The 128,316-nt window shown below is 41.7% G+C and overlaps 2 protein-coding genes across 3 annotated transcripts; one reads left to right on the forward strand and one right to left on the reverse strand.

Moving 5' to 3' along the window:
- Positions 1–29,636: 29,636 nt before the first annotated feature.
- VGLL2 (vestigial like family member 2) lies at positions 29,637–35,609 on the forward strand. Of its 2 annotated transcripts, XM_005232079.2 has the most exons (4): positions 29,637–29,717; positions 31,943–32,234; positions 33,961–34,467; positions 35,569–35,609. In XM_005232079.2, the coding sequence occupies exons 1-4, from the start codon at positions 29,637–29,639 to the stop codon at positions 35,607–35,609; spliced, it is 921 nt and encodes a 306-aa protein (XP_005232136.2). The 2 variants fall into 2 exon arrangements, with proteins under 2 accessions (XP_005232136.2, XP_005232137.2); XM_005232080.2 differs by lacking the exon at positions 33,961–34,467.
- A 12,993-nt stretch (positions 35,610–48,602) lies between these two features.
- ROS1 (ROS proto-oncogene 1, receptor tyrosine kinase) lies at positions 48,603–120,261 on the reverse strand. Its single transcript, XM_055810730.1, has 44 exons — positions 120,139–120,261; positions 118,081–118,134; positions 116,335–116,394; positions 115,629–115,655; positions 112,708–112,768; positions 111,855–112,003; positions 110,572–110,710; positions 109,874–110,075; positions 109,138–109,214; positions 106,654–106,776; positions 105,465–105,649; positions 104,220–104,317; positions 103,171–103,682; positions 102,334–102,546; positions 101,360–101,470; positions 100,677–100,858; positions 99,528–99,719; positions 95,448–95,548; positions 93,644–93,858; positions 93,147–93,311; positions 92,391–92,552; positions 91,293–91,555; positions 90,367–90,430; positions 89,504–89,706; positions 88,587–88,798; positions 87,797–88,083; positions 86,688–86,864; positions 84,045–84,262; positions 83,239–83,377; positions 77,967–78,199; positions 74,943–75,119; positions 73,754–73,928; positions 73,155–73,272; positions 70,902–71,089; positions 70,177–70,266; positions 69,335–69,470; positions 68,761–68,923; positions 68,427–68,491; positions 65,658–65,787; positions 64,548–64,645; positions 63,688–63,891; positions 62,453–62,587; positions 57,047–57,210; positions 48,603–48,748 (listed from the first exon to the last, which is right to left on the reverse strand). The coding sequence occupies exons 1-44, from the start codon at positions 120,259–120,261 to the stop codon at positions 48,603–48,605; spliced, it is 6,936 nt and encodes a 2,311-aa protein (XP_055666705.1).
- Positions 120,262–128,316: the final 8,055 nt, after the last annotated feature.

The raw sequence follows: 128,316 nt of genomic DNA on the forward strand, positions 1-128,316 counted from the left end.
AGTCAATTAACTTTACTAATATACAGTATCTTGTGAGAAGACAAGATGTCAACAAGTGAAGCTAGCCTCAAGATCATGTCAAAAAGAACAAGCCCGATGGCATTTAGGCTGATTTATGGTGAACTATGACAAGTATGCAAATTATGAGAGTTCCTTTTATGTTTACATTTGTGCATTTTTCTTTGGCTATTTCTGATGATAGGCAGATTAGTGCAGCTACTTATAGTTTGATCTCACTGACAGGATAACATTCAGCCTGGAGAAACATCCTGCAGCCCCAGTTTCCTGTACTATAACAGGCTGAGGGCACCATATTGGTAAATACCTGCAAGGGGAAAACGGCAGCTAAAATTAGCCACCATGACATTGCAGGGATCACTGAAAAAAAGCCCAGATGAAAAAAGTTTATAACACGAGACAGGTTCAATTAGTTATTCAGTTCATTTAAGTAGTTCGGCTGGACAATTATAGACAGCTACCGATTCCATTACATAACCATGAAGCAATGTCCTTATGAACTTCTATTTGTGCATCACTGTATCCATCCAGGATCTCTAAATCTCTTTTCAGTTCACTTGTCAAATCCACCCCGCCCCTTGTAGAGGATAGCTCCTGCGCTATAAGCCTGCATGCATTATCCACACATGTAATATAATTTCTTGGTGTCTCAAGCCATAAGGGTTCTTTGAGCTTTCTCCTTCTAACGGCCAGCTCAGGCACTAAGCAGGGTATGATCATGGATGTTCTGGACCACAGGTTTCCATTCTTTTTATGAAAATGTAACTTCATCCTCCAACTGTGCACTTTCACCCTCCTGGGTGCTTTCACTCTCTCTCTGCTACTCTGCTGCTCTCATTCTACTGAAATGGACTCCTACAGATTACTGTCAAGCAACAGGGTTCTGTCAAACGTATCTAGTTCAGTGAAACTGGTTAACGAATGAATTTTACTGGGTCAAAACTACCCCAGACTCTTAGTCTGACAAAAGTCATGTGAGAAGTCCTGCCACAGGAACTCTCTGAACTCTCCATGTCTTTGATTTTAGTGGGCAGTTTTGGTGAAGAGTAAATGCAAGTATTATGCTCTCCAGAGAGCACACTTTAGAGGTTTCCTGTAAACATTCATTTTCCATCTTTGACAAGAGTCACTCAAAACAATTTAGACTCTTTAGGATGTTAAGAATCCATTCAGATAATCAAGATGGCTCACTCCATGTCATGGTTGAACATAGTCTAGAATAGGAGGAGCAACATGCCTATGCTTGTCCATATAACCATATAAACCCCAAACTGCCTTAGTCTCCCTGGCCATTTCTGTGCCTCTGGACATCTCACTTGCACACTGGCAGATGTGGTCTAGCACCAGCACCAAGCAGAAATTTCTGACAACGAGTAGCCCTGATTTTGGTGTATTTGTTTGTAAGTACCTTTCATTGCACATGTGACAGCACAGTTTGAGGCAACATACAGGCCATTAAAAATACAGAATATTAAAGAGCATCTAATATTGAAATAAAGTTTAGTATCTGTGTAATCAGTTGCTCTGTGTGGGCCCATTTCACAGTGGATAGAAATATGTCAAAGCAGCTCTTCAGCTTCAGCTGTAGGGACTCATATTTTAAATTCATCATATCCCCCAGTTCAAGACCAAGCTGTAGATCAACATGGCCCTGACACAGCAAGGTAAATGGTGGTAACAAAGCAGACCCACTTTTAGTTCTTGTCAGATTGTACTTAACTAAATGTTTCATGTAAACTACCAGTTTTCTCATTTCTGGCATTTGTCTCCAATGTGCTGTGCTGTAAGATATTCCAGAGCTTTCAATACTCTCAGGTAGTAATTCCTATTTTTTCATGTATGTTGGTTATCCTCTCCCCATCCTGAAAATATTAATAATAAAAGATTACAGTTTGCATGTATATTACTTTGATGTAGGTATGTGCGGAATAGTCATTGATTTGAAAAGTTATTGCATCAGCAGGAAAAATGAAATTTTCCATTGCAAAGCTGTGTGAATTGTCTGGAAGACCCTCTCACTCCTGAAATCAAATAATGCTGAGTCGCATAGCACTAGCCACTGCTGCCCCATTTCCAAAAAGCTGAAAGGTGGTTCAAAGGGCAGCCCACCGTAGCACAGGCAAAAAAGTAAATTCCAGTTTAATTTTTTCCAGCAAACAATTTTCCAAGGTGACCTACAAAGCTGTGTGGCCACCAGAGTTCCTAGCCACCAGTGAGAGCTCATGGGACAAGCAGAACCCACTCAGTCACAAGTGGCCTCTCTGGCGGTTACTCCATTCCCAGCCCATCCCCGTTCCTGGTGAGATGACACAGGATTCTCCTTTGGCCCTGGCCGACAGTTGGACATGAAACCCACCAGCAGCCCCAGGGTGTCCTACACTGTGACACAATTTCCACCCACGAGGAGTTTCCAACCCCTGCAGCCCCACACCTCTGAGAGGGTGCTGGGCTCTGGGATTTTTCCAGACAGTAGGCTGGAGAAAAGAAGGATGAGATATCCCCATCCAGATTTGACTTACTGAAGGTAGATTTCAATCCAAGGAGAAGGCTAGGAGTCCCCAAAGACACAGGTGGATGTCACATGTTCTCTTCTCTGTTGGACAAACTGCCCCAAAACACAAGACACAGCCCAAGCCTTTATGGCCATACATGGTCAGTGGTTGCAGGTCACCCCATGACAGCAAAGCCCTTGATGGTGGCCCCAGACCCTTCATCATAGTCACTCATTCTAGGGCAGGGTGTTTGTATATGTTCTAACTGGCCATGGGTTCTTCCCCTTCAACAGAAAGATAATACTAATACTGACATTAACACTAACACTAATACTAATACTAACACTAACACTAACACTAATGAGGTAAGTGGAGGAAGATAAAAACATCTCACATGTTAGTAGCCAAGCAATGATTATAATGTCATATTCAACAGCTCTTGGCCAGAGTATGTCCTGAGTAACCTAGATTACCTGGATCTTATTCCAGTCTGAACCTCTCTCACATAATCTGTAAAAAAGTTTGAAGGGGGTTCAAAGTACAGCCTATCTTATCATAAGCAGAACAGTCACCTGCAGTTTAATTCTCCTCATTGGACACTGGCTGCCTAGTCAGTGGCATCCCCAGATGTCATCTGTGAAGAAAACTGCACATGTCAACACTCCCAAGGCTTGAATTCAGATCTAAACTTTGAGCAGGTCCAGAAGTATAAGGATGATGCAAAACAAGCTCTCATCTGAGTGAAACCTGAGCGTTAGCCAAGCGCGGTCACCGTTTCTTCAGAGTACAGGAGTACTTCCACAGCAGCTTCCAGCTGAGTGAAGGGGAAGAGGCAAGGTAACACCATTTGTCTTTGCCTTCTTGTACAGTGTCACACACTCCAACCAGCAACATACTCTCTGCCGATAACCATACAGGAGGAACAGCACTCCTGCTGGGACCCTGCAGACTGCTTGAAGGTCTGAAGATCTGGGAGAAAACCCAGAAACTTCAGAATATGAAGCTGTTTTCTTGATATTTTTTTTTCTGTGGATGGCTGTGCAAAAATTTGGAAAGCTTTGGAGAAATTAAAAGGAAGTATTTTCCATGCAGAGGGGATACTTTCTCTTAGAAGGAACAGTAAGTGAACCTCTAGAGTATTTTCTCAAAGAATGTAGCTGCTGAACATTAAGCAATCAATGTTCCCTCTATAAAAATTAAACCTTTCACATGTTACTTCACTGGAAAACTTGCAGCTTTGCATTATTAAAATTCCTTTTTTCCTTAGGTCAAATGACTTAATATTGGACAGCGTTAGCAATACAGAAATTTCTCCGCATATATGTTCATGGGGTAAAGCTGAGTATTAGCTCTATTTTTGTTATTCAAACCCAAAGAACACATACATAAGCACAGAGTTTTTAGGAAGAGGTGATGTAGCTAGGCAAGCAGCTAATAGACATTACTTTTCTTGTGAAGTTTGCATTCCTTGTATACTTAAACCATCCAGGATTGAACACCAAGATTTCCACTATTTCCACTAGAGACATACACCTGTTTTTCTACCCAAACAGTGTAATTAACTTTCTTAAAGTTAAGAAAATTTCATTTTGGACACAAGTGAGTAGCCCACACTGACTTCTCAAACTTTAGTTACTAGAAAATAAACAACTACAAGAAAACCTGAAAAGCCTTGGGGAGGAATGTTGCTTCCCTGGGCGTCAACACTTCCAGAAACTTTGTAGCTCTAGCTCAAACCAGAAGCCAGAAGAAAGTACCTAGGGCCTAAAAAATATATGAAATAAACTGTAGAGCAAATAAGTTATTTTGAGCATTTGTTATAATTATATCATGGTTCAGTTGCTCACATAACATTGGAACATACTTGATATGAGAGAGAGATGTGCCCAACTTCATAAAGCAGAGGCTATCTCAGAGATGAAATGAAAGAGAAATCAAAGAATCAAAGAAATCAAACCAGGCATTTTCAGGATAATATAATTTACATATCTTCCTCCTTTTCTTGATAGAAAGGAAGAAAACAAGAGTAAAGTCACCAATTCTGAGAAGTATTAGGCCTCATCGGCTGTCATGAATATCTCCACAAGTCACTTGGAGACATGTCTCTGCAGGTCCCTTTGCTCCTGCCAAATCACTAGTACATCTCCAGTATAACAGAAATAACATGAAATAAAAACGTGAGCTCATCATATGAGCTCATTTATCATACTGTGTCCTAAGAACAGTAGTGTGAAATGTGAGAAAAGGCTGGGGAAGTTTCCGTTAACGGGTACAGTCACAGTCTTCTACTAAACATCCAGTCCTCACCCTCTCCATGGATGTCACCTGCAGTGAGGTGTGCAGTCAAAATCTTCAAGAGGCAGTAAGGCATTTCTGTCTCAAAATCAGTTTGGAGGAAGCCTATTGGCAGAGGCTGCAGGGTTCAGTCTTTGGATACAGTAAGTGTTTCAGCAATAACAGGAGTGAGATCTTCCACAGGAGTCAGCCCGTGCAGCCTCCCTCAGTAACCACCAACCAGCACTACATGAGGTAGTCTCCGCTCCAAGTACACCGCTCACTTCGTGCAGGCTGGGCCATGCAGCAGTGCGTGCACGTGGGTGTGTGCGCACATATTACTTTCAAGATATGAAAGCAAAACCGCTCCACTGCACACATCTTTGTGGAGGAAAAGATGAGAGAATAAAAGTGGGATAAGTGTTAATTGCATTGAATGAAGCAATACTGTGAGACACTTGGACAGTCCGATGAGAAACATGGTAACTGAATATACGGGGTGTAGAACTGAATTTTAGCATAGTATCTCTGAACTGGAATTTGTGTAATCAAACTCTGCAAAACATGTCTAGACTTGCCAGCTGCTAAGAATAGCACCAATCTGAACATAAAGCAAACTATATTAATTTCTGTGTATACTGTGGTTGAGGTCATGCTGATGGTTGTTCATTTTAAAAGGTGAAGTATGGCATGTGATCTTACTTGTTAAAGATCCAGCTCAGCAAGATATCTTAACTTTCAACATGGGCTTCGGCCCCGAGGAATGATTTGCTGAATGAAGGTCTGGCATGATTAGTGCAATAAATGAGAGTTTCACAAGCATAAGACACACGCTTCTATAAAACTGTAACTTTGCAGGACAGCAACAGGCACCTCTCTTCTTACACAGGCAGCTGCTCCAGAAATACTCACTTGTTTACTGTCGGCAGCGCGTGCACAAGGAGAGCACGCCTCCGCTCCTGCGCCACAATTCAAAGGCGCGCGTAACGAGGGGGTGCGTGCCTGCTGAATCCTCCTGTCAGCAGATCTTCTCGGTTTTCACTTCTTCTTCGCTACTTTGCAAACTCTCAGCTATTTTTTCCCAAGCCGTAACACGGGGGCTCTTAGAGATTATTGCCATTCTCCCCCTGCCTGTCATACACCTTGTTTCCAAGTATGGTCACTATGAGGGGACTGTCGCTCGGAGCCTTTGTGGAAAATTAATGGCAGACAGGAAAGGGCAAAAAAGACAGGACAGATGGCTCTGTCACCACCACCAGCCTGATGCCATGGGAGAGCTTCAGTGCCTTTGCAAATGCCACTCTGTTCCACACACTTACTCTGAAGTTGATCTGATCGCACCCTTGGCAGCTGTCTTTCTTCTTTTTTATAAGATTTTTCCTCGTCCTTTGACTTACCGGGCTCATCCCTGTGGCAAATGCAAAAGGTCAGTTTTAAAATTAATGACTGGGTGCTGATGGTCTAAAACACTGTTTAACTATAAACATATTGGCATCTTTCTAGAAGTGGTGTTGAATAGTGTTGTTAATAGGGCTTGTTTACTCGCTGGTTAAAATCCAAATCAGGTCAGCTGAGACATGAAGGGGCAATGAGTAAACTTCTAATTTAGTAGGCAAATGGAGTGATGTCACCTCACTTTATTCTTTAAATGACATTCTGTCTAGTTTCACTTTCACAGTGAAACACACACCCGTAGTATATTGGGTGCACATTGGAAGCACAAAAAGATGTGTCGCCTTATGTTAGCAATGCCAGACAAACTGTGGTTCGGTTTATGTGCATACTTGTGTAAAGATATGATTAGGATTTTATGCATTTAAAACACAGTGAACTTCAATAGGGTGAATAAATTGTGGTGTGGCACCAGGCCATGCAGTCAGAGTCTGCAGAGAGAAAGTTAATACCCTGTCCTCTGGAGAAGCAGGAGATTGTAATTATAGGAAAAGTTCTACATTGCACACATCACAAGACAGTTTGCTGTTAAGAGAGAAAAATTCATGTCAAACGTTTACTTCCAAGGACTGATATGTTTGTTATATTATGTTAATTAGATGCAAGATTAAATGTTTTTCATTTCCACCACTTTTGATATTGTAGGAGAACATTTCCAGGACTGGGCAAAACTAAAAAACTGTAGAATTAGACTGACGACCAGGAGAGCTAGTGCTCCAGTATGATTTGGAGTGGGACCTTTTGTCTACATGTGAAAATGTATCACTGTCCCAAATCTACTAACAGTATTCAACTGTGGCCACTTGACGTGAAGAACTATCTAAGATCTTGCGCATCCCTGGGGACATTATTGGGAATTCTGGGACAGAAGTAAACAGACCACCAGTCTCAGGGGATGTTTGCTATTCCTGTATCTCACTCTGAAAGAGAGATAAAGGCTGTTTCCCCACTACCAGGTCTAGTCCCTGCTTGATGTCAGCTTTTCCCGTGATGGTTTTGCATTGCACACCAACACTACTGAGTACTGGAAAATACTCTGCTGGAAATGTAGCTACAGACTGCTTGCAGGAAAACAGCTGACACCCAACCTTCTGAAGGGGAAAGAACTTTTTCTATTGCTGTGAAGCAGGGTTTTTTTTTCCATCATAGCACTGTATCACCAGGTCAGTGCTGTCATTCCACGTGGAGAAGCCAGTTATTCCACATGCTCAAACAGATTAGTTTTGTTTTCCTAATCAAACTAATTTTCAAGTCTAATTAAATGAAAACTTACAATGTTGAAGTTTTAAGATAAAATGAAGCTCTCGTCTGGGAAAAAAATACTCATTTTGTATTAATGGGTGACAACTATGCCTGAATATAAAGTATTAAAAGAATATACATGATCCGCCTGGAAAACGGACCTGAAATAACTGAGCTTGCTATTTTGTAGTATCGAGGTTGTCAGCACCCAGCTTCATGACATGAATCCATAGATCAGAGAAGACCACTTTGTGATAATATGCAACAGAGGTATACTCTGGATTTATGAAAACAAAGCAACATATGTAGCAGCAGGATTTCAGGAACATCCAGGATGAGGTACTCTTCCTATCATAAAGCAGTCACACAGAATGGTTGGGGTTTGGAAGGGACCTCTGAAGATCATCCCGTCCAACCTCCTGCTAAAGCAGGTTCTCCCAGAGCAGGTTGCACAGGATCATGTCCAGGCCGGTTTTGAATGTCTCCAGAGAAGGAGACCCCACAGCCTCTCCCGGCAGCCTGTCCCAGGGCTCTGTCACCCTCAGGGTAAAGAAGTTTTTCCTCATATTCAGATGGAACTTTCTGTGTTTCCATTTGTGCCCGTTGCCCCTTGCCCTGTCACTGGGCACCACTGAAAAGAGCCTGGAACTTTTGTGTGTCCTCTTGACACTCGCCCTGTAGATATTTGTCAACATTGATAAGATCCCTTCCCAGTCTTCTCTTCTCCAGGCTAGACAGCCCCAGCTCTCTCAGCCTTTCCCCATAAGGAAGATGCTCCAGTCCCCTCACCATCTTTGTAGCCCTTTGCTGGACCCTCTCCAGCAGTTCCCTGCCTCTCTTGAACTGGGCAGCCCAGCACTGGACACAGCACTCTGTATGCAGCCTCGGCCTCAGCAGGGCAGAGGAAAGGGGGTGGATGACCTCCCTCAACCTGTTGGCCATGCTTCTCTTAATGCACCCCAGGAGCCCACTGGCCTTCTTGGCCACCAGGGCACACTGCTGGCTCATGGTCAGCTTGCTGTCCAGTCATTGATAAGTTTTCTAGATTTACCTGAATCATTTTGTATTCCTCCTGTTTCTTTGAGCAAGAAGGAGAAGTTGTAGCTCAATTACACTGTTTCCAGCAGTCCTCATTTCTGCTTTATGTTCAAACAGATTAGAATGGGAGCGAATTTTTCTTGGGATTTACAAAGCAAGATGGTATATTTGCTTTGCAGTGACAATGTCACTTACAAGGTTAAACAGGGAAAGGTGTAAGTCACTTTATGCCAGCATATTTGCTGAACAAAATGGTGGCCTTGTCTTGTTTGGGCTTCACTGATAGGTTGGATGTGGCTTTGAGAAACCTGGTCTAGTGGTAGGTGACCCTGCCTATGGTAGGGGGTTGGAACTAGATGATCTTTAAGGTCCCTTCCAACCCAAACCATTCCATGATTCTATGATATATCAGCACTCAATGACATGAACAGTAAACATACTGCTCAGTTGCAAAGCCTACTGTAGACACCACTATTGAAACTGTTGCAACCAAAACAAGTTCCCAGAACCATTCCCTTCCAGGCCTGGGAATGTCTGTTTGTGTATTCTGTACCCTGTCCTAACTTCAATCAGAGGCTGAAACCAAAAAGATTGCTGAGGAGGATGTAAAAACATAACTGCAGTCTCATATTCACTCTTGGTAGTGGACATGCTGAGTATGGGAGGTGCCATGCTGCATTCGCTCATGTAGGAGCTGTGAATTAACCCATAGGTTCAATTTCATGTCTTATATTAATTACACTGGCAGCTTCCACGCTCCCTAAATTCGCTGAGGGTCATTATCTTTGCCTTTTCCAGGGTAAACCAGAAACACCTACCATTCTTTCCTCATATATTTGCCCCATGATCTCCACTCCTGTACCTTCTTGTTTGTCTTGAAACTTTCCCTAACACATTACCCCTACTCCTCCTCTTTAACTGGTCGAGTATCCTGTCCTTTGCCCAGCTGGTTGGCTCGACTTTCTCAGCACTGGCCTAGATGTGACATTTCTACTCAATGTCCTTGCAGAATATAAATAATAAAGTCAATAGAAGACAAGCATGGGACTGCTGTTTTTGCAGATGGAAGCTTTTGTTCATGTTTCCACCTGCTCAATATCACTTAGACATATCAAAATGTATCAGATAATTTCCTACTATTACCTTTCCTTATCAACAAATGCTATAATCCCCACAGGAAAGTTATGTCATGATAAATGGCAGGGAGGAGTCCCCTCTAATGTCTATAGGAGGACTGTGCCATTCCTTAGCTTCTCTTTCACATCGCAGAAGCACGGCCACCTTGGCCATGTTCAATTCTTGTTCTGTGTTCCCTCTTTATATGGCAATAAGTATATGTCACCACCATGAGATCTCACTGGGACGGTTGCAGTGGGAGTTTAGGAATATCAGGTTCTTAGGCAATCCACAAAGCCTAACATGAGGTTACTTTTTCCAGGCTGCAAGCCTGAGTCAGGTGCTTGAATGAGGGTAACTAAATAACATCTGCCAGCTTAGAGCATATGTTTGAAAAACAAAGATGTTGTTAGAGTAAGCCCAGAGTTACATGTGCAAACTTGGACTGCAGTTCCCCTCCTTGGCAGTAAGCCTTGGTGCTGTGAAGAGCCTACATGAGGCCCAATGGAAGAACAGGGTGAATAATAAAAAAGCCCCAAACTTGTGATTTTAATTGTTTCATTTACTAGATAGATGAGGAAAGAACGTTTTTCCAGAAAAAGCCTCAAATTTGAAGATGAGGCTATATCCCAGGATTAAATGGTGGTCGTAACTTCTCAGTGGCAATGTGTAGAAGATAAGGACAGGATCAAGACTGCCTATTTTAGGAACAGACAAACCCATTGCAAATGGGGAGGTGGAGCTCCCTTACTCCACCGGTTCAGGTGGGAAGGAAAGGATGTGCTCCCTGGACTGCAGGCTAGAAAGGAATGTCACCTGGAGGTATAGCCACAGGACCAAGAAGAGCCCCTGAAACAGCTGAGGGAAGACACATTGGCTCTCTCCATCAGCCATGTCTCCTTTTTTCTCCTGTTTCATGCCACACCTAACCTTCTGGAAGAGCAACCCAAGTGCTGTCAGTCTCACGGCAAGAGAAAAGGAGGCAGAAATTAACAAATGGATAAAGTCTCTCCATCTATACTACTCAAAAATTCACAAGCAATACTGATGCACTACTCCTAGCTGCAGCATGTTATGAGAAAGAGATCATACCGTCCCTTTTTTCAGCTAACAAAAGGTCTGGTCTGTATTAATAAGCAGACACCAAGCCTCTGCCTTTCACTGAATGCAGTCTTGTGGATCAGAAGTGAAGTGGACAGTCATGTCACGGTGACAGTGGACTCATTTCGGTGTCTACCTGACACACAACTGCCTCATACTCATTGTAGTCTGGAGAATGCAAGACAAGTGCTATTGAAAATACTGCCTGCCAAATATCTCATCAGATAGACTGTGTTGCAGCAAAGAGCTGGAAAAAAGAAGGTCATGTGCAGGGACTCAGAAGTCATGTTCAGGGTAAGCAAGTAGTACAGAGGAGGGGGTTAAGAATGGGGATGCTGCATGGGGCTGGCGGAGAAAATGTTAGAAGTCAGGACTATATGAACATGACATGCACATGGTCTTAGTAACGCAGGATGCTTAGAATAGACAGGATGCCTAGGAGGACACAAGCAAGGTGTTGGATAACAAGTTATTAAATGTCAAGTGAATGAACATGTGTTCTACTCTGGGTCAGGTGAGTGCTAATTGATTATACCTCTGTCAGCAAAATGGGTTAGCACTTACAGTTGCTCTTGAAGAGCAGTTACATGAGGCTGAACAAGATGCCTGTATCGCCTGGACGCTTAGAGCAAGAGACATGGTTTGCATGATGTGGTGGTTACAATGCCTTTGTGAGACACATTTAGTCCTTATGAGCAACAAACAAGGAAAACCGTGGAGACTATTATTGAAATAGGAAATGAATGTGGTCAAGATATTGACTTGATGGCTTCTGTAACAGAAGAAAATGAATCAAAAAGCAAAGCTTACGTAAAACATAGCATATGTAGTGTATATGCATGTGTGTAGCCTAAGGGAAAAGGAGTGAAGAAACAAAGTCTCCCCTAAGATAAAACACAGCCAAGGACCTGATTACCTCCAGACTAACCTCCCTGCTCACCAGAATTTGGAATGTTTCAGTTCTTCATTCATCTAAACCTGCTCTCTAGTATCAAAGATGCATTGCTCTAGTATTCCTTCAAAAAGCCTGCATTGCCCTGCTAAGCTCATGGATAGCCCACACCTTTCACCCCACAGGCTGGTACTTGTTTTCCAAAAGAAATGTTTTGTTCATCAGTTTGGAAATACTTTTTAGCTATCTATCTATTAAGTTGATTTTGGAAGAACCAAAAAAGTGACATTAAAATTTCAGGGTGGCAGTGTGGGAAAAGAACCAGAAAAGTTCACCAACAGTTCTGACCATGGAGAGGAAGCTCCTTTGGTCAACCTGAACTGGACGCCTCTTGGGAACAGTTCCTCGCCAAGTGGGCAAGGTCAAGGATGGATTAAGGAGCTCCCACTTGCACAAGATTTAGGCAGGAATTGAACAATGATAATATTTCACAGCAGTCTGCAAGGTGCCATATTAAACTTCTTGCTTTGCTTTTCTTTCCTCCATTCCACCAGCTCTTTTTCTTAAGAAGGATACAGTGAAGGGTTGTTTTAAGGGAAGGGTGCTGTTAATGGCATGTTTACAGGTACAAATGTAGAGAACAAGCACATTTTTGGAATATTGTCTCCATGATAAGTCCAATAGTGTTCTACCAAACCAATGGAAATAATTCTTCTATATTTCCCAGGCCCTGGGAGTTCAGAGTGTCACTTAGTCACTACCAGCTTTTATTATTTGATCTGACTCTTAAAACACTGGCAGTTGCAATTAGTCAATACATGTATCCAAAAAAACAAGCATCAATAATGTCAGCCAAAAGAGATATGTGAGTAGCTTCTGTATATAGATGACATTTATTACTACTGTGGAGACTGAGACGAATAGCTCTGTGTGACCAGGCTCAGACCACAGGCTCTTCATATCTGCATAACAGCTTCTTAATGACAATTTTGCCATCTACACTGACACACTTTTTCAGAAAGCCACAATCAGCATGCTGCTTGATTCACTGACAGCAACATCACTCTCCATTAAACTCTTGCTATAGGAAGTGCACTGTCAAAAGGAAGCAATAAGCAACTTGGAGGTGGCAGGAACTAGCAGCTGGGCCAAGACTGCTCAGGTCAACTGGCAATAGCAAGCAAGGAAGGTGAGAACCAAGAGCAACAAGAATGGATATTAAAAAAAACTTGAACAGAAAGCACTCCTATGCAATTAAACCTTATGTATTTGAAATTATTTAGCAGCTCAACTTAAATAGGTAATGCAGGGGCTTGAGTATTTAAGGAGGAATCAATCTTCTGGCCTCCCCCAGATGTTGATGATCTCTCTGCATCCTTGCTTTTCCATGGTCTTAAGCCAAATGAACATTAGCTCTCCTTCATCAAGTTCACAGAAGAGCACATACAAACCAGTTCTCGAATACTACCTTTTCTCTTTGATTGAGCAGAATAACAGCAGTGACAAAATTAAGTAGAAAGTTTGCTTTCATATAAAAGCCAGAACTAGGGGGTTCTATTTTGAGAAAGCTGTTGAAGCGATAGTTTAATGAACAATTAAATATCCTAAGCTACTTTTCCAGGAGAGAGGAATCTGTAGCACCTCTTGTAATAGCTTATCATTCCAAACAAGCAGAAGCCATTGGAGTGGCACCTGGAAGGTCAGTCTTTAAATTTATGTTAAAGTGCAAACACATTACTTTTCTTGAAGAGAGAGTCAAATGTTCAAAGCTGAGAGAAGTAATATGCATTTTAATTGATTCAAAGAAGAGTACATTAAGAGATGCAGACCTTGCATCTTTTAACTAAAGGGGTTAGTGTTAAAGCCGGATTTTTACACACTTTTTGAAACTAGATTCTGCTATTAAAACATTTTATATAACTTAACTGAAAGATAACAAGCAAAAAATTTAAATCTTAAGAGTTAACATCTCATTAATGAGGATGTATGTATAATCATGAGCCAGGTCTAACTCCAGCATCTCCTCTAACCCTGTTCCCTTTGGTGACAGCCACCTTGCCAGCTGGACAGGTCGGCTCTGACTTGCCTGGAATGTTCTTGATCTTCTCTCTTGACTGGCAGCTGCTGGCACCCTGCAAGGGCAGGGGATTTGCTGGCATATTGTGGGTCAGGCACAGCAGACACCGAAGCACAGCAGAAAAGCCAGCTGAGACCCTGCTAACTGAGGACGAAAAGCACTGAAAAGACAAAGAAGAGAGGAGGTTGTTATACCAGATCTGAAGGTCCAATGGGTTTTTAATTAGTTTCAGTAACCAACCCCATGTGCCATTTTCTCTGCCTGGACCACATTGATCAACCTGACTGCAGTGGTAGTGTATTAAAACACCCACATGCACACACATGCCCAGTGATGGCTAAATTCAGGTGCCAACAGGCACAGACAGCTCTCCATGGTGCCAGGTAACAGAAGGCAGAAATACTCCAGATGATCAAAAAGATTAATTACTACCTTGGAGTTGAGGCTAGTGCTTCAGTCCCCAGGTCCCCCCCTCTGGCTCTGCCCAGGCTTAGTTAGCATGGGCACCACGTTGTGTGGAGACCCGGAGCCGGCTGCCCCTCAGTGTGCCCTGAGCCCAGGGCAGGTCTGGGAATGCTGTGCTGAGGCATCTGATGTGGATCTGCCTCAGCATCCTCCCCTCCAAAGGACAGCACACGCTGTTGCACCTGAGTTGGCACCTGGAGTTTCTCTGCCTCTGCAGCCCAGCTTATACCCACAAAGTCATCAGCCCACACGTATCAGATGCACTTCCTTTGGCTTCAAAAGCTTTCATTAGACTGGAAGCATTTAAAATACCAGACTGTTAATAGCGACAGACATGCAAAAGCACAGCAGGCACATTTCTTACTGCTCTGTTGTTTAGTAAGTGTATTTCTTACTAACTTCAAGTATCTTGCTTTGTGCTATATCTGAAGACCTCTTGGAAATTTCTGGTAGAGCTACATATCTCGGGCTGTGTCCTTAGGAGAATTTTCTACAATGAATGCGTTACTCTAGCCTGCATTATCTACCGTGTTTTTCTCAGGGTAAAACTTCAGTCTTGTTTTTAATGTAAAATAGACATCTTTAAGCAGCTTGGGGATTAGTTCCCTTAGAAGTCAGTTATTTCTGTATGCAGACAGCAGAGATCTGATGGGGCATTGCCTGTGCCCAGTATCGCAGAGAGCTCTCTGAGTCTCTTTGCTGTGTGAAGGGGTACCATTTCCTGTAGAGGGGTATTTCGTATCCCATATCCAGGAAGGCAGTTGCAGCCGGGTGTGCTTCTGCTCACTGACACAACTAGCAGATACCGCTATGCAGCTCTCAGGTCATCGAGAGGGCGATAAGACTTAAAATTTTACACAGGCTTGTAGGTTTTTTCCTTAGGGAGAATGTTTCAGCAGAGAAACAGAGATGATCCTGTAAATACTGGGATTTCGTTTGCAGAGAATCTCATTCTACTTCCCATTGACTCTTTCTGGTGTTGTAGAGAAAGTCAGGGCTTTTCAGGAGCCTGGAAGAAGGCAGCAGTAAGGATTGCCTTGGGAAGTATAGGGCATGTAATTTCATACATCCCCTTCACAGTTAATACTGTGCAAATATTCATTAGGGAAAAGGAAATTAAAAGAAAGTAAAAGGAGAAAGGAGAAGAGGGAGGGAGGGGAGGGGAGGGGAGAGGAGGTTGTACTAAATTCACCTGTTAAAAGGTTTAAAAGGCTGACTTGGGTGGATAGTTGTGCAATGCGAGGACTCATTACACAACAGAAAGGATTGGTTTGCAAGGCATCACCGTCAAACTCCTCGGTTCAGAGTCGTTAGCGAGCAACACAGATGCCAGGGGTGATGAGGAAGGGTATATAGTGCCTATGTGGAAATGCATGTTCACTTCCTAAACTCTCTATAATGTATTAAAACATTAACCACTACAATAGCCTGCTGACCCAGCTTGACATTCCCTAGCTGAATTCTTGGGTATATCTCAACATGTAGAAAATGCTTAGGAAGGGATTTCAAGGACAGATAACGGTCTTTCATGAATGGATTCAAGGAGGGCAAGTACGGTAATGCCCACAGAGCTGTGTGGGACCTTGCCAGGCAGGCTGCCATGGGTGGTGTCAGTGGCCAAGCATGCGGAGGCAGTCCGGATAGGAGCAGAAACAAGAGTAATGGCTATTGGAGTGCTGCACCCAAGAAAGTCATCCATACATGCACAAGCATTTTGACTGACTTGGCAGTTTTGGCAAATGGAAACTTCTGATTACTGAGCAATCCAAAATGTATATTTATTAACCAGCTAGTCTGCTGCTGTTTCAGTTGGAAATAAACTTAATTAAGTAGAGCCCTGTGGAAACCAGATGCCCTGGTCTGTCATTCTCAGGTCAGGAGAAGTCATCCATCATGCAACTACATCATGACAGAGTGAGAAGCCAGGGCTATGGATTTCTGTCATGAAAAAACTAATAACATAATCTTATCTGCAGCAATCATTATAGGAAGTCTTTGGTCAGAAGGAAGCCAGAAAATCCTGCTAAGTCCTCTCCATGAAGTAGATCAGCTGCTATCCAAATTAGATGAACCCAAACTGATGAATTACATGGCGCTGACGTTAAATCTTGGTGCTTCTAGCTCTTTTTTGGTTTTTAAATATGTCTACCCTCTGTTGGAGAGTCAGTATGTGTTGTCACAGCTCAGCTGCCTGATTTTAACCACTAATGGGGCTCACTTATCCCCAGGATCCAGATTCGGGCCAGAAATAGGAAGCCAAGTGATGGTCATGTGTTTGACAAGGAGCTGGGCAGAAGGCCAAAACACATTTGAGCTGGATGGAATTTCTTGCCCCTGTGAAAATGCAGTGCTAAATCTTCCTCCCCCACTCGCCTCTTTACACACAAGTGGATCCCTCTAGTACAGTGAACTGTCACCCGAAACTAACAAGGAGGATGTGTCTCCCGGCAATCCGAGCTTCGGTCAAAAGTTCACCACTTGCCAGCCCCCCTATGCCAACTTGGACCAAGATTTCTGGAATGGTTAGAAAAATATTTTAATGTAATTCACCTTGCTATGCTATTTCATTAATAACCTCTAAAAATGCAAAGAGTGCGGCTTTAAAATTCCTTGACATCCTCAGCATATGACTAATAATAATGAAACTTTCTCGCTGTTGGCAGAGCCTCTCTGTGAACGCCCTGTTTTCCCTGGAGTTTCATGGAGCCTTTAGCAAATGCAGTACATTTGCCATGTCCATTTTTTATAGCCTGGTAACCGCTGTTCAGCCAGGCTCGCCTGAGCTAGCTCTTTGTCCACCCCACCAAACTGCACTTTCCTTCCTCCCCGTGCTCTGCTGTTTTTCTCACAAGAATATTTTGTCTGTCCATAATGTGGACGTGCGTGAAATAGTCTTTTACACATTATGGCTTCCTTATTTTCTCTATATTTGTTTTGAATCCAGTCTCTCAATGTCTTCCAAAATATGCCGTCCATGCGAAGCATGGAGTTGTTACCAGCCCAGGACTGTGTGTGCTCCATACCGCGCTGAGCGAAAAGGGCTCAGCCCTCGGATGGGGGCAGAGCATGTCTGACATGCCATTATATAACATGAAACCAATGTATACAAGACCGTCTTTAAAAGTACATTTTACAGAGATCCCTATTTCTACATCTTGTTTCAAGCATTTCTTTCTAAAATAGCCTTTTGGGAGTCGGTGGACAAGACTGCTCACTGAGGGTAAGGCCAGGGCTACAAGATTGCTTTCCGCTCTGTGTCTGCATTCAGGCTGCTAGGACCAGGAGTTTATAAACCACTGGATGGTATCTAGAATTTAATTAATTCTAGATATTTTTTTTTGCTTTTTGCTCTAGATATTGTCCCAATGGCAAAAGCGAAGAGTCAAAAGTGTTTCACTCCCAACATCTCCCAAACTAGTAATGAAACAGAAATCCTCTTGTCCTTGGGTTTTTTTAAAGTATGTAACAAGGCCTGATTACAGCCCAGACAGTGTACTCCCTACCCATCCTCGGTAGGTCTGTCTCCACTGCACACCCAAATCTGATGGGATTATGTTCCACAGCTCCCAGCTGACGCAGGAGTATTTGGAGATGCTGTACTACATGATTGGAACAGATCCTTTACCCAACCAAAGCCTGTTTTGGACCAGGGAGTTTTGCAAAAATGTAGTTATTCTTTGGAGCTGGTGATTTTCCCACCATGAGAACCACTTGAGATCAAATCAAGATCGCTACCAAAACCCATGAGAGGCTGTAAACCAAAGATATTCTCTCCAGCAAGCTCAGCCAGAGGAAAAGTTCCCTGAGGGCAGCCCCACGTCATGCCCTATTTGTGTCAGGGGGGTCTGTTCATGCCGCACTCCACCAGAGGCAAAGAGGCAGATCCAGAAAAGTGTAGAAAGGGGAACTGGCTAAAAACTATTTTTATAGCTGTATGACCTTCCACTGCATTAATTCTAAGTTATCCCCTTCCTAATGAATCCCATTTTTTTCCTAATGCTGCTCTGTGCCTGCCTCAATCAACAGTTCATTTTTAGATTAAGGTTGTACCATATGCACTAAGAATTTATTTCCAAGAACTTCACTCACTAACAGATGTAACCTTCTAGCACAGGTGAGGTTGACCAGTGGAAGAGTTTTCCAGAAGTGAAATGGAGATAGAATATTTTTTCCAAAATATTTCTGTATTTGCTAAGTATTTTCCTATTTGCTCAAAATATTGCCAGCCCCATTTGCTTTGGATATTGAAATAACATAGACAACTGACAGTGGATTTGGGAGTGTACTTTTTGTGACATGGACGTTTGAATTAATTTGTAGAAAACAGAGACTAGCTTTCCTCCGAAGTGTGGGCAGTTGTTGCACTTTCACCAAACACCGCTAACAGTGCTTTGGGGTTTTTTTCCCATTGGTTTCACCAACGTCTCCAATCCCTGTTTATAACCCAGTGGTACCTGATGCAGGAGCAGCTGCAGTCTGCGGCTGGGGAAGTGTTCCGTTGCAGGGGCTCTCTGGGGAAAGCCACTTTCCATGACACCCAGGAGAGGAAGAAGGACCTGCTTCTGGCATCTTCTGGTTTCAGAGAAGCATCATCTCCCAGTCAGCTATATGCTTTATGTTGAGGCAGTTCTTCAACTGAATACTAGGTTTTACCATTCTCTAAAAAAAGCAACCTTTTCCCAGTTTTTAGTGAACACTTTGTTGGTTGCTGGCAATGTTCATCTCCAGACTTCCATTACATTTGCCAGAGAATGAAAAAGAATATGTGTGTGCATATCTACCTGTAGATGATATATGTATACATGTTTGTGCATGTATATTTGTATATACATACAGGCATACACTTTTTAATTATTTTTACTGTCTTACTCACAACAAACTGTCCATTTGTGACAGTGTGTCAGAATATGTTTATCTGGTATTACATCCCAACTGGCTGGTATAGCAGTGGTGTAACGTTTTGAGCAGTCACAAACCCCATTTATGCAGAAAAGCCAAATGTGCGTATATTGTAAGTCGATTGGTGAAAAGCAGTCAATACATATAAATCAATCTATAAAACAGTTTTTTGGAAGAGCTGTGTATATAACAAGTGCTCCTGCAGGCTCATTCTTACTGCACGTGCTGTTGGCCCATAGCACCCATCCTCATTCACCGTGCTTCTGAAAACTTCTGTTCTGAAAACCATATCTATTCCTCCATTCTTTTCCTTCTCCCTTCCCTGCCTATAGCAAACCATTTTCTTGTTTTCCCAACTGTTGCTCACTGTGGGTCAATGAGCCTGTGAAGCTGGAAACCTCAGTGCAGGTGGGAGCAGGCTGTTAGAAGCATTTTTCCCACAACAACAAGACATGCCCTGAGCAGGTTTACATAGCATGGTGTCAAAGCAGGCGGTAACAGGCAGCTGGCCATCCACGCCAGGAATGCTGCTTACACTGGCAGGGCTGAGAGGAGGGTGCAAGTTCAGGAAAACGTCCCAATCCAACCCAGGCCCACCTGCTGAAGGAACACGCAGTGAGATCTCAGCATGAAAACTGAAGGAACCATACTGGGGTCTCCAGGGGCTGAGACTTCAGCTGACTCCGGAAAAAAGGGTGGAAAGGATGACTCTGGTAGAGGAGGGTGGCATAAGATGAAAGCTCCCCTCCCCATGACAGAGGGATCAGCACTAGAAAGCAACAGTATTAGGGAAAGCCCTGTCAAAACTACCAACTACAACAGAACTACATCATGATCAGCTATAGTGTTTATTGTATAGCTGAACACCAATTAACCTGTGCTAGGGTTTTTAAAGATGTTAATGTTTACAATATAGATATCCAGTCCTTCTTGAAAATAAATTCAAAAAAATAGGGGAGAAATATATTAACTCAGTAGAGCTGTGCAAAATTAATGATTTAGGTTTGAGCCAAATGTTTCCACAGAAGATGGAAATATTATGGGTCTCTAAAAGAGACTGGAGATGAATTTTGTCCATGAATCTGCTGCATATTAGCTTTCAAGCTGCCCAACGCTGGTAAGACAGAATGCTCTTTCCACTTCTTGGTTTAGATGTTCCCCAGTCATACCTTCTAGATATGAAGGCTTGGCTTCTAGATATTGGCTATTCAGCCTTCCTTTTCCATGAAATCCCTTTGAAATTGTCTCTGCTTAGGTGTCTGATAATTGTGAGAAATTTGTATAATAAGCGAGCAGGTAGGTAGATAGACAATAGAAATATATAAAAATAAATAGATATTAAATGGATAAATAATCTTGGCAGGAACAACCTAGCAGACAGATAAACTACAACTTCCAAAGCATTTGGGGATTTTCAGTGTGAAAGACATGTATCTGTTTTGTGCATGCTTTTATACATATTTTAAATACTTATTATTTCTGAAAACCAAAAGGAATGATACTGTGTTGATAAAGAAACTTGTAACTGACATAATTTAGGAAAAATGGTGAGTACAGAGAATCAGAGTTGAAAAAAAAAGTGTTGACTTAGAGACAGTTGCCTTTTTACAAAGTCAATGAGGATGGTGGAGTATTTTTTTCTGCTTAGTGTTTCTTGTATGTGCAGAATCACTCCTTTAGTATGTCCTCTCCCAGATGCGGAAGAAAGCACGGTTCTCACTAAAGCATGTACAACTACTTGGATTAAAACATGCAGTCTCAGGATGCCCTGAATACCCTTCCGAAAGTTCATTTTACCCTTGTGCCAGCTTTCTCTCATCTACGTAAAAGCTGTGAGGCAGCATCACTGATTTAGGAGATTAACACTGATACAATTCATGGAGCGGGAGTCATCTTGCTTTTCTCAAATAACAGTAGTGTACAGAAGAGTGCCACGGGGCAGTTGCTTTTAGGATGTTGCTGGGACTGAAGGACGGATGTGCATTTTCCAGTGAGCTGCAGGAAGGATCCCTGGGCTGGGCAAACTGGAGAACACTGAACTGATGAACACTACCCCATTTCTATGGGGCGACTGATTTTTGACACTATGCCAGTGCAATGCACAAAAGTAACATAAAAAAGAACTGGTGGCCAACCTTTGAAGCTCCAGTGAAGAGCAGGACACACTCCCCAAACTGTCTGCAAGCAGAAAAAAAGCATTGCACCCATAATTTTGCGTATGCAGACTACAAGGCAAGAGAAAGCACAGGGGCAAAGAGGTTATGGCATCTTCTCCAACACTGGCTTTAAACAGCGTAACAGCACTTGCAGGTCAGTGGAGCATGGCACCTGGACGTGTTTTGCTGAATAATTAAAGTTCTGCTCCCCCAGGAGAGATGCTCATCTGAAAGAGAGCACAACACCCATTAATCTGCATGTGGTTTCCCCTGGAGCATGACCGCAAGCTGTGCTCCGTACGGGAAAGGGCAGGAGCAGGGTGTCCTGTGCTGCGGGAATGCGAGGACTGTGGAGTTTGCTTGGTGTTGGAAGGCGAGAGTCTGAAATACGGCTTGGCACGTGCCGGCTGGAAAGACACGGCATACTGAAAGACATGCTGCTGTCCTTGGGTGTGCAGGAGGCTGGGACACAGCACAGGGTGTGTGGGAGAGGAAGGAGCCATAAAGGATTCCCAAGGCTCCCCCTCATCCTCTGGAGTGTGGAGTTGGTGGCATGCTTTTCCCAACAGCTTTTTCTTGCCTGCTTCTGATTATCCTGGAAATCGCCCTCAGCCCCTGCTTCAGCTGCCTCGCGAACAGCTACCAGCCTGCCTCAGGAAGGTGCACCAGGGCTCCCGGAGGCAGCAGCATCCCTGCACAGCAAAACCAGTAAAGCCAAGTCCCAGACTACTCACAGGTCAGGAGTAGAGGAGCAGATCAGGAGAAGAGTCACGCAGACTGGTAAAATTGTCCCTGTGACCAGTGATAGGCAGTATAACAAAAATTAAGCCCTTAATGGTGGACAAGCCAGTTTGTTTAATGCAGCAGTTTTATTATTTCAACAGCCAGGGACACAGAAATAGCTTTGATCTCCCTTCCCATTCCACTGGGCATTTGGCTAGCTCTTCAGCTTTCATACTCTCCTCTACAATAAACCATCCTCCCATCTGGTCAGTGAACTGTTGGTGAGTTAAAAATCAATTTCTGAAAACTTTTATTCAAAAAGTTATGCCAGATTTTGAGCCTAAATGAAGTCCTGCCTATTCATTTCTTGTGAAGCAACGCCACCAATTATTTATCACCCTGTGGTCTTTGCTCTTACCAGCTAATACAGAACCTCAACAGAAACTTAAAAGTAATTTTTAAGGTTTTCCTCAACAGGTTATTTTTCTGAATTGAAAATTTTATTTTCCTACCTTGAGATATAGAAACAAATCTGCATTTCAAAAACTTGATTTGTGAGGATGGTATCTCCATCAGTTTAACTCAGTAGACCAGAAGTCCTTTAATGCATGCCAACCTTCTTTAAGGAAGAAAATATAATCATGGAAGAAGTATGAAATGGCTTATGTTCTTTAAGTTGATGGCTCTTACCTCCTCTGCCAGCCCACTGACTGATTTATATGTACAAGTAAAACTCTTTGCAATTCAGAACAGTGCCTACCTCAGCATGAGAAAAGCTCCTTCTTTAAAATGTACAGCCATCTTGTGTGAAGACCCACACATGATCCCTGATAGGCACTTTGTGATTTCCCTTTGAAGGTGTGTATATTGTATGGGATTTCATAATTTCATCTCTATTCTAGCTTCTTTGTGTTCAAGCAGGGGCATGGGGCATAGGTTACATATGTCCTCAATAGAGTCTGGAGCATTTTTATTACAAATAATTCATCTGTGTGCTGTTCTGTTATCCTTCCATATTGAATGAGATGAATCTACATAGATACTAATATGAAATTAAGGCAGTTTCCAGCTGGGCTACGATATGGCTATGTATACACTGGTTTGCAGTGGAGTGGGCTACATTAAATATGTATTATTATGAAAAACAAATGACATTTTCTTTTGTCTCCTTCTCTCTCACACAGTGTATATCTGCGGTGGCAGCATCTTCCTTTATTCCTTTCTTGCTCTTTTCCTCTTTCGTTCTTGTTCAGTTTTCCAACTTGATTTCTAAAGATGGGGTTGGCTTTTAAACCATCAGGACTAATCTGTCTGTTAAGTATGGCCATAAAATAGTTTAAATTTGGGCTTTGTTCAGTTTCAGAAAGTCAGGATATTTTCCAGCCCCTGCCATCACATCTATTTACACTCAACAAAGGAGCTCCGCTATTTGGGGCAATTCCAGGCAACAAGAACACAATTCCCTGTACCATGGCTCCACCTCCAGTATTTTGCTATGAATTTTGTTTTTACTTTATTTTGCACTTACCTCGCTTAAAATATACTCTGTTAACTTTTTCTAGTGACATTTTCTCAAGGCTTAGCCAAATGCACATTGAATAAACCAGAAGCGAACCAGTGAGCCCCCCAGTATTACATAACATTGCCCACTCTGAGCAATACATGCTTCCACTTGAGTAAGACTTAATCATGGAAAAAAAATAGTCTTTTTTTTCCTCATCCCATCTTCATATTGTCAGTTTTATATGAAAGTCTGTACAGATAAAAAAGCATACACCTTACCCATTTGTGCTCTGTTGAGAACCTGATCGTCTTGTTTCCTTGCATTGAGCCACTTACTCTCTCAAGCTGCAGTCTTTCTCTGCCACCTACCTCCCTCTGCTTGAAATATTATCTACAAAAGTGCAAAGACACATCTAAAATTAAAACATATACAGGAATTAAGGCCTTCACATAAAAACACTTTCATTTTCAAAACAAAACATGCAAATGTATGACTGTGCCGTCAGAATCACTGAGACTGGATATTGCAGAGGATCTACATATCACAATTGCAACAAGAGTTTAGTGCCTGTATTAATTGGGCTGGTGCTTAAGAAAGTTCAACAGAGCTCAAATACAGCCTGTTTCTACTTTTACCTCACAGCAATAAAAAAAAGTGCAATAAAAGAGAAAAAATATGGTTTGTGCTTGGGGGGAACCGTTAGGGAACATTTTGGCTGAAATTGCCTCTCTGTCCCGAGCACAGATATATGTATTATATATCTTACATACAAATGCAAAAATATCTGCAGAGTGTCTTGGTGAATGAATCTCAGATCAAACCAGATTCACCTTCTGGTGGTTCAGTGCCAAGCGGGGGAAAGAGGTGCCCAGCGATTCAGCTCAGATCTGAATGTGCCACAATACACGCGTCAGAAAAGCTGCTAGGTCTACCTCTGAGGGCAAAACTGAGCTTATTCCTGTGCTGATCCGTGAAAAAACTTCCATGACCTTTCATTTTACAAAATCAAGCCCTAAATTCAATGTGTTCAGTGTGTTCTCACACATGTTAATATATTCCCTCATGACAGCTCTAGATTTCCCTTCCAGCCCTGCATAATGATCTCTTCATCTGCCGCGATCAGTAGAGGAGAGACAGGTGATGCCCTCGGCCCGTAAGGGTTGGGTAGGACGGGTGAGTGACACACACCAGATGCTGCACCCTGAGCAGAGCTGCAGCTCCCCTGTAAATACATCATGGAGTAAAAATCACCGTGTACATTCCAGCTGCTGCCGAGCGTGTCACTAGAGCAGACGTCTTGTCACATACACAAGCGCACACCAAATAGTATTTGTACATGTGGTTAATTAGCAGCTAACAGTTAATTCTTTGAGCCACGGGGAAAGGAAAAAAAATTAGCACATCCTCAAAGGAAGATTAAAATTAACTATTCAAAGTCTCTGAGTTTGAAAATGAAAACCAAGCAAAAACAAAAATTAAAAACAAAAAACTGGGTTCCTCAGGACAGTGGAGACAAAGAAGTCAGTGATATGTGTCTTGCTATTTTACCATACTGATTTTTATCTTTAATTTCAGTTAATTCAGTGCCCATGAAAACCAAGCCAGCAGCTCTTGAGCCTAAAGTCTTCTGCATCAATACAGACCCAGAGGCTGCACCTCAAAAACATCCTTGGGAACACCATGGTAACAGTTGCCAAGCCCTAAAAAAACTGGAAATGTTTTAGGGAGATGGAGCACAAAGACTGAAAGATAAGAAGAACGGCAATTTGTTTCAGTCAAATTTGACCCATGTAAGCCCACAAGTAGTGCATTCAACTGGAAGCTAAGTATGTGCTGAATTCTACAGACTGAGGCATTACAGAATAAAATAGAAAGCAGAAATAGGAAGTGTAGTGAAATCAAAGTTATCATCTCATAGAGGAGGCACTGCACAATATAAATGATGCACGCAGCAAATGGACAAAAATTGCAAGCAACTGGAGTCAACAGAACATCTTTAGTATGAATACTGCTATATAGGAGCGTAGTATATGAACACTATATAGGAATATTCATATTAGCTACTTCATGAAATGTGCAAGATGTGCATTGGTGACTTGAAAGTTGATATAAAATCACACCAATAAATTTTGCAGGCAACATAGTGACAAGAAGACTGATGATTAAGGTGGTAAGTGGGACATTTGGAAAGACCTATGTCTGTTGCTAAGTCTCTTGGCACTCTCAAGAACAAACAGCACACGAATGGAGCTGTTTGCAACATTGCACATCTAGGACCAAGGAAGGCAGGTGATGGAAAGTGTCCTGGAAAGGATGACTCTAAGAGGGGTTGTCAGCAGCTGTCATAGGCTTGTGTGGGATCACCAAAGCTTTCAGCCTGGTTACTTGTAATCTCAGTCAGCTATGTAAGAGCTCAGGAGAAATGCCAGAAACATCCCTGTACCATCAGCTCCGCATCACCAAACAGTCCAAGGTTTTTTTCAGACTTGTAGTAGTGCTACTGAAACTACTGAGATGATCACAGTGGAAAAGCACGTCAGCATGATGTGTCTTTAAAATTGTGTTGTGGCAAAAAAGAAAAACAACAGCAGTAAGAATCGGTTGCTAAGAAGTTACATCACTTTGTGTATACCTTCAGCAAGAGAGATGTTAGAATAACATTAAGTTCTTGTGTCAGTATTTTTAAAACAATGTTGAAAAATTGCACAAGGTGCAAAGAAAAAAGGTACAAATGTTACCTGAGGGCTGGAGAAATTGCTGTAGAAAATTAAGGAGTTCCATCTATTTTGGCAGAGGTCAAAAATATTATGTGGAATAAAGTAAGTTTCATAAGAGAAAATACTGCCATACAAAAGGACTGTTTAGCTAAGTGAAGTAAGGCATTACATGAACCAACAGCTGGAAGGAAGCTGACGCCAGCCCAACTCAAGCTGGAAGGCAGCTAAGCACAGCAGCAAACGGCTGCAGCAAGGGGCTGGACTCTTCATCCACCTCATGATATCTTCCAGTTGGAAGAGCATGCCTTTCTGGAACCAGCAAAAGTCTCCCTGAGCTTCTGAAAAAATATGTTATTAACAGCATGAAGGATATATGTGGTCAGATTGAAAAAACAGAAATCTCCCTTCTAGCTAATAAATGCTTTATCCTTTTATTGAACATGGTGTTCACTGCTCAAACTTTTGCACAGCGGCTGCTGGCAGGCTGGCACTGGATGTAGGCTTTCCAGGGAAGGTGAGCAACAAATGTGGTCAATGCTCTCATGTTTCTGTGACTTTTTGTCCCAATCTCTGAATGTTGATGTTTTGTTTGATGAGCTGTTTGCTTGTCCAGTGAGCCATTCACAGCAATACCCAATTCTTTTGTGAAAGGTTCCAGCTTGGCTAGAAGATTGATTTCTTTTATAGGAATGTTTTCCGAGGTAAACATTGCAAGGTTCTGCATCTTGCTGTTTATCAGAACCCTTCATTCTTTACTCCTAACAGCAAGATTTTCTTTTTGCATTCCTGCTGTGAAACATTACAAGTGTACGACCATAGCAGTAAGTCCATGCCAGTGTTTTAATGGTACACACCCAATTCTTAATCCATGTCCTTCCCAAAGGTGTGTTTTCCTTCATTCCTGTCATAATTTTCTCTCTGAGATACCTCAGCTGCTTTTTCCAAGCCTTTGCAGTTCCTTGTGCGATTCAACCACCTAAAATCCTTTAGTTAGCACCAAGAAAAAAATATTTATATAGAATTGTAAAGACACAGTGAGATCATTAGTGAATATAATTTCTGACCATTGGTTTTCAGTATAATTTCCTATACCAGGACTGATTTCACAGAGTGCACCAAGAAGGCAATACCAGCCCTTTTGCATGAATGTTTGTATTGCTCTGCATTAAGGCACTAAAGTTTGCTTGTGTCTTACACTGGACAGTTTTACAGTCAAATAGCTATTTATAAAAGCAACTGAATTCTTACCAAGCTGCTTCAGACCCGATTCCCCTAACATACGCTTGAGTATGGAGTAAAGCCCCTAAATTCAGCCCTCAAGGAGAGATTCTCCAGGGGACACAAGCTGGACCATCTGCCACATCACAGCACCCAGTGGCACACATTTCTTTGGGTTTTTCTTCATAAGAAGCAAATGCTCAGCCTTGACCAGTGTCAGGTCCTACCTTCACTATTGCGCAAAGCTGTTGGCCAAGAGCTAGTAGGAACAGCAGGAAAGCATGCTGGGTCTTTGGAGCACGTGTTCAGACAGACTCACCTTCTGAGAAATGGGCTTTTTTTTGTATGTCACCCAGCATACTGTTACCTTTGAAATAGGCATGGACCTCTGTGTGGTGGGAAAGCTCCCCATCTCTCGGGAGTGGGGACACACAGAAGCGAGATCCCATCGTCCCAAGTGAGGTCCCTCAGTCTCCCACTCCAAGGAGCGGAGGGGCATTCCTTAGCTGGCTGCCTGATTTTGGATGCCAGCCACAGGGTGGGTCCTTCCCTGTACCGCAGCTATTTGCTTGCTGATCAGGAGAAATAAAATGATAGAGTATGAGATACATTTCTTTTTTTAAGGCCTGATACTAATGGCTCTTCCCCTTATTTTCTTCTTGACCACCAACATAAAATTTGTTCTGATGGGGGAAGAAGCAGTGCTGTGGCTGAACCCTGCAGCCACAGTGTTCCAGGCTGCATTGCAGTATGAAAAACAAATTTACCAAACTAGAAGAGGGAGAAAAAAATAATTGTTTAAATATGAAGTTGAAACCTTGCACCTGGTGCAGAAAAAATTGAAACTTATGCTCATTAGGCACTGAAATATGATTTTGGTGAAAGACAGGCATTCAGAACAATTCCTAGCACTTGGAATATGAAAATTACATTTTGGAGGAAACAAAGTAGAGTTAAATACTGATCTTTGATTATGAAGATTTTCTGCTGAAATGAATTTAAAGATTTCCAGGTCTTTAAAATTCAAAATGTCAGTTCTTTTCAGATTTTTTCCCCATAGTTTTGTAAAAAATCAGCATTTGAAAACCAAGTAATATTCTTTCCATCATATTTTCTGTAAAAAAAAAAAATTTCCTTTACTACAAATGCTTAAAACATAACTTAAACCCAGTCTCTTTTCAGAGAAGTTGTGACCCATACCATGAAGCTGAACGTTTCAAAGAGTCGATACTGAAATGAGAACTTTCATCTCTGTTAGAAACTAATCTACCTCCTATGCGTGTCCGTCAAAATCAGCAGTTAAGATACATCCACCTAATTACGCCTCTGTGTGTGGTACTCAGCAGAAACCTAGGGAGCAAACCCAGTTTACCTGCACGATAATTTGATCTTTTCACGTGCCTTTGCCGTCGGCGTTGTTTTAGTTTCTATTAAATGCAAAAGCATTTCCATTCCCGGGAATTGTAACGATTCGAAAATTCTGGGGAGATCCCTCCTCGGGAGCAACTGATTTTTCCTCCTTCGTTTCACCAGACCTTTCAGTTCCCGTAACTTCGGAGGCGGCATTTCCCGGCGGAGGCCGGACTCGGTGGGATTTGCGGGGGTCTGACCCAGACCCCCGCCTTTCCCGGAGCTCCGCTTCGCCTCGGTCGGTGGCGGGGCTCGACGAGGCGGGGGGCGGCGGGGTGCCCCTCACCGGAGGCCGCGGGGGGACCCGTCCTCAGGGCGGCCCGGCGCCGGCGGCGGGGCAGCGCCCGGCACGGTCAGCGCAAGAAATGCAACAAATGCGATGAAATGAAAAGCAGCGGAGAGGGGCTGCCCCGCTGGGCGAGACCCCCCGCCGCCGCCCGGCTGCCCCTCACCCGCGGGCGCCGGCGGGTCCTCCCGCGCCCCCGCCCCGCTCCCAGGCGGCACCGGCTGCAGAAGGGGCTCTCCCCGGCTCCCCCTACCCCCGCCGCCCGCCGGGCCCGGGGACGAAACTCCCCTGGCGGCCGCAGAGCCCCTCCGGCCCCGGCGCCTCCTCAGGAGGGAGCCGCGCTATAGGGAGGGAGGGAGGGAGGGAGGGAGGGAGCACGGAAAGAGGGCAGGGAGGGGGGTGTCATCCCAGCCCAGCGCGGTCTCATCCCCCCTCACTCCTCCCACCAATGAGTGGTGGCTCTTAACCCCCGGGAACCTCCCTCCCGCGAAGCACTGCTCCACTTTGCAGAACACGAGTTGATGAGAAAAAAAATAATTCTCGGCCGCGGCCAGCCATGAGCTGTTTGGATGTTATGTACCAAGTCTACGGTCCTCCGCAGCCCTACTTCGCAGCAGCCTACAGCCGCTATCACCAGGTACGCGCGGGGGGCAGCGGTGAAGAGGCAGAGGGTGGGAGGGGTGTCGTCTGGAGGACGGCCGTCTGGGGCCTTACCAAAAGGAAAAGGGAAAAGGAGAAGGGGAGGGGAAAGGGGGGGTGGGGGGGAGGGGGGGGAGATCTGGGAGCCTGCGATGGTGAGCGGAGCAGAACCGCATCCCACCTTGGCGCGGGGCTCGGCAGGGTACGTACCCCGGCGGCGACCGACGGGCTGCGGGATGCCTCAGGAGCGAAAGCGCGGGCTTAACCTTGCGATGGCTTTTTAGGGACTTTTTTCCTTTTTTTTTTTTTTTTTTCTTTTTTTTAATTTCTTGTCCCCGTCCTTCCCTCTTTGCCGGGACGGGCTCCCTCCGGGCGCGGCGGCCCGGGGCAGCGATGCCGGCCGGGAGTGGCGGGGCACGGCTTGCCCGGGGCATCGCTCAGCCCCAGCGCACCGGCATCCCGGGCGCCGCCGGAGCCGCTTCGGGCAGGTACTTGACCAGCCGCCTCGGAGGGGTGCTGGGGGTTACCCCCGGGACCTGCGGGAGGCGACAGTGCCGGGAGGCTGCGGGCTTTCCCCGGTGTGGCGGTGGGGGAGGAAGCCCCGGCCCCAAAGCGGGGCAAGGCTGCGGTGCGGCAGGGCTGCGGGGATGCTCCCCGCTCCCTGGGCGCTCTCGGCGGCGGGACACCCGCCAGTCCCCCGCGATCCCGGCGGCGACGGTCGCCTGCGAGATCCGCGGACACTTGGCGGTCGGGAGCCGCGTCCCGCCGCTGCGCTGCGTGCAGCTGCGACCGGGCTACCGCCGGTATCCATTAACCCCCGAATTTCGATAAAACGGTCCCGCCGGCCGCGGGGACCTCTCGCGGCACGCGGGCAACCCCCCACCCCCACCCCCGGCCGCACTGTCCCGCGTGGGTCAGGGCTCCTTTCCCCGTGGCTGCACCTGCCGCACACCGCTTTCTCTTTCGCCCTCTGGGCTTCTCTCTCTTTTCTCCCTCCCCCTTACTCCTTCCAGAGATTACTTCTTTCCTCCCCAGAAGAACGGGAGGATATCCCAGAGAAAGGGATGGATGGAGCCAGGCGCGGCCGCGGCCCGGGGGCAGCCCCCGCCCTGCAAGGCCGGTGCCGGGGCAAGCGGCCCCGCTCGGCGCAGCCCGCGGCGTGGTGGCTCGTGGGCCACCTCCAGCGCCTGGCAGCGGGGCCGGCATACCTGTTACAAATAGCGGATGATGTCTTCCCCCACCTTGCCGCTCCCCTCATCAGCCCCCCCGCCTCCCGCACGCGGCTGCGTGACATTATTTGGGGGGATGACCATTACCTCAATGGCCGAGCCGGGAGCCAAGTGGAAAGGCGGTCGTCACGAAGGAGTGACATTATTAAATGTCTCGTGTGCCTTGGCCCCAGGCTCGGACCTGTCGCCTGGGTGCTTCCCCGCCGCCCGTCCCACGGCGCTGCCCGCGGCCGAGCCCGGGCTCCGCGTCCCATCGCTTATTTCTAAGACACTCCCAGCAGCTTGCGGACACGCTAATGCGGATAAAGATGGGAAACATCCCGCGAACTTCTCGGTGCCCGTTGTTTTCCCACCCAGAGGAATCCAGTAAAAACAGAATAATCTTGTAGGAAATACCTGGAGCTTCTTGCTGGCCGGGGAAATGCTTTTTTTTTTTCCCCTGAAATGTGCTGGGGGCTGCCAGCCCTCCCACCCACGCCGCTGTGGGTTGCAGGACGCTCTTTGGGGCAGATCTTGGCGAGCGGCTCCTCCGGCACCCCGCTGCCTACGCCCCCTGCCTCGTCCCCCGCGATGCAGCGCCTCGGCGACCGCCATCCCCCCGTCGTCCCGTCCCGTCCCCCCCCCGCAAAGTCCCTTCTTGTGCGGGACCTCGTGCTGGGGAGCCGCGCCTGTAACCGCCCGCCCGGCAGCGCCTGCCCCGCGCTGACGCTCCATCCCTGTCGGCATCTCTGGGCTTTGGGCCCCCAGCCCTATTTGCAGCCCCTTCGCTGCCTCCCCCAGGTGGGGCAGAAATGCAGCTGCGGGGTGGGGGGTGCTGCTGGGGGGGCGGCGGGCGGCCGAGGACCAGGCTTTTGCATCCTCTCGGAAAGATCGCGGGAGCGGGCTCGGTGCTGCATCCCGGCTGCCACAGGCAGGGCCAGCGCACCTTGCTGCGCTGCATGACCGGCTCTATTTTCTTTCTTTCTTTCCTTCCTTCCCCCCACCTTCCCTCCAGAAACTCTCCTTTTTCTCCAAAATGCAAGAAGCCCCGGAGAGCGGCAGCAGCGCCAGCGCCAGCAGCTCCTTCTCCAGCCACCCCGCGGCCAGCATCAAGGAGGAGGACTGCAGCCCCGAGAAGGAGCGACCCCCCGAGGCCGAGTACATCAACTCCCGCTGCGTCCTCTTCACCTACTTCCAGGGGGACATCAGCGCCGTAGTGGACGAGCACTTCAGCCGGGCGCTCAGCCAGCCCAGCAGCTTCTCGCTCGGCAGCGCGAAGGCGGCGCGGAACGCCGGCTCCTGGCGGGGTGAGCGCGCAGGGGGCGCGGGGGGCGCGGGGTCCCCCCCCGGGCAGGCACCTCGCCCTCGACCCGGCCGCACATCCCCTCTCCCTCCTCCCCTCTGCCGGCCGCGGGTGCCCGGCTGCCCCGGGCCGGGAGCCCCGAGCGGGTTGGCGCTTTTAGGGGAAAAAAGAAAAGGAAAAAGCCCTTCAGCTCACGCCGGGCTGCGGTGGCCCGGGAGAGCGTCCCGGCAGGCGGCTGGGGGACAGGGATCGCCTTTACACCGCCCCAGATCTGCCTGGCGGGGGCTGCAAGCAAAGCGGCCGCCGAGGGACCCCTAGCGCCTCCCGGGCTGACCCTGTCGGGGCAGCTTTCAGTTTAGTGCGGTCGTAATCCATGATGGGAACGAAGCAAAAGGCAGGTGTGGGAGCTGTCTCGCCAGCTTCCCAACGCTAAAAACTAGATTGTGTGTGTCGCTGTGTCTCGCCCTACATGTACCACCAGCCTGCTTGCTGCTGGAGCACAGACAGGGAGCCTAAATTTCTGAAAATGAGGGCTTTCAGACCTGCCCAGAGCAGTGGCCCTGTGCCAGCAAGGCCACGGCCACGGCTGATGCGTAGGTCTCCATAGCTGTGCCCAGTTCACCCTGGATGGGCTCGTGGGGGCACCCAGGGCAGAGGGGAATAACCTTCCCCACCCTCTGCCCGCTGGAGAGTTAGGGCAGACACTCCTCTTGGGGCAGTTTTGGGGACTCTCCCTCATGGGGCCACCCCATCAGCCAAGGCTGGTTTCTCAGCCCCTCCATGAATTTCTGTCAGTAGTTTCTGAGAATGAAATAGTAGCTTAAATATTTCACAGGTGAAAGATATTCAGCATTAGAACTGATGGCAGGAGAGGAGAGTTCTTTGCTTTTTATGAACAACTTCCTCTTCTCCCGAGTAATGCCAGGGTGTGGAGCTGATGTACCTCCCTGGCAAACATATCAGGAGCATGTTCTTATTTGCCTTGGGAACAGTGTGCATTCCCAATTAATAATGCATAGCATGTATCTGTGCTATTAATAATCACTAACCCCTCTCACACATTGCTTACTGGTCAAAGAAGATGTAGGGTCCTTGTCCTTTGCCCTGCCAGCCTCCGAAGATCTGCAGAGTGCTTCCCAAATACGTTAACGATATACCCAAGGAACTGGCTTAAGTCCAGTGTAATAGATGGGGAATTTCCCCCAGATATTTAGAAAATTCAAGCTGTTCCTTAGTTGCATCTCGCACTGTTCCTGCCCACTTTGAAACTGCACTGAGGCAGCAGCTGCTCTCCTGGTAGGGTCGGGCATCCTCTGAGGTGTTGGGCATAAATGCTTAGAGGGGGAGATTACTACTAAAACAAACAAGAAAAATCCAACCCCGGAAATCACTGCAGTGTGTCGTAGCTCTCACTCAGTTTCCACTACAGAGGAAAAGATGTTTCCCTCACCTTAGGTAATAGCCTCTCCCCCGCATACATACTACGAGAAACCTGGAGCAAATAGTTCCAGTTTCATGGATAAGCCCTGGGCTAGGTGTTTTGGATGTTTAGCTGTAGAGGAATCTGTACTTGTTGGGAGCAAGTTCTTGTGTTTTGCAGTTTGGGGGGGATAAAGGGAATTCAAGGGCTGGTTTGGGGGAATTGGGGAGGGGCAGAGCCCTAGGGAAAGGAGATCAGGGCTCTCTGGGTTTGCTCATTGTTGCCTTTCTCTCCCACTCCCTTCACCCAGATGGCTCCTTTCCGATGAGCCAGCGTATCTTTCCACCGTCCTTCTGGAACAGCACGTACCAGCCCTCCTCCGTCCCAGCCACCCTCAGCAGCCCCCTGGCAGCTGCCACCCACAGTGATCTGCCGTTTGCTGCCACCGCCGACCCCTACACACCTGCCTCTCTGCACGGCCACCTGCACCAGGGTGGCCCCGAGCCCTGGCACCATGCCCACCACCACCACCACCACCACCCCTACATCGGGACACAGAGCACTGCTTACCCCCGCCCCGCCACCATGCACGAGGTCTACGGGCCCCACTTCGACCCCCGCTATGGCTCACTCCTGGTGCCCACTGCCTCCGTCCGCCCCCACCGCCTCACCCCTGCCTCCGTACCCACGCCAGTCAGCCCCCCCTGTGAACTGGGCAAGAGTGAGGCAGGTGCAGCCGCGGCCTGGACAACGCCGGGATCCTTCCCCAGTGCAGCCGGGGACATGGCACAGAGCCTCAGCCTCAACGTGGACACAGGTAAAGAGCTGCCCTTCATCCCTCCCTCAGCCTCACCTCTGCCTCCACACCATCCATAGTATTAGGGAAGGACCCCCCCATGGCCGGGCAGCTGGTTGCTGCTGTGAGGGAGTAAATTGGGGGTGGAAGCCCCATGGGAGACACTTGAGCTTTGCCCTGGGTGCCCTTTTTGGAGAGGGCACCTTCTAAGGAAGGGGAGAGGGAGGATGGGACAGGGCGACACATCAGCACCCACATCATCCTTTGCATTTCTGGCACCTGCAGAAATGCCAGGGTACAGATTGCTTTGAGGTACTTCTGTCCTGACCCTGGCCCTGCTCTCGCCTTGAGCAGCGAGAGCCGGGAGCAGGACGGGGCCGCCCCAAAGGTCACTGCTTGGCTCCCTCCACCGGCTGCCCTGAGGGCAGGAGTGTGGGCTGCCACAGCAGAGCAGGTCATTTCTAGACCCCACACGGGTTCATGAACTACCTCCTCTCCTTCTTTATTTTGTCTTCCCAGTTTTTGAGAGGAAAGCACAATTGCATTTTTGCTGAGCAAAAAGGGCAATGTTTTACCCTGGTAGTGGTAACCTGTGCGTGGTGGGGTGCCTGAAAGTAAGGCTGTGTGGCCATAACAGTGACAAAAAGGTGACACAGGCATAGCCAGCAGTGTCAGTTCCTGAGTCAGTAGCCGTGGGGGCAAGGAAAGCCTGCTCTGGTGACAGTTCTCCATGCTGAAGTCATCACAGCCACAAATGGCTCCTTACGGTGGCCTCACTTTAGGCAGGAGAGACATCTCCAGTCTAGCTCAGGCTCTTCTTCGTGCTTCATGGCCTCTGGGGAGCCCGTGCTTTAGACGGATTCTCTGATCTCAGCTGGCAGAAATGCAGTTTGTCTTTCTCTATCTTTAAATGCCTGTACCTATTTTTCTTCTTCCTTTTTTTCTTCTCTCCGTTCTCAGGTTTGCAGCCTCAGGATAAAAGCAAGGATCTATACTGGTTTTAGAGCTGTCCTTCACTCTTCTTCCCCTGGCTCTCCCCTGTAGATCTCTGCCTGTTAGGCATGGTGGCATTCGGAGCTGAACTCGGGTCAGTTTGTAACAGCTTCTGATCTTGGTTTGCAGCTCGCCGTTACTCCTTCTGTGGTGGATCCCTTCTGAGCTGATGTGCTGACTCAAAGACTCTCAGATCCCCCTTGCCCTTTTCCAAGCCCACCGTGGCCCTGCAGCTCGGAACAGGACTTAAAAGCACCTGGCATTGCAAAGACGGTACTCTAAACTTATTTTGGAGAGAAAAATCCTTCTGTGGCAAGAGGAGAGCCAAAGACATTGAACTTCTATTTAAGCAGACCCCACACCCAGAACTGCAGTCAGACTACTCTAAAAGAGTCAAATAGCGTCATGGATGGTGGTGTAAAACCACTGGCCTTCGTACAGGGGGCAAAGGAGATCACGGGGGTTTTTTTTTAGTGGTGTGAATATTTTTTTTATGGCAGCAAAAATTATTTCTTGAATGCAAACATGGGAAAGCTCCTTAGAAGTTTTGAACTGGATTTTTACTTTACATTACAGAAAAGTAAAGGAGAAGAAACTGGAACCCACAAACATTTCGGACCATCAAGGAACTGGTCAGAATTTTCAGCTTTGCAGTTGTGAGTGGCAAGTGTCTGGCCGGGGCCACCTGCCCTGGGCTTACAGAGGTGCAGCTGTTCCACGCACAACTGCTCCAACCCCGGAAAGGCAAAACCAAGGTGGCACTTCTCAGAGTTTGGCACCACTTTTGCATTGGATATATAACAGTTGTTTGGTTGTGGTTTTTTGTTTTTGTTTTTGTTGGGTTTTTTTGTTTGTTTTTTTTTTACAAGAGAATTTCTGGTGAAAGTAAAACCCTCTTAAAGCAGGGGGAGGAAGGAAACCCATGAAGAGTGGCTCGTCCTCAGTCCGACAGCCTTTAGGGGGAACACCAGAAGCAAAGGCACGTGATGGACAATAGGTCTGAGTTGCCTCTAACATTTCTCTTTGTCTACTTGTTGCTGTCGTTTTGTCACTTTAATAGTTGTTTTGTTTTTTTGAAAGGGGGAATATCTATTTTACAGTAGGAAAGCTGCATTAAAGATATTTCCTTCTTTCACCCTGTGTGCTTTTATGAAGAATTAAAGCTAAATAAGAGAAATGAGGCAAACTGGAAACTTCAGGAGGAAATAGGAAAAATACCTGTCGTGTGGATGAAGTGAGTTATTTTATTACTTTGCATTAAAGATAAATAGAAACCCTAGCAGTTGAAAATACTTTCTTAGTGAGTAAAAAATAGAGCAATGAATACAGAAGATAAGAAAATGCAAGATTGTTGCAGTGCTACATTTTCATGTATGGTGTACCTGTAAAATGGGTTAAAGTAAGGGGGCTGCTCCATAATAACGGATGTTTCTTCATGAAACTGATAGAAGAGGGGACAGTAGCATTTAGCGTCGCTATTGCACTGGTAAATTAAAATGCTATTACAGGGTGGTGAATAATTAATGAAACAGTGCAGAAATGGCAATTTCCCCCTATATCTAAAAGCTGACTTTTTTACAGATAAAACATCTGATCCAAACACTACTGTGTTCTGGGTTTTTTCTGTTTTTTCTTAATGTAACATCTTTGAAGGCTGACAAAGTTCAATGCGTGTAAAAGGAAAGTCCTAACATTACCCCCTTGACGTTAGGAGAAGCAGTAGAAAATGGACTTTTGTGCTGTGATGAGAGTTTTTACCTTCCAACACTCTCACATAATCTGGCATAATGTTCACCATGTATCAGAAATGGAGTTATGAATAACCCAAACTTACTTGTCCAAGGTTTCAGCTTGGCAATAACACAATTTCTGGGAAAGAATAGGAAACCTAATAGTAAGAGTATAATAAAGCAGTGTGAGTAAATACTGTGAGAAGCTGGCAAGGAGCAATGTGTGCAGAGCATCCCCGGCCAGAGCTCGGCAAATGGCAGGAGGTGACTTGCCGTGATTCCTTTGGCTAGACGTAGCCCTGAGCATTTTGCCCTCAGTTTCCAATTAGCCAGAGCCCAGGAAAGCTGTAAAGGGCAAGGGAAGGACTCCAGAATTTATGGTTAAACCAAAAATGTCCTGAGGCATCAAGAACGAAGGCAGCAGCACTTTGCAGGAGAAAAGTAACTAAAAACGGCCTTTAACTTTACTGCTGCAGAGGCTTGGAGATAGCAGGATTGTTTTGTGAGCATTTGCCTGTGGGGGTTTTTTAGGCTGTTTGTAAAGGTTTTTTTAAAAAATTATTAATCTGGCTTTATCATTGGTTCTGCTTCACCACAATTGTTTCTTTTTTCTTTCTTTTTTCCCCCTCCTCTGCAATTCATAATAAGGAGGGCTGGGCAATACAGCCCAAATACGTTTGGAAATACTCATGTAAGCATAAACCAGTCATTTACCTCATTGGCATTTGCAATTAATTTTGACTGTGAACATTTTCAAGCATGAGAATTTATGCTATGAATACATGAATACTGGTTTCAACATTTGTTCTTCAGGTACTCTTTTTTTATTGTTCTATTATGAAAACATCCAAACACAAAAGTCAGGATTGTGGCTCAAGGTGTTAGATGTGCAAACAACTTTTAAAATGCTCCTACTCCAGATGGACTGCAGTCAGAAAGTGTACATGCTCTATTTTGGCAAATCCTTGCAGAGTTTTGCTCACTTTGTGTTATTCTGACTCCAGGGAGACTGCTCACAGCACCTACCTTTAAGACTCATGCCAAGGGTCTTTGCAGAGCTGGAGCCACAGCTTCCAATGCAGTAACAGTACAAATAACTGCGGTGTCATTTCACAAGTCTGCTTTATTCCTCTTTGCATCATAGTTTATTAATTGCTTAATCATGAACGCTTGCAGGAAACCTGAAAATATAATAGAAACCCTTCTTAGATGTTATGTATGTCCTATCTGCACATGCTTGTCACACGTGGAAGAGCAGGGCTGTAAGCCCTGCAGCCTGAAGAGCAGATCCTCCTGCTGCCCCTTTCCAAGTGGCGTGCAGAGGTCAGCACCAGCTTGTGCTCTTTCGCTACACACCCAAGGAACAGACTAGCCTGGCTGGGACAGATGAACCAGCAAGAGCTCCCTACCCGTTCATGCAGAATCCAGGGAAGGAGGCAGAGGGACAGGATCTGCTGCAGAGCGTGGCGGTGCTGGGCATAGCCAAAGTATCCACTGCTGCCAAGTGAGAACAGTTTGCAGGAGTTTGCAAAGTGAGCTCTGGGCATATTCACTGCAGACATTCATTTCCCATTCTGAAAATAACTGAAAATTAGCAAAGCATGAAGTAATATCATTTTTATGAACTCTGAAGTTAACAATGATCTGTCAAGGGAAGGATGGAAGTGGGGATGGGATATAGTATTTGTGTTCGTAGTCTCCACTTTATTTTCATGAGGGTTTTGCTTCAGTGTATCTGCATTTGCAAGAATACAGCGCAGAACTGTTAAACACATATATACATGCCCTTGAACTTGCAGTCTAATGTTGGAGAGCTTTAGGCCAGCGTTGCTTACTTCCCACCTTCTTTTCCAGCGGGTTTTCCATAGGAGCCCCCAGCAAAGGAGAAGGCGGGGAGGAGAGAGAGCAGGTGAAAGAGAGTCTGAGTAATCCCCTGCGCCTCCCCTGGACTGTGTGCTGCCCGTGTCTGGGGAAATGTATCTGCCCTGTCCCCTCCTTGGGTCAGGAGGGACTGCAGTCCCTTCTCACCTTCCCTTTGAAGTCTTATTTAGGTTCATGACAAGCTCTAGCAGGGGCTTAAAGGTTGGTCCCTTCCTGGAAGGGAGGAAAATGCTGCTGGTGGCTTTGGATGCACCAGGGTTCTCTGACTGGCAGTTCTCGTGCATCTTTTTCTGGGCAAGGGTTGTAATTAATGTGCCCTTTTGATTACAGAAGGGCAAACCAGCTCCTCTGGGGGATTGTGGTGTCCTGGCTGGCTTCCCTGGCCTGCCACCCAGAGGAGCAGTTGCAGCAGGGGAAGGAGAGAGATGTGATTATTTGGAGGAGTGAGGTACTGATTTTGCAAACTAGGCAATTTTGCACAAGGAAATACAAACAAGGGATTATTAAAAATAAAAAAAGGGGGAAAAGGAAAAATAAAAAGAAGAAGGAAAAGGAAAATGAAAAGGAAAAAAAAGGAAAAGAAAGAAAAGAAATAAAAGAAGGAAGAGAAAAAGCTTTACTTCTGTCAGCCTCCAGGCTTTGGGGCTACAGCCTTGGGAACTATGTTGTTGATTTAGTTCCCTGCAGGGTAATGCTGTTCTCTAAACTGACTGTACTGACAAGTAGCTCAGGCTAGCAGAGTCCCCCTTTGCATGTCCATCTCTAATAACACAGAAGGAGTTACCTTTGCAGTGCACCTTCTACTGCCTCCTTAGCCAGGCATAATCTGTGAATAACATGCATCAAACCTGTGAGTGCAAATTATAACACAGAGGCACCAGGGTGCCATCTCCCTGCCCTCCTGTCCCTGCCCTCTCTACATCAGGTCCTGCAGGAGAAGGGGAAGGTGCTGGAGGAGCCCGTGAAGGGTGCAGCTTGCAGGGGTGTGCACCCCTGGGCCCTACTTTCATGCACAGGCACCTTCCTTTGCCATGCTCAGCTGCAGCCCGCAGAAACACAAGCTGACTGAGGACTGGAGCGTTTCTTTAGGCACATATCAGTTGCTTATTTACATGTTACATTCATGATAAAGGCAGGATAAATACAAAACAGAAGACCTGTCCCTTTAGGTGATGCAATACTGGACATTAATGAGGGTGCCCCATCTCCCCACTGCATGGCACATTTTCTCCTGCCCCACCTGGCCTGGGTATGGCTGTGTGATGCCCCCCTCATTCACCACACCTCACTGACTTCTCTCCTCAACTTCTGGCCCCAGCTCTGACTGCATCTCACCCCCAATCTGTTCTCCTGCCTCAACCAGTCTCTTTCCTCCTGCACTTGCTACTCTGGCTCCATGCCGCAGCAATGAGGAACAGAGGAACAGCATCGGGAGGGACACACACTTTCCTATCAGCGCTGTTTGTATGCAGTTGAAGCATCAGCATTTCTATGATAAAAAGTATAGACCCTCCCCAGAAGACAAAGCCCATTGGCCTTAATCCTGCACCATACCCCTGTGGTAGGAACCAAGTCCTAATCCCCGATCCAGTGGAACAACCCCTTTTTTCCACAAGCTGAGTCCTAAAGAGCTGCAACAGCCCCTGTTGCACACAGACACAAACGATTATTCTGTCTTGACAGACCTGCACAGCTCCCTCCTTGTATTTAACTGCAGTCCCAGTGAGCTGGAACAGGGAAGAGACACTTGATAGCTGCTGTTTCCGTGGTTGAAATATTTGTGAAGTTAGCGCATAATCTGAAAGCAGAAGCTAATAAATTATAGGGTGCTAATTGGGGCCGGAGTGGAGCCGTCAATCATATTATCCTAAACACACAGAGACCCTCATAACCTAAAAAGGCAAGAGAGCCTCCAGAAACAGCTCCCAGTTGTCACTAGCCATGACCTCCACTTCAGTGAGAGCACAGAGAGACAAGGCAGAGAGTTTATTCTGCTAAGAAAATGTAAATCCTGTGTTTAAGAGGGTGCTTATATTTGGTTTTATTTACCCTCTTTGGGAGTGTATTTCCCAGGGTGCTTCATGATTTTGCTTTGCCACTTAACTTGCCACTCTTGCAATGCTAAAAAAAATATATAAATCAGATAAGAATTTGCCATATTTGTATTTGCATAGTCCTTAGAGTAGCAGTCCTAAGTTTTTAATCACAGTCCAACCTCTTTGCATATAGACCTGTTTTCTAAAAGCCATTTTATTGCTCACATTTCTTTTCTTTGCTTCTTATGCCCCAGAAACGTATACTTTGAAGTTGCAGGAGTCTATGATCTGAGTCAAAACACAACTGTGCAGACACAGTAGCAATAGGGCACTTGCAGCTCTGCTCAATTTGTCACCACCTTTTCTGATATCAAGATCAAGTATTTCACTCATCATATAATATGAAATCGAATCAAAGAATGCTGAAGAAATTTTTAGTAATGCTTATCCCCAGAAATTCATTTCTATATGGAGACAGGTCGGCTTTTTAGAAAGCATTCCCTGGAGAAAGATCTTAAAAAAAATGAGGAGCAACCCAAAAGTGAGGAGTGGAAAAGCTTGATTTTGGTGGAAGTATGACTACTGCAGGCAGGCAAGACACCTGAGCTACAGTAACGTCAAACCCTTTTGCTGGTGACACCTCACCTAACCCTTAGTGACCATCTAAACTTTCTGCTGCAAGACCAGATGATTAAGTGTACAAAGACTTCTAAAGATCTTTCTAAACATGTCATTTCCCCCTCATTTTTGATGCCTGTATTAATTATTTAATGCCAACCTTGAATGCTGGCAAGGTGTAGGAGAAACAGTCCCTTCTCAGATTGCTTCTGTGAAAAGAAATGACAGCATCTAACCTGGTGATGCCACCACTAAAGCCACGTGCCATCTCTGAGTGCAGTAGGCAAGAGGATGTGTTTGCCAGCTGACTGTGGTTTACCATGGCCACCAATTTTGTTTTAGTAGATTCAAGCAGAGGATAATTCTTCGTGCCTTAAGCAGCAGACTCAAAAATTGTGGAGTTATACCTGTTAAGGTAACAAAGGCTATGTCAGCAGACAAACTGAGGAAAGCACAAAGCTGGAAGGTTCTACTTGAACCTTCTGCTGCACTGTGTGAGTAGGTTTCTATCCTTGGAGATGTGGTGATGTCAGACTGAAGAAATACAAAGATGTGAGAGAAGATACTCTCATAAAAGGTTAATTCTGTGACTCCCAGAGTTTTGCCTCTCCTGTTTCTCTGTAAGAGAAAGCTAAATACATTTGTGACTGGAAATTACCAAGAATATACACATGGTCAGCCCTCTTGGAAAGGTGTGAAAATTGGATATCTGAGCAGAAATACACCAGGGATTGATCAGAGTCATAAGGTTTTGGTGCTACAAAATGATATTGAAACTCCACTGATTTTCCTACAAGATGGATGAAAAGGCAGCTGTAGTTGCTTACTGTACTGCACAGGACAACAGAGGCATTTCAGTGGCCTCATCTCTAATGAACACTGGGTGACTTGTACTGTCAGGAAAGATAGGAGAGGAAAAAAACAGGAAAAAGAAGATCCAGCTATGTCAACAGCGTTACAAAAGGGATTGGTATCCGAACAGAGAGTGTCTATTTTACAGCTCCATTTTTACTGCAAAAGATAGAAAGCACTGATGAACATCCTCCAAAGGGAAGACATCATCTGAACAAGAAGTTAACACGTTATAAAAAAGGTTATCTTACACGGCAGTATCAGTAATGTCACTGGCAATTATGATAATATTTTGGCATCGTCAGTTGGCTTTGGTGCACTGGGTTTCTGGCTATTTATTAGAGTTAAAACATAATGTCAGTTAGAGGTGCCAAGTGTCATTATAAATAGAGCCATGACCGTTTAAAAAATCCACCTGGTATGCAAGCTCCTGCAACTCACTCCAGTGTGTTTGTGTAAGAAAATCTTTGAAGAATCAGTTAAAAGAAACGAAAGATAATTAGAACTTTTTAATCATTAACAGACATGTCAGGGCTATTTTACAGACATTCTTTTCTGTAATGACAATTTTCAGGTCTGTTACAACTGAATTAAGATCAGCTTTGTGCAGAAAGAGGTAAATTTGAATCTAGAGGAAAGCTGCCTTCACAGTTATTAAAATGCATAGTCCTAAACCTGAATCACAGAGGATCAGTTTCACCTGGTTGTGCTCAGTAAAACCACACTTGAGGACTCAAACCATCATAGACAGCATGCTGCAGATGTCAAAGAAAAAGAAGAAAAAAAAGAAAAAAAACCTGGAGACATTAGTAAATTCAAATAGATAGTAAAACTTTCTCTGCTGATAACAGCTGTGGCAAGAAAAGGTGCAGTGGCCCTGCTGTAAGGATATTTGTGCCCTTCCATGCAAGTGGTGAGGGAAGGAAATTCTGAGGGACCTTGTGATCTGGAGGATGTTACTAGTCTGTATTATCTAGGGTACCAGGAAAGGTGAGGAACAACAACTTCACTTTCAGCCCTGGGCCCTGGCTTGAGCTTCTAAGATAAGTCAGGTTGTGGTAAACTCAGATCTTGCCTTTCTTGACCCCACCACTTACTAGTTTTTTCAGGTGACAAAGACTAATAGAAAACACTTGCATTAGCCTTGTAGCTGCATAAACCTTTTGCCTTTCTGGTGGTCATTTTTAAGTTCTCTGGATCTTGGGCTGATGCCACTGAATGACTGACAACAAAATCTCCCAGAGAAGACGAGACATGAACGTTAAGTATAAAAAAGGCAAAGGAATCATCTTGACACCCCATATTTTTCAGTCCTACGTGATAAAAGGAAATGTGTCTTTTGCCTTTCATATCTCAAAAAAATGCTCTTTTCAAGCTGTGTAAGTTTTCCCTTCAGAGCTCTTGACAGCCACATTCCCATAGTTCATGGCAAACTGCTGAGCACTCCTGTGGCACATGGGGATAAGCAAGTGATCCTACTGAAGCCTGGCATATCTCTCAGCAGCAGAAACATGCAAACTTTCCATAACTTTATCTTTGACCCAGTCAAGACTCAATATTTTTGTCATAAAGCATTTTTTTTTCTTGTAGGATCTTGATCGTGGTCCCGAATGGAAGCATGAGGTACACAGCTTTTAGATAGATCTGGTCATCAGTATGTACTGGCTCAAAAGCCCTTGCAAGCAACCCTGAAAAATGGAAATGCGCTGATGGTCAGGTGTTACCACCTACTGTAGACCAAGGAAACTGAGACAGCAGACCTAGAATTGATGCAGTTGAAAATGCTGCCTTAGTACATAAGTAACATCTGCCCTGGCCCTTCACATTTACAAAATAATTTACAAACTTTAATTAATCACCACAGCATTTGTGTTATGTTGTAGTAAATACTATTCATAGGTAGCAGTAAATATTTTTCATCCATTCATATGGATGTCAAGTCTGCAGCTGAGAGATTAAATAAGCCAACTAAAGCCACACAGTATGTCCATGTCTGTCCAAGCACAGCTCAAAGTTCAGTCATTGCCATTTGAGAGCCCAGCACTAGCGGGCTGTGTATGGTATCACATCCTGAAGCATGCTCACTATCGTAGCTCAGTGATCTCGCCAAGTGTCTGTGCTGGCATCAAGGAAGAAGGAAGAGCCTGAGACAGTAACCGGCTGCAACCCAGAGACTCACCTAGGGCATCCCCTGATCAGTGCCCGGGGGCACGTCTACTCTTCCCAGCGCAGGTTACAGGCTGTACTGAGTTGGAGTTTATTTTCTTCATAGCAGCTTGTCTTGTGCTATGTTTTGGGTTTGTAACCAAAACAATATTGCTGAAAAGTGCTTGCACAGCATCAAAGCCTTCTCTGCTTCTCACTCTGCCCGCCCCAGTGAATAGACTTGGGGTGCATCAGGGGTTGGGTAGACACAACCAGGCAGATCACTCAAACTAACCAAAGAGATACTCCATGCCATGTAATGTCATGCTCAGCAATAAAATGGAAAGGAGGAGGCTTAGGGAGGTTAGCCATCTGTTGTTCGGGAACTGACTGGGCATAGGTCTACCTGTCTCAGGCCAAATCTTGAGAAGATGAAGACTTGGAAGCAGTTTCTCCACTGCTGTACATCAGCATAGCTTAACATATTTAATCTGATTTACAGCAGGTGAAAAGTGGGTCTGTAGAGGAATGAAGCTGGGTTAATTATCATTGATAATATACAGCTGTGGGCTGGCTTCAGGGGCAGCGGGCTGGCCGATGTAAATGAAGTGCAGCTGCGGCTGGTTAAGTTAAGTGGTTGGGCAGCCAATGAAGAGAGCAGCTGAGGAAGAAGGAGGGAGAGCAAGAGCAGAGAGAACACACGTCTTGGATGAGGTGAGACAAGGAGAAGGCAGTAGAGGGACTGTATGAAGTGTATGCTGATATGAGATGGTAAAAGACCTTGTTGTAGCTTGGGTCTATCTGTTTTATACTAGCTGGAGAATGAGGGTTTTGTTAAGCAGCTTTTGGAATTGCTGACAGGAACCCCTATGCATTTATGACTGGGACTTCAGACTTCACTTTCTAGTTCCTCCAGCTCTTGCAGAGGGGAATTTTCCCAGGACAGGTTTCTCATCTTATTTAGGTGGCTTCCTCTGGTTTACAAGGGAATCTAGAAAGAATTCATCTTACTACATGGTTATCACACCCTAGACTCATCTCCCTGTACACTTTAAATGAAGAAGGTAAAAGTGTATGTTATTGCCTCTGCACTTGAGGATGAGTCTCTCAGCAGTTTGTTACACAAGTGTGATCATGATGACTGCTTCACTAGTACCCTTATCTCAACCTTCCTGATATGTCAAGAGTCTTTCCCCCCCCCCCCCCCCCAAAGTAATATTTCCTTGAAATGACATTATCACCCTGAAACCCATTTACACTTATTTAAAAACATATAGCCTTGAAAGTCAAGACACTTGAACTTAAAGCTTTCTTGACTCTTTCCCTTGATTTGCCACGGGAGGAGGTACCAACTATCCCAGACAAATACAGGCCGGGTAGCACCCATTTTCCTGCCCAAGAATGTGCCAAAAAGATCTTTCATTCTTGTCACTCTTATGTGTGTATCTTCCCTGCTGTCTTTAAAAGTAGCTATGAAAACTGTTATTAGGGGCTGGCTGCTTCAAGGTGAGCGGTGTCCTCCTGATAGCAAGTACGAGTTTATGACTAAAATTTGAATCATGAAGAGTTTGAATGAAAAGAGGAAGCATCGCTTCAACAAGATAGGGAAGGCGAAAAGATGAACATGTGTAAGGAAGTGTGATACAGAAACATGAGGGATTAAGAAACTCTTTGCAAGTAGCATTATGAGTGGATACAAGTGAGGCAAGTTTGCACACATTAAATTCAGCTTTACCACAACTCAGTGGAACAGTTGCGTTTGCGTACTTATTCCTCTAAGGCAGGGAAATGAGGGAGGGAGAACGGAGTGATGGGGAGGGCCATGCTCAGAGCTGACATTGTATCACTGAGCCGTGCCTCAGATCACTGCACTTACGGGGAAGGTTTGGTACTGTGTCTTCCACTGAATTCAGCAGCTTACAGATCAGGACCCTTAGATTTGGACTGAGAGATTTGTGGTTTACCCAGTCCAATACATTTTTCATACTATTAAGTGCAAAAGACATAGACCACTGGTCAATATCTTGAGAGTTCATTTACTGGCAATGCATGAAAATTGACGTTTTCTTCGTCATCATGCTGTGATAAATCCTCCATTAAAACTAGTCTTGTCTTGCAACACTTAGGAAATGTGGACAAAACAAAACTTACCTTCCCCTCTGTCCTTTCTCTGCTGCTTTGGGTATTTGTGGCTACTTCAAGATCTCAGGGGTGTTACTTCTGATTGCTGTCTGTGGCTGATGCTCACCTGGCCCTCTAACCCAGTTTACCCATGTTGGATAGGCTCTTGCATGATTCTTTCCAACTCGGACCTACACAAATCTGAATCAACTTGGGTTATCACATCACAGATGCAATCATGAGGCCTGTGAAACGTTTTGCCTAGACAAAATCGTGGCAGTATCGAAGGCTTTTCCTGCTAAAGAAAAAGATATCATATGAAATGCTGCTGGTTTTCAAAACCTTTGTGGCTGGCTGACTGAGCAGTCTTCTTGATGTATGAAGTCATCCAGGTGTGGTGACCATAGAACTGGGATCCTCCTGGTTTCTGGCTAGCACATGCTACTGGTTAGTAAACACTGCTCATGTTTATGTTATTGAAATGGAAGGAGTGGCTGTACAATCAATCGAGCAGCACTTGAAGAGGAAGGAAACTATTTATTTATTTGTCTGACATTCATGGTCTAGTGAGCATAGCGTAGTGCTGCAATTGTTGTTATTAGCAAATCTGGCTTTTACACTGATTTGCAGATGAAGAAAAAATATTCATGTAATTGTAAACTATGTGAATAAGCTTTGTCAGAAACTTTGAAGAATCCTAAATCAAAAGCTCTTGATTTCTGTTTCGCTTGAGTAAAAGTTAAAAGCCAAATTTCTTGTTTGTCTGTGTTGGATCTCCATTTAAGGAACTTTTAAAGCTTGATTTCAGTGGAGTTGCATCTTAAAAATTTATACATTCTGACATCAGATAGTGCTTTTACTACTCTTCAGTGTCCCCTATTATCAAATATTTGCATTAAACCAGAGCATGTTTCTAGCTTCCTGACAGATGTCAGTGAATAGCTCTGCATAATTTGCAGACTATTGTTTTTGATTAAATGTTCCAAAAAGCTTATTGGTGTCTTTTATTCAGTAATGATTTATATATAATTTTATTATATACTTTGACTTGATCTCCAAACACATAGAGGAAAAGCTTCTGCCTTCATACAGTCTAATAAAAAATAAGCAAGGATGATGAAAGGGAAAGGAAAAGAAATGTAAGAAAACAGGACTGTCCAGATTCACAGATCAATCGCTGTGCAACTTAACATTAAAGATGATTGCAAGTACTTGTTTAAATTAAATAGTGAAATAGACTATCCCCAGCAGTGGACAACCCAGTCACCCTTCTTTCTGACTTGGAGTTCATAAAAATACAACAAGAACTTATGTTAGTTTTTTGATTAGAAAAATCTTGTTTGTGCACCATGAAGCTAGATTTCAACTGTTTTTTCCTTTCATGAATGAGTTGGTCCCTTCTTTGAAGCAGTATATTAGTTCTTCCCTTTTGGAAAGACTGCCTGTGTCTGGGGCATATAAGATTGTATAAATTTAACAAACACCACAGTAAAATCACTTGCTGTCTAATTACATGTTTTATTTCCTTAAACTACCTCCTGTAAAACACCCAAACCATAACATGTAGAAAATCAAAAGAAACGTAATTGTTGTCTTATTCTGCTACACATCATTCAGTACCTTATGATATTATCTGGTAGTTTTAGTATTTTAGGGAGTTGCTGTTTTTTTAAAGGCATCTCTGTAAGTATGATGATATCCAGAATATTTTCCTTGGCTTGTCTTCTTTGGTAGTTTTTTCTCTTCTCTCCCTCTTTCTTTCAAAGAGAGGGAACGAGACTTAACTAAGTTCAGCAGAGTTGATACTTCCTTGATCTTGGTTGCCTTCTTTGACTAATACCAAATAATTTAAGCCCTCTTGATTCCTTGTTTCCATTAGCATGGCTGAAAGAATACTATCCGAATCTGCACAAGGAACATCACTATCTGCATTTAAAAACAAAAAAACAACAGACCAGTGATACACATATAATGTTAGATAGCAAACAAAATCAGACAGCTGTTGGAGAAAGTTGGTCTATTGACCGCACAAAGAGTGACTGATGAATCAGATTTATTTTCTGCTATTGCCTGTGTGGATTGTAGCTTTAAGCAAATCACTTAGGGAAGGTTGGTCGTCACCGTTCATACCAACAGGCAGCAATACAGTTATGAATACATGACTTGCTTCTTTTGGTAGTACAGATAGCTTGCATAAACCCAAAGTGATTTTAATCTCTACCTTTGTGTAACCCTGTAATAATACTGCTAAAGACTCCTGTAACACAGGCAGTTTTCTATGTACTAAATCATTATATACTGTCTCTCTAAAGAACTTGTAATATTCTGTTTTTCTAGAAGCTTGAACTTGGTCATCCAGAGTGGTTTTCCCAGTTTGAAAAACTTTATATGTTTTCCCTAATTTGATTCTGTTCATATATACAGATTTGCCTGAAATCTAATGCAGGGGATATGTCTTTTAAAAAAATGTAAAAATTATTAACTGAAGGCTCAGGTCATGACTGTTGATATTTTCTGCATTTATTTTTGTACCATGTACCCTCTTTTATTACTGTCCCTCCTTATTTTACTTCACAACTGGAAAATTAAGCATGTGAAATTCAGGGTTATTTGTCCAAAAGAATCACAAGCATTGTCCTGTTGCACCAGGCAACATACAACTTGTTATGTCACTATAATCACACACTCCCCTGAGCTATGAAGTCAGAAGTCTGTTCCACATGCTAGAGTCCATTAAGAAAGATTATCAGGAAAAGTCTGAAGGAGAATTTTGATTTTTAGAAACCTATCAGCAAGATGGGGATTGAGGCATGGAGCAAACTGTGGTCACATACCACAGTGACTGACAGCTACGAAAAATCATTTGATACTCACTTTGTCCGTTCAGGACTATTATGGCAATATTTAGTAATCCAATCCCGACTAAGCCTTTACCAACCAGTACAGCTGCTCTTTGTATTTGTTTTTTGTTTAATAAAGCTTTTAATGGGAACCCTCAGGGGCAAGTTGCTTTGGGAAAGGCGCACTGGCAAATGCTGAGGGCATGTTTGCAGCAAACTCTTAAGAGAGAAACCTTAAAATAAGGACCCAAGTAAAACTGGGTATTTACAGACCAGACATACGCCGGCTGACCTGCCTAAGTATAGAACGCTAGAGGAGCATTCAGATTTGTTTCCTGTATAAGTATCTGGAACTGATGAGGTGATGTTTACACAAATGTGAGTATGAGGTCACTGAGATATTTTTACCAGATATATAGATACATTACTAATTCTTTCCCCAATAGGTCTGAAGAACTACTGAATATATAAAATATTATGATCCTTTCTCAGCCTATGTGTCTCTGCGTTTCTCATTATAGAGAAAAAGAGATAAAAAAATCAAACAACTTGCCTTGGTTTGACTTTTTGAGCTTTGAGAACAAAATAAGCAAGAAAGGCTATTTTTGCAGAATATTCTTATCTTATCCAAAGATGAAGAACATAATGCTGATGACCTTTCTCCTATGACATGACACATATAAGCTACATTGCCATTTTCACAATGAGACTTTTGACTACAAGTGCCCTTTCACTGTTGTGCCATCTCTTGGCGCAGTGTTCGGCACCTATGAAAGCTTAGCACCATTCTGCTGTACAAACCAAAAAATCCATGCCAAGATGTCAAGCTATGTAGTACAATGCTTGCTTCTCATGGAAGTCAGCAAAGCAAGCAAATAATTTTTTCTCACTTAGTTAAACAATGGAGACAGAAGATACTGAAAATGAGGTACTAAGGGAAAAAGTCACTATATGTTGTGAAATTACTCCAGAAATCTGAGAGCTAGAAGCATCACAAACACCCTGGGAAGCCATAAGCCAATGCAGAGAATTCTGAATAATCTTTGGAAGTCCTTTCCAAAAAAATGTTACAAATTAGAGGGAAGATAGAGAGAAGCTGGAGTGGGGAGGCAGGTCAGTATATTAATGAGATATCATTCTTTTCTCTTCAATTTTAACATTGCTAAAATTAGTTGATTGATGTATAGTCATGCTGGGTTATACGTGAGTAAATGCAGGATAAACCATGTGATGTGATCCCCTCAGATTTCACAAGCAAAGCCTGGCTGAGCCAACAAAACACCCTGAGAGGAGGCGTCTAAGGAACACCTTCATGGAATCTGAAGTCGTGCTGGGGAGTCAACTCCAAACACTTAAATTCTGAGGAGTTCTCTACACTGCGAACTGCTGCATAGTGTAGTTACCAACATTTACTTTAAAGAACCTACCTCAGGGCATGAGGCGAGCTAATTCTGGCAGTCCAGAGCTTTGTATGGGCTGAAGCGGTACTTTGCTGAGAAGCAGGTTCCCACTGAACTCTGTGCTGACTCAGGTAGACTGCTTCCAATAACTAAAATGGCATGTTCAGAGCTCAGCACTGTACTTGCATAGATACCTGTCTCTCAGGTCCTAAACGCATGTAGCTTTGACCTTGCTGGACGCATTTCCTAGCAGTGGTGCACTTAAAGCACAATAACTGGGCCAAACTGCAGGTAAATGAATTACAATGCATCTCTCCAGGGGTAGGCAGAAGCTTACTTTAGAGAGCCCAGCATTAATTCACATAAGAAACTATGATCGCCTGACTCATACTAATGAGGGATGGAGTTTGTTTGCTTAGCCTCCTCTGAGGAGATGGATCCTAACCTGATAAAATCTGTGCTTCCCCCTTCCCAATCTCAGCATCTCAGTCTGCTGCTTCCTGCCACGGTGCCGAGCTGGCCCACAGATCCTGCAGTGTCTTTCCTTGCCTGCTCAGTAGGCTGTGTAGGCTCACAACATGTTTTGAAGTCCTGCCTGGAAGGGTGCAAATTTTTGTGATGTCCTGATAAGCAGACGGGTTTTTTTTGGTGTTTAAGTTCAGAAGGTGACAACATATAAGAAAAAAAAAGTGTCAGTAGAAAAGCTGATTGGTAGAGACTGAACAAACTGATCTAGAGATGCGGATCTTCTATCACATATATTTCAGGGCCAGATCCTCAGCTAGTGCAAATTAACAAAGCTCCATAGAAACCAGTGGGATGCCGCTGATTTACACCAGCTAAGTAGCCAGCCTGAGATGTTACTAAGTCTGGGTAACAATCCCATACGATGCTTAGCACCTTCAATATGGTAAGGTATTTCGAAGTGCAGCCACATTTGCTTTTTTCCTTTAATATTCTCTTGCCTTTCTCATACATACTCTGCCCTTTGTCCCTGCCACACAACGTATGTTGTAGTAAACAAGAGACTGGCTGACTTACATGGCTGAAAGATGTACCCCACAGTGAATGTTCAAAAGAAGCACTTGGTGACCTGTCTTTGTTAGGAGTGAAAAAAGTGGCTATTGAACCCTGACTTCCACACCTCAGCTATGCTGGCTAGCTCCAGGAGGTAGTTCCTGTGCAGGGAGTACTTTCCTGATACCTGCTGGCCACCTGGAGCTGGAGCTGCTGTTTCAGTTTCTGCACATTGCCAGTAAGGATATAAATAGAACAAATATATATCCGTTTTAATACTCCACTCTGGATTATATATCAGTGGAGATATATCTGTATTTCCTGTCTAATGAAGCATATGATCTTGCATGGTTTGACAGTGACTCACTGAGCTTTGCTATGCTCTCAGATGCTAAAGGTGCTAAAAGCAAGAATTTTGTTCATCCTGCATTTCCAATGCACTAAACTACTTGAAGCATTGACTGCTTGTCTTTGTTTTTATTTTTTACTAGATTTTTCAGAGATCTGTGAATTGAAACCTCTGTATGCAAGAAGCTGTCTTGGGAAATACAGATATAAACCTGTTTATTATCTTGTTTGTTATCACTTATAAGAGCACCAAAAAGGCCACTTCCACATTTGCTGCAATACATTAAGGATATATAAACAAGAAAGCATCCCCCTTCTCCAGGTCACAAAGCAGGATTCATTTTACTAAGTTTTAATTACCCAGATCTTACATGTCCAATGCAAGTTCCTTCCCTAGGCAGCCTTTACAGTCAATGCAGAGAGAACAGGAATGAGTTGCATTGTGGACAGGTTTATTGCACATCCCTACCTTTATACAATAACATCCCCTGAACGTGTCTACAACTCTGGTGACTGCCAAACAGCCTGGACAGCCAGTGTAAACACAGCGCCTAAGTCTTAGTTGCTTATATCTATACACCCATACTACACAAATGTCAGCTCTTATGACATCATATCATCTGATTTTTATACCTCAGTCCAAGGCAGAGTATTAGCATGACTTTCCTTGCAGTATCATGTGGCTCATGCTCACTCTCTGGAATTGAACAGCATTTTGTCTAGGGGACAAATAAGAAATGATCACACCATCAAGTCCACCTTTTCCCGCAGTGTTGTAACCACTCACTGTTTCGGAAGAAGCCTTTTTTCTGACCTCTGCTGGCTTTGGGTCAGCCACTCACTAAGCTAAGTGGGGAAGAGGATTACTGAATTTCAGAAAAATACAAAGGAGCCTAGATACAAGGTTTTAAAAATGTCTCTTATCAACACATCTGCTTTAGAGAAGCTTCCGTTTGTCCAAGTGATTAAGTTCAGAAAGGTGCGCAGACCAGTTTTTAAAAGGCAGCTGGATTTAGGAAAATAAACTGATGATTTTTACACAGGGAACAGCAAACCAGTACTACTCAGCTAAAGACAGCACAAACATATAATTCATGGTGAAATCATGGATTCCACATCTTAAAATCAAATCCCCTCAGTGCGAAGTTTTTCAGAAAGATTTAAAAAAACCTATGTGGTATTTTTAGCAAGTGCCTTAATTACTGAAAAAAGTAAATAACTGAGAGGCTGGCTTTGTAAGAAAAGTGAGAGAAGGAAATATTGCAAAATTTTGTTTTTTCTTCCCACATTTTTCAAGCTTATGGATTTAAAAATGATGGTTTTGAGGCCAAATATGTTTCCCTTTGGTCTTTAGTCTTTTACCCTGGATTTCCTCAGGCTCCCTCCAACTGCCCTGCATCTCCTCTCACCAAAGGAGCCACTTCTAGCAGTAAGAGCATGGTGCTCCGACACAGCTTCTGAGCAATTAATTTTTTCCTTATAGGTCTATAAGCATTTGTGGGGAGCAGCCCTGATAAGAATAGTCCTCCTGGGTCATAAAAGCAAGGAGCTGCTCCAGCTGCTTAATGCCCAGCTGTCTGATGTCGGCAAAGATGTTTGCCAAAACAAACAGGTGTTTCCATCTGTAAAGGGGCACACTTGGGACCTGAAAAAATATAGTGCTGTCTTGTACGTGCAAATGTAAAAAGTTACATCTGAAAATAGATGGACATTATTTTTACAGCAATGGAGGGCTGTCCTGTTAGCACGGTGATTCATGACATTTCATTTGTGCTGCTTGAAACTTCTTGAAAGGGGAAAGGACAGCTTATCTTTCAACAATGAATGGGAACTCTGGTGGTGGGGCCTCTGCTCAATCAGTTCCCATCGGAAATAAAACTCCCACTGATGCCTCAGTCCTCCAGCTGGATAGTGCTTCCTTCACTCAAAAAAATGTTGTTAATGCTGCTTATTGCCCACGATCAATGTCCTGGGAAAGCCTGTAAGAGCAAGAAGGAAAAACTCTAAACTGGTAGACCCATGCCTGGTCCTGAGTTTGCTTCCCTCCCTTCTGAAGCGGCAGTGCCAGGAGCTGCTGGTATTGCTGAAGCATGTTTATTGCCACTTGATGCCTCCTTTAGAAGGGTAACTCTTGCAATAACAAAGCTCATGTCCCTTTTGCCATCCCCACACTACCCTGTTAACATGCTGTCCAGACCACCAACATACTGTCTGTATTAGTTCACCCCCACTTGCAATCTGTGTGTCATACTGCACCAACATTCATTTTGTTGAGAAAATCTAACACTTTCCAGCTCTCCCACCTATGAAACAGCACCGACAGCATGTATAGACCTGCTAAAGGTGTGGCTACCTACAAGTAGGTAAGGCTCAAAAAGATTTGGAAGATGTATGATTCCATGTAGGGCTAAGTATAACAGTTATTTTGAGGCCTGTCATTTCACTTTGCTTGACATTTGGCTCTCTCTTTTGGAACCAAGTCTCCTGGTCAGAGCAAGCATTTCTTGGCAGGAGGCTTATGACAGGAGTTTCATTACACACAAAGGCCAATGACAGCGTAACGTTTTTGGAAAATGTTGTCCAGGACAATCCATTATGGAACAGTCTTTTGGGTTATTTGCTTCAGCTGTCATCTTTGTACTACTACTACAAACACAAGAAGTACTTAACTTAGTCCCAGCTAAAAATAAATGCAAATTAAAAGAATTACTCATTATACAGTGTTTTATAAATCACAGGCTAAGGCATATTCCATGCCCTGAGCGTGCATTTTAGTCTGGAAGCTTGACTAGAACCCAAATGGTTGGCTCTTGCTTAAATCAATTGCATTTCTGGAGCCTGTGTTTCACTGAACTCCACTGCATGAGATTTACATTGCAGGCAGAAAAACTGTTGAATTAATTTAAGGCTGGAGAGCTACAGAAAACTGACATGCACATGTCCCTGATCAGATAATCCAGCAACATTAAGCCATCACCAGGACTCTAGGCCTTCAGTCAAGTACGCAGCATAACATTTTAACAACAGGCTTATAAAGGCTGTAACTGGGGAAAGAGGGAGATAACCTACAGGCAAACTATGAATATACAGGGAAATGAATATGTGCATTGTAGAGACCTGTAAAGAGGTTATCAAGTATTTAGTCTTTTAAAACACATTTAAATGAAAGGATGACATGTAGATGAATAAAATTCAAGCTATACTGTTTCCTGATGGGCATTTCCTCTATGAAAATCACCAAATGAGCCTGAGAAGTTAAGGAGGAGTTTTGAGAACTGAAGGATGGAAACTGGAAGCATGGAAACAGTTGCTTTGCCTTCCCAACCCAATGCAGATTCAGCAGTGGGTCTGTGGCAACAACAGCTGGGCAGAGCCTGTGGAAAGGGAAGCATGGGGGAAGCCACAAGAGGGAACAGGGCAGCTGGTGGAGAAAAGGGTAAGTAAAGCTCAGGGAGACTGTGCTGAGCAAAATAGGCTGGCTCTGAGAGCTATTGCCAAAGCCCTGTCTGCAATAAATTGTCCTGCTTAACACAGAGGGCCAGATTTTACCAACTAGGTTATAAACAGGCTTAACGGAGTCTGCTTTAAAAAGTGATTGTCACCAACATATTCCCTGAATGTAATGTACATTACAGAGTAATTATTTTGACAGGAAATATTTTTCATTAGAAAACCATAGAATGCAAACAGGTTAAATTAAAAAATCAAAATATTTTGTGAAATCAAAGTAAAATATTTCAACTGATAAAAACTTTACTTTTGCAGATTTTCAGATGACATTGTTTACTAAGACTGCAATTTTTCTCAAGGTTTAGCCAGTCAGGAATTACTGCCGGATGTGAAAAGCTTTTTGTTCTGGCCCAGTCAGGATGCTCAATTCCACATTTAGATTATTTGAATCACAGTTGCACAGACAACTTCAAATTTAGCATCACCTTTTTTTTTTTTTAATTCCTGTCTTCACAACCTTAATAATGTTTTTATGTAATTGGGTTCTGTTACGTCCCATGTCTTAAGTATATCCTCCTTAATATCACCTAGTTTTCTTCGTTCACAGTGTGCAGAGCACAGGCACGATGCAACTCCTGGCTGGAGCTGTCACAGTTTGGACTGGGGTACAGGCTGCCTTACTTAGGGACCTAATTTATACCTTACTTTCAGACAACTACCGAATCAGGACTCCTAAAGTAATTGCCTAACTGCCATGTTTGCTTAATGGAGAGGGAGTAGATGCCTTTGACATTGGAACACATTTCCATTCAGAAGCCTTCCAAAGCTCTCCTGGCTGCACATAGAACTTAAGCATTTACTTTAGTGGAACAGGGTCAAGAAGTATCAAAAATCTAGATGCATGCTGGATGTCTTTGTGAGGCAGGCTCAGTTGCAATCTCATAGGGGTCCTTTTGCTTGGCTATCTTGTATGTGCTTTACCTAACACATTGTACCTAATGGCACCTAATTAATCTTTACAAGTTCATTATGAGAGGTAAATCTTTGCTGTTCCCATTTTATAGGCAGAGAATTTGAGGTGGTGATAAATGCAATGAAAAAACCTGCTGAATCCCACTTTGTTCTTGGGTAAGAGGTCATTGGGACAGCAGGTGCTGGCCCAGACTCACCTTCAAAAGCTTGGTTGATAACTCCAGTTGCTGCCTCTTTGTCTTCAAGGTAGTGGATGAAGGGCAGCGGAGATTGTCTTATCTCTTGCAGTTTGTCCTGAATATTAGAGAAAGTAGGTCTCTGGTGAGGTTCTTGGGCCCAGCAACTTGTCATCAAATCACATCTGGAAAAAAAATTGTTACAATGCAAACATTAAAGATAATAGAATCATCCATCTCAACACTTATCATTAAATCATCTCACAAGCAATTTTGGCCTAGATTTTCAACTTCTGAAAACTTTATATGCGGTACAAATATTATCTATCATCAGCTGCTGAGGGAAGGAAAAGCAGATTAAAGATCAGTTGTCAGGAATACTCACTACGAATGCTTTTAATTTTTCAAAAATGAATATTTTTGAGATTGGGGAGCAGCTATTAAAAAAAAAAAAAGAAGAAGAAGCAAAGAAGACACGTTAATAAGTGCTTTCGCAGAAGAAGTCACCAGTATTTTCTGAGAGAGCAGAATTCTCTTACAGGAGGTAATTCTCTTACAGAATTAAGAAAAAAAAAAGGGGGGGGGGGGCGGGATATCTAAACCCAGAAATGAATGTGATGCTATCAGTTTATTTAATCCTCCTTCAACTCATGCTACCTCAAATTTAGGGGAAGTTCAAGGCAAACCCTCCAGAACAGAGAGGGCTAATTTAGACTTCTGCCTCCAGACCAAAATAAATAGGAGTAAGTTTTCCCATCAAAGGCAAAAACGGTCTGAGTTTCCTCTGGGTGCAGGGATCCTAGCCCACCTTGTACAACACTATCTGTGGCATTCAGCGGAAAGCTGCCCCTCCTGTTTGTCTAAAGGATGGGGCTGATTTATATTGCTTACTCAACAGGAGTCTAGGCTACACAAACCCAAATCCTACAAAAGCCAGGGGGAGCCAGGCTAAAAACCAAAACACATCCAGCACCTGGACATGTTAAGTGTTGGGAGCGGAGAAAGGTCTTAGCCTCAAAACCAGAGAGCAGCGTTTGAGCAGCCAGTGAAAGGCTGGTTCAGGAAGCTGCTACTGGAATGTGGAGTATTCACCTCTAAGCCCTAAGTTCAAATCCTCCTCTGACAAACAACCTCCCAGACCTGCTGCTATGTGATACCAGGCGTTACTGAGTTATGTGAAATGAATTGGCTTGCTCAGATCCTTGCTTATCCATCTTAAAAAAGAGACTGCTGTCCTTCACCACAATTGGGTATTTTATAAAGCCCTTGATGACAGGCCGGAGAAATTTCTTGACTTCTGATTTTTCAATGACATTTTTCATTAAAGTATTGGTGTTGGGTAAGAAATGTGAGTAGAAAAATTGTTTCAGATCCACTTTTCATTAACCTGTATCATGTGGTTGTGGAGCTTGACACAGTGATTTTGTTTTTTCAAAAGGATCCAATGAAGTCTTGAAAATCTGTTTTAAAAAGTGGTAGTGACTTCCTAATGCTCTGAAACACTTCATCTTACTTTCAGGTAGGTGTACTGGTTATTGATGACACTGGAAATACAGATGGAAAAGTACTGAATAGTACCTAAACTGAGGTGAAATAACTATGGTTTTCCTTCTGCTGCCAGCAAAGTGTCTATCACATTGACTTCAAAAGCCAGCCTTGGACGCTGGCAGCTAAACAATCTGCTTTCTAGTCATGCTGGTTGGTAGGATATTCAAGAAAAAACATGAGTTCAGGTGCCATTCTCCACTAGGTTAGCACCTGGGTTTTCATAAGCCGAGCCTTGTGCAATGAGGAGTGGACTAAGTACGCTGCTCTTCTAATGGAAAGGAAGAAACAGACAGCCATAGGCAAGCAGAGGGAGAAAGAAACAGGAAATGATATGTCATAGACTCATAAAACAGTTCAGGTTGGAAGGGACCTTTAAAGATCATCTATTCCAACCCCCCTGTCATGGGCAGGGACATCTTTCACTAGATCAGGTGGCTCACAGCCCCATCCAGTCTGACTTTGAACACTTCCAGGGATGGGGCATCCACAGCTTCTCTGGGCAACCTGTTGAGTGTCTCACCACTCCCACTGTAAAAATGTCTTTCTTATATATGACCTAAACCTAATGTCTTTTCATTTATGAAGCAAGAACATGACAAATGTGGATTCTGAATATTTTTGTATTCCTGAGACCAATCTCTACTTTCTAAATAATTAATTTCTTATTGGACAATCTGCTTTATAAAGTCATTCAGTTTTGTTATTAAGTGGGGATATTCGTTGCTGCCAAAACATTCAGAACTGGAGTTTTCTCATTTTAATTATATTCCATATTCATATTTCCTAAATCAGATTACTTGCTGGTTGGCTTAAAATATTAATACCAGATAGAACTGATATTGTTCACAAAGTATTTAATTCAGATAGGCTTTAGGTTTCTAATTACAAAAACTTTAACGGTCTTTCAGAATATATCTGCAAATTTTGCATGGACAGCTATTTGTGGCATAATATTTAGCTCTCAAGGCATATTGTGACATACAAAGTTTGAAGTCAAATGGCCTAAACTTTCAGTAGCACAGAAATGCATCAGCACGAGACCAGTCAAGATGGTGAAAGCCAGGTTAATATGGCAAGATGAATGACAGCTTGAGCACATTCCCATATTTTGGGGGTGCCAGACATGGGGTAGCAAATAGTGCATTGCTTCAGCATGAGGAAGAGACTCAGAGGATTCCTGTACTTCATGGGGAAAGCCATTCAGGAAGAGATAAAAAATAACAGATCCAAACACAACATCAACTAAAGGCTTATGTTAGGTTTAAGAACTAGCCTGTACACCTTCATGTACACACCTGGACTTCGCAACTGTGTTTTACCTGGGTGGGACAACTGGTAACCATATGTCCAATAGGGCTGCATATGTGGGGCAAATAAGAATGTGAGAGCCTGGAAAACCAAAGAGCTAATATTCAGTACTTAATATTGGAGGCTGTGCTTTAATGCACAGGAGCTACAGGACATTACCAGTTTTCTCTCACATGACATGGAAAATACAATTGATGTGGGGATTTTCTTAGAAAAGGAGAAAATGTGTTGGGGTGTAGAAGAGCCCCTGCTTTCATCTGATGCATTCTGAGTGATCTCTTCTCTCCCACCCTCCAAATCCCTCCAGGGGGGCATTCCCAGAACCAAACAGCCAAAGTTCTTAGTTACCAAACTAGTTTCTTCATCAAACTCAGTTGTGTAACTTTGCATGGGAATGAGCATTTGGTGAAACTGTAGCTTCAAGTCAGCAAGTGGCACCATGTTTGTACAAATTCTCCTGGCTGTAATCTGCAACCTTTGAGGATCTATGTTAAATTAGCTCAGTTCAGTCCAAACCTTGGCATGCTCTTCCATACAAGCCTCACACCCAGATAGCTGTGCCAGATATGGATCTCTGACTGCAAAAGTAGTGCCATCTGTACATCTAATTCATATTTCAATGAACGTGGCTCATTTATAGATCCCCAAGCCGCTTTACCAATTCATTATCAAGCTTTACATATCCACACTTCTTTGGGGGAAAGTAGATGATTACTCCCTGGAGTAACATCTTGTAGAGGTGAAGGGGAGAAATTCTCCCTGCTGCCAGAAAAAAAAAACCTCCAATCCCACTTCCTTAGGGCTTTTACACCCCAAGGTTTCTGTGTCAGTCCTGCTTGCCCTTGCAGTGTAAGCCTACCACAGACTCCTAAACACTTCTCAGCTGAAGTAGTTTGGCCTTTGAACTCTCTTCCTATCAGTGATGGTTTGTTTTGTCAAATGACAATGAGCAAGTCAAAGTGCAGAGGAGACAATTACTGACTGCTGATGTCCTGATGCAGGTTCAAAACTACAAGGAGGGAAGCAGGAATGTCAAGAATCCCAGCATGCCATTAATGACCTAGCAAAGTAGCAAAAAGCTATTTATGTTACTGACAGAAGCTGCATGCAGGTGCTGAGTGTTCACCAAATGAGATAAAAGATGGTACAAGAGTCCACGAGCTCATTCAGCCCCTTGGCTTTCAAAAACTATGTTACTGCTATTAGGCCCTGATCCTACAAGTTACAACAGGCAGACTAGCATTTAAGCCCTACCTGCTATGCTAAATTTAATATTGGGGACCCTAGAAATTATTTCAAGCAAAGTTTTCTTGATTCTTCTGAAGATCTGGTCACTTGTTTTGAAGGCTAATTATGAGCCTTTGTGTGTGAGCTTGAATATCAAACTAGTACATGGATAAGCATTAGCTCCTCTGCTTTTCTACCCATAGGATAGCTGCCAGGAATTTTTTGAGAAAAATTTACAGCAGAAAATGTTGAAACTGAAATTGCTTTGGGATCTCATTTGCCTGTGACTTCCAGTTTTCACTCTGTTCTCAAAATCCTAATCTCTTCAGTTCTTCCAAGTGCTAAACTTGAGGTTTTTTTGTTGCTAATATGGTGTTTCAGCTATACCTACATAATGATAAATAATCACCCTCTCTGGAACTCAGAGCATGGTTATTGATATGAGACCTATCACAAAGATCTGGGCTTGCCAATCACAGTATTATTCTCAAGCCATTTCCTCAGCCCCATGAGTAAGAACTGTGCATTTTAAGTAGCCTCTTCTTCCATTTGCAGGACCAGCTGTCAAGTGCATTGCTGTGGCTGCTTATGCAGAGTGGGTGATACAGGACATGAAATTAGACAATATTGAGTGATTGTTTGGCTCAGGTTCAACTTCCTCCTTTATACACCTCTGGCCAGTATGGGTTTGACACACTATATGTATTTATTTTATTATTTTAATTGAAGAATTTTACAATTAAACATGAATTTTGTGGTCAAGACAAATGGGAATTGTGAAAGCTTTGTTCATCCAGCTCAGCTAAAGACTAACCAGAAGTGTAGACTTCCCTTTTGCTGTACTGTTTCAGCTTTTCTTATTGGCTTTTGTAAGACTTTTATTTGCCAAGAGAGCACAGCTTATTTTCCACATATGTTCTGACATTAGCCTAATTCCTGCAGATACATTGAAAGAGCCAGTTGTATCTGCTGTTGCAGGCACATGGTGTTCAGGGAACAGTAAATTCTTTCTTAAAGCCATCTTAACTTTTAAGCCACACCATCAGCCACTCGCAGCCTGTTACTACATTACTACCAGATTTATGCCCAATACTGACTTTATATTGTCTCTGAAATCCTGCTTAAAAGACCACTATACATGTATCAACTTCAACACAAGTTATTACTCACAGGCTGCATTCCCTGGATTAACTAGTAGCGGGTTGGCAGCTACAAGTGCTAGATGTTTTATTGAGAAAAAAATGGAGGATGTTGAACTCTGCTTGGGTATAAGTAGCATTCAAAATTATGTCCACCTGGCAATAAGTCTCTTCCTTCTTATATATTTAAACAAAAATAACTTACAGGTCATCAGGACAATTGTTTGGAGATTCTAGCCTTCCTCCTGATCGTACATGGTGTAAAACTTCTGTATTGGAGAAACCTGGATATGGTTGTTGACCCAAAGTTAATGTTTCCCACACTAAGACTCCGAAAGCCCTAAGAAACACAGACAAAACCACAGTTATCATGAATAATCTGCCTATCAACATTTAAAATGTCTCTAGCCTAAGAGCAAGACTCGGTTAGAAAAATTAGGAGTAAGAAGCTTTTATTTGTTGTAAAACAATCCATATGTCCTTAAGCCAGCCTCTGGAATAGCTAAAATAAATGTGTAGAACTGACACACTTTCCCAGACTCACTGACATGCAGCTTAGAAGACCAAATATAGCCACAGCTTCCCTGGGCAACACTCTGCTTGAGCATGTCCTCACTTAAACAAGTGCTTAGAAATCTCTAGAGGTGCTGGAAATGGAGAAAGACAAGTTTTCCTAAGCACCACTCACAAAGCAATCAGCACCTCAATTGGTTTGGCACAGAGCACTGAAGACCTTGCTTAGATAGATTTAAGAGTTGTGGTGAAATGGATGGGCTGCTGTGGGTAAGGACTTGGGGTGGGCTATAACCCACCATGAGTACCTATGGCTACTGAAATCTAAACTTGGGTGGATCCCAGGTTTAATGGATCTGGTTTGGTTTGGTTTTGCATCCTGACAGTGAGTCTCTGCTTCTTCACCATAAACTCAAACCCGCCCAAATACAGACTCTAAGTAAACCTCCATGGCAAAGTACTATGACCTTCTGCAACGATGCTGAGAAAATAGGGCTTCAAAATAAAGAAGACACCAGAAGAGGGTGAAATGGTAAGGGGAAAGTATTTGGCTGTAGGAAGGAAATGGCAATTAACCTAACGGAAAACAAAATGGAAAAGCATGCAGGCAGTCAATTCACTGCCCAATCAAGCAAGAACCACATTGTGGTCCTAACACAAAATTGTTTGATTGAGTGACACTAGCTCTTTCCAGCCAGAATCCAAAGCTAGGGCTCAAGGCATTAAGAAATATATCCATAGCAGGTACTGTCGTGGTGCCAAACTTCATTAGCTCATTAAAATATCACTTAGGAGGAAATCTGCTTTAGCTTTAAAATTATTAGAGATGGCAATATGCAACTTCATCATTCCTCCTGTAAACCAATATTTTCTTGCTGTGAGGTTCAGCATGATTATTCCCACAGCTGTGTGGCTGCTATAACTCACCAGACATCAGAGCGATTTGTAAAGACACCATCAATGAGGCTTTCAGGAGCCATCCATCTGATAGGGAGTAGACCTTCTCCTCTTTTCCTGTAATAATCATTTTTATAGATATCCCTGGCAAGTCCAAAATCTCCAATCTTTACTATCCGGGAGGAGCTCTCATATTCCTTCTCAGACACAAGACAGTTGCGAGCAGCCAGGTCCCTGATTTGTAAGACAGAAACAGGAGGATGGAGTCAGCATTGCAGAATAATTCAGGTCAGAAGGGATCTCTGCAGGTCATCTGGTTCAGCCCTCTCTTCAGAGCAGTGCCAACCCTGAGGTCCAATCCAGTAGCTTAGGGCCTCATCCAGCTAAGTTTTGTGTATCTTCAAGACTGGGGATGACACAGCCCCTCTGGACGACCTATTCCAGTGATTGATCCTGCACGTTGTGAACAATATTACCTAACTTCCATTCCTGTAACTTGTGCCTATTGTTTCTCATCTCTTCCCTGTGTACCTCTGAGGAAAGTCTGGCTCTGTGTCCTTGCTATCTACCTATTAGCAGTATATGTATATATATATATATCTACCTATAAGACAGTAAATGAATCTCTCCACTTGCCCTTCTTTTTGTTGCATGGGATAATTCTTGCCTAGGGTGCACTGAGTCCTGGCTTCAGACTGTAGAGTAGCCCACCATTTTGTGAGAGAACTGTAGGTGATTTTTAGCAGAAAAGCATAAAACTAAATTTTACCACAGTTCTCTCACCTTCCCTATTACACTGTGACATCTTTCTAGGCATTTTTTCCCAGGCAAAATAATTAGTCCTGATACTGTGGGTAAACCTTGGAAGACTAAGGAAATAAGTTCTGTACCTGTGTATAAAATGCATTTTCTCTAAATAGACACAGCCTTTGCAAATATCCAAACACATATCCAAGAGGTCAGTCACTGTCAGTAAGGGACCCTGGAGCTACAGGAAACAAAGACAGAAGGTTAGGCATGTCTTTCAGCTCTACAAACTCAGAATGACAACCTCCCTATGCAAATATGGTATTGTTTCCTCATTTGAAATGAGTAAGATATTTCCAAAACATGTGAAGCACAGGTGCAAAGTCTCTGTATGTCAACAGGGCAAATGCAGGGTAAACTGCCAAATCACTGCGCTGCAAGGCAGGTGAACACTGTTCTTTGACTGGGGACTAAGGCTATCCCGAGACTTTCAGAATTGTTTCTTCATCACAGTGGAAGGAATGGGACCTGAAAATTTCCTCCTACTGTCAGATCAGGTTAGCTTGCTGCTGTATTAATCAGTATCATATATTATCCTAGTACAATACATGTATATACATTTCAGTAGAGTTCAATACTGACTGTAGATTTGATCTGATCACATAAATGAACTAGACAATTGCTATAATGCTATAAAATTTCAGTGTTGGGTCCTTTTGACCTACAGTCCTACCATCTATACTCTTAATCTGCATGCTAACTACAGAAAAAATTTACTTAGTTAAAGACATGTACTCTTTATTCTTTTCTCCTCTTTCCTTCTAATGAATTTGAGGATACAGGCAAGGAACAGCATCTTCTTACATGCCTGGACTGTGCCTAGCACATTAAGGATATTGCTGCTATTCAAAGACCAAAAAAAAATCCTGTGAGGCCCAATAGGCCAGGTACATGACCATCATTATTTATGATCACTTTTCAAAGGACTGATCATGGTATCCATAGTGAGAAACTCAGAAGACATCTCACAACTGAAAACACAGTTTTGGTCAGTGGTCTAATGACATTCACAGCAACTCTGAATGCAAGGTCAGCACTCAACATTGAGGTCTGAGGGTGTTAGGGCAAAGCCAGGTCAGACCTTGCAGGTACAGAAACAGCTGAACATCACCATGGCCTTTGAGAAAAGGAAAAACTGAGAAACTGTGGGCAGTTACATGATAAAAATACAAGTCTCATGGTCTTTACCATACCTTTTGCTTTCTGGCTCCTCGTAAATAGCTAAGTAGATCCCCTCCTTCCATCAGCTCCAGTATAAGGTACTGAGGTTCATTTAACAGGCACACACCAAGTAACTTCAGAATGTGGGGGTGATCAAATTTACTAAACAGAAGCAAACAACTGTAAGATTACATATGGAGCACCCAGTTGGTTGATAGCTAATAAAGCGCACATAGCTGCAAGCAATGAATGAGTAGTCTGGTCTTTACAATCCTGCCTCTACCAACAACATGATTTAGTAACTCACAGTGCCTGGATTTGCTCAGTCACGGGGAGAGTTCAGGGCCATCCTTTCAAAACACAGGCTTACACTGCATTTTGATGGGCACTCTAATGCACACATGCGTATTAAAAGCACACTTCATCATATTTCCAGGAAGCAAAGAAACGTGGCAAACTCATCCAGGAATACATGAATTGCCACCTGTACATTAAAGCTGTGTACATTATTTTAATAGTGTACTTTTACTACTATATTCACAGTAGAACTGATGATTCAGAGAAATGCACAGAGAAAGGTAAAAGCACAAGGTGCGACATATTCTCACAATTCAGAGAACTGTTTCTCACAGTACATTTTTAAGAGAAAAAAAATATACATCAGGAATACTTGCAGATATGCTAGTAATTGCGTGTGTCCAAAAAGATGGGGATTACCACAGAGCAATTAGCACTCTCAGATCTAGTGCTTTTCATAGAATGAAGAATATTTATTGCCTGTGTGAGTGCCTGTGTTTTTACAATCACATTTCTTGTGTTAGAAAATGGTTTTCCCTTCACACTGCTGTGTGAAAGGACTTGCACCAGCACTCAGAGAAACTTGACTCTACTGTGGGAACTGGTGCTGTCCAAAATGCTGTTAAATGCACCAGTGTAAACAAACAAATAAAAGAGGGACATTTTCCTTCTAAAGTCTTTCAGTTCACATAATCTTAGGCATGGGCAAAGACTCTAGCAAAGTGTGATTTTGAATTCGACGTTTCCACTTAGCCCCTAGCACATACCTCTCAATCAGACAAACTTTGGCACTCTCAAGAACAAAAGAGGGGAAGGAGCACCTGGCACTTTCCTTATAGTTCAGCAATCCTTTCTCCACTGAGCTGTCATTCCTGACTTCTCAAGTGATGGGATCCACCCAAGAATTTGCTACATATATTTGTACACAAATGTCTCATCAATAACCTATATCAAATTACTTTTTGAAATACAGGCCATTCAATTTCCCCATTGCTGCATAGCAATACTAAAAGAAACAAATAGTCCTTGCTTAACTGGGACAGTATGCATAACAGTACAATTCAAATTTTAATGAACATCCAAAAAGGCAAGCAAAATAAAAGTTGCATTTAAATATCTAATAACAGGGTTTGTAAACAATCAGGAACACTTATTTTTCATTTCTGCCCTTGGTTTCATTTGTTAGACCTTACAGATGAACATCAAGAAAAATCACTAAGGTCACCATGAGGGCACTAAATAATTCTTTCTTCACATTTAAAAAATGCAAGATTTAAAGAATAGAAAACATATAATTTTTTATTATTGTTTAATGACTACTGGGATTATATAATGTTTAAACTTTTCTATTCTCTTTATTTCTATGTCTCATTGTATTAGTGGATATATATGGACCCACATCATTGTTTACATTTAAACATAAGACTTTCCAATTATATATTTTTCCAGTAATTCTGGTTTTGGATTATTAGCTACAACAAGAAAGCAGAACTGGGAAAGCTTCAGAGACTAACCATGGTTACATATAATTTCCATACTTCACAGAAAAGAGACCTTAACTGGGTTTATGACTGCTAGGTAGACTGAAGAGAGATTGTAGGAAGTTTATGCACAACACTTACTCTTTTTCATCAATTTACACTTTAATTACATGGTTCCATTTTGGTTTTCACAAGCTTCTTACCTCGTTCAATGTATAAAGTGTAGAAAAAGTTAGGTAAAAAATGCAAGATATTTTAAAAAAAATATGTAAACACAAAAAAAGAATGCTGTGAAAATCAATTTCAAATTTAATAACACTATGTTTTCTGTACAGGATATAAAATCCTTCATTTTTCAAAAGATGATTCTAATCCTGCACTCGTGAAATAAAAGTCGGAGAAGTGCAGAAGTGCATCTGAAACCAAAAGCACACTCTCAGTCTCATGTTACCAGCTGAACTTCTACTTGTTTCTGTGGAGACTCTGGAAAACCAGATTTCTAGCTGACACACAGACCTTTCTGTGAAATCCTCACACCGGCACCGGTGAGAGATGCATTGTTAAAGTCTACCTCGATAGAAGAGGTATGTGGCAGCCTCTAGTGGTAAGTATGCACATTTTTTAAAAACAGTTTCTACAGTAAATTGAAACTTCAAGGTATCAGCTTGTTTTGATATATCTGGGAAAATGAGATTAGCCAAGTGATGCCCAATTGTCTTTTACAGGTAACTTATTTTTAGGGGAGCAAAGATACTGAAATACATCAGTCCAAACACAAATAAATCCATGATGTGAGCATACTGAACCGGCGCTCTGTATCTTAAATTTTGTTAACCAGATGTATAGCTTTATTTTCATAAGATTCATAGGGATTAATTTATTTTTTTAGCAGAAACAGGAGAACACCTCAAAAATACCACAGTAATTTGCTTAGAGGGAAGTGTTGCTTTCATTCCTCTTGAAGGCCATCACCCTCACATGCTAGTGGCTTCAAACAGTGCCCAGTGGCAGAGCTGTCCCTACCTCATTAAGTGTGCCTCCTTCAAGAATTCACTCTTCTCGTGGTCTGTTGCACCCTTCTTCAAAGTCTATTCAACAGAAAGGAAAAGTGTAAAACACTTAGGTCACCATCACCATGATCACATAGCTTAACTAAAGCGATCAGACATAGACATGACCTTAAATACACATTATTTTCCAGCAATCATTACAAGGAGATAGGCTCAGCTTTAACTGACTTGCAAGAAATACTGCAAGGAAATACCCAACTCTGTCAGCACCTGTTTCTGTGGTATAACTTCTGAGCCAAATCTCTCTGCCCATCCCATTCTGTTGCCAGAGAAATAGCTGTAATTACCTTGACTGCTACTTTGGATTCTCCACTTCCATCTGCCACGATATCTACTACAGTCCCTTCATACACCTCTCCAAATGCTCCACTTCCTAACAATTTTTGCAAGTTCAGTTTGTGCCGAGGGAAGGCTGGCAATGATTCAATCTCTGCTTGAGACGGAAGAGTGCTAGAAAACAGCAACGCTGGTCACTTGTTCATACTAAGAATGGTTGAAATGTTATTAAAATTCTTCCTTAAAAGAATCTGTTACTATTTGTCTTATCAGGTACATTTAAGGAGAGCTTGGGTGAAGCCTGGATGTTTTGGAAGCTATTGGAAAACACCAGGTCCTCTTCCTTCCCTGCGCACTTGTGTTTCTTGCCAGCGTTAGCATGCAGGGTGAGCTGGGGCAATGCAAGCCAGGGCGCAGAGAGCCAGCATGGCAGGGTGGACTTCAGAGCAGACCTGCCCTGCAGCGCAGATGCAGCCCTTAAGTCCACCTTGAGGTGTCAGGGATGAGTGCATTGATGAAAACCAGTCCAGGGAAGCCTTCTAAGATGCTTTTGTCCTGAAAATAACATTTGCCGCAAGGACATACCTTACAGCATAACAGGCATTGGCTAGTCCCACTGTCTCAGCTGTCCCTCTGAGTTGAGCTAATTCTTTATCTTCCTTGATAAATACCGTCTGTCTAGGCAAGGCTTGTTTTCTGGATTTCCCTCTTTGGTGCCATACTGGAACAGAAAAGCAGACCGTCAGATACTTCACTCTGAGACCATCGCAAGCAGGCTGAAAGGCTACAGGTTCCTTGTTATTCTGTTAAACTGATGCCTCCCCCCCACACCCAGCAGCTTGTGTAAGCAAGAGATTTCCATCTGGCCACCATGTTTTTCCCACAAAACACAGAGAACTGCTTCTACAACTGACAAATCAGTCAAGCATTCACTTCTGTATGTGGCAAGACCCAAGTTCGAAGGGCTGCTGACGTATCCCAGGGAGAAGATAAGGAGTGAGAGGGCAGGACCATCACATAGACAGCTACATCTCAGGGTAATCTCTACATCCTTTCTTTAGGGACAAAGTTTAAGAGGGGGAAAAAAGGAACCCTTTGGTGAATAAGCAAAGTACGTAACTTGAGAATTACAAGGTACAAGTTCTTATAAGGATACACAGGAATGTCAGTTTCTTCAGCATTCCTGTGCTCACCCTGCACAGGGAGAAATGCCTGAGGATGGAGTGAATATCCTGTCCTTGACACTGAAAACATAACCAGCCATCTCTAGAGCCTCAAAGGATGAAAATATGCAAAGTCCTGCCAGCTCCCACCCTGGGGACTCTTCAGCATTTCCTTAAACCCAGAGGCCTATCATCTCCTGCCATCTGAACTGTGATTACTGAGACTTGGCAAACCAAGGATATGCAAAAAACTCAGCCAGTTACCAAAACCAAATAGCATCACCACAGTCAAGCCCAGCACAACTCCGATCATAGCAGCAATGGCAATGATGGTGTTTGGGGAGATCATAGTATCTGTTAAATAGAAGAGGAGAATTGATCAATGACAGTATACAAATTATATCAATCCTACGGAGCTGAGCAAACTAGAACCCTCGAGCTGCCTGATGTGTAAATGTCTTCCTCTGCCCAAAGCTCTCTTGTAGGCTGTATGTAGATGTCTGCATTTCGTCCGAGTAATCCTCCTCCCCCAGCTCTTGGCCATTCCTGTGGTGATGACCTACTGTGTACACGGACAGAGAAAATGCTGAATTGTTTGATCCACTCAAGGTGGGATTTTCAAAAACACCCATAGAGTGTAGGTCTAATGTTCTGGCTGAAGGCAAAAAGTAAACCTCACATCCTTACCCAGTGTGGGAGCTTGCCTTTATTTCAAGATTCATACCATAATGCACAGTGCAGGGCCACAGAGACAAACTGGTATGAATGCACAGAAGCAAATTTCGGGTCTACTGTTCCATACAAAAGAGTCTGGATAAGCACCTGCAGCTGGGGTCACCATATAAATGTCACTGTTTATTACCTCTTAGACACATTACTTTACTTGTGTGCAGCAACATCATTATTAAAACAGCAGGTCTTTTCATAAATTGCTATAATTATTCTGAATAAAAAGCTTGATTAACATAGTAAGAAAGTACAAGATATACCTTCACCCAAAATTATATCCTTGCTTGTGTCACTGTATTCACCAAGTCCCAGCACATTTGCAGCTGCTGCTCTGAACTGGAAAGTTCCTTCTAAGTTCTCAGCCTTCCATGTGCAAACACTGGCACAGGAGCCATTGTAAACCACCTCCCATGAGGACTTGACTTTGCTGGTGTTGTCAGACTGCTTCCTGCAACAGGCACAGCAAAATAACACCGCTATGTCACTAACACAGGGTGGGCAGTTGACTGCTTCCCCCCGCTTTCTTCACTTCGGTTCCACGGCCTTCACAACACCTCTCTGCCTGCATGAAAGCTCAATCTGGTTGTGGGATTTTGGATAGGGAGCAGAAAATTGTACCATGCCACTTCAGCAATGTTAGGAATCACACAGCTTTAGCTTGGCATTGGACATTGAATGCTAGAACCTTTTAGACACAAAAAGCTCCAGCACTCCTTCACCCGTTTCAACATACACCTCACAGCCAAGATTTCAAAACTTTCTTATTTAGCTTTCAGAAGAAAAAAAAAAAAACATTTATTTTTGTGTCCTGTCAGAGGTTTTCGCTTTCCTGGGCCCAGAGTAATTCAGTGGCTCTTGTGCATCAGATTTCACAAGCTAAACAGGAAGCAGGTCATTGGCAGTGAAGACCCAATTCTTTAGCTAGCCAGTTTCCCGTAGCATCTGCTGACTGCTGGGTATATTTCTTCCTTTCCCCATTGGACTGAGATTGATGGCTCACAATAAATTCAGAGCTGATTATTCACCAACCAAAAGAGGACCATGTATTTAAACTTGAAAGGCCATATCTGAAATATCATTTCATGTCACACAAGACACTAATATTTCACGTGAAATGACCTTCATAAGCACGTCGATCATTCTCCCAACATTCTTTAACGCAGAAAAAAGGTCAAACTCTTCTAAACCAGAAAGACATGGAAAAACTGTGTTCATGTCCTTGGTGTGTACATGTCCCTACCAGAGCTGTATGAAAAACAGGGGTTGTTTCAAAGGGCTATGTAAATATTTTTTAGAACGCTATGCAACTGACCTAACATTTTTCTATCTGGTATAAAAGGACCATGAGGCTCAAAGTGAAATTCAGTCAAAAACATCAGCATATGCAGAGTCAGACTGCAGTAGAAAAGCTTATTTTATTTTAAAAACCTTACCTCACTAATGCATTGTGATTCTGGAGATGAATAAGAAGCTGGACCCTGGAGAACACAGTGGCTAATGCACAACCCTGGCACAGGCCAAGGGACTGTCCTTTCTTTAGTCATCCAGAGCAACCCAGGTACAAACTGGCTGTCGGCATATCAAAATTATTGTGGTCTCATAGCATACAGGTCAGTGCTGCTGTACGCTTACAGGACTGTATGGAGGAAGCTTACAGCACCAGGAAAATATGTCTGGGTGAAAACTTATACAGGTAAAGTATGCCCAGCTCCACAGTGCTGTCAGCCTTTAGCTTTCATAAGGACAGACTTAACTGAGGAAAAAGGAGTAATAGCTGAGTTTAAAAAATTGCTTCCCTCCACCAATCCTGATTTCAAACAATGTCATAGGAATATCTCAGAAGATGGACTCTCCTCATTTTTAGATAATGCATTAATCAAGCCATGCACTAACTGCCTGAAACAGACCCCTCCAGAGTCATGGTCACAAAATGAGAAATTTCAAAGTCACTGCACACAGCAATGTACTCTGACCTGTCCATTCAGGCCTTCCAATGCCAGTGCAGGGGTAAGGGTGAATTGGCACTGTACAGATGCTTAGTGAGTGTGACATGTATAGTCTAGGCAATCTGTATGTGATGACAGAGCACTTTAAAAATTATGTAGTCATCCCATGTCGGTGGGAGTACCTTACGATTTTTTTCTGGCAACTTTATAATGATTTTTCAAAAGTCCTCCGAACACTAGGATATTTCTACATATATTTTAGCCAGAAATACATACTGCATGCTTGAAATCTGTGATTTGAAAATATCTCCAGATCTTCTTCTAATTCACTAACATACATCCAAATAAATGGTCTGGAATACTCATTAATGTGTATTTTCTTCTAAGTTTTACAGGAATTTCTGGAAATGATAGCTACTTAGTTTACCCAAGAAAGACATCCCATGAGAAGGGCCATTTGCATCATAGATATTTCACTGTTCCCATCAGAGCCCAATGGAAAGTCCCTGCAGACAAGGATTTGTTCTGGGCTGCTCCCTGTGAGAAGCGTCTGCATGCATAGCTTACCTGCTTTCTAAGATGTAGTAGGTCAGGTTGCTTCCATTGTCATCAGCCTTTTCCCACTGTACAGAGTTTTTAGCATCTTCTGCTCTTATTGGAACTCCTGGCTTACCAGGAACACCAGCTTAGGACAAATGAGGGAAGAAACAGAACCCATAGAATGTGTTTAAAGCAAGACAAAGGTCTAACAGGCACAGAGAAAAACTTAGATGTGCACCATGGGTGTTTAGACATACAGAAAGGTGGAAGACCTACATCAGAAATTCCCACGAAGAATGAATCTTTGGCCTTCTCTTTGCAATGAACAAATTTCAAAATTTTCATTCACATATACCCTTTCACTAGTAGTTATGAGTACACATGCATATAGGCATTTCGTTTCAGTTTCCCTCACTCTTTCTTCTGCTCCACTTGGAAGTGAATCTCATTTCTTTCTCCCTATTACTTTTGCAAATATGGTATTGTGCTATTTATTTTTCAAACACACACAACTACTGGCTCTTAGTATAAGAAAATTGCCTGCTAAATTTTACAAAATATTGTATTTGAATATTCACATCCTGAAAATAGTCTTAAAATCTTGTTACCCTACATTAAGTGCTTACCTGTGGTTTTAAAGCTTGTTGAAGAGGAAGTGCTTTTCACTCCTGTAACATAAACTACTGTTACTCTTACAAAGTAGTTGGTTGCAGGAAGAGTTCCTGTGAGATTGCACGTGTAAACAAGATCTGCTGTACATGTAGTGCTTGCAGGAGAAAACCAGTCACTTGTTGTTTGCCACTAGAAAAATAAAATATTATCATGGTCAGCTTTCTTGCTCTGCTTAAAGTGTCTCACCATTCTGTTCCTGGGTAGATTAACTACTTTGCCACTTTTTAATATCATCAGGGACAGATTATGCACATGCTGGTTCAATCACAGCATTTTGTCCTCTTGGAGACCAAGGACACAAAACCTACGTTTTTAATTTGTTTTCAGAAGACTTATAAGTCTTGGCAGCCACAAAGGACAACAGATTAAGTGACCCCTTTACACAGCCAAAAGGAGCCTTCCTGATGCTTATCTCTGTACAGCTTGTATTTCTGGATTACTGTGATGTTCCCATGCATTCAGCTTGCCATGATGCGATTGAAAGGAGGTGGTTTGGTAGAATTGTGCTATGACATTTGTTTCAGGGCAGGGAAATGTTTGGTGTAGGCCTAATGAATCCAATTATCTATATTAAGGAATCTATGTGATCCAGTTTAGCACATGACATTTTCTGTGTCCAGTGGTCCAGGCATTACAATCCGAAGCTTCCATCCATGCTGCTGTCACTGCAGCACTTACACAGTCTGCACTACTGGGCATTTTTTTGGCTCCAGCATTTACTCCTGTCTTCTATCACAGGAAAATAAAATTCAGATACTAGCTTGTAGCTAGTATTTAATGCTGAAAACTCTTTTCTTCTCTTTCTTGGGCAGGGCAGACACAGAATTTGTAGCTACAAGCCAGACTGGAGGAGGGCAGTGAGAAAAGACTCCACTGAAACAGGAGACCCAGGAGGAATTCTGGTGGGGTCATCCAGGATGTCCTTTGGCACTACAGAGTATTAAATGCTACAGCTGTACTCCCCCTTGTTCCTGGCAAACACTGCCTCCATCCTGCCCCTTTTGAGCCACTAAGACTGATGTCACCATGCCTAAATTTTCCACTGAGACTCTTCATATACACCCTGCCACCCTGTCTCTGCACACCAGGACAGAGTGGGTTAAATTTGCTTTGATGTGGAAAAAAAGTAAGGGGTATTTTTACCTTACACAGCTCAAACCAGAAGCTGGTTTCATTGACGTGCAGAGGAGGTTTCCATTCTAGCTGGAAACTGGTATTTCTGGGGACTATGTTGACAGGTGCAGGTGGAGTCTCAAAAGTTTTTGCAGTAACAGAGACACTTTCAGAAAACCAGTTCTCGTCAGGATGAAAAGCAAGAACCTAGTAAGGAAATGGATGAACAATACAGTACCATATCAGTTGGAAAGTTGGCTTTAACAACTCAAAGTGTTTGGAAAACCAGCTGTTTTTGAACAAGACAATATTCAGGCAATATAGATATAGGTGTAGAAAGATTACATCTTCAGCATTACACATCTGCAGGCTGGAACTTCATGGCTTAGAGTCCCGCTCCTCAGTGACTTTCCTTAGTTTGTTGTTTCATCACTCTACTAAAACTCTTCTCTTTCTAGACCTTTCTTAAATGCCGCACACTCTTACACAGACATGCAGATGTCACACCACATGCTAGGCAGTGTTTTAGAATCACAAAAACACAAGACAAGGAGGTGCCTTACTACACTGCCTTCCACTATACCACAATCAAATATGACCAATACATACTTACATACTTATAGGTAGGTGTGTATGTAGAGGAATGAAGCTGGGTTAATTATCATTGATAATATACAGCTGTGGGCTGGCTTCAGGGGCGGTGGGTTGGCCGATGTAGATAAGGTGCAGCTGTGGCTGGTTTTGTTAAGTGGTTGACAGCCAATGAAGAGAGCAGCCGAGGAAGAAGCAGAGAGAATGTGTGCTCTGGGTGAGGAGAGATGAGGAGACGGCAGCAGAGGGACTGGCATGAAGAGTATGTTGGTATGTGATGGTAAAAGACCTTGCTGCAGCTGGCTTGTTTGGAGAGCATTGTGACATGTGTATATAGGTATTCCCCACTATACCATCCAAATCATTAATGTAGGTACAAAACCAAATTAAGACCAGAATAGATCCCCTTTAGCCATCAGCCAAATGTTCTCCCAGCCCATGCACGAACTTCGAAAAACACCCTTTGACTGTATTTATGATGTACCCAGTGTGCGTTCTGCAGACATGTTTACTTGGTTGCTTTTGAAAATCAATCTGGTGATAGCCCTGATGTCCAGATACATCATTTACTGTTTTCCTTTTAACCTTTCATCTGTAAAGGGAGAAACAGTATGTTTTATTCTTACAAATCCATCCTGGATGTTTTTATTCCTCTGTTATCCTCTACATGCTTGTATACCAACTGTTTACCATTTGTCATAATATAATCTGAATAATATCTAGATATGTCCTAATATAGTCCTGGTAAAACTGTATATGCCCTTAAAATAAGTTTGGGTACTGAACTTACAGAGTGGTCTATTCTTTCCTTTTTGAAGTTGTGTGACTTTTTTTTGCTAGTTTTATGGGACTTACTCTCTTCCAAAAGTTACAGAAGCTAATTGTGAACATTCACAGACTTTTTAACCATCTCCTTATGTAGTTTAAGGCCATCAGATGCTGCTGACAAATATACATAACCTGATCTTTCCTTCTCCTGATCTGTTGTGCTACCTTTGGTTTCATGCAGTTGCATTAAATATCTAGTCACAGATCCTCTGTTCCTAAAAACTAAAGAAAAAGAAAAGCACTAGATACTGCAACCTGTTCTTCCTTTTGTCTCCTTCTTCAGCATACTGACAGAGCCTTCCCAAACACATTTTTAGTCCTTAGTACTTTCAACTCCTTTGGTTCCCCCACCTTCTTGATTTTGTCTCCATGTTAAGTTACTCTTTTCTGCTCATTCTTACAGCAATGACACGTGTGCAGGCAGATAATACAGACTCTGCTTCAGGATGGTCCTCCCCCTATTGCCTTGGCTTTCCAAAAGGCCTTGCTGCCTGAGTCTGTGACAGCTGGGGGGGGCAGCAGGGCTGATGTGTCTGCCTCTCTATTCTGACCGTTCATAGCCCAGCAGAACTATACAAGCCACCAAATTACTTGTGCAGTGCCAATGTGGGAGTCCAGATGAATTGCAGCAGCTGATGGATGGATATCCCATTCTGCTGTTTCTGCAATCTGTCCTGGGGCTGACCTATGATTAAACTTCCTATTTCTATAAATTTCCTGTTTCAATAAGGTAGTTGAGAATCTAGATCTTCCTCTGTCTACGACTTGCCTGGACAGTGGAAGAAACTACTACTCTATAGCACTGACAGCATCATATTTCAATGAAATCCAAAATCAGAGGTTTTGTAACCACCTTCAATATTCTTGCCCACAGAAATTTTCCTCAAAGACCACCAAATAGCCAGGCTCCTACTTGCATTGTTAGTCCTCTGCATTTGTTAAATGGTCAGTTCTTGTTGTAAACCTTGCGTATATAATTTATAATATACTTTTATTTAAAATGTGACTGATGCAAGACAGAATCGGTCAACTATTAATTCCGTTTTGGTTTATTGGACTAAGAATATTTTTTTTCCTAAATGAAAAATTATTTATTAAAAGAAAAGCAACAACTGGCAAAATGGCTGAGTCTGACTTTGATATAATATACAGAGGTTTCCCTTTTACGGAAGTTTCAGATACATTGCTTTCCTGAGAAAAGCCTTTATCTTTTGGCCATGACCAATTTGCACTCACATAGCCCTATTTATTGCACTTCACCTAGTCCTTCATGAGTAAGTCACAGTTCCAGGCACCTTCCTTTGAGAATAGAGAATACCCATCAGTTGACCCTCTCTTAGCACGTTGCATCAAGTATCAGGGTAGTAACAGCTGGATTGCAGCAGAAACTCCTATTTACTCTTGAGATCTGTGATGTGTTTCCCAAATAGAAAAGATCTCAGTTCTAAGGTTTTAATCTGAGCAACTCTTGTAGGAATAAACTGTGATGTTTAATTTTCCTTAAGACTAAAGGACTGAAAGAAGTCTGTCAAGATCTGAACTTGTATTTTCAAACCACACATGTAGCTTTACAGAAGAGCAACTTAAAGATTTGCAGGTTAGTGAAAAAACAGGTAAAACGGCTTGTTACTATACCTTGAACAAATTGTTTGTTCCAGGTTGGAGCCCACTGACAGACCAGGAAAGAATCCCATTTGGAAATTCACTTTTTCTCAAGGGAGTTGCTGGGACAGGAGGCAATAAATAGACAGAGATTTGATAGTGGATGGACTCTAGAGGTCCATTTGGCTTCAGAGGTTCACTCCAAGATATACTGATGGTGGTGTCAGACAAAACCACTGTCTTAATGGAATCAACTGCTTCTGGTACTGAAACAGAAAGAAAAACCAATCCACTTTTAAGTACAAATCTTACTAAAGGTTTTCCTGTTTGTTTGCTTTCTTTTTAGAGAAGTCAAGAAATATCACTGAAGAAGGAAAAAAAGGTTATAAGTGTATGAATATGATCTATTTATAGGACTGACACTCTACACATGTAAAACTCATATTCCTGTACAGTCAGTCAGCTGCAGACAGGTTCAAAATATTTTGAGGACTTTTTTAGTATCTCCTTGGCTATTCTACCATGCAAGCAGACAAAAAATCTTCAACGGCTGTCCTATACCTCTACATTTATAGCCATATCACTGAATTTCTGTTCTCTCTTAGTTTACTAATAAGGGTCTCAGATGATGTGAGTTTAATATGATACTTACTTGGATATACACTAGAACCAGTGCCCATGCACTATTCCAATTGGAAAGTCTTTATTGAACAGAAAAGTCGGAAGGAAGAAAAGACAAAACTAAGCATTGTTTTCCATCATTTACAATTTTGCTCAAAAATACATGGCCTGAGCTGTATAAGCAAGAAACTGGGGTGCTGGTTTGATGTTCATGCCAGCTGGTTATTCACTAATTGTGCTGGAAAAATCAACCCTTCCTTTGAAGCTTTGAGATCACAGACTTTGAAATAGTATATAACATGTCCCAACTCTATATTATTTTTTTTCCTATTGAACTGCCCGGATAGTAAAAAGTTAACAAGTCATTACACTATCTGTGTTCCAAACATATCAGAATGATGGGTATATATGATATAATTTATGCCCTAGTAACAACACTGCAGATTATTTAAATGAAATGTGCAGAAGCTAGACTAGTGAAGACAAATTTCTCATTTCACTAGCTAAGACATGTGGAGTAAGAGTGACACTCTGTGGCAAGAGCAATGCATTAATTTTTCCAAGCTGTCTTCCTGTTTTTTTCCTTGCCTTTATCTTAGTATTTGTTGGAAAGTACAGATTAATCCAAACTTCTTCAATTTCATTACAAAATTGAGGGAAAGACAAAAGGAATTCACACAGCTTGAGAGGTGTGAAATAGTTCAAGAAGCTCTAGCAGCATCTGATTACAATCTAAACTAGCAGTTACATTCATGAAATTGAGAACATAAGTGCCAGGACACATATACTGTTTAGAGGTGGTTGGAAATTTGGTAACAATTTGTGAAAAGCTCTCAGTGTTGATGCAAGTAAATATTAAAAATGTTTGGGGGCTGGTGTGATTTTTAGGTTGACTTTTTCTTTCTTGTCTAGGACTCTATTTTGATCCTGATGTTTTGGTTTGCCCCAACTCGAAAGCCCGTTCTGAGTTTCATGTTTCATTTTAACTTGAGACTGAAAAATTCCATTTCAGTGGAGCAACCCAGTCTCCGATTTCATATGCTGCCTTTACATTTCATCACTGAAAGGTTGTACGTTGCTGCAGGATGGTTCCATTCACCACACAAAGAAGCAACAGTATGAATACTTGCCACATCCCAATAGTAGTCAATCTTATTCAATCAGTGTGTCATACAAATTTTACAATACAGATGTGGATTCCCATGCAAAGAGTTGAAATCTACTGATCATAGGCTAGCTTTTCTTATTCTTTGCCATAGAGTCCTTAGGAATATGTTCATAATATTCAGAGATCCACACAGGATGAGAGCTTATTTCCTTGATGCTGCAGATGCCAAGAGATCTGACTGTTAAGAGAAAAAAATAAAATAGCATGGTTGGAAGAGAACTTCCAAAGTATAGTATGTCTGGATCCCAAAAGAAGAGTGACAGTGTGCCTGTACCTCTTGCTCCACTTTCATTTGAAAGAAGAAAAGAGGTCCATCTTAAAGAGAGGTTATATGTTCGACAGATGAGCCTTTTACAGAAACCACAGGCTGCATCCCCAAGAGAAGAACAAAAGGGTTCAGGACCCCTTGGCATATATTTGTTGCCAGCTATTCTGAATAAAATGTTTCCTTGGGCACAGTTGATAAGTAAGGGAAAGAAACATTGAGACACGTAAGAAAAAACCACAGTGGTGGCTGTGCTTATTTCAATTCCAGTTGCTTCAGCATCTTCTGAAGCAGCCAAAAGCCCAGCAGAGGTAAAGGGAAAGAAGGGGAAACCTTAGGACTCCTGCTGTGGCACCTCAACTGCATGTCACAGTAATACCTACATAGTTGTGTAATCTGCACAGCTATATGTCAGCTATAGCTAGCCGTGCTGTAGCTGGGTTAAGTGAGAAAATACCCAAGGACCAGGTGCTTCTGCACCTCTCAATTTCAGTCCTTCATCCTCTCTTGAAGGAGGACCACTTCCATTCTGCAGGACAAGATCCAGGCAGGAAAACTAGTGAGAGTGGGGACTATAGCACTCCCACATCACTATGAGTTCACCAGCAAGCATCTCTAGGTACCATTTTCCCAGTCTTTCCTGCAAAACACAAACAGGCTGCCATGTTGGCTTGGCTGCAGTTCTGCCTTGCTGACTTGGGTGTTATCAGAGGTGCCTGATGGCTCTGCAAGTGGTGAATTTATGTGGACCAAGCTGACCCTCGTTGGTGACACCAGGTGCAATAAATAGAGCACAGTTGCAAAGCAAATCTGACACAACAGAAGAGCAAGCAGGTACTATGTGTACTACAGGGAATAGCTAGCTCATTATAGTTTTCCATGTTTCCATCAAGTGAGTCCAGCGGCATTACTCCAATGATGAGGAAATTATCTGAGGAGCAGTACAAAGGCAGCTCCTCATGAAGACAGCTACAAGTGTGCATGTGCACACATACACATAGAAAAGAAGAAAAATTGCTGAGCAAGATGCTTCTGTTGGGTTGGGCTGCAAGGCAGACACCACATGCAAATGCATAGCATGTGTCGTCGGATGATGCTTTTCTTTCTGGGAAATGACAAGAGCTTCAGGGAGACTGGGACGGCAGCTGCCAACAGGCAGAGTGAAGCAGGGACTGAGCAGAAACACCTTCCTGCCCTAATCAAATTTCCAACCACAGGAGGCATCTAGCTCAGACTAGTAGTACTCTCAAAGAATAAGGAGGTCTTGAACTTGGGCTGCCTACAAATCTCATTTGCCCTTGTAGCATTTGAGGAAAGCTTCTGGGCCATGTGGGCTTCAAGGATAGATGGGAGACATGCTGGCACTCACAGTGGAGCACTCACAGACCCAGCACCTGGGTCTGCATTAAAGTGCAGCCTAGACACATTTCTTGAGCTACATCACCAGGTAATATAGCACATGTGTATCATGTGAGGTGAAAACTGTTTTATAAACTAGACATGCTACAGTACAGGCCCAACTCTCAAATAATAAAGAACCAGGTTGAATCACAAACTATATAGAATGCTCCTGATCATGTTTTCTTTTCTCTTTCTTTCTATTTTTTTTCCAAAAGCAACTTGTACACAAGAGAAAACCTTTAAAATAAAAAACACCTTTCACTTACACTGCATCTTGTCTCTGAAGGACAACACTGTATGCAGGTTTTCCCCAAATATAGCCTTGGTGTGTCACTTCGTGAATGCCTCCTGCTTTCCCAAAAAGTGAGCTGTGATCCTGTTACCCATTTCTAGGCTGCAGCTACCTGCTCCCTCAGACCCTGCTTACAAGTTCTTGTCTTGTCCTCCCCCATTGCATCAGTGGGTCACACCTCATTACAGAGTACAGGGGTAGCTCTGCTTAAACACAATTACATTTGGCTGCCTTGCTGTATTGGGTTTGTGTGGCAAGGTTTTGTTGGAGGGGGGCTACAGGGGTGGCTTCTGATAGAAGCTTCCCTTATGTCTGATGAGCCAACGCCAGCCGGCTCCAGGACGGACCCACTGCTGGCCAAGGCCAAGCCTATCAGCAATGGTGGTAGCACCTATGGGATAGAGTATTTTAAAAGGGAAAAAACAAAAACACCTGCGCAACAAATTGTGGCAGAAGAGAGGAGTGAGAACATGTGAAAGCAACCACTCTGCAGACACGCAGGTCAGTGCAGAAGGAGGCAGGAGGTGCCCCAGGCACTGCAGCAGAGATTCCCCTGCAGCCCATGGTGAGGCAGGCTGTGCCCCTCAGCCCATGGAGGGTAACGCTGGAGCAGGTACCCACCTGCAGCCTGTGGAGGACCCCACGCCAGAGCAGGTGGATGCCCCAAGAAGAGACCCAGGAGCCTTTTGTTATATTTTCTCTCCCCTGTGCAGCTGAGGAGGGGAGTGATAGAGTAGCTTTGGTGGGCACCTGGTGTCCAGCCAGGGTCAACCCACCACACTTGCCATCATATCCTGACCTCTTGCCTTCAGTCATACCTCTCACCCATTCACTCCCACCAAAGTTTCTTACTTTCCTTCTGCCATAGTTAGATAAGTTTACCAATGTATTTATTTACTTTCAGGTAATCCCTAACCAGACCACACTCTGCCCTAAATGACACAGTGAATGTTCAAGTTCAGAGCACTACTCCCAGCTTTCTTCTTCTAGTGTGACAGGGACTGAGAAGGGCACACAAAAATTCTTGAAACCAACCGAAAATGTGCTATTGACATATTGACATAGGCCAACAGAAGTAAAAATGAAGTGCTGTCTTTTCAGCCTGGTTCACAATAAATCATACCTGCATTACCCTAAGAAACAGTAATTATGAGAATAATGTCAAGACAAGGGGGAAAATCTTAATGCTGAATGTATATGAAAGATTATGTATATGAATGAATAACACACATATTTAAACATATGTAACCACATACACATTCAAATACAACTTCCTAAAAATGTGGTCCAAGGCAGAAACTGCAACTGTTTAGCCACTTTTAACCATAGTTTATCTTTCCTTACAAAGTCAGTGAACAAAAGCATTAAAGAATACATAAATATTTTATGAATTCTACAGATCCATTGTCTGGTTGCCAAAACCTTTTAAAGTTCTACACAGGTTACATTTTAAGCAGAAAATTTCTCTGCTTTCTGATTTGCAACCCGAACTTACACGCATCTTCTTAAAACTGACATGAGGATTCTGTTCAAAATCAGAACAAAATGTGAAACAAACCTCCATATAGAGTTCTGCCAATCATCTCATTTCCCATAGGCACTCCTTCATATGAAAAGTAGTTTTTCACTGCAACTTGTATGGCATAACTTGAAAATGGCTGTAGATTGTCTATGACAGCTATAGGACCCTGAAATTCCTGTTATTCAAAATCAAATAATAAACATGTATTCTTAGAAAAGAGATTCATATAGCACATCAATCATGTCAATGAAATGAGTGTTAAAAATAATATAGTAGTGCTTTTGTATTCTAATATATTTTAGTGCTTAAAAAAGAACGTTAAAATGATAATTTGCATAATAGCTCACTACAGAAAACACATACCAAAAAATAAGCTGAGATGCAATTAGCATGGCTACAATACTACACTGTTCAGTGGCTGGTACTTAAAATAGGAAATGGAAGAGTAAAGTAAAATGTAACAGAAAAAAATTATGAAGGAAAGTACAATTATCACAAAACACATAAAGGCAAGCCATATGGTTGCTGGACAGTCTCAAGAGTTATTTAAACAGATTAATATCCACCACAACTGCTCTTTTTACAAGTAGAAACTGAAGACTCATTTCAACAGGATTTTAGCAGAGGCATGTTAAAAAATAGAGTTGTACTTGCACAAAGGAAAGCTAAGGGATCTACCACTCAACAAATACCAGACAGAAAGGGGAATTACTGTTGGGAATGCAGAAGTGGAAAAACTCCAGTAGAAAGTTACAGAATGGTTTATAAAATGACTAGAAATGATAACGCATTCCCTATTTATATATGGTATCATGTGCATTTTTCTTCCAAAAGAGCCATACCAATGTTTTTTGCTGTCGAGCAGACAAACAGTAGCTTGAGTTCCTGCAGTTGTTAGTCATTTGTCGGAGAAATACCAGGTATGTTGGTGTAGGCTGTGATATGTCGGGGCATAGATGCTGTGGTGTGACAGATGGCAAGCTTAACATAAAACTGGTGTTAGTCTTATCAAGGATAGTAGGTTTCTCAGTGTCTGGCAATAGAGTCAAGCATCTTTTATCTAGGAAAGACATAAAAAAAATAATTTTAAAAAATCAATTACTGCTATACCAATCCAAACTTGCATGGGATTCTACCACTGTTCCTATGAGAAAACATAACCACAAAGTATTCTTCCTGCTTTCACAAACTGAAACAAAAAAAATCCCACCTGAATGTACTATATTTGATTACTTTCATGGACAGAAAAACAGTGGTCATCAAAGTAAAGTCTCGTTTATCTTTGATAAGACAGGGATGTACTAAAAGTAGATTTCCTAAAGAATGTAGGTTCTTCTTTAAGTACCTGAAAACCTTGAAAATCCAGATTGTAGTTGCTGTGTTATCAAGGGCAGTATACACTGATGAGTCCAAACTTGCTTGTCACAGGAAAGACAGATATGCAAAATAGAGAGTACCTTTCTCTAGCAATTAAATGTTATCTCTTTTCTTCCAACCAGCTTCCTATGTGTAAAGGTCATAGTAACAACAGGGAAATGGGAGACCAATTTTGGAAAGAAAAAACTGCTCTCTGACAGTAAGCAAAAAGCAACAAAAGAAAACACCTCATCACTTGATGTACTTTTAAAAACAAATTAAAAATATATTGAATGGACATGCTGCCAAGAAATAAAAGATTAAGGTACATGCATGGGGAAGATGGTACAAGAACAAATGTTTGCCCTTAGGCCACAACAACTAACCTCATTGTTGAGATCTTTCTCCCTAAATGAGCAATCCTGCCATTCCTGCCAAAGTCAGGTTTATGCATATAAGGGAAGGAGAATAAAGATGTCTGTTCAACAGAAATAAATGTAAGATTGAATCTTTGTCAATTTTACAGTTACCTAGAGGAGTAAAACTCCCATGGGAAAAGTCCCAGATGGAATAAGGAATTGAGTCATTTTCAGAGTTAAAGTTTCTGTCAGGCAGTTCCATAGAAATGTGTTTACCCTGACAAGAAAATCCTTCACTACATATTCAGTCCCCTTCTTCCTAACCCTGAAGAGAAATCATTCTCTCACAGAATCTGTGACAGGACAATAATTTTCACTGAGTACTTCTGATGTGTTAAATGATCAACTGACATCACAACTCTGGATGGCAATTAAATAGGTTAAAATGAAAGGAAACTTCAGCAGTACTCCTTGATCACATCACGAAAGCAATAAAAAGCATGTCAGTCAACCCAGCTAGTCTTTGCAAACATCACTTTTTCACATATATACCATTTGCTTTCAATATTTCTTCAGGAGAAGAATATTTTTTTTTCTTATTTTAGTATGTTCATTTACTTTTATCTGAAACTTGTGTGAATAATTCTGTGCATTGCCCTCCCCCTCCAAATGCCAAGGCTGTATGTTCCTCCAAATATTTTCAGCACTCGATGAAAATAAGAATTTCTCTGTGGGAATCTCTGGGTAGAAATAATCCCTTTGGACTGAAATTCAGTTCGTCCTTTGCTGCACCAGCTTGCAGGAAACCCTATACCTGGGGACAGGGATTGGCACATTCTGTACCAAAGCCAAACCAGGTTCCTGCACCAGTGCCAAGCCCACACAGACCTCATGGGAACAAACTTGCCCAAAGTACTGGTAAGAATAGCCTGGGCACTGGCCAGAGCAGCTGCAGGCAGGGGTAACTCTACTGGCTGTCCAGAACAATTCAAAATTCCTATGTTCCAAGTAAATCCATCCTGTTAAAATATTACCTTGTATATTTGTCAGATTTTTATGCAATACTGAAGTTAAAGAATTATTTTGAATATATTCATCATGCAAGTAGGTCTCCTAAACACCTGCATTTACAAAGATGATCCCTATAGGTACCATGAATCCTACCTCTCTATTAAAATTAATTTTTATTTCTTTCATTACCATTCTACTATGGTTTGTTTAAAATATTAGGAGTTCTAAGTAAAGCCTGTGTCTACTATAACGTAAGCTGTAATTGCTTCTCAGGTACTTTTTTTATAAATCGTTTGCATAAGCAGAGTTCTTATCTCTGTCTTTGGAAAGGCAGACATTCTTTTTCAGCTTTGCAAACTTGTGAACAAAACCAGAAATCTGTATCATACTAGGGATCATTATCAAACTCTTGCTACAATCCTTTGTGGACATTTGCTCTTTTTCTGTGCTTTATGTGCATAACCTTTTCTAAATCTCCAGGTTTGATGCAAGTTTAAAAATAGGCGTGGTTTGGTGTTAACAACCTGAGCCTTTGAAACACAGGCAATATTCACCATCACAACCTTCCATGGGATTCAACACAAGGCCAGTCCTTACATTCATCCTTTTAAAAATGTGCATAGTGAATTGTTTCTCTCTAGAAGGTACCTGAATCCATAAAGCACATTTTACATAAATACACATAGCATGATCTGCAACTCAAATACATGCTCTGAAATAAACTTGCTACATTTACAAAACAATGCAAATCCCCTCTACCTGGATACAATTGGGCTGCTGAGCTGTAGGCTAAGATCTTCAGTTTGTTATTTGCTCTCTTCTGAAGGAAGTGTCTTGTACTTTCTTTATTTGCTAGCCAAATTTCAGTGTATTCCTTTGCTTCAGTGCTCCAGTATATAAATTTCTTATCTACAGTCAAGCTCCCAATTTTCCTACCTGTAGGAAAACATTGTATAGTTAAGCTTCAGGATACACCCTGAGCACACAATTTTATAAGAGCAGATGGGTGCTTGTATTCACTGTGAGTCAATATAGGTGAGTATCTTAGTCATACCATGTCTTCAAAGGCCTCCCTGGAAAAGACATTACTGATATTTTCCAATAGGTCTCATGACACTGAAACACTATGTTATTTCAGTTTAGAAGTGTTGATTTGAAGGCTTTTTATTATCCATAATTATGAGAACTGCAATTCAATTAAGAAACATCAGAAATAAAACACCTTTGTCTATAGAAACTTCCATAATTTTTCCAAGATGAAAACCACACAGGCAGGGCTCTGCCATCTCCCAGGAACAATTAAGACAGCTCCTCTGGTAACAGAACAGCTTTACCAGCGCTCCTCCAGAACCCAGCTGAAAACTGAGCAACCAAGATTAAGTGTTATCATTACAAGAAGTGCAACATAGGTAAGTTGTCATATAAGACTCTACCTGCATGAAGTACCCTCCCCACGTGTTGAAGTCTGCAATGCCACTTTCAGGCATAGTGTAAGATGTTATTGTACCTTTTCATTGGGGTAAACTGTAATAGGTGTATCTGATACGAAACCCTAGTAAAATGATGTGTTAATACTATAAGTGAAATACGTTGGCAAGTAGCATTTAAGGCTGTAGCATCTCCATTTGATTTACATTTTACTAGAATATATATTTGCATCAGTAAATATCCTCACACTGCTCTTTCTCCTACTTTGTATCAACAGGGTACACAACTAGAAACACAGAACACATTTTGACCATCTTGCCTGTAGATAAATCAATTTTGTAACAGAAGTGTTTCTTTAAAACTATTTTGTGGAAATGAACATTGTTTTGTGCAAGAGAAAGAATCACAAACTACCTAGAAACATAACAGAGTACTCAGACCTTGAAAACTTTGTATTTTGGTAATTTCCCAGCAGTGGCAAGCATCCATATCTGAGGCCCATATTTCACCTCTTCCTCTGATAAAGAGCAGCTGGGGATTCTTGGAGTCAGACACATCTATACTCATAGGTCTTCCTAGCTCTGCTTCTGCCACGTTACAGCTGCAGTAGTTCCTCATCTGTTCTTCTGCTGACACGTATCCCAAAATGTGGTGCACGGTGTCGTTCAGAATATCATAATAAAACATACGGCAGCCATAATCAAGCTCCTCCATCCAGTACAAGCGGCTATCAAACAAAATGCATTACTTACAGTAGAAAAACTTCCATCTGAGCAATCTGCCCTAAATGCAGTCCTGTAGTGACTACAGTCACAAACATCCCAAACATTTAGAACACAGTAACTACAGCAGCATACTTGCATAGTGATTCCAGGTGTTTAAAGGGCATTTTTTAATGGAAGGTCACAATAACTGATTATTTATTTTGGATAAAACAGTTACTGTAAAAAGTTGTGGTCTGGTGCTGACTTTCATTTGCATCACTTAAACAGAAGAACCCATTAGTATTTCAGTATCATTTGAAATCTTCACTCAGACACGGACATCTTGAAATTAGATATGTCCAAGCTCAGCTTGCAGTATAAAAGTAGAACTATGTCCAGATAGTTTCTCCATTTACACAATGCAAAACACTTGTGTACTATAAAAAGTCCTTTTTGGTCCTTAACAGTGATGATTTGATGAAAATCACACTAAAAATATGCTTTTAAAAAGTAATATATGCCTTACCTTGACAAAGGATATGAAAACAGAGATGATACAGTTGAATTACTTTTACCCAACTGTATGTTCAAGGGTTTTAAAGATTTTATCTTGACCTCAAGATCAATAACAAACATTTGAATTTCATTCCATGGTGTTTTCAGGGCAACAAAGAGGTGTCTTGCAATCCAGTCAACTGTGATGGCTGTGGCATTGTGAAGATATGCATCTCTGAAAAACTTAAGAAAAAATTTAGAAAATTATTAAAACTGCTTGAGAGCAGAATTTTCCCACCTGACATTATGAAATTATATTTGTTTCCAAAATAATTTCTACTTGGCATGCAGAAGACAATATATAAAGATTCTATGCCATAGAATGAAGAGTCCAATATTTTTATACAAATGAAAACTATTGTTTCACAAATATCAATTGTTGCTTCCATGTTGCTTCCATATTCTTGAAATTAGAATAAAATAAAATTAAATTACATTTGATACATGAAATTAATTGTATTTAATAGTGTGAATTTAAAATTAAATATCTGTTGAAATATCAACAAAGCAAATGTCACTAAAATCATACATGATTTAATAGGATACCAATGGCATACTCCGGCTTATTCTAATAGCTATTGCTGACATAAAAATTGAAGTCCAAATTTTATTATATTATACATATTTTTATTGCACTGCTAGAAAGGAAAATTATCCAGCTAATCTCTTTTATATTACATATCATACGAACTGGCAGTCATTAAGAAAATTGTGTCCTTCCAGTTCTGTATTTTGCCATTAAATGTGCTTTGATCACCATGTGACTTTTTTCTGTTTCAAAAATGTAGTTTTGATGTCTTCAAAAACATAATTAGCCCCAAAATAATGACAATAATGGCCACATATTCTCCTAGATTCTCTCAAGCAAGGGAATGAACAAAGGAATACCTGAAACTTTGAAGCAGTCTGTATATTCAAAAGAAACAGAGAATCTTCTACGATATAGTATATTTTGTCATCATTAGCAGTATAACAGATGTCCTTTACATTTGCCTTTGCTGAAAGTTCCCATGTGGTATGATTATTGTCAATGTCAGTAAGAAACAACTTATTGGCAGAAACAGTTATAAGAGTTGGGACAGGGAAAAGATCTGGAAGGAAAAGGGCATAGCAGAATTTACAAAAAGCATTCTAGACAATAGCAGTCATTCATAAGGAAAGCAAGTACAAGATAAAAATAAATGATGGCCCTGCACAAATCGTATTTGGTCACATGTCACAACAAATAAATAAAATAATGAGATACTTTGTTGTCATCACACACAAAGTCCTAAGATTTTTTTAAATGGCATTGTGGATGCTTATCTAACAAATTTAAACCTAGTAAAAACATATTTGTTCACTTAATTACCTTTAACAATCCAACTAGAAATAGCCTATGATCCCTAGTAGATGTCTAACTCTCTTAGTTACCTTTCACAGTCCAAGTAGAAATATTCTATCATCTCTAGAGTATGCAGATTACAGATCAAAACCTGTTGTTTCATACAACCCTGGGGTTCCCTAGAAAAGTTAATTTAGCATAGTTTTGAGAAAAGGCTTGAGATTCCTGATATTTATGTAATGATAAGAAATGCATTAGTCATTTCACGTCAGAAGCTGTAATTATTTCCTCTGTGGTGTCTACTGTAGGGTGGAACAAAGGTCACACAAAGTGTCAGAGGCTATTTATCAGATTACCAAATTCCTGTACTGTCAACTTTAGCAGCTACTACACACAAACCATGAGATGGCATCTCAATCATCCATACCTGATGAATTCCTCTCTGCTATATCAGACAAAGGTCCTGGACCCACAGAGGTGAAGGCTTGCACCTGTGGGACAGGAGTTTGTTAAATATGTCAAGTAGCAGCATAAATGATTGTGTTTGTAAGCCTGTAGAGTCATATAGTTAAAGACAAAACCAGAACCAGATCTCCTGGCTGCACAGCTAGGAACATATGCATGTGCTCTGATTGACCTAAGGCTGTGCTGGTCAGTTCAAAGGCTACATTCAGGCTTGGACCATGGCAATGAAGAGAATTTTAAGCAGTGGACAGAGTGACAATTCATGCTACATCTATCAATTAGAGCTCAAAGAACACCAGACAGTCTTGTCTCCTTCCCCAAGCTGAAGCAATTCCTACTGTTTGTTGATGCTGCAACCAACATGGTATTCTCCTCCATCAGTACCTGGTCTGTTACATGCTCTCATACTTTTAACTTTCTTTCAAGCACACATTCCAAAACTTTTATTACAATGAAAACATGACCTCTTGACAAGTTTTAATATGGAAGTCTCTCTTTATAGAAGCCATGTGAGTCCTTGCATTTCTCCAGCAGGGGAATTTCTCTTGATCTGTGGCTTTTTAATCGCCTGTCATCCACCAGCTCAGCCCAATCTATATTTAACTTGCAGTTTCTAGCAGTGGCTTTGGGAGACTTCTAGAACAGTTTCTTTTGGGCTTTAACAAATCTGTACAATATTGCAGCATTGTTTTCCACCTTATTCAGTGAACAACACTACATAGAAAGGTTAAGCCAAGTATACAAGGGTGAGTCAGTCAATCAGCAGTTCCACAAGCAGAAACCACAAGTTCTTGCCCCAAGCCCAATACTGTATCCTAGGCAAACACATCAGGCTGCACTGATAATATCTACCATCTGGCATGGGATAAGCTCAGTAATTTTTCATACCTGAAACCTTACTGTGAGGCTGGGAAGCACATCCCCGAGAGAAAAGAGCATCAGGGTGGGTTTAACATTGCTCACGTTCCACTCCATGAAAGCATCAGCAGTGCCACTCTGACTCAATAGTTGATAGTAAACCCTGAACTGTGTTAATACTCCATTGTCCCTTTCAGGTCTGTCCCACCTGAACTCCACAAGGACTTTCTCATCACTTTCATGTAGGTTATTTTGTAACACATATATTCTAGGCTTTGTAGGTGCTGAAGGAACTGTATAAGAAAAATGATAAAAAACACAAAGCAAAGTACTCCTGTTAAAACACAAACTCTACCTCATAATCAACTCTTTCAGTTTTGAGCCTGAACTTCATAACCCTGATGCTGACAGAGCCACTTAGCAATTGGTGAAGTGTAAATTACAGAAGAATATCTAAAACTTCATGGTAATTCCTTTCTGTCTTCCATTGGTGTGTGGTTATCTGATTTTAACTTAGCAAAAAAACCCCTGTATAAACAGAGACAAATGCACTCTTGCACTCAGACTGGGACGTATCTATTTAGCCTAGTCCTGTAGGTAGCAATGGAGCTACAAGAATTTTCACAACATAAAGCGTGCTCTTACCTCCTCTCCTATCCACTTCAAAATCTACGGTAGCTTATAAACTCTCTCTCAGCACTGCAGTCACTTAACGTTTTATTTTAGCTGACTTACCTTTGACCTGCATGAGAGCAAAAATAAACACTGAAGTAAAAAGTGCATAACATTTACTAAAAATTTAAGGAGTGGTTATTACACTTTATTACAAAGGTTATGCAGCCTTTGATGGTCATTGTAACGGATCTCAATTTCTTTTTCTTGCTCATAGTCATAGGCACATGGTAGATATAGTCATACACTTTCTGTTCCAAATTCTATTGATGCAAGTATGTGCATTTATGTGTGCAATAGATAATTGCAAAGATACTCAGGAACTTGTCCTTGCAACTCTGCCTGCAGCTGACTAGCCCTGAAAGCTGCTCATTCCTCTCCAGGGTTTCACTTGCTGACATAGACCCGGTCCCAGTACCCATTACAGGTGAGGAATGGGATTTAAAATTCTAGTACCTCCTTCAGGGGCTCGAAGGGATGCAGATGTTGTTCGTGCCTTGCCCCAGTATGTGTATGGAGTGACAGTAAAATCAAAGAGTGCAAATGGTTCCAGCCAATCAACTCTGTAGTATGGCACTGTCAGGTTATGGGGATAGAGACACCGTTCACTCTCCAAAGACTGTGAATGAAACAAACCAGAATAAAATAAAACATTTTTTTCCCTCTCAGAAAGGCCCTCAGTTTTCCAAAACTCCCCTCAGCAAGCTGGTCAACTAAATCAAGGCAGAGCTTCTCTTCCTGTGAATGATCATTATTTCATCAACTCCTGTGGCACTGTAGCAACACATAGCAATCTGCCCTTTGAATTTGAAGTAAAGCTCACCAAAGGTGCTAAAATAAAGTCTGGATGAAGGCTAGATTTCACATTCAGGCAAAGGCTGTCCCACTGGCAGTTCAGAGGGCAATTCTGTCTCTGAGTTATTGTGAAAAGCTTTCTCACACATCTTTGAGCACTGGAAACTCCTTGCCTGGCACTTCACACCCCAGCAGCTAGCCCAGAGCTACTGCCAAGACTGTATGCTGTATTCCTCCTGTGCTGGCCTCAGTGATGAATAAACAGGACAACTTGCTTTATATTTACAGTTTAGTCTGGTTGCTTGACCAATTTGTAAATGCTAAAGCAGAAACAAACTGTATTTCTGTTTAAAGACAGATTCATCAGCAAGTAGATGCAGTAATACGTGGAGGTAATAGAGAGGGATTGCATGAATATCCTCACTTGCAGAGCTTTTGATCCTACGCAGTAAAAGACAGATCCCCATTCCACGTTTGTGGAGGGACTCCAAGTGATGTGAAAACTTGAAGAATTTCCTTTAATCCTGAAGGAAGACTCTGGCACTGAATCTGGAATCACTTTTGGTGTAAAAGAAAGATTTCCTGTCCATGAAAAGAGGAAGAAATAATAATAATGTAAAGAATATGAGCATTAGGTAGACTTTTCAAACCTGACTTGAAACGTTAAAGAACTATGGAAAATCTGGTAAGTTGTCATTAGGTAGAAACAATGAATAATAACACCATTTATTCTTTTTTGCCATACCCATCAGCTTTTATAATTGCACATTATCCAGCTATAGCCTGATATATTTATTAATAAGTTGCTGTTGTTCTTATCTTTTGTCAAATGACTGAAGGATTCTAAGAACAAAGAATTACAAGCTGACAGTGAATACCTTTCTTGAGGGGTTTAGCTCAAGAAAATAACGTACCTGGCAAAGGTTTAAGTGATGTATGAACAAGGGTAAAGGCTGCAAACTCTGCTGGTTGTGAGAAGGGAATGCTAAGGCTCTGGTTGACTTCCTGAGTTGTAATGAACTGAAGACTATTAATCCAGAACAGACGACCACTGTAGTATTGCAGTGTACTCTGAGATATTTCTGAAGTACTCCATGCTGCAAATTCTGTGATGATGGCATTACCACAACTGTGAAAACACATATGAAATCAGAAAACTGAAAACACACATGTAGAGAGAACAAGATTTATGCAATGTTTGACACACTGATAAGTTTTGCATCATTTAGATTCTTAATACTGATGCAGGAGGTAGGGAAACAATTCAAAAAGTTTTCTTTAAGTTCTCCAAAGCAGAATGCTTTTCAGAATGGCACATTGCAGAAAGACCTGTCAAAATTTTACCAAAAAAAAAAAAAAGCAAAGCCTTAATTCCCTTGATTTCATTAGAAAACGTAAAATGGCTTCATATTCTGGTGTACGGATGTAGAAAATTGAATATTTTGAAAAACCAGCCCACCTTCTCTCAGCAATTGCATTGAAACAGTAGAGTCTACTTCATAACATGAGATTCATTCTACTTTGTTACAGCAGGTCCTCAGATGAATTTGAGCCTGCTAGTTTCCTTGATAACCTTCTGTTATTTACTAAGCTCTCTTAACATTTTCCTCCACTGGGATCACTGGTGATTTAATCTGTCATGTTACTTCTAGTCAAAACGTACAGGCCTTTTTTGGAACAAATTTATCTTCTGGGTGAGAGATTAAATGTGTTGTAAAAGGCATCATTTTGCCATCTCAGAAATGTCTATCAGCTTAGACACATGCTATCCAAAACAAATTTGGAAAAGCTTTGACATGCCATCAGGTCCATTAGGGTGGATTATTTCTAATCTCTCTGTTCTGGCATGCCAGGAACAATGATGTATGGCTGTCAATTGGTTCACACTGGAGCTGCATGTTCTAGCTAAAACTAATCAACATATTTTGATTCCTTAAATGTTTACCATTAAACATAACAAGTCTAGTATCAGTCAGAAAACTCAGCTGATTCCACACAAAGCCAGCCTGCAACATTATGAGCACATGCAAATACTGTTCAATTAAGTTTAAGAAGTTTATTATGATACTTGAAAAAAAAGATTAATCGCACTCTCCATATGAAAAGGAGCAAAAATGAAAAAAGTTTCATGAGCTATCACTCATCATGTACTTGGTACTTACAGAACAAAATACCATTTTTCTCAAGGTCTTAGTATATATAAAAGCTGACCCATAAACACGGTTTTGTTTTGTTTTATTTTTTTAAAAAAATTGCCCTTCAGGAATAATGGTGCCATTGCATTCTTAGGATGATTGAGAGGAATGTCTGCTGAGTACTGACTGCTCAGGTAAGAAAGCAGTGTCAGTTCAAGTCCTAAGCTCCATGCAAGATGAACAAGTTACAGCTCCAGGCACTTGAAAACTGTCAGGTATTGCAAATGCCAAAACATAAAATAGACAATAAATGGCGATTATTTCCTAAAGCTAAGTCTAAAAATTGATGAGTATGACCTCAGTTTGGTTAAGCTTCCATATTGTGTTTCTCTCACTGTAAAACATGTTAACAACCATCCCAACAGGCAGTATGCCATCAGCTAGCTATGATCATTAGCTCTTCTTTTTGTTTAATGTTAAATCAATAACTAGTGTGCCCAGCATTGGACAAAATTTGTTTTTAAAGAATATCACAAAAACTAGGAAACATAGACTGTCTTACCTCTGCTACACGTTTACTTACCCTTCTTTGCAAAGAGCAACTCTGTACAGGTTCAGGCATAGACTATCTCGCACAAGCCAGTAAAGAAAACCATAGGTGAAATCCAAAGTTAAACCAAACACCTAAGAAAAAAAAAAGTCAAAAGTCCAAATAGCAATTTGAACACACCTTCACTTCTGAGGTAAAAGCTCTTAGGCATAACTGTTGTCTAGATAGCAACATGAGTAGCTCTTTCTTGGCAAAAATAACACTACTATCATGAATATTTATTTTAACACAAAAAGAGATAGCACTAGAAAATCATCAAGTCCTTGGTGGACACCTATTTATAGCAGCTGATGATTTTCTAGATAGCACTTTATGAGCACCTGTCACAGTGTTTATCCCTGGAGTATCTGCGCACTTCAGATATGATGGCAACAGTGTATCAAGTGATTAGTGGAACTACCTATCAAAATTCCCAAAACACCTCCGGTATTTTAACATTCTTAGTCTAAAACAGGTGGTGGATACCCAGTCTGAAAGTCAGAAACACCTTCTGAAAGAAGTACTTCAGACCTTTCATCTTTGTTTTCTAGCTTTGATTTTATGAATGCAATATTTAATGAGTTGCGTTACTTATGGAAAATACATGTAAAAATTTTATTGATGTATCTGGTTAAACAGGAAATTCAAGCATTTATATTTTGGTAAATTATTTATTTTTCAATAAAGAGTTGGGGGGTGGGAGGAATGAAACAATCTTGCTGTTCATTACTTCAATATTTCATCCTCATTTAAGCTAGGTGCAAGATTTTTTGTTTGTTTTTTTTAATAGGACCTAATATTCGAAACAGAGCTTTCTTGCTTTTGCAGTAAACAACAGATTCAATACCATATGCAACAATAATAGAATTCAGACTTCTAATAATCTGTTCTGTGAATAACAAAGAATTTGCTTCTACGAATTAGTCTGCTAAATGTTATCAAGTTCAACCTATGTCATGTCATTAGCACAGCCTGCAAGTTGTTAGGGGCCTCTCTGAACGTTTTCCAGCAGCTCTCAAACTTCTTGTCCAAACACTAGTTGTAGCTATTCTTTTGTAAGCTTAATTTTCCATTATGGATGTAAGTGGAGCAGTCCTTTTTTTTTTTTTTTTTCCCCAACTCTTCATTAATAAACCGCAGAAGATGATGACAGGAAAGCAAATGCCATATCACTTAAGTTGTCTGTTGGTCCTTATGTAATCACATTCTTGACATATTTCTGTTGACATTGTATGTCAGAAAATCAAGGTTTGAGTGATTGCTCCTGTAGGTTTTCCTGTTAAAAATATCACACAGTATGTATGTGCCTGAGTGCACATTTAGTCAACCATGTTATATTTTATCCCATTTACCTATTCTCCCTCCCTTGCATAACACCAAACTACACCTTCCTGAATCTACCTTGCTTTTTTAAATGTTTGGATTTTCTTTTCTTGCCCTGCTTTTTTTTCTGGCACTATTATATTTTCCCCATAGGTGTACCCATTTTCTTTCTCCTGATCCCTCTATCCCCATTAATAAAAGGCAAAGAAATAGTTTTACTGTTCATCTTCACGAGTTAAACAGCAATTTAACACCTTCCTTCTGTTATGCTTCAAAAACAGACAAACTTTACATTTCATGGGAGGTATTAGTCTCTGGACGTGATATGTAGTTGTGATCGTGCAATGTAACTCAGCATCATAAGATGCAACATAAATTTAGCTACTTGAGATACCCCTTGACTAGAAATAATAAGAGACCACACCTAGAGGGTCCTAGCCCCTCCTGAATGTAACACACTTTGCTGCTCCCCTACAAATTACATTTGTCCCAGGTATATTGAAGAAGTGTACTTACTAAGTGCATTGGAAATTCTATGCCATATCCTAAACTAGAATAAACCAGAGTAGCTGTGGCAAAATCAATCAAGCTATGCCAATATACACCAGCTAAGCTAAACAGCTGATTGGAAAATAAAATAACTGTCATAAAAGGGTTTAGCTCCTGCCAAAGAAATTAGACTATCAAAGCTCTCCCTTCAGATTTGTTTCATATTTGAAAACTGACGTCTCCATAGTAGTCTCTTCCTATCACTCAGGTTTCAAGCTAAAAGGAGATACAGCCATATACTGCTGAAGATACTGTACTGACCAGCTGAACAGCAATTCTTTGTTAGAAAACCAACTAGTAAATACCAGTAAGAACAGTCATGTAGAGAACATGCTCTGACTGTTGGATAACAGCAATTAACTATTACATCTGTGTTTTAATATTGAAGTAAGAGGTATTCAGGATTGTGCAAGGAAGATACATATTAGTACTTGTGCAAACATGTATTTTCATGTTTATATGTGACAATAATGACCAGTTTGATAACTCCACCATTAAAAAATGTCATACTGCTCTTTTTTTTCTGATGGGTTTATTTTGGTTTTTATATTAATAAACAAACACCTATCAGCTATAACTGGTCACTTCTCAATCTAGACATTTTTACTTGGCTTTTTTCCTGTATGCATCATGGCAGAAGGCTGAGTTCAGGAAGTCAGCACATAGTTTAGGGGCTGCAGAGAAGCAGGAGAGGAGATGATTGTTTGTAGGAGGTGTGAATAAGTGGATGGCTGAAGGCTGGTATCACTGACATAAAGAAAGGTGCAGAAAAAAAATGACAGGAGCAGACAGGCAGTCTTATTGCTGCCAAGGTTCCTGAAAACAAGAACAAGAAGTTTGAGGTTAGCATGAGGTCATTGAGAGAAACAGGTAGTGAATAAAAAGAGAAGGGCAAGGAAGGTGACACTTGCTGCTTAGAGTAAACTGCAAATTGTCAGTCCTTTGCAACTGGTCACTCAGAAGATATGTGGCAAGTTAAGTGTGCTGTTGAGCTTGGACAGCATAGATCTTCCCTTGAAGACAGTCCACACTCGCCAGCTTCCACAGAGAGGTGTGAGGCTAGTACTGGAAGATACAATGACCCTTTCCAGGACAGACATTTCTCCCTACAAGTGACAAAAATTTTTCAGTACTTCTGTACTTAGCTTTAGAGTTTCCCTCTCCTTCCCAAACCCTCATGAACACCCTAATACATCCACCCTAATACAGCTAAAACAACAACCTCCCATCTCTTTCCCCCCTCCCCATACTGTCCACTAGCTTTACTCACTCTTGCAAGAAGTCCCCTTTCTTTCTCCCCTGAGGAGCTGCTCTGCTCTGCAGCAGCCTCTTCACAACCCTATGGAGCTCCCCAGCAGTACAGAGCAAAGAAAGAGGGGCCAAGCTGAGGCCAGGCCTGCATCTGACTCAGACAAGGGAGAAAGAGAAGACGGGGAAGGGAAGGGGCAAACTGGCAATGGAAAGCCTCGAAGATCCCCAAAGCACAGGACTTGCTATTCCTGCCACCACACAAGGGACAGGATCAGGCAGGATGGGGATTGTCAGTGGCAGATCTGGTACCCTCACCTGTACTGCAGCAGCCACAGCAGCAAGCTGTGGCGGGTAGTGGCAGGGGCCAGCTGTGCTGAGCACAAATATCGCACCAGCTGCTGCCCCCCCCCTCTCAGCAGCATAGGCAAAGCCTGTCTCTGTAGCAGCAATCTTTGCAGCCTGAAGTGCAGCTCCGGTCTCCCTGGCAAATATCTAGTCCCAAAACTGGCCCTCTGAGGACCCACAAGCTGGGGAACATCACAAAGGAGGCAGGATGCTATAGAGCTCTGGCTCCATGTTGTGATGGGAAAGCCAAAACTGACCATTAGATTTAAGTCATTTGGGAAAAGCAAGTGCCTTTCACATATGGAAAGGAGCAGCATTGCAACCATAAGGACATCTTTAACATCATATTTTGTTGCAAGGGTCTGACTTTAGAAATGACAAGCCAAAGTTTTGGTACAGCTATTACATGGTTTAATTCTTACCCTGTTCTCAAAATGATTTAACAATATTGCAAGAAAGGCATGTTATTCTTCTGGTCACAACATGTTGATTTTGACAGCCATGAACACTGACTATTAAAAGACTGAACTTCCAGAACACTCTCCTCCCCAAAAAAAAATTAAAAAAATATAAATAAAAAAAATAAAAATAAAAAAAATCAGTCACCTGTTTACCAGAAAACTGTAGCTGCTCTTGTAACATAAGATACTCCTCTCCATTCAGTCTTGTGCTCTCCACTGAATACACTGTGGCCCAGTACAAATAGCCATTTATGGAATCCACTACTAGATCCTTCACTAGGAACACAACATGAGCCACAACATCCATATGGCCTCCCAGCAGTGATTTTCTGTAGATCTAGGGACAAAAGAATTGCTTTTAGCATTACACCTAAATCATCAGCCATGATCAATTAAGTACATGTAAGTGACATTTCCACAGCCATTTATCAGAAGCTTATGCAAGTCTCAGGCTTTGAAACCTTTTGCGTTCGAAGTATAAGGATGAATAACGAGGCAAAATTATTAGTTAATATTTGCCAGAAAGTAACAAAAGAAAAAACTGAAATATCTCTTCCCCTTGGCTTTCCCAGCTTTGGCAGCCTTCTGTCTGACAGAGTTTCTCACCCACTTCATATTCACTATTCACAAGTGTAAATGAGGGTGCAAGGCAGTGTGAAATCTGGCCTCCTAGCTCCAGTTTTTAAAACAGCTTCTGATTTTGCACTTACAAGAAATGGAAGGCATAATTTGACAGCACTGCATAAATTAGCACTGCAGTTTTGAAGTCAGATACCTTTTAAATAATTCACATGTCAGTGTTCCTGATATGAGAGTGTGCAAAGTGCAACTGTAATTATTTTTTTACCTGCAGTGATCTGCAAAATATAACAATACAGAGGCCAATCTTGAAAATCTCTGTGTAAACAAATCATGTCAAATTTGATTAAAATAAATTCCATCTACTTCTTAGTTGAGATCAGCTTGGCAGCCTCCATTTTCACTATCTTCACTTATTTTTACAGTGTTGAATCCAACAAAACTGTTGATAGCATGTTTGATTTGTCTGTTTTGCACCTGGAGTTCAGTATCCTGCATTAGTGAGTATTAGTGAACATCTTACCCCAAACCTTTGTATAACTCTGAAAATCACTCCAGGGAAGAAAGGCCTCATTGTTCTACACTACAATAGCAAAGGTCCAAATTCATCTCAAGTTGGAAGTAGTAAGGATTATCTTCCCAAATACTGTTTTACAGTCTTTCTTTTTTACTTTAGGAACTTTTTTTTCCTTTTAAGAAGTGCAACTATACCTACCGTATTTGCTTTGCCGGCCCAGTACAAGCATTGACCCAACCAATCAAAGGCCAACATCCTTGCATTTCTGACATCAGATATGTAAGTATTCTCAGTGGTACCCTCTTGTTTGTTCAATGACCAGGTCTGAACTTCCCCCATGGAATTAATCCAATAAAGAGTGTCATTATACCAGTCGAGGTCTTGATGAAAAAAGGGAAGATATTAAGCATTTCAAAAATGTGTAAATAAAAACCCATTTTTTTAAAGAATAAAAAGTAGCCAGACATTTCAGTTATTTAAAAATCAATACAAATGAAGTTAGGCTCAGTTAACATGAAAATAGGGATTTCCTTATAGGAATACAATGTACATACGTAGTACGTTTATAGCCCTGATAATTGCAAATGTATGACATATATGGGGATGCTGAAGGCAGAACTATTTTAGAGAGTTGATTTTAGCTCTCCTGTAACTGTAGTGATGTCAGTAAGGTTTCACTAAGGATTAGTTTGGTCCATACAGTAGAAGAAAGGATGGACACAAAGGCTAGGCTCAGTGAAGCTGCTTCACTGTACTGCACCGCATTCAAGTCTCGACTGCTGCAATGAAAGCTCTTGTCTTTCAGTACTGTTGAAATTTATGGAGAGCTAATCAATGCCGACAAGTCTGTAGCAGTAACATGCAACTTGTTTAGTATTTACCTGAAATATTTCTTATATGGGGATAAAGGAGTTCTCCTGGCCCGTAGCTATCCAACCGCTGCTTCCAGAGCCCTTCAGCCCCCACCGCCAACATATACGGTTCTTCTTCAGCTGATAAAGAAAACTGCAGTTGTGCACACCAACAAGAAACTAATGTATAATATTTGTATTTCAATAGCAGGGGTTCCCATTTCTCTAAAGTTACAGAAGTTCAGTTAAAGCTGACCCTGCCCTAAGGAATTATGGGCAAAGAAAAGCATGAGATTATCATAATCTGAGAAACTCAGAGATTCAGGTCATGTTTAAATCCAGAACAGTAAGGCGGTTTGGAACCCTATTAGATGCTTTAAAACCACTACAGGTTTGGACCTGGCCCTACTAAAGTCAGGCAAAAGTCACCCCTAACCTCAAGTTCCAGTCCAGTGCCCTAAACTGAAAGCTGTTTTCCCCTCAAACATAGGTTATTATGGGTGAACTAGGTTTCAGAAAACATTCCAAAGATCTACAGATCTCAGACATCATGCACACATCCATTTCCCCTGTTACCTATGCTCAAACCTAGCCTTCTCAGCTTTTAGTGAGCCTGCACTTTCTCATAAATCATCATTAACCCTCAAGGCACTCCCCAAACCACTTCATCATAGAAAGTGCTTTACAGAGCACAGGAGAGGAATAACACCTCTCATACCTGTTCATTTGATAGTGTATCAAATAGTGTGGTTAATAGTGTATTTGCATTAGAAAAATGTATACAAGTAGTATTAATACAGAATATACAGTACGATTATTGTAGTTGGAGAATCCTACTATAACTAAAAGCAAATTTACTTATCCTGTATTCTTTAATGTTTCTAAGACTATCCTTTTTGTGCTCCTCATTTTTCAGTCTTTGCCCAAAGCCTGGGTCTCACCAGATTGAAAGCTGGATGCATAACTCATTCTTCATTTCTCCTGGGTGACAATGCAACTCTCACCTTCTTCTAAAGTTTTGCCTCTAAATGACTCCGACCATGGCCCTTCACCACCAGGAGACACAGCTCTGACTGACACTTCATATTTTGTGAAGCTGGCTAGCTCCTTCACAGTAAGCCTAGTGTCACTAATGTTTGAAACAATCCATTCCTCCTCAGACGGATGCTGAGATGACACTTTCACATCATAGGTCCAGCTGTGCCAAGCAGATAGACCTGTGAGATGCAAACAATCATGTTATTACAGAGTAGGTGGCTCTAACAGATGATACACATTCTTTGAGAAAACTGTATGTTGGAGACTCATTTCAAAAATGCCAGTATCAGGGGAATTGGGAAAGGGATAAATTGAAAATTTACACTCGCCAGCTCTGTGACCAACCAAGAGCAGTGGTTCAATCCCCCATAAAGAATGAAGTTGGAAGAACCAAAATTTTCCCCAGCTACGTAATTTTCTTATGTTCAAAGACACATGCACAGAGGATGAAGACCATAGCACAGCCACTGATCAAAAGTCATTACATCTCTGGCATGCATTTTCTGTGTGCTATCAGCAACCAACATTACTGTTACTTCAGACCATACTTAAGATGGATCCTTGCTTAAAGCCCCTTGCAAATGACAAATGAGTTACCAACATAAATTTGTATAAATGTAATCAGACAAGCTATTTTACTGGCAAATCTTGAGTTAAATTTTTCAGACTGAGGTAATTCCACATCTTCCAACAGGATCTGCTACTGAAATCACCAAAGCCCAACATCAGGAAAGGGGAAACCAGGAAGTTATTTCTCTAGAAAGAAAAACAGTGGACTTTCAGGAAGAAACAGCTGAACTTACTGGTTCCAATAGTGTGTTCAGGTGGTCTCCAGCTGATCACAGCTTGGTCCAATCCAAATAGCACCATGACAAGCCGAGGAGGAGTTGGTATAGGAAAAGGCTGAGTTGATGTCCCATAGAAAAGCAAGTTGCCAAAGCCAAAGTACTCTGGATATTTCAAATTGCAATCCACAACATACTCATTGAAGCTAGACATCCCCATTGTAGAGACCTCCTCATGGAAAACTGCGCAGCCATCTGTGACAGTAAATGTGTTATCCTCATAAACAAAGCTCTCCATGTTGTTAAGTGGTATATGTGATCGCAGCGTGTGAAATTCTGAACCATCAAGAAAACCTGACACAAAGGCCTGTTCTGTTTTGTTGAAGAAAATAAGTCTCTTAGATTGGAAGTTGATCATGAAGTCTTTCAGACCACTTGATGTCACTACTGGTGAAGCTGTGGAGGCAGTGCCAGGAAAGAGTGGAAGGTTTGCTCTGTATATGCCATCTTCCAGGAGACAGAAAATATAGCTGGCCATGGAGCAAAATAGACCCAAATAACTACAGTGCAAGAACTCTGTAGATGAGTCACACATATTTTAACAGCTCAGAGATGTTCCTGCCTTTATGCAGACAATAGGAAAATGCTTTTGGCACTATTAATATACATCCTGGGAGAATTAAGCACATCACTTTTTACCTTCTGGGGATTTGGCTGGCAGACTATTGGAGAATATTCTTCTGTAATACCTCAAGTGCTAAGCATGGACATTTAAAATGCATAGAGCTTCATATTCATAAAAGCACTGAATGTCTGAATACCAAATTTCTGCATTGGAAATACTTTATCTCCTCTGCTAACACCCTAGGGAAGAAAATGCTAAAAACAACACTACATGGCATCACTCCTGTTCCAATTGTTTTGTAGTTTATTATTTGTTGCCAAGCACTTTTGTTTTGGTAAGGCAAGTTTGAAACAGGAGCCTACAGATGACCAATGAAGTAAAGAAAATTAGAGAGGCACTTTATAGCACCTTTGACACCAAGTGCTTAAAGGAGGACACTTACCCATTATAGGGATCAGCTATAACCTTCCTAGGGGATGCCACATAAAGAGGAGTGACATCTTCAGCTGCAGTGCAGTTCTCTAAATGGCAGACATATATCTAGGTAATGAGAAGAAAAACTGGTGATGCATTTATAGGGTGTTTGCTAATGAGAAAACAATCTGACCTGAGATTCCTTCAACCAGACAATGAAATACCTCTCTCACAATCCTAGGTCCTTCTGGGCTCCTGAGTTGTCAGTCACCCAAGTATAACACTTGTGCACAAGTATGAATGCAACAAATGCATCCATGACAGCATGAAAGATCTGTCTGTCAGACATCCTCCTCTTAACTTACTAACTCTAAGCTAGAGAGAAAAGCCCAATTTGGGAAATATAGGCAAGCTGTACTTCAAAACAATCTGGCAAGGAAGGGGAAAGAGGGAAAAGGATGTGCTTTTCTGATCCTGTGAGCAATACCTTGGGACTTCTCTAATCTGCAATGGATTCAGAAATCCATGCCATCAGTCTGTTCACCTACAGCTCATTTGTATCTTTTTATAACTACTCCTTTTCCTGCTCCCTGTTCCCTGAGCAGTAACCGAAAAATCAGACATGGCAAGAAGATTGCAGGGAAAAAAATATTAAATCTCCCACTAACCATTCAAGGCAACTTTCTAGTCCTTTATGCACCGGAGGACTACAAAGGTACATGCAAAGTCTGATCATTAGTGTAACTGATGTTGCCATCTCCATTTTTACTTCAAGTTGAAACAGTTGTAATCTGAGCTGTTATCACTGGTATGAAACACTTTCCCTCTTGAACATCTTTTGTCAATTAAGAAAAGCGTTATAATGTCAGATAATAAAGTTATCTGACCACCTTCCTGAGGGAGAATAGGAACTGAACAGGCTAGATGGAGAATCAAGTAACAGAAAGTTGCTTATATCGGGTATGAGGTGAGTATGAAGTCATTCTTAAAAACAAAGCAGTTAAAACCAAAGGTTTTTATGTCCTAAGGAGAAAAATAAGACAAGAAGCCACAGTTCCATATAGCCTGTTTGCTTTAAATATGTTCTCATATTCAAGCCTTTCTTCTTTTTTAAAGCTCTGAAATATGTGAATATTATTAAAGTTAAAAATTTTTTTTCTATAATTATATTTTGTGTATACATATCTATATATAAAACAGATTTTCTCATGTAAAATAAATCACAGTAATAGTTCAAATGAAATAAGAGATTAATTGAGCTCTGGAGCACTACCTTTTCTTTCATGACAAAGTATATCCTCTGGTAAAGCCAGTCTACTGAGATGGACGTAATATTCCCCCAGCCAGAGTAAAAGAGCATTAGGTCAGATACATCAGACATATTTGCAGCTCCTTTCACCCAGATGGAATTCCCCTCAGAAAAATAGATAACTTGCTGATAAACATTCACAGAAATTCCTACAAAGATAGGTACACAGATAATACAAGAAAAGTGTCAATTTTTCAGTTGTTTTTTCTATTTGCCTTAAAAGTAAGTATTTTTCAGTCTGCAACCCAACATCACTGGAGAAAAGTTAACTGGTTTCTCGCCTCTGCTTCTAGTCTTCTTTCACATAATAAGGAAACTTTCCCATTTGCTATGTAAGTGGCATTATTATAGACAACTGCCCTTCAGAAAGGTGATCAGACAGAATGAGAATATGCAACATGTGAACCAACTGACACTGATTGCCCCTCTCTGCGGCAAAGAGATGCAGCTGGCATCTCCTCACAAAGCAGCATTCACTCTAGAATTCAAGCTAGACATTATCTGTGCCACCCCTATATTATCAAAGGGTATTTAGTTAGGGGCAACATTTGTTCTCTGGCATCTTTGTGGCTCTGTGAACTTCTGTAGAGAAACTCAGATTTCCACACTGTCTTGAAGGACCAAACACAGCACCAATGTAGGTAAGAAACATTAGAGTGGCAAGTAATTTCAGATAACATCATTGTCTAGGGACTTGGGCTACTAAATGGCTTGTTGTAGAGCTCTGTGCCCCAGAGTAGCTAACACACTAGCATACTCTTCAGCCAGTAACTTTCGACACTTGGTATTATTCAATTCTCCAGTCTGAACCTCTTCCCCATATTCATGTTGAGAAAATACAGTCATTAATAATAGGGAAACATCTGCTTTGGCTTCATCTTACCTCAGTTTAGATACCTACTATGTAAAACTCCAGCTCTGAAGTAGCTGCCTAGATTCAGTGAAGAAAATGTTGCACTGGGGAGTGCAACATCTCTTCTCAGTGCCTGTCGTTTCACATAGGTCATATCATGTCCTGAAAGTTCCTATTTCTCCGCATTGATGATAAAGGGAGGCTAGATACTGACTCAAGCTAGGTGAGGTGCATTCTGTCCTTGGTGAACACAGAGGTCTAAGCCGTACTTGAGAGAATGAGAGCCCAATCTGATTTTACCTGTAATGTTGTGTTGTATAATACCATTTTGCAGGCACTGGGCAGCTTCAAGGAAATATTCTGTGTATCTCTTCCTTAAAGACTGGTTTCTGGACAGAAGAAGCCATGTTGCTTTTTCCTTAACTAACAAACAGAGAAATTCAGAATTAACATAGATGACTGCAGCACAGAGAACATTACTAACTCAGATACATCATTAATAGACATGCATATACACATGCACACACATGTACATGTATGAATGTATTTTTACACTATCAATGACAGACTAAAAAGTAAATTCTTTGATTGTTGAGAGTGGACGGAGTTATTTGCCATTACAATGCCTTCTGACTCCTCAGCCAGGGTGAGAATGCACCACATGAATTCCACAGCATTTCCTGTAACAGCAGTGAGTCCCTGCTGAGGGGGTAAGCTGGAGTAAATGAGGCCCTAGGGATTCCTAAGGAAATGAAGGCACTAAGGCATCCATGTGACTCCCAGATCCAGCAGAAGCGGTATATTTAACCCCTCTGGGCCTCTTTGAAAAGCCCAGTCAAAGTAGAATATTGTCCCACAGAACTGGGGAAGAGCAAGGCAAGTAAGTTTATTTCATTTATTTCATCATGCTGATCGATGACTTTTTCAAGGAACAAGTAGTTTTCACAGATAAAGATGACAATGGGATAATATGATCTGCTTCAAAGTTGATAAATTTAATCCTTTTTTCTAATAAAGTCACAGATTTTGAAGTCAAGAAGGAGCGCTTTGATCACATAAATGATTGTGTGATTCCGTGATTCTATAAGTTCACTTTGTGCTTATACAGGCCTGAGTAACTTACATTGAAGCCTCTGCAGTAAATCCATACCTTCTGTCTGGGCTATGCATAGATCTGGGAAAGACAGCTAGTCTTGCTTTCAAAAATCTAGCACATCTCCTGCTAAACTGATTCACATGTAGTTACTGTCATTTTAAAAAGTGTTGCATTATTTCAAGCCTGAATTTGGCTAATTTCAGTTTCCAAGCAATCCTCTCCTTCCCCCCTGCCCCCCCCCCCCCCCCCCCCCCCCCAAGTTTAAACAGCTGTCTGCTGTCAGATGTCATTTCCTCATATGGGTATCACAAGACTGATCAAATGCTGTCTTCAATAATTCCTGGATAATCTGCATAGATTGAGCTGCATGTATTTCTCACATGATGCACACACCACAAGTCATTTCGGTGATGATGTCTCCAGGGCACAGTACAAGTACAATACATTTTCTTGCAACCCAGCCCAGAGACCAGATTCTTCTCCTGACTCTTCCGGGGGCTCAGATCTACACAGCTCAGTACCTGGTGCAGTAACACCATTTCTGAATGTGATACATGAGGAAGGTTTGCTCCTGTTCATGTTAGCACAGACAGAAAGCACATACCACTGCAATTTAAGGGGAATAAACTGAGGTTTTACATGGTGACTAATAAGGGGAGATGGGATCATTCCCCACCCCAGAAAGGTTTTTTTTGTGGGGGTTAAAGTTGTTTGTTTGTTTTCTGCCTTAAATTGATTGGTTGATAATTGCCTTGACTTAATGAACACAGTCAGATGTACCAGTCTGGACATTTCACAAATGGTTCAAATGTTCACGGCTCAGGAACAGCCAACCCTAGAGCAAAACCTCTGTGGAGCCTCCAGACAAGAACGTATCAGTGTGTCTGAGCTATTAGAGAAAAAAGGAAGTCATAAAAAGAACCAAAGCAGTTTTAAGTTCAATTTCTCTAATAAATAGCAGAAGACTGGCAATTCAGAGACAGACTTAAAGTGTTTGCTAGAGTTGGAGAGTTTCCAGGTGTTGACAACTGATTTCTTCAGGAGGAGGACAGCATCTTTTGTTTTCCTTTCTGAAGATACATTTTGATAACATTGGTTTCATTCTCACTTGTGCTCTATTTCAACATGTACATTTCTCTGGCAATTAATTACTATTTCTGCAATTCTTTGAGTGATACCTATAATGGATCATTGCTTTAATTATTAATTAATTAATACAGTAAAATAAATACAGCCATGAAAGAGCAACAAAAATTGATATGATTTCACATATTTGACATGAGATAACTGAGGATGTTTTAAGAAGTATTTCACATTAAGTATTTAATATTATTAGAATAAATAGATTTGTTTGTCAGCTGTTAAAGTCTCATTTAGAAAATGGAAGCATCTCCTCCCAGTCACTGCCTCGGACCACTGAGGAGTTTTTCATCTATAACACAACTCAGACCAAATTTGTTTGGGTCTACCAGCATCTCAGGTTATTACCACGTGGTGTAGCTTGATAATGTCCACAACTAAAAAACAGGACTCTCTCTGATATGCTATTGACTCCTCAGTGAACAACTCCTTGTCATGCGGTGTTTATAGTCTAAATATTATTCTCTTCTGCCAGGTACATGGCAGCCCAGCAAATGTGACTTTGTCCCCAGGAACAGACAGTGATAAGGACACTGCTACTCTTGTACCTTTGGATTCTGAGATTGTGATGTTGGCTTCGGCAGGGGGTCCAGCACCAACCTCATTTACCGCCACAATCCTGAACCTACAGTAAACCAAAGAAACAGGTTTTGGTTTGCAGGTTTCCTTTGAAAGATTGCCTGAGTAACATTTTATCAAGTAGGGCAGCTGCCAAAAAAGTGACTTTCAGAAAATGGCTATTTAAATATAATGCTCTGGGAAATTTATGAACCAACCCGAACCCAAATTCCCCAAAGGTGGGACAACAACAGAATCTTCTAAATTAAAATGCAGAATGGGGTTTCAGATTCAGAAGAGCAACTCAATTTAATTTCAAAGGAAGATCAGTATTTACCAGTGCAAGCAGAATGCAGGCCTTTGTGTTTAATAAAAATGAAGGAATTTTTACAGATGCTTAAAGGACTAGGGAGGACTGCTCTATCATTCCCTGAATGTACTGAAAACATGCCACACAAGCTTAAAAAATGAAAAATGGCAGCTAAGAAAATGCAGCCTACGGGCCCTGTATCAAATTGCTTTTCCTTCCTCCCCATTTGACTTCCACATAAGCAGCCAACTCATCTGGAATAACTCCATTATTTCAAGGAAGGTACTCTTGCTTTTGGCAAAAACATAAACAAACTGTGTAATTGTGCAGAAGTGGTGTTTAGGCATACCCGGTACCATCTGGGAAAGAAGCACTAAAGCACATTTCACCATGTTAATTATCTCTTCCTTTCATACCTGTAAGTGTTGTTTGGGAAAGTGGAGTAGAACTGAAAGCTATGCCCTCTTGATGCTCTCAACAGTTCATGATTCTCACTGGTCAGGAGCAAGTTATATCCAATAATCAATCCATTTGGAAAAAGTGGTGGAGACCAACTAACTTCAACAGTGTTTGGACTTGAACTCTGAATATCTTTAATGACAGGAGCTGTTGCAGGAGCTGCAAGAGACAGAAATAACTGACTATATATAACATCAATACTGTAAAACAAAAACATCTGACTCTGTATATAACATCAATAGTTTTTCTTTTTTTTAGGTTTCATACCTGTAATTCATTTATACTAATAAATACGATTAAGGACAGCATAAAATTTCAGCAATGTTCAACTTTTTTTAGTGTCCTGAAAAATGTATTTCAGTCGAAAAATTAATGTGCATAATTATGCATAAAAATATCCAGTGTGCCCTCACAATTTTGACCATGTACTTTTCTGTGCACGTTTTTAAAACTAAAAGCAGGAAGCAGCCCTAAATCTTCTAGTTCATACAAAAAAAGCCTGTAGTATTTCAGTTTGGCCTCCTGCAGCTACCTAACAGACAATGTAAACATCATTCTGGAGATTAAGCACCAGTGTTTTCTGTGAAAAGAACAAGGAAACCTACATGTTTCTAATACAGTCCTGAAAGATGCAATTAATAGTGCAGTTCATTACCTCCAAAAGCATGTGTCCGGTAACTGGAACTAGATGGAGAATGGAGCTGCAGTTGAGATGTAATGATCCAAACTACTCGAAACACATATTCTGTGAAGGCTTGAAGGTCTTTGACAGTATATGAAGTTTCAGATACTACCTAGATTAATGCACAGGCACAATAATTTTTTTTTCCTCCATCTGCAGCTACTGTTTAGGATGTTATCAGGGAAAAAGAGGTCTCATACAACAACAAATCTATTTCAGGATACAAAAATGCAGCATCCTAAGTTTAAATAAAAGGAAATTCTGGGTGCTGTTTTCAGCATAGACTTTTATTTGCCATCCTTTTAGAACTTTTTCTCTTCCGTTTTCTTCAGAATACACTACCAAATCTAAACAACGAGCAGATTAATAGAAGGATGGATGCAATATAAAAGTAAATTTGAAGAATAAGGTAAAAAGCCTAAAATAATAGCATATTATGGGCAACGTATTTTAAACTGTTGATACATATAATACAGGTTTAATATCCAAAGGCTCCTAGTTACCCTTAATATTTACTGTCTGAAGCCATTGTTCCCCATTATTTCACAAGAACTTCCTGCCTAGCAAATTATCTTTACCTTTGTGACATCAACTTGCCAAGCTCTGTAATTTGATCTAATAGAAATGATGGCAAGATAACAAGTGTATAGTTGACGCAAAAGAACGTAATATAAGAATAACCATACTGAGTCAGAACAAAGGTCCATCTAGCCAAGTATTGCATCTTTGACCAGAAGTAAAAAAATTTCTCTAGGAAAGGTATAAAAAAAAGCTGACAGTGATATTGCTCCCAAATACTGTCTTGGCATTTTATAAGCATGGCTCAACAAGAAACAATGGCAATATTTATATTTAGTAGAACTCAATTTTTCTTCCATTAATTTGTCCAGTCACTTTTCAAATGCCATTTAGTAAATTTAGCAATTTTAGCAATTTTAATATTTAGGAGTTTAAATTTAGTAATTTAACATCCACACGTGCCAGGAAGCAGCTAAACATAACTACACATTCTGTGATGAAATGCTTTCATTTGCTAGTTTTGAACCTGCTACCTGATAGTTTCCATCAAGGTCCCTAGCTCCTGTGTTGGAGGCACTAGGGAAGAATTGTCCACTTCTCAGCTTCTCCATGCTACTTATGATTTTGCAAACCTCTTTCATGGGCTTAACATATTATCCAATGTTTTTTCTAAAATAAAATCAAAAGCAGAGAAAAACCTATTTCCTTTCAAAGTATAAGGAAGTGTCCTTCTTTACCTCTGTGTACCTCCAGTCTCCAGGGAGATGATTGAACTTCCACTGGATAATATAGTTCACCCCAGAGATGTTAGCTGGCTTCCACCCTAATGTGACACTGTGGCTTCCAATGGTAGAGGCAAATGGCGCGCTAGGTTTGTTCAAGAAGTCTGAGGGGAAAGACAATACACCAGTAAGAAAACCTTTTCATGGCAATCTCTGGGCCTTGAGGGTAAAAGCCTATTACCCCCACACAACTGAAAGCTGTGAAGCCAATAAAACCATAGAAAAGAATGTATTGAAAACATTGCTGAATAAATCACATGACATTTTAAAGACAGTTTGATAAGTAAGCCTGAACTGGGCCAAGTTCAATGCAAGCAAATGTGACTACAACATTGCACTTGTATAAATGCACTTTTAATTAAATTACATACAAAAAAGGTACTTAGTAAAATTTTGATTAAATTAATTAGAAACCTAAAGAAGGTTATGGGAGACTTCTGAAGAGATTTTCAAGGGGCCTATTTCAATAGCACTGTATTGGCCCAATTGTTCCCACATAAGTTGCGAGAGCTTTTGGCAATGATTTCAAGATAGCAGACAGGTCAAGGATGAGTGCTTGACAAAGTATCATCTTAAACAGTTGAGACTGGATTCAAAAAGTCTCATGTCCATGAAAGGGAGGGGAAAAAATGTTTTACTATAAGATAGAGTTAACTTCGTTGTACTTGTTAAAAGAAAAAAGCAAAATGGTAATTTTCTGACCAGACATTTTTAGTTTTTGAAAGAAATCCAGATAATAGAACTAGACCATAATCTTAAAACTCAATTTATCAGTTTTTGAATTGGACAAGACTCTATTCAGACTTACTCTGTGCTTCAACTCCATATGCATCCTCTGCACGGCTACAACCAAACTTACAGGAAACTGTCTGTGTAGGGTACAGAACTCACTGGTTAGTTTTGTGTAAAGGCAAACTTCCTCCTAGAATTATGCAGACACATTTTAAATACGTACAAATGCTGTGGACATTTTGAATAAAACAAACTCTGTGGAAATCATTACATTCATTCCAAAAAACAGTAGTACCAAAACCTCACACCAAAGAGCTTCCTGAGAGCCCTTCCATCAATTCACTGGGCACTGAATAAGGTTTTCCTCCTTACACACTGTCCCTTTGTGGAAAGCACAAATATGGGGCTACATTGAAGCTAGAAATAGACTTCAGTGACAACCATGGAGTTAGGAAGTAATGGTTTTTAACTCGCTAATGATATGCTCCATATGTTGGATTTCACCCTTTCCTGCTTCATGTATTCATTCATGTATCCTATGAATGAGGCACATTCTTACAAAGGTACTTCCAGTGAATTTTCAAAATAGTTGAAATTAGTAATTTATAAAAGCAGCAATGCCTAATCAACAGTTCCTTGTCAGTAGTTACTTCTAGTACAGTCGTGTCTACAAGGTGTAAATATAACAAATACCCCAGAGCAGTGGGTACCTCACAGTCACATCCTGAGAATAGAAAATCCAGTTTAGATAGGGAACATAGATAAAGTGTTACCCTGCTTTATAGGTAGATAACTTAAGAAGAGGTAGTAACATTTTCCAGGTGGATTTCAGTAGCATAAAAATTACATGCAAGACTGAGTCTCCTGGAAAGCCATAACTTTTGAGAAGTGATGGTTTGAGCTTTTCTAGACAGGCATTTTATTTGGGCTCGTTGTATTTTGCCAGTTCACTCAGCCTATAAAAACTTGAAGTTTGCTTCATACAGCAGCCACCTTTCAAATGAGTAACCTTTAGATCATTCAGAAGCAATTCATTATGTTAAGTGAGCAAATGTTTTTAATTGCTCTTCCTGTGATTCTAGGATATATACTTCTGGCACCCTATGGAAACTAATAAGGCATGTTATTGCAGACAACACAGTTGCAGCTGAGACGGATTTAAAAACTTGCTTAGCAGTGTATTTCTATATACATTATCTCACATCTAGGCATTCAGTGCCAAGTGCAAGTACTTGAAAAGTTTTCCCAATGTTTTCTTATTCAGAGAAATAAAATACTCCCAAGTGAATTACCATGACTGTTAGCAGGCAAAGATCCAGATATTAGCAGATGACAGTTATCAACTGTACACTGGAGCTTTCATTTACAACCAAGATTTGTTTAGTTTGTAGGGGATAGTGTCCCCTGATTACGTGCTGATTCATAGTGCCTTCTGCTTCATTTAACACAGACATTTCTGACCATTTGTTTTTTCTCATGTTATTCTTCTTCTGATCTTTGTCTGAACCATAAATCCAATTTTTGCTTGAGGTAAGAGGATTACTAAAGCTCCTAGCCTTAGAAATTTTGAGGGAAATTTGCCATCTGCTGTGCCTGAAAACAAGAAATCCTCACATATTCTCCACTGATCAGAACTGCCCTTGTATGAGCCAGATTCTGCTGCCCTTTCTTGTGAATATTCCCACTGAATTTAGTGGCACTCCCCTGTTCCTAGGTGAGAGGTAGAATCTAACAGGAGCAATACTGCTAGATTTTGGTCCCAAGGTGTAGCCACATGACACAGCTGAGCCAATGCCAAAGGAAATGACACACTCATACTCCGCTCCTTTCCCCTGCAGACTGCAATGACCTGATCCTCTGCATGCAGTGACCTGGTGCTCGCCTGACCATGTGGGGAATCAAGTCAGCCGGCTGATCCAGTAGAAAGATAATCCTGCAAAAGCCCTTGCAGAGTTAGTGAATTTAACTGGCATATTGTGTGGCCAGACAAGCAAAAAAAAAACCCACCAAAAAACCCAAAACACTACAATAACAAAAAAAAAAACCCCAAAACCTACACTAATTCTGTGTTTCTACAAAAATAAGTTGGTTATTTCTTGGACTGTTCCTACACTCCAAAACCTACTTACCATATTTGTATGCCTTTTACATGGTCACAATTTTGCAGATTTAAAAGCATTAAAAAAATCAGTCTATTCAGTTGAATTTCCAGTTCACCAATGAATTTGCATTCTACTCAGGATTCCCTCCAACTCCTCTATCACCTGCTTGAAGTGTGTTGCTGCCATCTGGGTATAACTTCCATACTGAGGTCTCAGCAGTCCCAAACACAATCCCGCAATTGTCTTATCCCCATCCCATCCTACACTCTATGTTCATGCTAAAAGAGCCCCAGAAAGACACAGTCTTTTTAGCTGCACTCTGTTGCCTCTGTCACTGTAAATACCAGTCCACCTGCAGCACAGACCAGGCACTCCCCATTTGAGATCTTTTTCTAAAGGGCAACACATTGCCCCTTACTGAATTGCATTTTACCTCATTCAGTCTCTACCCAGCCAAGAGTGTGTTTTGCCTTCTAGCTCCCACTCCTTTTTTCCACTTCTCACCGAACTGATGTCATACCAGCTTTAATAAGCATTCTCTCTGGATCATCTTTGATGGCATTAATGAAAAACTGGATAGAACAAGACTCCTGTAGGAGCCTAGAACATAGTTTAAATAGGTCTGTTCTGTGTTCCATACTGGTGTGATTAGTCTGCTTTCTTTAAAGCAATATTCTTTGTTACACAGCAGGTTTAAATCCAAACACATCTTTAGCCACCATGCCAGAAAGAAAGGATTCAGGTACTTAACTCATTCTTTAGCTTTAGGAAGCACAAAACAATTACACCTGTATTGATAAGTTTGTGTATCTACATTGTATTTCTTAGCACTATGTGGACATAATAACCGCTGAAATCACATTTTTTTTTATTGCTCTGATAGCACTTAACTTACCTCACATGCTCTAGTGTATGTCTTGTTCTGCCAAGAAGAAAATTAATAAAATATGGGATTAGCATAACTAGAGTCACAGAGTGTTTCAAACAGATAATATCAAGTAATTAGAAGTTTCTTACAGTGAAAGTACACTACAAAACCTTATCACCGGCAAATAATGAAAAAAGGCAAACCCACACTTGATAAACCAGAAAGTCAACATTAAAAATGATGCCAAGGTTAAATGAGCTTCAGGTGTTCAAGAGGTCCAGAAAAAAGAGCAGTTTAAAACTGTAATGGCAGTTGTCCCAGACCAGTGCCAATACTCATCCATCTGGTTTAGTAAAAGCAAGAAATCTACCTAGTAAAGACCATGTGCTTCATTTACATCTGCATACAGCTCTGAGACAGACTCCAGTAAATTCCTGAAAAGCTCTAGTTCTCACATTTTGAAAAAATGAGTGAATGGTTGAGCTTAATGAACTGTAAAATGTCCTCACATTTTGACAAACATAATGAAAGCTTTTGATGTTACAGATAACTCCCATAGCAAGAACTAATATCTTCCCAAAAGAGAATTTATAAATGCAATGAAAGAAAATAAGGATATTACATCTTTTCATAGAAACACTGCTTTGGTTAGGTTTCCCACATCTGCCATTGGATAAGGTACTTGGTGGACTGGAGACAAGTGCAGCAGAGCCAAGGCTAAGGCAATACTCACACATTTCAGTGGGCAACTGATTTGCACTGTGGCATTCCAGAACTGACATCCGTTCATGCACTGCAAAGACAGATGGTAGCTTTAAAAAGGACTTTGAAAGCACTTTTTTAAAGAGAAGGAATACTCCAATTCTGAGGGTGAAGAAAACAGTTCAATTTCCAGCTACACTAAAACATTCTGCATGACCAAGTCACTTAGCTCCTTCTCACCCTGGTTCCTTAGCAATAAAATAGGCATTTGCAGCACTCAAACTCTGTAACAAAAATATTAAACATACCAAAGATCATAGGTACCCATATACTACAGTAAGTTATGTTATGTAATGCCCTCCTTAATGTAAAATCAAATACAAAGCAAAAGAAAAATAATTCTTTGAGATTGGTTTGTACAAAACAGTAGATGTTCAACTACCTTTTCAGCTCTAGTAAAGACATTGACACCCCTGCATGTACTGAGAGCACCAAAAGGACTGCAGGACACCTAAGCAGATTGTGACTATCAATCACCTGGGGAGAGTGCTCAGCTTTACATAGGCCTTGGGAAAGGGCTGATGCATAGCTTCAGGGGCAGAAGGAGACCTGGTTAAGACAGTTCTTGTTCAGTCTTCCTCTGGGAACAAGTCACCCAGCCAGCCATGATGTGCGTGGCCAGTGCTCCCGCTCTCTGAACTTTATTTTACCACTTGCTCTCCGTGGAATAGTAACAGAATGCAGTATACAGCTCAGCCAAGCACCGTGGAAAGCCATTCAACACAAGGCCCCTGCCCTCCAACAGTGGCTTTAAAACCATGAGTTTTCAAAGATGTAGTAAATATTATGTGGGTTGGATTTGATGTTCAACCTTTCTTGCTTATTCGGTCCCATCCACTTTTTAGTGGTCATGTACAGTTTTCTTTTTAAAAGGAAACTGGAAGGAAACAACTCTGGAAGAAGGAGACTCTGATATCAAATATTGCAAAGCCTCATAAAAAAAAACAATAAGACTTGATAACACTGAACAAAGATACACAGTAACCTAATAGCTGAGTCAACCTTGCTATGTATTTTCATGACACACAGCCATTTATGGTCCCAGCCTCATAAATGACCCAGCCTTGTTAAACACCAGGTGCTGAGAGGCTGCTTCCCACTAGCCTCTGTGAAAAATATTAATGACTGAATTCTCCACTACTCTTCAAAGAATATGTATAACCACCAGCTTGAATTGTATTCGAAACCTGCACTACAAGAACATCAGCTAAAGTTCTCACAAGAATGCTCCTATGGAAAGCTCATGTTGAGCTAAAGACACCACCCACCCCCATAATAGACACAATCATTTGAAGTCCTACAGAACTCTAAATTTTCAACAATTGTCATGTTGTTTTCTCCCATCAAATCACTGAGAAAACAAAATAAACTACTTAACTGTACAAAGGTAGCTGAATAAAACAATCTTAATGATTTGTATTTTGGAGGGAACACTAGTTTTGAATCATTTTCTCGAAAACTTATGATTTGTAGATCACAAATGTGAACATGACTGAAAGCAGAGATCCAAAGCCTTTACACATTTTCTTTAAACAAAAAAGATAGTTCTGTCTTTAATAATTCAAGCCAAGTCTAAGCACACAACCTACTGACTTATACCAGACAGGCAACTGTGCATATTTACATGGAGTCTTTGATAATATGATCATTGTACCCATTTTATTCAAATAGCAGTAACATAAAATGTCAGTAATCAATAAAGTAAACCATTACTTACTGCTCCAGTGATGTCACTAACATTACAAAGGCTAGTAATTCCAACTTCTCCTTCCTATAAGAGAAATACATACAATTTTACAAAAAGTCAATTAATTGATTAAAATATATTAAAACATTTGTTTCTTGCAAAACACATTTTCTTCAACTAATGATTCCTTATTTGAAGAAATTTATTGTTGACACACCAGTAGCTCCTCACTTGAGACTAATTTCAGAGTACTGTCAAACAAAAACATTGACAGAATCAGTTGGCATTAATTAAATTATCTCAGGTAGGAATTTGGCTCTCATCTCCTGATTCTGGTTCACTGAGACAATAACAAATACTTCATAATACGTTGGGTGTTAATTGCAAAGCCAGGTGGCTTTGACCTCTTGGGAGCAGAAAGACCTTCCTTCAAGCTAAATGCCTTTCGTCTGGTCTCCTTTTGAAGGGGTTTTATGCAGCCATATGGTGACTGCTCTTCCTCTCCTGCTTTAAAGTACTCTTGAGCTAAGGTGCCTGTTTTTTCACATCATTCAAAGTGTGCAAAACCAGTCACCACCTGTGAAGTGCAAATGATTTGAGGATGTATCTAACAGCCTTGGAGAAGCTGAATGTTAGGTCCTAAGTTTTGTCCAGCAAACAGGTAAGAGCACCCTTAATAAAACAACTCTCAGGAAGAAATTTTCAGCACGCTGGGCACACCACGACAATAGTGAGAATCAAAGGTGTCACAAAACAAATGTGAACACAATAAGTAGACCGGAGGCAAAAAATAAGATTTACAGCTCTCAGGCTCCAAGATTATGTTTTTCTCATCTGAATTCCTTACATAATATGTTCACTGAACATGAATGCCATTTACCTGTCTTTCAAAGCTGAAAGGAAGAGCAACTTATTTCTTATTCTGAAATAATTTAGGCTTAAATTAAAGGATCCCCATTAAACTTATAATTGCATAATAGGCTTCCATCAGAGAAGGCAATTAACTCTTTCACTGGTGCAAGAGTTAAGAGTTAGTTTTAAAGGAACTGACAGACAAATGTATGAAATAAAATGGAGCTGGTGACAGTCCTCTGCAGTAGGTTTCCATAGTTGGTTAGCCCCAAGGTACAAAATGTCCTTTTTACAGAGCAAAGGTACATGGTCTTCTAAACAACATCAACATTTCAGGCAAATAGAAACAAGGATGTAACTCCTTAAAGTCTCATGAAGAATTACTGTTTGGATTTGAGAGGTTCTGCTTATCTTTGTTGTGCATCAGTAGAAGGAAAAATAATAACCATAAAAAAAACCCCATAAGATTAAGGATCCAACCACCATCTTTAATACTTAAATAAATATCCACAATTTAAAGCATAAGCGACTTCAAAAAGAAGCTGAAACTAGTTCAGGATAATTGTGCAAGCCACACATTCCCAGCCAATTTCTTGTGAATTTACAGTTTTCCTAGATCTATATAAGAAAAGTCATAGACTAGACAGAAACTGATAAGTAAAGTGAATAAACTGAAAGAAGAAAGGTTTCTCTCCTCCACCCTTCAGGGTCTTCAGTGTTTATAGTAATTTCAGGAGGTGTTGGAACATAAGTATATAAAGAAAGTATGAAACGAACACCCATGCAATCTGGTTAATGGGATTTCTTCCTTACCAGTATATTTATACCTTACCAGCACTATTAAACACCAGTCAGGCAGGCTGGCAGCAGTCTTGTGGCTTTTTTTTTTTAAAAAAAAAATTGGTTGGAAACCAAAGTCCTAAGGTACTAACAGACTGACTCCTGTTCTTACCTCTGCTGTAAAGAGTGGTTCCAAAGAATGTTTATCAATATGGTGATAGGTGCTTTATATATATAAATATAGGTTATTTTTATAAATAAAATATATATATATTTATTTATATATATAAATTGGTTTCACCAATTCAAATGTTAAACATTAGTTCTCAAACTCTGCTTTTACTCAGATACATTTTTAAAAATAATTTTGAAAAAGCTGATTCGTAATAGAAAATTCTTACAGTGCTAACAACCATCTATGTTTCAAAATATTAAGTACAGTTTTTCAAAACTTACCAGGTTACTTGTACATAAGTTTTGACAATCTTTTGAGAAAGTACAGTACACTGCAGAAATCCATACACAGCAAAAAGCAGCAAGTATGTTCAGCAGGGGATCCCACAGGCAAGTGTTCCTCATAACTTAAGCAATTTCATCTGTCAGACTGATTCTTTCCTTGACTTGGCCATACAAACTCCTTTTAGTCTAGATGACGGAGACACAACTGAAATTTGTGCATTTCAGCTTGTTAAATATTTTTAAAATCCTTGCTTACTCTCCATTCCTTCAACAACTTTTCAGCTTCCTGGAGCATTTGTCTCGAAATTGCACAACATCCATTTCATAGTTTCTTATTAAACCACTGAAACAAAAGAGTTGACCAATGAAAGTCAGCGTATCTCCTTACATAAATATCATTAACGTAAAATGGAAACTAAGTGTAATGCTTTTAATCAGGTGCTCCAAGCAACGCGGAAACAGGGAAAGAGTGAGAGAAAACTGTTCTAATCCTCATTTCTACTATGATAATGTATTTCTAAATATTTTCAAGTGGATACCACTAAGAAAATTTGTTTGTGATGATGAATAAGCTTGTTAGAACACTACAGTTCATATCAGTCAATAAAAAAATGTTAATTAATTCTCTACTTTAATGACTGTTTCGAAATGTTCCATTTCAACATCAAAATACTACTCACAACAGACCCGTCTGGCTTCTGGTGCAACATAGACACAAACTACCCAGAGCCATGCCAGGGGCTCTCTGCATGACTGGTCACAATTGTATTAGTAAGTTTGCACCCATATCGTGGAAAAAAATTGAAGCTGATGCATAAATCATGTACCTGATTTAGAAAGAGATGAAGAGTCCTACATAAGGAGACTCACATTGAAGAGGTCAGTGGGAATTCAAGTTTAAGTAACATCCAGCTCCCCATCTGTGGCACATCTCTGTTGTACTGGCAGAGCTATTCACAGCATCATTCTGTGAACCGCAGTAGGAAATCGATCCAGCTTACCATATATATGTAGATATAAACAAATGCTATGTCATTTTTGTGCATGTGTATTATGCATTATAAATAAAATGTGTTATTTTATAAATAACATAGCATTTTGATGATCAGCTTAAGCTGACACATCCTGTCATTGCTGCTTAAAGAGGGGACCTGCTTTTCTACCACACCTTCCCAAGCCCTACTCACTCGCCAAGCAAACATTCCTGCAGTCGTGCAGTAAACCAGGCTGAGAATCTGGTTAACACTAACCCAGCAACAACAGAAGTGAACTGGTTAGCATTAACCTGATGCTGTTTTCTCTGTTTCAGGCTGCAGCACAGCCCCCTGTGCTGCTGTTCCCATGCATGGCAGGTAAAAGGAGCTAAAAGCACCATTGCAGGAGGAAAGGATAAGTTAAGCTGGCGAGAGACATGGATATTGCCAAGCATGTGGCTCGAAGGTGGTCAGAGAAAGGAAAGGCTTCCTTTTCTTCCACTTGTCCTGGGAAGCATTTGGGGGGTTCTTTGTGCATTATCTCACCCTCCTCATCACTACTCAAAGGAACTCCTAGATGAGAGTAAGACTCATCTAAGGTAAGCTTAGCTTTCAGCTACACAGGTGAGAGGGAGTTACTGCCCCATTTGCTTGACACTTCTTCACTCCAGAAGTCCTTACTCCAGCCTACCAGCAAAGCTGCTCAAGAGGGAACTCCTTAGCTCCAGCCAAAATACGCCAGTTTATTCTGACTACTTAAATAGTAGCTCTTTGCTAATCCAGCTCACCCCAGCTGAAGAAGCTTTGTCAGAGTTCACATGAGCAGCAAAACTGAAGAGGAAGCTGGTGACAGGCAGATGTAGGCTGCAAGTTCTTCCTGAGGCAGAGCACTTTGTGCTTTGGATAGATATTTAGGAGATTTAGGACCCTCAGGATGTGGTCTCTAGGGCTAGTAGGTCTATACTAGTAAATTAAATGTACCCACACCCATACCCTAGCAGATGGCATGCAATAACCCACAGCCACACTTCAAAAATCACTCATACTCCAAGAGATGATAGCCACAACTGAAATACCTATGGGGAATGGTTCCTAGCTTTCAATATATTCCAAATTGTTTCTGGAAATGATTTGCACTAGTGCTGATGTGGATCAAAACCAGCCAGGGACAACTCTAACAGTTTAACAGTTGATCTATGTGGTCACTTAGGATTAAGGGCATGGATTTGAATTACTAGCTTATAAATAGCCCAGGTAAACAAACACGTCTAAGTTCAATGTTTTAAAAAAAAAAAATCTTTTAATTGCATTGAATTATTCAACACTTTTTGGGGGTTGATTGGGTTTTTTTAGTAACTCATTGATCATTACAATGTTTTGGGTCTTGTTTGGGGATGTATAGAGAAGAGCTGGGGCGGGGCGGGAGAAGGAGGGATCAAGTTAAGATCCTGGTGAGAAATGTAATCAAGATGCATCTGAAAATGTTGGCATTTGGCTCTTAGGGCAAGGAAATTTGGTTACTATCAAATATGTGTAACTCACCCTTTATAACTGGAACATTTTGCTATTACTGATGCTGACAATTCACAAGAATTCACAAGTGAGCATTTGCACACTGATATATGTGTAGTACAGCATACATTGTACAAATGAGCTCTAACCATTACTGCAATATAGACAGTTAAAATAATAATATTAAAGACATTATTCAAATGAACAACTGCTTTTATAATGCAGATTTTTTTCTTAGCCTTCCAACAATGTTTTCCACCAGGTGTCACTGTAACATCCCATAAACCAGCACCTTCAAAGCGGAAAAAAGCACCGAACTGTATATCCTTTCTCGTTTATGTTCCTTATAACACACTGTCTGAACAAATACTAGCAGGCACCTGAGTCTTTGGATTTTTCACCTGAATTTCAGGAATTCTTAAGAAAGAGAGTATTTATGGGCTTTAGAAACTGGACTTTAAAAGGAGGGTTTGTAAAATCTGTGAATGAGGGAGCATTAAGTATTACTTTTAGTAAGTTCATCTCTTCCATAAAACTGCACCCTGGCAGAGAACTAGGGATCCAAATTCTGTGAGATATCATTAATAAACCTTGTCCTTTATACCATAGATCTACTTACAGAACACAATTTCCTTCATCCCGAAGACCAGCACAAGGAGAGGATCTGCAAGGGAGAAGACTATGAATGAGGAGAAAAATAGCAGTGTAGTGAGTAACAGAGAAAAGCAAACTCTTATTACAATTCCCTACATGAACAGCAGTATTTATCAGAGCACCTCACAAACTATGGATTTATCTTTCAAACTCCTTTGAGAACAATAGAAATATATACAGACAGATGATCAGCCCTAATAGTAATGAATATGGGCTATCATATCTTGGGGAGAAACATGCACTTTATTACTGCCAGTAAAGCAAGTAATTAACATCTCTATACCTGAAATCATCATGATTCATAAAGGCAAATCTTTCCTGTATGTGGACACACACATGATTGTGCATATGTATACATGAATGATAAAATGTAAGCAGACTAATGAACTAAGACACAAAGTTTTAGGTCTCGGCTGCACTTACAGCAGAAGACTGAAAATGTTGCCTCGAGGTGCGTTGGCAGCCTCCTCTATTACACAGCCCAATGCACAGAGACAAGGTGTTACCTCTGCAGCCAAAGAGTTCAGTTGGGAAGCATCTTCTGGGCTGCCAGAGGTTACAGCCCAACGCATAAACTCATGCCAGCTTCAGATTATTTTAATACTCCAGAGCAAAAGCTCTCAAATTTCAGGGCAGCTCCAGCAACCTTGCCATGCCATCATCCCCGCCCCAAAGGCAGCAACCTCCATCAAAAAGGTAGGCCAAGAAGCTCAGGGTGATACCCACTCCAGCAATTTAATTTTAATCTGTTCCCATGTGCAAGTCAGGCACCTAAAATCTCATTAAATGAAAGACTTGACCATGCACCACCATTTAAATACACTGTATGTAGCTTCAAAAAAACACATCACACAGCAGCAATTGGAACAACCTCAAAAACAGAAAAGGGGGTGGCTGAGGAGGCAAGGAAGGGAACATCCAAACCCCCCAGATGTCTGTGTCTAATCTGGACTGTTTGTGTCCAGTTACATAGCACTAAAAATTCCTTGAAGTTACACCACATTCATGAGTCCTATGTAAATGGAGGGAAAAATTGGGAGAGGTGAGAAAGGAGAGACTGTCAATCCCACAGCCAGCCTACAGGGCACAGCAATGAAAAGGAAAATCTCCATTTTTACTTATGAGTTTCTAACCCCTTTGTCTTGGGGGAGGTAGCCTTGAAAAGATAGGCTGATGTGAAGCACTCAGTAGTGGTGATGGATTTTCACTTTTCCAAAGATCACAGATTATTCTCATTTTCCCTCCAGCAATGAGCCCTCATTAGCTTTTGACTGTCTCAGTACAAGGACCCTAAGGGCAAAAAGCTTCCCTCCACTGCCCCTGCCTCCCTCCCCTTTTATTTGTTAGTGCAACTGCTAAGGCAGCTGTTTGTCTGGCAATAGCATCCAGTCGGTCAGGGAGCACTTTGCACAAACAGAGGGAAGACGGTACAAGAGAAACCCCCTGGAGTCTGGCTCAAGATTTATATCTATCTCTGCAGATTAGAGAAGTGGGATTGGGGAGGGGGGAGAAGCAGGCTGTTAAACTGGATCAAATTGGAAAGACAGTCATGCATGAGATACTTAGCTAAACCAGTCAGGAGACAGGGATTTGTTTCTATTGATCTGCAGTAATGATGACTGGAGAAATGTCTCATTAAACGATGTACAATGATGGATTTCAGACTAGGCAAATTTGAGCTGTGGAGATTAACAATGGCAAGAGATGCAAAAACTAGACCTGGGCAGAAAACATAAGGAATGCTAAAAGGTAACATGAATCTATAAATATGCTGCTAAAATCTAGAAAGAATTTATCAGGGCGTACTAAACTATGTTTGTGTAATCCTTTATGACATCAGGGCAGAAAGAGAGCTAGCACAAAATGACAATAAAACCCTGGCTGTTAAATAAAGCTTGCATTGCTTTTTGTATTGCTTTAAAGAGGATAGGTTGGCAAGGTATTTGCAAAGCTCTTTAGCGACTTGTTCAACTGTATTATCTATTAGGTATCATCTGCTTGTTACTAATCAAATGTGCAAATTTTTTTTTTAACCTGAAATTTGAAGAAAACTAGATTTCAACATGCACAGGGCAACAGTATAAGTGTAAAATGGTCTGATGCAGCATGTCTGAAGAGGACTGCATGGAAATCATGTGCGAAGGTTTTTAGAGAGGAACAGAAGGAAAGATGATTGCATACTGCAGAGGGACTGACTTATTGCTCTGAGCACGTACATCTGTGTATAAGACCTTATGAAGCTAAGATCAGGAGGAAAAGACAAAAGAATCAGCAGTAATGTAGATTACATGATCTTTGCAGAGATCTTCAGAACAGTCAGATGCCCAGCCTGCATAAACATCTTCCATAAAAGGCTTTACCTCTAACACCTCCTGGTTTCCATGGTATTCCAAAATACCTGAACATTTCATCTCCCAGTAGTTTCATAAAAATAAATTGCTCATCCAGCAATCCAGAAGACAGCCCATCTGCATGGATTTTCTTACAGCCAGAGAAGCAACAGTACCCACCATGGAGACAGGACTTAGCAGAGGCTCGATTTGACCATTTCAACCACCTGCCTGGGAAAGTGTGCTGCTGGAGTGCTGCTTGGATGTACTGCTCACCAACCTTTTGACAAATATCTAGAGTTTCAGTCTTTCTCCCCTAAAAGTTCCTGTCCTCCTCTCCTTGGCTAAGCAGTGTCCCTGGGCACAGGCACTGCTGCTGTACCACAGGAATAAGTAGCTCCCTTTCTCCACACAAGCAAGAGCAAAGCCACTCATAGGACGAAAAAAAAAATTAAGCAAGTTTTCTAAAATATTTTTGAGCCTCCAACAGACAAAAACAGGCTGGTTGCAAACAGCTGGAGATATGTCTGATCCCTTCTTGTTTGAAGGGCAGGGAAACATCCCCTGGGCAGACCATACTTAGCTGGGACTACTGACATGAGAAATCCTGGGGATGGTAACCCAGCAGGTCACTTCCACCGGCATTAACGGGTAAAAAGGTACATGCTGTGAGAAAGCCAACATTTTGTCTCAACTCACTAATGTGTGCCAACACCACAGGCAGCCCAGCTGAGTCTTCAGGTTTTCTCCTGTAAGAGTTTCAAGCCCTCCTGGAATACCAACAGCTGCTGTGACTTAAGAAGTGGCCTTTCCCCACCCTGCTGGGCAGAGGGGAAGGCCTGACCATGCCTCCACAGCCCCCAGATCTGGATCAACCCTGTTGAGAGGTGGCCAGTGCTGAGCCCCACGACCGTGTGCCGGCTCCTCGGCTCTGGGGAACTTGGGGCTGGGTGCCATTGCCTAAACAAAGGTTGCTGGTGACACCCACACTGTTTTAGGGTATCCCAGAGGTTCACCCCAGGCTAGTGGTGCCTAGGCACCACAGCCGGGGGCCCCCCAGGGCAGGGCCCAGCAGCCAGGGCCTGTCGCACCCCCAGCTAGAAGCAGGGCAGCCAGGGGCACCATCCGGCACTCCTTGGGGACAGAGCTCGATGTGGGCCCGTGGCTCAGCAGGCAGGGCAGGGCTGTGGGAGCTGGAGACCAGCTCTGCTGTGGTGTGGCTGGGGCAGAGGCTGACATGGGCCATGGGCAGGTCAGGGAGCCCTGGTGGGCCAGGCAGGGACAGCCAGGCCCAGGGTGCCCTCACTGCCTGGGCAGGCAGGTGTCACCCCACAGCAATGAAGACCTCTGCCCTTCTGGACCAGCAGCTGAGAGCCAGAGGGTTTATCCAAGCACCTCAAAAGGCAGGAGGTGCCTTTGTTTAGGCCACCAGACCAAGCTTGACATCTCCATTGACTGCAACAGCAGTCACTTGAATTTAGATGAAATTTGATTTCAAATTAATGCTTTAAAACAGCCTGAGAATTACTTGCCCTGAGATGTGTGTGCTGCCCCTCATGCTGGTGCTGGCATGCTGTCAGACCCATGGCAAAGTGGTCATTTGGGTGTTGAACCAGCTTTTACTTTTCTTTTGCTGAGCAAATTTCCTTCCAGCTGAGGGAAGTTTCCTTCCTGATGAAGTTTTCCTCACCAAGAAGTCAGGTAGATGCTAGAGCGAGCAGGGGGAAGGCACACAGAGCTACACCTGAACACTAATGGTGAGGGTGCACACCAAGGCTGACAGGGTTTATCACTCTGTGAAAGACAGCAGCCCTGACATTCCCCTCCCTCCTTTCCCCTTCCCCCCATGTTTCCAGAATTCAGTTTCCACTGCCCTGTGTAAAAGTATGGTCATTCACCATTGCACCAGCTCTGGTGCTTTTATTATCCTCTACTGAGCTAATTCAGGCCCCTAACACAGCAGAAAGCCATTCACCTTGTTGTCAAGAAAATGTTCTGCTAGCTCAGGAAGTTGCTTTGGCTCAGCACAACATCAAGTGAGCACCAGGAAGAGGGGAAGTAAGGCTGAGAAAGGGACCCTTTGACCTGGTGGGTTTGAACCCTCACTCTAACATGTGTTATTGTTAACTAAATTTAGGTCTAAGGACACATCATTTTCCCTTAATAGAGAGAAGCCTGGGGAGCAGGGTCGGCTGCTCATGTTGTGTTTGAATGTGATCTTGCACAACAGAGCTGTGACCTCTCTCTGCATTACGATAATCCAAATAATAAGAGTTGGCCTTTAATTGTGAGCACATCTGGACTCCCCAAAGATTTGCAAAACAATGACATGCTTAAGCTGTAATGACAAACGCTACCTCAAGGTAAAAGCAGGCGGACAGGAGAAGCATTAAACAAGAGATGTCATACTGGTTCATATGTTTACAGTCCCAAGATTAAAGATTTATATTGCCTTATGAAAGTATATTATTTTTCCAGTATTACTTACACGCACAAACACAAGCACACACATGCCTCTTCTAGTGCTGAAAGGACTCAGTGGAACTCACAGAAGAAAGGAATGCACCAGAAAGAGAAAATCTCTAGATCAAAACAGATATGAAAGAATTACTTATTTTAAAACAACTGTAATAACTATTTCTAAGAAGATACTTCTGTAATTTTTTGTTATTTTCCAGCAATGTTTGGGATATGGACTAAATTAC

The sequence above is a fragment of the Falco peregrinus genome, chromosome 7 (assembly GCF_023634155.1).
Source record: "Falco peregrinus isolate bFalPer1 chromosome 7, bFalPer1.pri, whole genome shotgun sequence".
In the NCBI taxonomy this organism is placed as follows: Eukaryota; Metazoa; Chordata; class Aves; order Falconiformes; family Falconidae; genus Falco; species Falco peregrinus.

Bases quoted from the DNA above. Each gene is read 5' to 3' on its own strand.
- ROS1 (XM_055810730.1), bottom strand. From the start codon at position 120,261: ATGAGGAACACTTGCCTGTGGGATCCCCTGCTGAACATACTTGCTGCT. The intron at 112,004-112,707 runs GTAAGTCTGAAT...CTTTCCCCTCAG, and splicing joins ATATGGAGTTGAAGCACAGA to ACTTCTTGAACAAACCTAGC. The intron at 91,556-92,390 runs GTACTAGAATTT...TTTCTTATACAG, and splicing joins CCTTCGAGCCCCTGAAGGAG to TTCCTTCAGCACCTACAAAG.
- VGLL2 (XM_005232079.2), top strand. From the start codon at position 29,637: ATGAGCTGTTTGGATGTTATGTACCAAGTCTACGGTCCTCCGCAGCCC. The intron at 29,718-31,942 runs GTACGCGCGGGG...CCTTCCCTCCAG, and splicing joins CCTACAGCCGCTATCACCAG to AAACTCTCCTTTTTCTCCAA. The intron at 34,468-35,568 runs GTAAAGAGCTGC...CTTGGTTTGCAG, and splicing joins CAGCCTCAACGTGGACACAG to CTCGCCGTTACTCCTTCTGT.